This window comes from Cyprinodon tularosa, unplaced genomic scaffold (genome assembly GCF_016077235.1).
Source record: "Cyprinodon tularosa strain WSP-4 unplaced genomic scaffold, ASM1607723v1 ctg141, whole genome shotgun sequence".
NCBI classification, from domain to species: domain Eukaryota; kingdom Metazoa; phylum Chordata; class Actinopteri; order Cyprinodontiformes; family Cyprinodontidae; genus Cyprinodon; species Cyprinodon tularosa.
In genome coordinates this window covers 35,400-178,836 of record NW_024038232.1, presented here as the reverse complement: position 1 = coordinate 178,836, position 143,437 = coordinate 35,400, and the positions used below count along the sequence as shown (strand labels likewise).

At 36.5% G+C, this 143,437-nt stretch overlaps 8 protein-coding genes and 1 long non-coding RNA gene across 14 annotated transcripts; 4 read left to right on the top strand and 5 right to left on the bottom strand.

The window, feature by feature from the left end:
- Positions 1 to 18,108: 18,108 nt before the first annotated feature.
- Positions 18,109 to 46,475, top strand: ngfb (nerve growth factor b (beta polypeptide)). 2 transcript variants are annotated; one of them, XM_038278517.1, is made up of 3 exons: positions 18,109 to 18,261; positions 39,030 to 39,177; positions 45,374 to 46,474. In XM_038278517.1, the coding sequence occupies exon 3, from the start codon at positions 45,385 to 45,387 to the stop codon at positions 45,976 to 45,978; it is 594 nt and encodes a 197-aa protein (XP_038134445.1). In that variant the 5' UTR covers positions 18,109 to 18,261; positions 39,030 to 39,177; positions 45,374 to 45,384; the 3' UTR covers positions 45,979 to 46,474. The 2 variants fall into 2 exon arrangements, with proteins under 2 accessions (XP_038134445.1, XP_038134447.1); XM_038278519.1 differs by lacking the exon at positions 39,030 to 39,177 and having other exon boundaries at positions 45,374 to 46,475.
- A 12,358-nt stretch (positions 46,476 to 58,833) lies between these two features.
- tspan2a (tetraspanin 2a) lies at positions 58,834 to 68,667 on the top strand. Its single transcript, XM_038278446.1, has 8 exons — positions 58,834 to 59,041; positions 61,419 to 61,515; positions 66,424 to 66,521; positions 66,960 to 67,034; positions 67,136 to 67,225; positions 67,313 to 67,366; positions 67,474 to 67,557; positions 67,696 to 68,667. The coding sequence occupies exons 1-8, from the start codon at positions 58,973 to 58,975 to the stop codon at positions 67,759 to 67,761; spliced, it is 633 nt and encodes a 210-aa protein (XP_038134374.1). The 5' UTR covers positions 58,834 to 58,972; the 3' UTR covers positions 67,762 to 68,667.
- LOC119778981 lies at positions 59,830 to 64,840 on the bottom strand. The gene is made up of 3 exons (XR_005280159.1): positions 64,604 to 64,840; positions 60,803 to 60,870; positions 59,830 to 60,512 (listed from the first exon to the last, which is right to left on the bottom strand). It is a non-coding gene; the product is annotated as an uncharacterized LOC119778981 (long non-coding RNA).
- Positions 68,668 to 71,998: 3,331 nt separating the features above from the next.
- On the bottom strand, positions 71,999 to 85,441 carry slc25a55a (solute carrier family 25 member 55a). Of its 3 annotated transcripts, none has more exons than XM_038278441.1 (10): positions 85,437 to 85,441; positions 76,077 to 76,123; positions 75,819 to 75,944; positions 75,467 to 75,522; positions 74,291 to 74,381; positions 74,066 to 74,184; positions 73,797 to 73,992; positions 73,545 to 73,699; positions 73,171 to 73,246; positions 71,999 to 73,082 (listed from the first exon to the last, which is right to left on the bottom strand). In XM_038278441.1, the coding sequence occupies exons 2-10, from the start codon at positions 76,094 to 76,096 to the stop codon at positions 72,923 to 72,925; spliced, it is 999 nt and encodes a 332-aa protein (XP_038134369.1). In that variant the 5' UTR covers positions 76,097 to 76,123; positions 85,437 to 85,441; the 3' UTR covers positions 71,999 to 72,922. The 3 variants fall into 3 exon arrangements, with proteins under 3 accessions (XP_038134369.1, XP_038134366.1, XP_038134367.1); XM_038278438.1 differs by lacking the exon at positions 85,437 to 85,441 and adding an exon at positions 76,793 to 76,946 and having other exon boundaries at positions 76,077 to 76,187; XM_038278439.1 differs by lacking the exon at positions 85,437 to 85,441 and adding an exon at positions 76,793 to 76,811.
- On the bottom strand, positions 81,471 to 82,978 carry tshba (thyroid stimulating hormone subunit beta a). Its single transcript, XM_038278444.1, has 3 exons — positions 82,856 to 82,978; positions 82,551 to 82,757; positions 81,471 to 82,031 (listed from the first exon to the last, which is right to left on the bottom strand). The coding sequence occupies exons 1-3, from the start codon at positions 82,931 to 82,933 to the stop codon at positions 81,753 to 81,755; spliced, it is 564 nt and encodes a 187-aa protein (XP_038134372.1). The 5' UTR covers positions 82,934 to 82,978; the 3' UTR covers positions 81,471 to 81,752.
- slc5a8l (solute carrier family 5 member 8, like) lies at positions 84,792 to 94,255 on the top strand. 2 transcript variants are annotated; one of them, XM_038278437.1, is made up of 16 exons: positions 84,792 to 84,996; positions 85,176 to 85,564; positions 89,359 to 89,424; positions 89,686 to 89,737; positions 89,891 to 89,958; positions 90,276 to 90,430; positions 90,661 to 90,801; positions 90,887 to 91,016; positions 91,127 to 91,215; positions 91,457 to 91,569; positions 92,213 to 92,280; positions 92,394 to 92,480; positions 92,610 to 92,803; positions 93,442 to 93,551; positions 93,667 to 93,752; positions 93,849 to 94,255. In XM_038278437.1, exons 2-16 carry the CDS (start codon positions 85,211 to 85,213, stop codon positions 93,960 to 93,962), a joined length of 1,827 nt encoding a protein of 608 aa, XP_038134365.1. In that variant the 5' UTR covers positions 84,792 to 84,996; positions 85,176 to 85,210; the 3' UTR covers positions 93,963 to 94,255. The 2 variants fall into 2 exon arrangements, with proteins under 2 accessions (XP_038134365.1, XP_038134364.1); XM_038278436.1 differs by having other exon boundaries at positions 84,795 to 84,954.
- A 436-nt stretch (positions 94,256 to 94,691) lies between these two features.
- Positions 94,692 to 96,245, top strand: si:ch211-105j21.9 (sialomucin core protein 24-like). 2 transcript variants are annotated; one of them, XM_038278442.1, is made up of 4 exons: positions 94,692 to 94,849; positions 95,198 to 95,642; positions 95,730 to 95,882; positions 95,966 to 96,245. In XM_038278442.1, the coding sequence occupies exons 2-4, from the start codon at positions 95,210 to 95,212 to the stop codon at positions 96,091 to 96,093; spliced, it is 714 nt and encodes a 237-aa protein (XP_038134370.1). In that variant the 5' UTR covers positions 94,692 to 94,849; positions 95,198 to 95,209; the 3' UTR covers positions 96,094 to 96,245. The 2 variants fall into 2 exon arrangements, with proteins under 2 accessions (XP_038134370.1, XP_038134371.1); XM_038278443.1 differs by having other exon boundaries at positions 94,709 to 94,849; positions 95,193 to 95,642.
- A 162-nt stretch (positions 96,246 to 96,407) lies between these two features.
- On the bottom strand, positions 96,408 to 111,769 carry sycp1 (synaptonemal complex protein 1). The gene is made up of 31 exons (XM_038278445.1): positions 111,734 to 111,769; positions 111,229 to 111,384; positions 108,461 to 108,637; positions 108,251 to 108,318; positions 105,362 to 105,435; positions 105,217 to 105,275; positions 105,067 to 105,133; positions 104,827 to 104,900; positions 104,622 to 104,730; positions 103,916 to 104,010; positions 103,641 to 103,825; positions 103,489 to 103,556; positions 103,349 to 103,410; positions 103,142 to 103,258; positions 102,940 to 103,044; positions 101,474 to 101,544; positions 101,319 to 101,400; positions 101,174 to 101,236; positions 101,022 to 101,084; positions 100,879 to 100,941; positions 100,648 to 100,764; positions 100,456 to 100,566; positions 100,285 to 100,377; positions 100,117 to 100,191; positions 99,942 to 100,028; positions 99,736 to 99,861; positions 98,255 to 98,308; positions 97,575 to 97,613; positions 97,360 to 97,467; positions 97,180 to 97,245; positions 96,408 to 97,064 (listed from the first exon to the last, which is right to left on the bottom strand). Exons 2-31 carry the CDS (start codon positions 111,376 to 111,378, stop codon positions 96,924 to 96,926), a joined length of 2,769 nt encoding a protein of 922 aa, XP_038134373.1. The 5' UTR covers positions 111,379 to 111,384; positions 111,734 to 111,769; the 3' UTR covers positions 96,408 to 96,923.
- A 3,018-nt stretch (positions 111,770 to 114,787) lies between these two features.
- slc16a1a (solute carrier family 16 member 1a) lies at positions 114,788 to 125,289 on the bottom strand. Its single transcript, XM_038278434.1, has 6 exons — positions 124,971 to 125,289; positions 123,982 to 124,046; positions 121,355 to 121,594; positions 116,126 to 116,269; positions 115,256 to 116,029; positions 114,788 to 115,163 (listed from the first exon to the last, which is right to left on the bottom strand). The coding sequence occupies exons 3-6, from the start codon at positions 121,569 to 121,571 to the stop codon at positions 114,928 to 114,930; spliced, it is 1,371 nt and encodes a 456-aa protein (XP_038134362.1). The 5' UTR covers positions 121,572 to 121,594; positions 123,982 to 124,046; positions 124,971 to 125,289; the 3' UTR covers positions 114,788 to 114,927.
- Positions 125,290 to 143,437: the final 18,148 nt, after the last annotated feature.

Here is a 143,437-nt window from a genome sequence, read left to right as displayed (position 1 = left end):
CAGAACAATCCGTGCACAGATGGGGCACAGATATAAATACTCTGATCAGTCTGAAGAAAAACCTCTGCTTCTAGCTTCACGTGATCTGAAACAAGACAGATAGAGAGAAGGTGTGAAAGAATAAGCAATTTTGGATAAAAAAAAAATCTAAAAGCAAACCTGCATTTGTTTCTATTTTCTAAGTTCAAACATCAAAGCCTATTAATGTTATCTACAATCTGAAATTATGTTCAATATATATATATTTTAATACAGCTAAGATATGTTTAGCTTAATAAGCTGTTATTTTTGCTCTACATGTGATTCGGTTGTGTGTATAGTAACACAGGAGCAGCCCCTGTTGTTTACCATCAAGATCTGATTCAGAAAGGAAATTGCTTTGCTGACACATCAGTGCATCCTTTTCTCTTCTGGGGTTTCCCAAGAGAATTAAAGGTAATTTTCTGTGATGAAAAACCCTTCGAAAGCAAGCTGCTCATTACATGAATCCTTTATTTACAACCTATTCTAAGTTTATGTAGATTACAAGGTAACACTTTACTATAAGTTACCTCAAATTTGATCAACTACCAGAAAACTCCTTGATGAAGTGATGGATAACTAACCATTACTTAGTCGGTACCAACACAGCTTAACCTGGTTAGTAACATGGGACACAAAGAGGAATTTATAAGGAACTTATGAGTAGTTATCATGGAAATGAAAGATGAAGTAATCAGGAATTAATGAATAGTTAACCAGTACTTACTGGGAAACACACTCTTTAACTTTAGTGACTAGTCTGCACTGTGAAGCACACAGCCCAGCATTATTGACCAGTATGTACTGGGAGCACACAGCAAAGTGTTATTATGGGACCACTGGTTATTTATCAGGAAATCGAACAGGAATCAGTCAGGAACTAATTAGTAGTTATCATGAAAACAACAGAGGAAATAATGAGTAGTTAACCAGTATTTACTGGAGGAAAACACTTCTCTGCTTTATTTACTAGGTAACACAAGGTCAAGCTCTATTAGGGGACAGCAGGAATGTCACCAAAGCAACAGAGATTTCTGAATAAATTTGCACAACTGAGGTCACAGGTCAATGTTACTCTTAGATACTGATCACTGTTTTTATTAGATTTGTTCCATTAAAAACCCTTTGATGAAATACTTAACATTTTTATTACTGCACTGCTGTCATCTCAAATATGTCTGTCTATCACTTACTGAGTGCAAAATTATTCTCTAGCTAATATTTTGCAAACTTTATGTAGTGAGGCGTCAAACCTACTACTTACTGGGGAACAAGTCAATACTTAATCAGTTTATTATTCTATCAGTGCTCTTTATTTTATTATTTCTTTTATGCACCACTGTAATTATTGTTTTTGTGATTTATTCTTTTAATTTTATGGTTGTATAAAGCACTTTGGTGCTGTTGGGTGTTAAAAGTGCTTTGGATGGTGCAGCTCTTCTTTCTAGGAATCTGGCCACATTTATTAGTCCTCCAAAACCCTGACCACCCAGGGTGCAGACCAGGAAGCAGAGTTGTAGTTTAACACACATCTCTGCAGCTTCTCTACTGTTACCCACTCTTAACTCCATCCAGACAGTGTCTTGCCCACGACCAAAATCTAATAAATTAGCAAAGATTCCCAAAGGAGTAAATCATGATAATCTAATTAAAATCAAAATAACTCCAATTGGGGAAAAAGTTAAAACAATTCAATGCGGTCTGTTTAACATAAGATCGCTTTCCTCTAAAAGTCTCCTAGTTAATGACTTGATTTGTGATAATCACATTGACTTGTTTTGCCTTACAGAAACCTGGCTGCAGCAAGAGGATTATGTGAGCATAAATGAGGCAACTCCTTCAAGCTATTTAAATTTTCACATACCCAGAAGTTCTGGGCGAGGAGGAGGAGTAGCAACAATCTTCCAGTCTGACTTACTCATTACTCCCAAAACAGTTAATACCTACAACTCTTTTGAACATTTAACCCTTAATTTCCCTGATCCAAATTTCAAGGCAAGAAAACCTCTTCTTTTTGTAACTTTGTATCGTCCACCAGGTCCCTACTCTGAATTTTTAGATGAGTTTTCAGAGTTCCTTTCTGATTTGGTATTAAATACTGACAGGGTCATCATAGTGGGAGATTTTAACATCCATGCTGACATTGAAGGCGATAGCTTAAGAGCAGCCTTTAATGCTATCTTAGACACTATTGGCTTTGTTCAAAATGTGAATAGTCCCACACATTCTCATCTTCATACTTTGGATCTTGTGCTGACATACGGCATAGAATGTGAAGAAATAACAGTATTTCCTCACAACCCTGTCCTCTCTGACCACTTTCTAATAACCTTCAGGATTACTTTAACAGAGTTCTCCTCCCCCAAAAGAAGGTTCAATTTTAGTAGATCTTTATCAGATAGTGCAGTTATAAATTTTAAAGAATCTGCTTCACTTTCTCTCTCCTCTGTGTCACTGAGCAGTGCTGCAGAGTGCAAAAGCATAGCTTATTCCCCTTCACAGGTTGATGATTTTGTTGATGGGGTTGCTAGTTCTCTGCGTACTGCCTTAGACAACGCAGCTCCTTTGAAAATGAAAACCGTTAAAAATAGAAAGCTTGCTCCTTGGTTTAATGCAGAGCTGCGTACTTTGAAGCAAAATGCTAGGAAACTGGAGAGAAAATATCGATCCACAGGCCTGCGGGAGTCCTTCCAAGTCTGGAAAAATGGTTTACTGCTGTATAAGAGGACCCTTTGTAAAGCAAGAGCAGCATACTTCTCATTAATAGAGGAGAATAAGAATAATCCTAGATTTCTTTTTAATACAGTTGCCAAACTCACCCAGAGCCATAGCTCTGTTGAACCGTCCATTCCACCTGCTCTTAGCAGCAATGATTTTATGGGATTCTTTCTAAATAAGATTGATCTTATTAAAAATAAGATCATAAGCACTCCTCTATCCGCGATTGTACCTGAGGTAGTCATGGAATCTGAACCGGGTTTAGACTGCTTTGATCCAGTTGAACTTTCTGAGTTAGCAAAATTATTGTCCTCATCTAAGCCTTCAACTTGTATGTTAGATCCAGTTCCAACCAGGTTATTTAAGGAGGTATTCCCTTTGATCTCCTCCTCCATTTTAGATGTGATTAATCTATCTCTGTTACAGGGATATGTACCTAAAGCTTTTAAGGTTGCTGTAATTAAACCTCTGCTTAAGAAACCGTCTCTTGACCCAGATGACTTGGTTAATTATAGACCTATATCCAATCTTCCTTTCTTATCCAAAATTCTTGAGAAAGTAGTTGCCAAACAAGTTTGCGATCACTTACACCATAATGAACTTTTTGAAGAGTTTCAGTCTGGCTTTAGAGCTCATCATAGCACTGAAACAGCTCTGGTGAAAGTCACTAATGATATTCTCATGGCCTCAGATAATGGACTTGTATCTGTGCTCGTCCTGTTGGATCTTAGTGCTGCATTTGATACAGTTGACCATAATATTCTTTTAGAAAGACTTGAATATTTTGTTGGAATTAAAGGAACAGCACTAGACTGGTTTAAATCTTATCTATCTGATCGAATTCAGTTTGTTCATGTTAATGACAAATCTTCCACATGCTCACAGGTTACCTGTGGAGTACCACAGGGATCAGTGCTAGGACCAATTCTCTTTACTTTATACATGCTCCCAATTGGTAGAGTTATTAGACAGCATGGGATTAATTTCCACTGTTATGCTGATGATACCCAGCTATATCTGTCTATAAATCCAGATGAAGCTAACCCATTACATAAATTACAGGCATGTCTTGAAGACATAAAAACCTGGATGACTCTTAACTTTCTGCTTCTGAATGCAGACAAAACAGAAGTTATAGTCTTTGGACCAGAGTCTCTGAAAAAGAAGCTGATTAGCCAGTCACTTCATTTGGATGGGATTAAACTGATTTCAGATAATAAAGTAAAAAATCTTGGTGTTATTTTTGATCAGGACCTGTCATTTAAATCCCATATCAAAGAGGTTTCTAGAATTTCCTTCTTTCATCTGAGGAACATTGCAAAAATTAGAAATCTCCTGTCCAGGGGTGATGCTGAGAAACTAGTCCATGCATTTGTTACTTCAAGGCTGGACTATTGTAATTCTTTACTATCAGGAAGTCCACAAACTGTAGTTAAAAGCCTTCAGCTGATCCAAAATGCTGCAGCCAGAGTTCTAATGAAAATTAAAAAGAGAGATCATATCTCGCCTATCCTGGCTTCTCTTCATTGGCTTCCTGTTAAATCAAGAATAGAATTTAAAATCCTCCTTCTCACATATAGAGCCTTAAATGGCCAAGCTCCATCTGATATCAGAGATCTGATTGTTCCTTATGTTCCTAACAGAGCACTTCGCTCTCAATCTTCAGGTTTACTAGTGGTTCCTAGAATTTCTAAAAATAGAATGGGAGGCAGATCTTTTAGTCATCAGGCTCCTCTCCTGTGGAACCAACTACCAGTTTTAGTCCGTGAGGCAGACACCCTGTCTACTTTTAAGGCTAGGCTTAAAACTTTCCTTTTTGATAAAGCTTATAGTTAGAGTGGCTCAGGTTATCCTGAGCTATCTCTATAGTTACGCTGCTATAGGCTTAGACTTTTGGAGGACATAGGGACCCCCATTTCATCATTCTGCTTCATTCTCTCTCTGATCTCCTATTCTGCAGAATCTGTTAGTTCAATCTCTAACCTTCTGCTCTCTCTGCTTTTCCTCAGAGTAGCTTTGCCTCGTCTGTTCCTATTTGGCTGTGACGTCATCCTGGAAAGAAACATCAGCTGTGCTGCTTCCATCAACACCCTTGTTTATAGATGTTGGAGATCGGCCTGTTTTCCAGTGTGGTCCTGTTTCTCTGACCGTGACTGAGTGGATGCGCTCTCTTCGTCCTCTGGAATGGGAGCTGGCTCGGAGCTCGTCTGCCTGGCTGTGTGTTTCCTGGACGGGGCCGCCTTTTACAGCTGCTTTTTGTGTCTCTGCTTCCGTCTCCTTGAACCCCAGTCGGCCTCGGCAGATGGCCGCTCACACTGAGCCTGGTTCTGCTGGAGGTTTCTTCCTGTTAAAAGGGAGTTTTTCCTCTCCACTGTCGCTACAAGCATGCTTAGTGTGAGGGATTGTATTTGAGTCAATGAGTCAATGCAATCAACTGGTTTTCCTTAGATAGAAAACTTTGTATCAATTTGACTGTATGATCTGGTTGAACTGTAAAGTGCCTTGGGATGACATGGGTTGTGAATTTGGCGCTATATAAATAAACTGAATTGAATTGAATTATAAATAAATTTGGTATGGCATGGTATGGTCACTTGGAGGAGCTTAGGTTAAATAGGGAGAGCTGCATGGTTCTGCCAGTTCTCAGATGGTTGAGGGAGGGGATAGATGGGTCCACTAGAATACAGTTATTTGGCTGAGAGGAGTTGAGTGGTTTGGGAGTAACTGTTTACCGATTCAACAGAAGTGTCGGAGGGTAGACAGGCAGGTTCTGAGGTTTGAGGGAGGCTCCAGGAGGCAGTGAGAAAGGACAGAATTGGAGGCCAAACTGCTAGGAGAAAAGGAGGAAAAGGAAGGTACCGGTATGTTTTATGAAGCTTCGCATTTACCGGGGCAACAAAAAGGCACCAGGTTACTTATCACAGTGCAGAAGTTAACCAAAAGGCATCCATCCTAGGAATCCATCCCTCTAAATTCTGCCTCCATGAGACACCAGCTGGAGAATAATTCATTTCTGTTCACAGGAACTGTCTTCCTTACCTATGGGGTGAAGTGATAGCTTAAAAACCTTTGACTATTTGTGTGCCCATACTGCACCAGAGCTTCTCTCACCTACAGACAGTGAACCGCACAAGTTTGTTTCCATAAACCCACACTATCCCTTAAATGAATATTTCTGTACAGTGCCTTATTGTAAAGTATTACCATTTACAAATCAGACAGAAAAGCTTTTTTTTTTAAGCCAGGATGAGATAGGCACTATGTATGGCTAGTTACAGTTTGGTAGACCTAGATCTCCCTGCTAACACTGCTCAAATATAGATAAGTTTATAAAAAACATAAATTTTAGAAGAAAAATAAATAAACAGAGAATACCAAGATGTGTTAAAAAAGTAGAAGCCAATGACAAAAAACAGAAGGTTGGCTGGGATAGGTAAAAGTGTTTTTTTTTACTGGCCTGAAATTATTACCAAACTCTCTATTGGACGGCAGGTAACAGTTGTCTGAATAAGTCTTGATGTGTCTCTACCCCAATACTTCAACACTTTTACGGCAGCCGCAGTTGCGACGCCCCTATGACAGAGGGAACACAGCAGAAAACTGGAAAAATCAATCAAAGCCTGAGTCACATGAGGTTACAGAGACTGGAAACGTAACAACAATTTAAAGCATTTTAGTTTGATGTGTATGTATTCTTGCTGTAGTAACAGTTATGGATTGAACAACTAATACAGTTATATATGTATTACATAACTCTACTATGTTGTATTTATTGATGTTGATATTTCTGGTGGACTTAAGATAAAACATCCTGTAACACACCCCATTGTTGTGATATTCTCTTTTGCTTCTCTAAACAGTATCTATACAAGACTACCTATTACATGAGGATGCATGAAACATTTGTGGAACAGCAGCGGTCTGTAAAGCTGGTGACAGTTTTTGGTCATGGCTGCAACACTGTGATGCCATTTCTTGACACCAACATACTCTGATATTCCAGTATTAAACTGTAGCAAAGGTGAAGTCCCTCGAGCCTTCAGGGTTTTCACTTTGTCTGCTCTGCTGCCTGAGCATCTGCAGCTGCCACTTTGTCTGCTGGCAGTTTTACAATCTAATCTGTGAAATGTACTAAGATCACTTGACTAACAGATAACTGTGAGTTGTTGTTTTTTTTTGTTTGTTATTTTGTTGCCGACCTGTGCATCTGTTGTTGTTGTGATTGCACAGTGCAAAGATCCCTGGGAGAACTAATTTGCCCTTTCTTCTAATGAGCAGTTGGACAGGCTTCTCCTCTGTGTATATAGGCATCAGATAACAAAGTGTGATATGTTATAGATATTCTTTAAAGGGATCAAAAAAGGGAAGATATTGCATCTGTAATAATTTCATTTAGCATCTAACTGGAAAAATAAACTTAAATTCCATAAACCAAAGCTGTTTTTTACTTATTATAGAAATAAATGCTTTTTTTTCTTTAAACAAACATTTTTTGTTTGCTTATTCATATTTTTGTAACAATTGTTCATTTTAATATGAACATGCTTTTGTTAATCTACAAGCTTCATTTCTTACAGAGTAAATGACTGCAAAAATCCACCAGAGGGCAGCAGATGGATTTAGCAAAGTTTATATCATGGCATCCAAGAGAGGCATTTTAAACCATCTTGTTTCAATCATTTGTAACAATGCTGGACTCTCACAGGATCTAGTTCGTTTAAAGTGCAGCAATCTTTTGTTTCTCAGCTATTTGTCAAAGACTGACCCCCCTGGTCACCATGCTATCTGAGATTATGGGTGTTTGAAACTGGGATTATAGGGTTTTGAAAATTAAAAGATTGTTGCTAAATCTAACCTTTGATGGGTGTAAGTCTTTACATTTCCATATCAGTGTTGTTGAATACTTAACTTTTACACTGCTTTGCAGTTTTTCACAAATTCTGTTCACAGCTTTACACTTACATACTATTTTTTACATTATTGTGAAGTGGAGTAAAACAAAAAGCAGGGAGTCTCCATTTTGCTTTCGAAATGTAAATCTTATTAGTGTTGCATACATATTACTTAGAAAAATTTTATTCTTACAGTAGAACATGGTGATTGCTCTATCACGTGGTTTTATGTTCGTTGGCAGTTAGGATGCATAGAGTCTGGAAAAGGCTTGAGATTCACCTTGTTGCAGGACAATAACCCAACACATTAGGCCAGAGCTACAATGGCATGGTTAAAGCCAAAGGTTTTCTGATGATACAAAAGTCCAATCAAAGTCAGAACCTACATAAAACTGAAAATCTGCAGCTGGGTTAACGTTTTGATTATTCTGAAAATAAAAAAGGGTAACTGGTGAAGGCAACTTCCAACTATAGTCACAGCAAATATTAGTTCTAAACTTGTTTGCTCATGGTGTCTGAATGTTATTAGCCACCGCGGTTTTAGCTCTATGTTTATACATCAGTTTGCATAAACACAGCATAATCTGTAGCAGTTGATGCCTGCTTGTTCTGAACTAAATAACCCTTTATCTCCCTTTCACTCTATTATTACTTTCTGTTACAAAACTGTATGATGTCCATATTGAAGTTGTATGTGACTAAAAGTTTCAAACGATCAAATCATTTTGTTAGTTACAGTACATGGAGCATGCCAGCATAATTACCTTAGTTTGCTGCCACTTGGAAGCTATACATTCCTTTTCATGCAACACGTGTCATTGTACATAAGTCATCTTTTCAACTGGAGGGTATGTAATTGAGGCTGCTCTGAGGGAAACTAAAATTGAGATTAAGGAATACTCACTGGAAACACATCTGGTGTCCAGATTGTTAAGTATTAGGGATTCATTTTGCATGTTTAGTTTTATGTTGTAAAAAGGCCTAATTACATAGAGACAAGTAAAAACAGGTTAGAAGCAGTGAAAGAATTGTCTTATATTGAGTAATAGAATGTAATAGAATCAACTAAAAGGTGCAAGCTGATTTTTAAATATTAGCCATAGCTAGATGCTACAAAATATTACTTTGTGTATGTTAGGAAGAGCTGTTTAATTTTGTGTCAATTTATATCCTTTTTTTTAATTTAAAAAAGGCCCTGCACTTTAAAGCACATGTGGATATTTAGATTCAAAGATTGCACATTATAGGCATCTTTTTGGCAAAGCTAATTATAGAGAATTTCCAGTGGTTTCACTGCTGTGTCATTCATTCAGCAACCAGTCCTATGTATTTTTCTGGTTACAATTATGGGCCTGTCCACGTGCCATGTTAGTGAGGAGAGAAAGTCTCCTCTTCGACAGTCACAGTGACTAAAAAGTTTAAGACATCATGAGAAAAGGAGCCACTGCAAGACTGGAAAACGACCACAAAAGCCACATGTAAAAGAGCCTGTGTTGACGTAGAACTTAAAGTGAAATCCAGAACAGCAGAATATAATTCAAAGCTCAAAGTCGTGGCCAACATGTCCTTTAGATCACAAGAATGTCCCCTGTCTGGTCTCAGATTACTAACAGACTAATGGCCAAGAGGCAATTATGTGATATAAGATCACATTGTGTTTGCTGAAAACCCCAAATATGCAAAGCGGCAAAAGGTCAACTTATTGAAGATAGAGATGATACAACTATTAGAGAGTCATTTATAGTTTGTTAAGTTTCAGTAGCACAGATTTTCCATTCTCAGAAGGTTTCATCTTGGCTCCTTACAACATTGTGGCATTGTGTATAAAGATTTGCAACTATTTTGATTACCCTTTAGGAGTGAAAAAAAGAAGAAAATAACATGTGTTACGTTTATGAGTTTTAATTTTTAATCGCATGATTGTTGCAGGACAATCATCCAAAGTTCTAGCTGCTTTCTTTCTTTGCATACCTTTCTTTTTTTGTTCACTTTTATACCAGAAAGCCTTTTATATTATTATTTTTTACCTTCATATTGTCAACCCTACATTTCCATTGTTTGATTTATTAATTTGCTGTAAGCATTTCTAGCAAAAACTAAACCAAGGCTGTTCAGAGGAAGCTGCTTTTCACAGCAGAAGCTCTAGTGTCACCCGATCCTGTTGATGTGGTTGTGGGTTGCAGTTTTCTCTGTAATAGTTTGTGGGGAGCGGGGGTGTGGGGTACCTCAGTGGCATTAGTATAATAAGCATCAACCATTCATGGGTAAAACGTCGACAGCCGTGGTTTTCAGACTCGGTCCTTGGGACCCACTATCCTGCATGTTTTAGGATCTACACACCTGACTTAAATAAACTGGTGATTAGCAGGCCCCTGCAGACTGTGGTGGCTGCTGAGGAGGTAGTGCAATTATTTGATGCACGTGTGCTGGAGTAGAGATGCATCTAAAAAATGTAGGACAGTGGGTCCCGAGGACCAAGTTGGAAAAACCACTGATTTACAGGCTAAGGGAAATTTATCATGTCTCAGACATATTTAATTTCAAGGGACATTACTTGACCAGATATCTTTAACCATGCAATACTTGAACCAGGCCTGCCCAAAGTTGGTCTGTGAGGGCCTCCTAAGGGCTTTAGAGGTTTCCCTGCTACAGCACAGCCGATTCAGATTATTACAGTTTAGCAAAATCCTGTTAATTAGCTGTCGTTGAAAATGATCTGTTTTGCAGCACGAAAACCTCTAAAACCTGCAGAACAGCGGCCCTTGAGAATTTCGCCATGCCTGACTTAAAGCTACAGTGTGTAATTTTCAGCGACATCTAACGTCCAGACTGCAGACCGCAGCAACATGAACATCTCCCCCCCACCACTTCTCCCCCCCAACAGTACGGAGAGCGTTACGGGACAAAATGTCTTCCACAATGTCCGCATCACCTACCTTCTCAAGTGATGAGGTTTGTTTACATAGATAATTTTACAGATAGTATTTCATTAGTCTGTGTAGGGTATAGATTTCAGTACCGTCTCAGTTCATCTCTCTCAACTTGCCGTAGTTACTTTCGAGCATAATGGGCAATCTCGCAATCGCTAGTTTGTTGGCTCTGCGCTGCCGTAGCGCAAAGATGTCTGCCTCCATGGCTGCGAGACCCGCTCCTATGTAATTATAAATAACGAATTCTAAGGCAACACAAATATTAAGGTTAGGAGGCTGAGCTCGTAGATGATGATAAATAACATAGTTATGTATAATATATTACATTTCTGACTGTATATCCCTGAAATTATTACACACTGTAGCTTTAAACTAATGAATTTAGGGTAGAAATTAAACAAGGGAAAAGTTTCTTATTTTCTCAAAACCAGCATTCTGTTGTCACTTAACAATACCAAATAATAATTCAGTTAAAAACACTGATAAAAAATCAATTGTTTAACATTTTATAACAAAGACTATTAAAAAGGCTCAGAAATTTCACTGAGTAAAGACCTCAGATAAGCGGAAAATGGAATGACTTAATGGGAACATTCCAAGTGGATGACAGCCAAAAGTCTATAGAAAATAAATCACTGCTAATGTGGCAACAGGCCCTTGTGTCAAACTGTGCTTTCCACTTTTTTCTGTATGTAACCATGCTAAATGAGTGAAAGGCACTGAGCTAGCCCATTGATATAAAGCCTAATAAAGCACGGCAGACCCTCGATACATTTTAATCTAAACTAAAAACCCACAAATAAACTGTGCAATGTTCTATGATTTACCTTTATATCAGTGTTGAAACCACTGTAATGTATTATTAATTGAAAAGATGTGATTAATATAAATAAAATTCTTGGCTAACATTAGAGACAATTTTGAACATGTCAAAAATTATTTTAGACAGTTTTATAACAGTTTAGGTTTAGAAAATTTTCCCAGAAGATTATTCCGTACAGATTAATGAGCTCAACAGAAAGCTGGAAAGATTTTTGGGGATAAGCTGCACAGACTCATTAAGGTGAAATAACACATTGAACCTATAAAACTTAACTAAAACACATTTGATGAAGCAGATGACATTTCCCTACAAATATGTGTGATGTTACTAATTATCCCACCATTACAATAAAAAACAAGTAATGATTTTCTCTGCGCTAAGATAGACTGAATAATCAGGGCATCATTCTGACATAATATAAATGAGGGCTTATCTGTCAGTAGTCATTTTTCTTAAGGAGCTGAATCCTCCCACAAACCACACACACACACACACACACACTCTCACCCACACACACACACAACTCTGTACAAGCAAACAATAACAAGACAGAAAATATCCTTCAATCATCATCTCACAACTGTAAACACAGATGTGCTGAGAATCAAATCATGTAATAGAAACAGACCGAGCTGCGGAGGAAGTACATGACAAACACACACATCTGAGAAGTGGCGGAGCCTATAAAAAGATATAAAAAACATACATTTCTAAACAGCAGGAAACTGCTGAGGTCTATGGTTTACAACACTACTGCTGGACACCATAAATCAGTAGGTAGACATAACTGAGTTAGAATGTTAAACAGTTGGTATGGATTCAACAACTATTAAGCTGCCAAAACCGCAAAAACTCAACGAGTCTGACATCAAATTGTATGGGGGAGAATTTTTCAAATTCTTTTCCTTTGTGAGAAATTTAATCTCACACAGAAATGGTTCATTATTTGACAGACAAGACGACCATTGTCCTCTGAGGTTAGCAAGCCCCTTCTGAAAGGCTATCTCCCTGGTGGCCCCGGGCTCATGGACCTAGGTTGAGTGGGGTCACAGACCATATGCTTAGATTAGCTTGGCTCAATTTCCTAGCAGAGATAGCTCTGGTGGCTGTTTAGGTCAGGTGCTAGGAGTCCATCTTTTTTGTTAGGAACTTTGTGAATAAGACGCAGGAAGTAATTTATCTGATCATTCTTTTTCCCATGCAGAACCTCCATAAAATAATGACCCTGGCTGACTTCAGTGAGTACAAGGACACTGTCAGCCAAGACAGCCATCGGCAACTTACAAAGATGACCTGTGCTGGATTGTGCTCTGCTCCATCTTAGTGGTAATCAAATTTGAATGTTTCACAGAATGAAGAATAAGCCTTGACTTCCTGTTCTCTTCCCCGAAGTCAGCTGTCTTTTCAAATGCTGGACCTAAGCTGATGTGGCTGATGAAGCCCAGATGTGGATCACAAAAGTACACTCATTTTCTTTCCTTTGAAAAGTTCAGAGTTACTTTGTTGCTTTACAAATAGACATTCTAATTTGCGGTTTGCCTGAAAATACCATTAATGTCACCCAGATGCCTTTTAAGGGGATTATGACTTTATAAAGAAAATGTATTGTTGAGTTTTTGAATGTATGACAAAAAAAAAAAACACTAAATCATTACATTTTGCTCAGGCTGATTGATCGTAATTTTCACACCACTTATTTTCCCTTTTCTCTAATATCTCTACATAAAAGGTACAAGCTTTCAGAATTCGACAGAACTTCTGTCCCTAAAAAACTACTATAAAGCTATTTTTACAACTAGACTTTTCTAAAATACCAAACAATCCCACGAAACATAAAAATTCCATCAACTTAAACGTTGGAGGTCAGGCAACTTAAAAAAAAAAAAAAAGTAGAAATAAAAAATCCTCTTTTTGACCCATAAGGGGGAAATTGTGGTGTCACAGGAGCTAAAGCGTTACAGCAAAAACTGGTCACATAAAGGAGGACCTTAAAAGTGTATAAAATAACAGAAGTGACAGAGTTTATAAATAAACTAAATGCTTCACTGTACAATATTTTTACAAACATAAATATTGTGCATTCACCTGAATAATAATTAACCAATACACAGCTGTGGACATTTTTACAGTAGTAGATATGGGAAAATAGCAGCAATACCAAAGATGTGCAAAATGACAGCAGCATGTTATTTATTTGACTAAGACAGAAATTGTTCAAAATAACTTATTGAGGTTCTTGGAAACAGTGATTGTTATAAAGTCTCACAACTGCTGGGAGGAAGGATCTGTGATAATGCTCCATGGTGCATTTTGGACTCATATAAGACAAAGATAAGTTGTCTAAATCAAAGATAATACAAATTATACGTGTTTTAAATTACTTTATACTTTCTTCATAAAAAAACTATTTAACCTTCAGCCTATCCAAGTACAGAATTCACTGTAAGTAATTATTCGGGCTAAATTATCTTGTTAGGATCCAACTAAAGTACTGCTTAACCAGCGGATTCAAGATACCACTTGCATAGAATCTGTTATACAACATCTTGATTATAAATAAATTAATCGACGGATAAAAAAGTTACAATAAGGTTTGCAGAGCTATTTCTGAGGATCAGAATTCTCATTAACTATAGTGGGAGTAATATCCATAAATTACTTAAGATGGTCAGGAAAATAACCTGCAGGAACATCCAATCCACTGCAATCATCACCTGCTTTAGTTTTATTCAATCGATCATAAGCAAGGAACTGTGCAAAAATGACATCACTCACTAAATAAAAGACAAATTAAATCCCAAATTTTCCAAAAACCTCTTAGTTATCACAAACAAATTATTGCGCTAATTGAATGAAAAAAAAGATTTAAGTCGTGTCAAATCAAAGACAGCATTTTACACAAAAACACAATACTGAGAGGACGTGTTTGCATGCATACTCGCATTAATCTCAAGAAAAAGTGGATCTTGGGGGGGGAGGGGGTCATACCTATCCTAATTCATCTGCTCAATCATAATATCATAATTCTTTATTCTTACATTTTCCTAATGGGAATGAGCGCCAAATGCCAAATTGTTCCTTGTCTTCTGTGTGAGTCTTTCTATGTTGAATTGGGTTATATGTCAGGAAAAACAGGTTGAAAGGTTGGACTTGATGATTTGACTCGTTTCCGTTTGTTGAACGAGAAGGGTATGCCATAAACTCTCTACAGTGATGTAAAAGAAAAAATATGTTCGTCAGCTATTGCAAAAACTTTGCTGCAGATGTTGATGCCAAATTTCAAGTTCTGGAAGAACTTAAAGCTTTCAATACCTTAACAATGCCTAAAGGAAAAAAAAAAACTTTTGCTTTGGAATTCAAGCTGTTGCTTCACATACTAAACCATCTGGATTTCTAAAATCTACATCTGAAGGCTGGCTTCAGAAAGAAATTTGAATAAATAGATGTTTTTACGTCATGCTGAGACTATCAAGCTGACAGTTCTTAGAATGTTTGCTGTCTTAATGATCTTTCAATTGGATTCAGAACCAGTTTTAGATAGAGCACAGTTGCAGCTTTTTTACTTCTGATTGAATCTCAAACCACTCTTTTGTGTCTGTTTTTCATCTCAGTTTAATAAAATTCAAAAGGAATGTTTAAATGAGTCCAGCATATTTGATGAGAAGCAGTACAATCTCTTCCAATCTCTTCTTCTTTCTTCTTGCCAATGAGTTTCACAGCATTTCAGTGAAAAGTCGGTCTTGAATCAGAAAGGCCCAGTTGTATTGACACATGAAAAAGCCCATTAAAAAAGGCTCCACCTAAAAAAGACAGAGAGAAGCTTTTCAAAAACATGATCATGACCTCTTTAAAAACATCATCCATGACACAGTGAGTTTAAAGTGATAATCAAAACCAGGATTTGGTCCCAGTGTAACATGGTAAGCTGATTCTGTTTCCATGTGGTCTTGTTTGAATCCAGATGTGTAAATCTGGTAGTGAAATAAATGTGAACACACTGAAACGCTTATTTAAAAAAAATTAAATAAAAAATCTTAGCTATTATTCAATTTAGCGAAAAATTGAAAAAAACACAGATTTCCCAGTGACCTCAACTTAAACTTAACAGGCAGGGATGAGAAAGGAGAGGAGCAGGATTTCAAAGGAGGTCTCCTGTCCACACATGCACTTTTATTACACCTGGGTTAGTTTATGTAGCCTCACATCCACGCTCTCCTGAAACATTAGCACTTTTCACTCACTCTCAGTTGGAGGTTCAAACACATTCGCTCTGTAATCCTATCCCATGCTGCAACTTGTGTTGACAATTACATCAGCTGAAAAGAAGCTGGACAATTTTAAATTTTGGACCAAGTCAATCATCACTGAAAACCTTGTAAAGTAAAGTATAATGAATTAACAATTTCACAGGTTTTTTTAAGGAGAATAAAGTTGTTTTTTTTATTATATAAAAGTTATACAGTTTTAAAGAACCTAGACCCTAGATCTTCACTGGATATCAGCTGTTTTTATACATTTGCAATTAAAAGTCCTTGCAGAAATTAAGATTTGTGAAACCAATGATGATATCGCTTGTTTCTGTTTGACATTTACTCTTACTTATGACAAAAAAAAATCCAAATTAGTAACTGGCTAATATTCATTTTATATTCAGCAAAAAACAGAGGCCCGTAACTTTTTTCTTTACCTTCCATTATGTCAACAGAAAGATGCATCATGGGTTACAATACAATTTTTTCCCACATTATTATTAATATTATTAATATTATTATTATTAATAATAATAATAATAATATTATCGTTACAGCCCCAATTTGTAATTATTTCATTATAACAGCCCAAATCTCTATTAAAATCATAGGGAAGTAATATTTTAATGTCAAATTATTCCAGCTTAAACACGTATATAAATGTACTCTTTATTAGACTATATTGTCCCAAAAGTCAGAAAATTTCTATTTTTATAAAAATGCTGTCTTAAAATCTGTGGGGGGGCATTTCACCATCCTATGCAGGCCAGTTAGTCATACGTCAGCTTGTACACCTAAATTCAGCCAATCATATATCAACGGTCATCTGTCAATCAAATTTTTTTGGTCATAGCATGTTGATTCATATGTCGTAGCTGATATACCCAATGGTTAAAATAAGAAATAAGAATCATTTCCTTCCCCATTGAGTTCCGTCCCAGTGTTCACGGGGATGGATGTCTGTGTCTTCAGCAGGCGTAGAGCTAACAGAACTTGCAGCGTTGCGAGGCAAGGGCTCAAACATGTACGGCTGGAAGCCTTCTACACCAAACCAAGCTTCTGCCGCCATGGCGTCCTCTTCCACAGCATCTTCGTCCGTGCTTTGTCAGAGGTCATGAATGAGTCATGGACACTCATCCATGACCTCCGACCCAAAACTCTCCTCCTCTTGCATGTTTCCGCTGTCCATAGCGTTCCTTGACAGAGTTTTTTCTAAGTCACCAATTTAGTGCTACTTGGTCCCAATGGAATTTGCCATTGGGAACCTACTAGCACTGAGTTGCTAACTGGTTAGCAAGAGGCTTCTGACAAACCGGCCACAACCAAACTATCTTGTGAATCTACCGCCACAACAATCCTGCCCCCTTGATAAACGACCTATCACATTCATTTTATTCACTCTTGTAAAGTCTGGAACTGCTCCGGAGAATTCAGAAATGCAACGGTTGGAACGGCCGCTTCCCTACAACTTTAAAGATTTAGGCTGTTATAGGTCCTCCTCACCATGAAGAGAAATTCTGACTACAGCTGCTTCTGTCTACTTGAACCCCAGTCAGCCTCGACAGAAGGCCGCTCACACTGAGGCAGATCCTGCTGGAGGTTTCTTCCTGTTCAAAGGACAATTTTCCTCTCCACTGTCTCTAAAAGCATGCTTGGCATGAGAGATTGATACTATCAGCTGGTTTTCTTTAGATAAAATTTTGAATCAATTTGACTGGATGATCTGGTGAACTGTAAAGTGCCTTGAGATGACATGTGTTGTGAATTGGCGTTATATAAATAAACCAAATTTAAGGGGTAATTATATTATTCATCTATTTCAGTAGTTTAGTTATTAAATTGAGCAATATCAAAGATTTGGTGGCATTTATTCTGCAAAACTGTTTATACCAGTATGGGTTATAATTTTATGCTGCTATGACAAGGTGGTGGGGATGCAAAAATACCTCTTGCCAACTGAAATGACCACCCCCCCCCCCCCAAACAAAAAAAACAGCATGCAATACTAGAGGGAGTCATTAAAAACTTACTGTAGAGGGCAGTAAAAATAAAACTGTTATGATCCATTATCAGTGGTTGGAAACCTAGGCAATTTTATCAAAAGGTTAACCTTGGCTGAGATGGCTGTCATAAATTAATGGTCATATAAAAGCCTGCTTCAAGTTCATGCTCTCCTCTACTTAGAATTTCTACAACTGTGCTCAAGGACTAACTGTAAAAGTTTTTCATCACAAACAACAATCATTTCAATATTTTCATCAATTTTTTTTAAAAGATGAATAATTAGAGTATTTAATGTTGTGCTAATTTGTTTGAGAGAGTTTATCTAAATGTATCCCACCACCTACACATGCATTCAGGAGACTTTTCATCTGTAAATCATGACAGGGGGCAGGCACTAGGACCTGCAGCTTTGTGCAGCCACAGAGATCCTTTAGCCCCTAAGAAGCTTTTCACTTTCTTTCAGAACAATTTTCAAACAAGTGCAAGACTCAGATAGGAGTGTTTGAAATAAAATGGTTGCTTAACAGTCGGGGGTTCTCTGGAACTGGAGATATAAACTGGAATATATTTCAGGAAGCTTCAGGAATCCTGCATCTGTAAGAGACAACAGACCTACTTTAAAGGTAGAGTTTCTTTTTCCACTTTAAATAGAATGCATGAATTCACTGTGACATACTGCTCTATGAAATAAATCACTAAAAAGCACATTAATAAGTATGTGAGGAAGTTTTGTGAAAACACTGAAGAGGAGTAATGCTGTCATACACATAGTTTTAGATGATCAGTTTTATTACATGTTGTAAATTAATGAAATGTATCTGCCATCTCCTCCCATCTCTTTTTGGCATAGCCACATCATGTTACAATAGCAGCCTTCAGACCTGCACCCATCTCTAACAGTTAGGTAATAATTCTCATGCATTCCTGCAGATAGATGTATCTAAATGTCATGTCAGGTTTTAAACAAGAAGCTAGCTGTAGGGCAGTTGCCTCAAATTATGTATACCCACAAACTTAGAGCAAATTATTGCATACTTCACATAAAAGTCAGCTATTAGAGTCAAGATGACTTCAGTGGGTGTGCTTGGAAATTTTATCAGATCTTTAACCATACATATGGAAGCCTTTATTGTTGCAGAGAAAATCACTGAAGTTCCTCATGGTTACTCGGGTTATTTTGCCAAAAGTACTTTGCTTACAGAACGTTTGTCTTCACATGAGCAACATTAAAAGTTTACTCAGCTTTGTGCTGCACAACATGATTTTCCACTGGCATGAAAAAGAGAATGGTGAACTGAAAGAAAGGCTTCTCTGCACACCAATAACAGAAGCAGTGAGTGGTCGGTTTACAGCGACAAAGACAGACAGATCAGAGGGGGGTTGAGTGCTGGTAGCAAGTTGGTTTGGGTGACAGAAATTATTAGGGATATGAAATTTTAAAGGTACGTTTAGAATTTTGTTGTCAGTTTCTTGTCTTAAATAATTGTGGTTGATATTTTCTCAAAAATAAAAAACACAGCAGACTTTGATGCTCTGCAGTAAGAAGCAAATTGTTTCCTCTCTTGGAACATCTGTGAAATATCAGTGATTTTTTTTTTTTTTTATCATGCCAAAGCACAAAGTTGCGGTTTAACTTTTACTTGCCAACCTACAAAACATGATACAATGTGGCTCCTTGAATCCAATTTTCTTAAAGGATTTTGTGTTGTCTGCTTTGAAAAACATAACTGTCTAGACATCAAAGCCCAGTTGAGAAAACCACAAGATGCTCTTGCAAAACTAAACTGGCAACTATCGATCAGATGCTTAGAGAGTAACTTAATATCCTTACCGCTATCTCAAGTATGCCAAGTATGCAATAAGTTTTGTTCTTAGTATGCATTTCACTACGTGTTTGATTTATGGAGCGTGGCTCACCAAAAGCCATATGTGTTTGCACATATAAATACCATTTATCTCACTGTGAAGGTTAAATAGTGCAGCTACAGCAACTAAACAGGCCTGAACCTCCTAAATGAATAGCCTATAAGGTGATGGGACCTTGTTGCTGGTTATTATCCTGTTTGAATATACATTACTGAGATGTGACAGACACTTGAGTATTGAAACACATTAAAAGGGAGTAAAAATTAAATGAAATGGAACAATTATGAACATGTTTAATAGAAAAATCTAAATAAATTGATCATGTATTACTGATTTGCCTCTCTGCTATTCAGCAGCATAGAAATGTACATCCGAATAGCAGCATGTTTTGTTATGGATGAGAAGTTGAGCGAGATTAAAATTTGATTAACAGGTTAATCAGTCTTAAAAGAGCCAGAAAGTAAACCAGAATCAGTTTTTGTAAAAGGCCGCTCACACTGCCACTAACTTTGCAGGAAATTTCTTTCAATTAGTGGGGAGATCCTCTTTCCAATGTTGCTGAAATGCATGCTTGGTAAGAGGGATTGCTGCAAAATCAATGGCTTATTTCAAACACATCAAACTGCTCATATTCCTTAAACAGTAAGAAGTCTATCTGGTTTAGGAAAGGAACTCGGGACTGCTGAACTTAATCCGGAATGCCTTCAGCATTATGGACATCACTACGGGATGGACATGTACCTGGATAATGCTGGCCAAACTGGGACTACAGACTTCCAGAAACAAGTTACACAAATGTAGTGAACGGATTAAGTTCTACATATAAAACCCCAAACCTATTAAGACCCATATATTTACATGTTTCACACATAGTACATTTCACAAAATTATGCATTTTTTGTTAACTCAGTGAGGTGGGTTGTGCCAACACATCCAGTCATGCAAAGGATTGTGGGTAAATGTATAGCTCCTATGGGGTGAACAGAAAGCTCAGGAGTTCCCTATATACTAAATGAACTACTGATAGGAAGCATTCTACTTCTTCCTCCCATCTCCTTCCATACTGCCTGTACTATTAGGACAGCCCTTATCTTGGTAATCACTGACACACTTCTGCTCTGGTTAAAGTGTCCTTAACGATTTGAAGTACCTTTAAGAAGCAAATCGTTGAGCCATCCAGAAGGACTGAATTCTGCAAGTCTGTCACTCAATGCAATCTGCTGAGTTTCCTTAGATAAAAATAAAACTCCAACCAATCTGCCTATATAATTTGAATGAATTAAAGTGCTTTGAGATGATTTGGTGAAAATTGATGCTGTAAAAATAGATTGAATTTAATTTAATGGAAATGAACTGAACCGAATAACATTAAATGAAATTTAACTAAATTGAATTAATTGTTTTGTTATAATTTTTCATATCAGGATTTTTGTTTTGCAGCCATATTACGCCAGACATGCCCAGCTGTCCTGCTGGTTTTTTGAGGTTTCCCATCTTTAGCACAGCTGATTCTGATGATTGCAGTTCAACTAAAGCCTGTTAATCAGCTTTTAATGGAAATCAGCTGTGCTGGAGCAGGCAAACCCTGCAGGACAGCGATCCTTTAGGACCAACATGCCTGAATTACGGTATGCTCAATATTTAAAATTAAATGTTTACTTCAATGCTAGTGAATACTCAGTAGTATATCAAGAGTTTATTTACACCAAGAACATTTTGATAATAGCACTTAGATGTTTGCAATCAACATTTTTGCCATGGTGAGCTGCTACGGCCTGCACTTCCCTACATTCCAAGGGTTCTTATAGCGGATGTTTTTAGGAATGGAAAGTTTATAATTGTTCCTCAAGGCCTTGTGACTGTAGTTGAAGTTCCACACCCTGCATTCAGAGTAGAGTGAGCTGGAGAAAGAATTTGTCAAATGTATGTTTTGCTTTACAATTTCGAGCAAAGAGTCTAATCAGTGTGGCTTTCATGTTATTATTAGTTATAGTTCTTTTTAAAATACAAGATGTAATCTGAAAACTAAATTCCTGACCAAAAATATCCATTTTCTTAACATGTTTATAATGTTGGGGCCTTTGTTCAAAGACAATAATTGCCACCTTCCTTAATTATAATGTATATGAAAATACTGAAATGTTTGCTGGTGGAGCTTGAAAAAGGATAAAGTTTTTTTTCCATAAATTATTTAAACACTTTAATTTAAAATATGTTTTAACTTCAGTGTAAATTTCATATTAAAAGGAACATTTAGTGGATAATCCTTTTCTACTGATGTCAGAAAGAGCCTGACAGTAATTACCCAGCATTACAGAGGACTGTGTTCCTCTTACCTTCACGGTCATCAAACTTGACTATCCCTCTTTTGAAAATAATCATAGCAGCATCTAACTTTCCACAAAAACATGTCTGATCATCGCTTTAAGCCTCAGGCCCAGTTTAAAAAACTGGGTGCTCAATTAAAAACACAAAAAGAACTAAAGGCTACTGTAAAAGCCCCTTATAGACCTACAGACAGTTATCTCCCTTAATAAGTCAGAGATACTCCCCTCTTGCATTGCATGCTCATGGATAGAGATCAGCACATACAGGAAAACTGCATCTCCAAGAGTTAAAACAGGCCTGTGCCTGAACAGCGTTGTCTCTTCGAAGTGAAGCACCCCTGCAGGCTCACATATTTCATCATCCTGGGATGAAAAGTACAAGAAGGCCACACACAGTTTCATTGTTTTTGTTTGTGCACACCAAGTCCTATCACCCTGAAAATCACAGAACAGCAATCCCCGTGTAACTTTGTCTCACTAAATTATGTTCAGTATTTACATCACTGTACTTTGCTACATATATAGTTTAAATGAATGATTTTTGTACATGCAATTATATTGTCATATATATATATATCCTTAAGCCTTCAGCCTAAAACTGACATCATTGGTAAATGCTGAAAAGTGCAGTAGTCTTTTAATTTATATCCCTGAAATGCAATTGTCATGTTTCAAGCTAGAAATCTTTCTAAGCTGCCAAGTAAAAATGTAGGGAGAAGGAAAATCTCGTCTGATTGAGATTGTAAAACCATCCCCAAGTTGATGCCTAACGAACAGACTAGTTTGAAAAAAAGGTCTTAAAATTGTTTGCCACGCATATAAACAAAAATACACACTGCCACTTTCATAGTGTTACTTTGTTTACGTTGCACAACAGCAGAAGTGCGTTTATTTAGAAAAAGAGCAAACCATAATGCAGGGATGGGCAAGGCAGAAGTGTTGAAATAAATGGCTTCTGCGAGTGTTTTGGCTTCATGAAAATAATTTGGACTGGCAATAAATGTAGGGGAAAAAAATGGTATCATCTGGAAAAAAGTCTACAAGAAAACCAGAGACATTTGTTTTTTGAAAAAAGGTGACTATATAATTAAGAAGCTGTATGCCACATGGTTTTACTCAACGAAAATAAGGTATCATAATAATGGACATATCTAAAGCACCAAAAATTATATACTTTTATATGATAATGTTTTGTTTTTCATCAAGGATATAATCAATAAGTTTATATCCTTCTCAAATTTGAAGAGCCTTAAACAACTGCAGAATTTAACAATCATTAATGAACACGGAGAAAAGCTGATAAAAAAAAAAGTGCTTTAATGTAGCCTCATGCAAATTTACTTCCTCACACCACTTTTCTGGTGATATAATAATACAGAAATATTTAGTCATGTTCTTTCCTTCCCAATAGAATATAACCGTCCTAGTTTTTGTCCTTCTCACGGTTTACCTACCCAGAAATCCGATCTTCATCAATCAGTATGCCTGTATTACTTTACATAGTGTAAGCAGACTTGAAATGATTTACTTCCATAAACAAACTATACAAGGCTTGTTTTCCACAACATTTTGCAATGGTTGTAAGGGTTATGGCTAAACAACGAGGAGGCTAAAACATGTCAGACAAAAACGATCTGAATAAACAATCATACATGAGCCTGATGACGCCTCCCTAAACCAGCTGCTCGCTGAACAGTACCACAGTTGGTCTATGTTCAGTTTTTGACAGCTTTCCTTTTAATGACGCTAATAAAAAATAGGAAACACAACAAATAAAGAACAAATGAATACATAGATAAGCTTGTGGTGCTTAAATTTGAAAAAGTTACAATAAATTTAAGAAAAATCTATAATCTCAGTGGTGTTGTGATTGCAAACATACCAAAGTACCTTAAGATAAACTTATAAGAAAATAATTCCAGCTTATTGTTCAATTCAATGTAAAGGCAGGTGGAATGACAATTACAAATAAAAACACACACCCGTTCTGTAGGTGAGAATTTCAATAACAGTGAACACCAGGAGCTCACACAGAAGAGGCATTTGTGAATTAATGATGTGTCTTAAACTGTGTATCCACTGTTGCAAAGGTTCTATCATTAAAACTAATGCAATTTACATTGTTAATCATATCTGCAGAAGGAGTTATTAGAGTCAGATGGACATATTGAATCCAGGAGTGCAGACTGCTTATTTTGCATCTTTTAGCAACTAAACTTTTTGAGATTAAATCCATAGAAAGTCAGACTCTGTTAGGTTTTATGTAAACCTCTAACTGGTTTTGTGACAAAACACATGTTTGATCTTTGAGAAAATAAGAATAAATTGAAAACAAAACTTAAAGGCCTCTGTGGCAGGCATTTTAATCATGGATGAATGCCCAAGTAAAGTCTGGGAAGTTATGAAACTAACAACCATCAGTTTTAGACAAGTAGGAGAGCTGAAAAAAATAAAACAATTTCCACAGAATCATTATGAACTCAGTGTTTGCATCAGTGATCTTCAATGAAAAATTGTCAGGCAAACTATTTTCTTGAGGATTTGATTTTATTATGACAGACCCGACATGGGCCTAGTGAAGACACAAGAGGATGTCAAGGGCTGTACAAACACTGTAATAAAACAGAAAAAAACAGTAACATAGAGAAAGCTGATTTTCTTTCCAAGGACTAAAGCCAATATCTAAATGTGGAAACTGCTATTTCCATGACTTTTAATAAGCACATTAATAGGGGTATTGACCAAATCAACAAACTGTAATCTGATGTTAGCCTTATAAGTAGAACAGTTAAGACCACTTCAGATCACGTAGGCTGCCTTCAGTCTCAGCTCTTATGAGTTTAAATCAATAGACAAAGTGTCATGGTGGGGGTGGAGGTTTGACACGACCCAAATGCAGACACTTAAAGATTTAATTAATCAAAAGTTCAACAGAAGCCAAAATCTAAAACATAAATCCACAAAATCCACAAAAAACGAGAACCAGGAATACTCACAAGAAGAGGGGAAAGAAAAATGATGACAAACCAGCAACGAGTGACTGAACAGGAGGAGGATATATGGGAGAGAGAAACAAAGAGAGACAAAGACCAAGCTAATTAGCAGATTGGGAGCAGGTGTGAACAGAGGAGGCAAGAAGGGAGCTAGGGAAAAGGAGAATGACACAAGAGGGCAAACAAGAAATATCTAAGAACTTAAATACAATCAAAAATAACTAGAACACAAAAATGGAAATAAGACCAATGAAAACTCAGAGATAAAACTTGAACAGGACCTAAACCATGACACAAAGAAACTTTGTTATTTAACCTTAAAAAAAACACTTTCTTTATGAATTGATAGCAGGTAAAATAATGAGTGAGTAATGACAGCTTCTTTGAAATCTGCCATTTTCCGTTCTCCTGACATTGGTTTTATTGGCGTATTTCTTATCTTTGATCAAGGAAGCTATCAAATGTTCTGACACTTAAGGCCTGATCTTCAAAAACATAAATAAAAATAAGAAGCACTAAATTGCAATGAAATTCCACCACCAATAACTGGGAGACTTAAAGTCATACATTTGCAAGGTTTGGTCATTACTGTACAATATGATCTACATATGTCAGGTTGTGTAAAATTTTGTAGCTGAGCCCAAAATGCAGAAGAAGAGGCAGAGAGGAGTTCTTGTAGATTTAATGATGAAGGCAGTGGGAGTATAAAAACAAAAGTAATCAAGCAAGGAACACGGGAACCAGTACTGAGTACACCGGAGGTGGCTGACCACCGGAACTGATGCAGACATTAAATAAAGACAACAATTCAGCAAAGACAAAACTGTGTGTAACTGTTTATATATATATTAATTGTAGGTTACATTTCCCAGTTACTCTCTGTTGCCCCTAGTGTCCCCTTCCCATTGGTTTCTTTGTTCTTTCTCTGCACACCTGTTCCCACTCACATCATTACCATAATCTTTGTCCTGTTAGGCTACATTCACACTGCAGGCATGTTTAACTGATATGCCCCTCTTTATCAGATCAGTTTTATGAACACTAACAAGTTTTAATGTGCTTTAACACATGCAAACCTTTGAAATATCAGTTTACTGTCCTAGTTTCAACTTATCTTCTAGGTCAGAAAGATTTTCTGAGGCTTTTTTAGGTGTTTGAAGAAGTGAGATGTATTTATGATAATAGATGTGAAACAGGCATGTATTTCATTGTCGAAATCTCATGTGGAAACCACTTAGGTTGTAAATACTGTTTCACAGAGGTATATTTTGTAAGAATGTGTCACAATACATGAACATGAAAAATAAGCTTTTGTTGTCCAAGTGCAACAAATCAGAGGATCAACTCAAAGAGATTAAAGTTTCTTTTCTTCATAAAAAGTGTTAGATGAAAAAAAACTATAAACTATTCCTCAGTGATTTTTGAATTCACTGATCATGTCCGCTCTACTTTGGAGCTAAACTGAATTGTATGTCAGTTTGCAGCCGAAGCCAACTATGGCTGTTTGTTTCCAGGATATTTTTACACATCTGCCTTAAATCAGAGCTGCCTTTGCCTGCATTGCTGCCTGATATCAGTATAGTAGAACACAACCACTGCTTGATATAACAGGACAGCAGTTAGGATATAATGGAAATTACAAGCTTCGATTGCAAGCTATTATATTTCCTAACAACTTTTCTTTGACAAGACGCCCAGAGAAGAATAAGACATTTCCCTTCCCTGTAAACTATAGACAGGCCAGAACAGATCTGCAGGTGTAGAAAGCAGATTCTGTGGCCAACATTTAGAAAGCGCGGTAAAAACATTCACTCAAATATTATTCCAACATAATTGGCATCTTCCAATGTTTAAATGGGCGTCTGGACTTTACATTATAAAAGGAAATTTGGCAGATTTTATACCATATAAATAACAAACAACACTAACAAATAAATACACAAATGGAATGAAGGCATTAGGAATCCTGAAACTGGAAAATATAATTTAGAATAGAATAGACAAGAAAATAATAGAATAGAATAGAATAGAATAGAATAGAATAGAATAGAATAGAATAGAAATTGCAATGTTACAATTTAAATTGACCATAAATATTAAGTAAGGGAAGGGATACTGCATTATATCCTAGCTAACATCATATAATCTAATCCAAAACATGAAAGGCAACAGTCTGATATAATTAAATATTACAAGAAACCCAGTTTATTTTTTTGTGTACTCTGTAGGCCATATTATTTTAGATAAAAAAGAAAAATGTCAAACATAGACATGCATTAAAATGTGGACTGTTTAAACTTTCCACAACTTTGTGTAATTACAACAACAAACTTAAAAATATAAATAAGATACTATGTTTTTGCATGTTTGTTGTTGAACAACATAAGGCATTGATTGAAATACGCAATCACACAGATTAGACAAAGAGAGCACTAATAGGAGAGGGAGCTAGGAAGCCGAAGGCAACTTTCTAGATATTAGCAGCACAGTTGAGATAACCTGTTGTACTCTTATGAAACTGAGCCTTAGAAGGAAGCTGTTATTGTAGGAATGGTGTAAGGAAAAGAGTCAAATTTGATAAAAAGATTAATTGAGCTGAAGGTCAATTCTGAAAGAAAATGTGTCAATGAAAAAACTAGAGTGGGCTGAGAGTTCATGTTCCAACAGAGCAATTATCCTAAACATACAGAGTGGTTTAAACCAAACTATATTAAGTTTTAAAATGGTTTTTACAATGGTGCATCCAAAAATTAAACCTAAATTCAATTCAAGAAAACTTAATCACTGGATCTCCCATAAGCTCCACAATATTACTGAGGTTATGATGGTTTATAAGAAATTAGTGGCAAGGCTCTGTTTATCTAGATGTGTAATACTGATAAATGATTCAAAATGCTGCAAATGCTGACTCAGCAGGGCTCAAATCTGACTAGTTTGGATTTAGTTACAATCTACACCAAAAATAAGCAAAGATCCTAAGATCTCTTTGAAATTTTATATAGCCTCTGAATGGCTTTAGCCTGGCATGTAATGTTGTTTTTGCTTGGTGTTAGTTAGTGGCTGTGCTGGGTTCCAAATCAAGTCAACTCCAAATCAAATACACTGTAGGTGGGCTGACACAAAATCTGTGCAGGAAAACAACTGCTTAAAGAATCGGTGGAGACCAAATTATTATTCGCTTTTTACTGCTGGAAAATCACTAGGACTTTTATCCCTGAATTAGGTCCATTCTAGTATGTGTTGAACTGTCTGATTTTTCTCATTCTATACGTGAAACTCTTTAGTAAAATACTCTAGCATTTGCTTCTGGGCTTAATTTACTGTCCTGTCATTACAAATGATGCTTAGATCCTATCATTCCTGTCCATAAATGTGCATCCAGCCTTCAATTATGTCGAGAAATTCTCAAAGACTGGACATATGGTAACGATTCAGGAATAATAATCTAGCTTTACAACAAACCCATGGTTTTTTTCGGACGGTACTTTGGCAAGCAACAGTATTAGAATGGTAATGTAAACTTGTGGATTTTTTTACAAACAAAAAACCTAAATTGCTTTTGTTAAGACTGCACCTGAAACAAAAAAAAATACAGAGAAAAATCCCTATTTATTCTAAATTTTAAGTGGACAATAGTTATATAGTAAATGTATATATAGCAGGCAACTGCTTAAGCTTGAGTTTCAAATTAAATGAAAATTAATATAAGCAATTATTTACATTTGATGATTTGTGTTGACTCATTAATATTATCTTTACATCTCATTTAAAATATTTGAGCTTGTTTTCTTCAATGCATAGCATTTGTTTCAGTTGATGGACTGAAAAACATAGTTTAGCGAAATTAGTATTTATTTTTAGGATGTGTCCCCTACAGTGGAGGTCGGAAAAACACATATGTCAAATTGAACTTTTCCCAGAAAATGGCAGTCACTCCTCTAGAGATGGTGATTACTATGTCTACAAAGTGGGAAAATATACACACTGTCCAGGTTTTAGTGGAAGATGCCTGCTGTTTTTAATTTAATCAGCTAAGTTGATCCCATCCATATCAGTGTTCTTCTGAATCTGTAGAGGTCTTGAAACCTTAATAAACCTTCTGTCTCTCCTTTACAATCATATAGCTGGTTTTACATCATACTTTTGAGGCACATTTTACTCTGCCAGAGTCCAGTTTCTGGGATGCGCTGTTAATACATCCCAGGCACTGAACTGGACTAGACAACTGTTCATTGGCAGGGTTACAGCTGCTAATTTAAGCATAGTGATGCCAGACCATGATTCGGTTGAGTTGCAGTGAGAATGCATTTTGTCTCCAGCAAACTGCCAAGGCTGTGCATTTGTGTGCAAGAATTACATCTACTAGCATCTAATGTAACTTGTATTGAGGATTTCCAGAGAGGAGACTGGCTGTACGTGTCAAAGTGGCTTGTTGCAATGCAGCAAGAAGGTTCTGGGTTTGATTCCCGGTCTTGTTGCATGGAGTTTGTATATTACCCCCGTGCATTTGTGAACTCTCTGTGGGCTCAGTCTTCCTCCCCCCATTTTTGCCAAGTTTAGAAGTAGTTAAAAAAAAAAGATTAGTGCTGTAATTGCAAATGCCTTTTGTTAGACCAGGATTTGATTTACCAGGAAAAGGGAAATTACAGACCAACCTTGGGTCTAATATATCCAGAGCCGTTTGATTTATCAAAGATTACGTGGGATGCATACTAAAAGTTCACCCAGGCCTAAACGGCAAAGAATGAGAATGCCAACAAAAAGTTAGATTCATGAAGCTGTGCGCATGCATGAAACCAAGCAATTTTCCCTGATAAATTACAGCCGTACCTTAGAGTTAGCGTACAAGGCTCATCCTCATGTTTCTCCCTCCTTACACACACACACACACACATTACACCATAAATGCTCTATGCAAGGCACTGCATGAATGTCATTATGTATTTTAATGACAGAGCTAACCAATTGTTATTTAATGGTAACCGGTGGCAGCCACAGCCAAGAGAGTGGAAAAAGCGCAGTTTAACTCTGTGTGTAACGTCAGAAAAATATATTTGGTAGCCTCAGTAAATATAATGAAGTATTATTAATGGAACCTTCAGAATCTAATGAAGGATCATCATATTAAGAAGGACATCCAGGCAGTATTGTGTGTGTCACTGACTGTGATAACTCACCCATCCATCCATCCATCCATCCATCCATCCATCCATCCATCCATCTTCTCCCACTTATTCCGTCAGGGTCATGTTGGGACTGGTGCCAATCTCTGGCGTTGTAACTGCATTAAAATCCTTTCTGTTTTATCACTCGTCTGTCTGGAAATGGGCTTGTACGCTACTTGCATGAGCTAACTTTTTCGGCTTTCTAAGTTTTATTTTTTCCTTTTGCGTTAACATAATGGTACATAGTGCGTAACTTAAAGAAAGAATCAACTAATATCCAGATAACATGGTTTAATCATATTTTGCCGGAATACTCTGAGCATGATGACGTCAGACAAGCAGTTTAACGGAGAAAATGTAAAACCATCAAAATTGTCTCAGAAAAGTCATAAAGCATCATTTAAATATGTGGATTAGGATTCTTTACTGAGTTAAGGATATAAATAATTTTTTCCCATAATTACATTATTTATGTAAACGCATTCAAATGAGCCGATGGTACAAATGGTGCTTGGGGGATGGATTGGGCAGTAACAAGCCGCAATTTCTTCTTTTTTTCAAGAATGGGGTTCCATTTGCGTAGAAAATGTGTCCATGTGTGTTGTGACATGTTTTGTGTCTATGTGACGTGTGTGTCTGACATGCTTGTGTAACAGAAGCTGTATATGTAATGAGTTTATGCCAGATGTATATGTTGTAACAATATGCTGTGTGCATTAGTATTGTGTCTTTGTGAAATATTATGTGCAGATCATGAGTTGTTCACTTGGTCCTCATGTTATGTTGTTTGACCATGTTGTGGAAACTTGTTATCTTCTCCTGTTGTCTCCTTCTGCTGCTACAAGAGCAACTTAGAATAACTCAATAATCTATCAGTCTTTGTTTTTGGACTGCTGAAGGAAACCCAAACAGATGGAAACAACCCACACATTGCAGCAGATGTAAACTTTCCATCATCAGAATAAAGATAGCATGTTTTAATGTAGTTATGTCCACGTTCGGTTGCAGCATTTTTCAACTACTTCTTAAGTCTGAGTCTTAGATTTAAGACAAGAGATGCTTTATCTGGTTATCACATTAATCACCATGGTAACATAAAGAGTGGCATATCAGTTAAAGCTCATTGGAAGCTCTCAGATAAAATCATCTTCAGCTCCCTTCCTTTTTCAATGACAGCCAGCCATGGTGGATCAGGTTACTATAATGAGTCTGAGACTTTTACCATATGAATGAATGCATCCTGTTGTTTTTCTTTTCTTTTTTTATCAAATAGATTGTTCATGAACTGGATTGTGTAGCTTGGCATTTTGTCAGTCATCTCAGCCAGGGTTCATTTAACAAACTCCATTAGAGTTAATGTGTTTTGGGTTGGCAGTTATGGGTTACTTGTCTCTTTGTGTAACTGATGGGCATGAGGTAGTTACAGAATAAACCAAAAGCAAAGGTTTTTGGCCTAATTTATTATTATTATTATTATTATTTTTTTTTTTTTTTTCAAAAAAATCTTGGGCTAATCTGTCAAAGCACAGAAAACACATAAAAGGCATAAAACTCAGCAACAATAAACCATCAAAAGCTGCTTATTTGGACATGACAGTTTTGTAAAAAAACTGGAAGGTACTGTAAAAGCTAATTAAGCAGCAGTCATCAAATAACTTAATAATAATTTCTAAATAAGGGTAGAGCTTTACAATTATGCTGTAGGTCCGGTTTTCTTTTAGTTTTCTTCAAGTTTGGTTTCTCTGTCCTATCCACCGAGCATCGTAGGGAGAAATACATTCTTTTTGAATATGTGTTTTTAGGATTACTCCTCCCTTTTAGCCAAAATAATGTGTGATCTGATCTCATTATACGTATTGAATTTATTCTTTCTTCATTCAAAAAGAGAAGAAACAGAAATGAGCAGATCTTTTTTTTTCTCGATTGTACCTTCACAATCATTGCTTCTGAATGTGTTATTTTTATATTCTCTTGGTTAGAAAAATTTCCAATTCTGGGTTACTGGCTCTCTTAGCTATTCAGTTCACATATATTGATGGTCAAATATATATTTTATTTTGGAATGGAGTGCAGCTTCATGAGCATTCATGAGGCTGCAGCTTCATATAAATTATGTTTTACATCAAGCTGTTGCATTTGTTCTTGAGATTTTGCTTTATTTGTTTGTTTTTGATGCTCTTTTTTGCCCTGGCTCCTTTACTAATTTAGTTCTCAATCAACCAATTCTCTCTTTATACAGTCCTGGGTGATATTTTTTTTTCCACTTAAACTTTGCCATACTTTTTAAATGTTTTGGGGGTTTTTCTCACACAGCTTGTCTTTATTCATACATAATACTAGTCTTCCTGTTGAGTATTTTATTTCCTAAAGCAGGTATCCAATCATCAAGGCATGCTATTCATTTTAAAACCATTTTTATATTATGAGCTTAGGTCTGTTCCTTATTACTTATGCGCATTAGATAGATTTATGCACGACTGAGCCCAAGCATCTCAAGGGCCAATTAAAAAAGCTGCTGTAGGATTCAGGAGAAAAGACCAGTCTAAAAATGTATTTTAAGCACATATATCATGACATAAATTGCTGCTGAGGGATTTATTAGAGCAGTGGTTTTTCCTCCAGTTTTAGGGCATTTTTTAAAGTATCCACTAAAAGAAATGTCACCGTGAAGCACAAAAAAACAGCAAATGAATGAGAACAATTGTCCACTGAAACATGCACCCTTTAAACCCCCTGACATCCAGAGACCACCTTTGTTTAATTTGTTGAACACTTCCTGTGTGCTGATGTGGATTCTGCACAGGAGTACAGCACAGTCATCTAGATTAACAGCTGTTTACATGTGGCTTACATTCCTTTCATTTTGCAAGCGTGCTACTTGTTTCATAAGACATTACATCAATGATTTTAAAAAATAGCTATTTGTATAGAAATAATCTTTTTATGGATTGGATCATAAATGTTATGATCTTTTTATGTAAACTTTGGTGGTAAATAGTGGAAAGTGTATTTCTGTTTCCATTCACTTTGCTGTGGCCACATTGTTAAATATGGAGATCATTGATATGGTGAAAATCTTTGAGAGGTGAATTTATATTCAGAGGATCCTCCACGGCCCTTAAAGCCCAGGCTCTCAATTTTGCTGTTTATGGTCAGAAATCCTTAGCAGTAAAATTGGGCTTTGACATTTGCTTGTCCTTTTTCAAGTGAGGAGTTATGCTGCACTATAAAGAGGAAACTTTGGCACTCTTTCTATCATAGTTGTCTGGCTGATGGAAGTAGATATGTTAGGCTGTTTTTCTTTGCTCAGTGTGTGAACTAGTGTAGCATGATTCGCCAAGTTGGTTATTTCAAAATATTTGAGCTTAGTTTCACACCTCTTTCGTATTGTGGATATTGCACCATGTTGGAGATCAAATATCAAATGATGTAAGCGGAGTGACTCCTGCGTGACATCAAATCCCTGTGACAGAGATTACTTAAGCAGTTGCCTTCCGCTTTGCTTCTTCTTTCCCATTTGGCCCCTTGGGTCTGATAGGCGTGACACACCAGTCTTCAGCTGAAACCACATTATGATTCAAAGAGAATTGGACAATCAAGTTGAACGTAATGTTTTTCATCACCAACCCTCCTGGTGAAGCAGCTGAGGAAAATTACATAAAAGTTAAAAAACAATCTATTGGACTTGGTTTTTCCAAGTTTCAAGATGTTTCACTTCCTATCCAGGAAGGTTTTTCAATTCAAAATGTCAGAATTAGAGCTGAGTATGAAACTTTATATAGTACAGGTGCTGGTCATAAAATTAGAATATCATGAAAAAGTAGATTGATTTCAGTAATTCCATTTAAAAAGTGAAACTTGTATATTATATTCATATATTACATACAAACTCATATATTTCAGATGTTTATTTTGTTTAATTTTGATGATTACAAATGACAACAAATGAAAATCTCAAATTCATCATATCAGAAAATTAGAATATTACTGAAGACCAATAAAAACAAAGGATTTATAGAAATGTTGGCCAACTGAAAAGTATGAACATGAAAAGTATGAGCATGTACAGCACTCAGTATTTAGTTGGGCCTCCTTTGGCCTGTATTACTGCAGCAATGCGGCGTGGCATGGAGTCGATCAGTCTGTGGCACTGCTCAGGTGTTATGATAGCCCAGGTTGCTCTAATAGTGGCTTTTAGCTCTTCTGAATTGTTGGGTCTGGTGTATTGCATCTTCTTCTTCACAATACCCCATAGATTTTCTATGGGGTTAAGGTCAGGAGAGTTTGCTGGCCAATTAAGAACAGGGATACCATGGTCCTTCAACCAGGTACTGGTAGCTTTGGCACTGTGTGCAGGTGCCAAGTCCTGTTGGAAAATGAAATCTGCATCTCCAAAAAGTTGGTCAGCTGCAGGAAGCATGAAGTGCTCTAAAACTTCCTGGTATGTGGCTGCGTTGACCCTGGACCTCAGAAAACACAATGGACCAACACCAGCAGATGACATGGCACCCCAAACCGTCACTGACTGTGGAAACTTTACACTGGACTTCAAGCAACGTGGATGAAGTGCCTCTCTTCTTTTCCTCCAGACTCTGGGACCTTGATTTCCAAAGGAAATGCAAAATTTACTTTCATCAGAGAACATGACTTTGGACCACTCACCAGCAGTCCAGTCCTGTTTCTCTTTAGCCCAGGCAAGACGCTTCTGACGCTGTCTGTGGTTCAAGAGTGGCTTGACACAAGGAATGCGACAGCAGAAACCCATGTCTTTCATACGTCTGTGTGTGGTGGTTCTTGAAGCACTCACTCCAGCTGCAGTCCACTCTTTGTGAATCTCCCCCACATTTTTGAATGGGTTTTGTTTCACAATCCTCTCCAGGGTGCGGTTATCTCTCTTGCTTGTACACTTTTTTCGACCACATCTTTTCCTTCCCTTCGCCTCTCTATTAATGTGCTTGGACACTGAGCTCTGTGAACAGCCAGCCTCTTTAGCGATGACCTTTTGTGTCTTGCCCTCCTTGTGCAAGGTGTCGATGGTCGTCTTTTGGACAACTGTCAAGTCAGCAGTCTTCCCCATGATTGTGTAGCCTATAGAACTAGACTGAAAGACCATTTAAAGGCTTTTGCAGGTGGTTTGAGTTAATTAGCTGATTAGAGTGTGGCACCAGGGGCCATCAATTTTGAACCTTTTCACAATATTCTAATTTTCTGATATGATGAATTTGAGATTTTCATTTGTTGTCATTTGTAATCATCAAAATTAAACAAAATAAACATCTGAAATATATGAGTTTGTATGTAATGTATGAATATAATATACAAGTTTCACTTTTTAAATGGAATTACTGAAATCAATCTACTTTTTCATGATATTCTAATTTTATGACCAGCACCTGTATAAAGCTTCAAACTCAATGCCAATTCTGACATTTTGAATTGAAAAAGCTCCCTGGAGGGGAAGCGAAGTCCAGTGGATTGTGTTTTAACTTTTTTGGAATAACTATGAATCCTCTCCTCCGAGCCAACACACAGTAACCCCATTTCCCCTTTTTTTCTGATGCCTACTGGTTACCCTGGGCTAGGGTAATATTAGAATAGTATTTTTGCACATCTTGTGTTTTGTGTTTTATCTGAAAAAAGGCTTTTTAATTCAACAGCTGATGGTTTTTACGTTTTTAAGATTCTGAACTGAATTCTAATGCTCACTGACCCGACTGAAAGATCAGCACTGTGTGTTTTTGTCTCTGTTTTTTTTTTTTGCGTGTCTGACGAGTTAGGGTGCTACGGTTGGATAGGCTAGTTAGTCGTGGTTCATTTTTCACTCTAAAATCAGATGAAGCTTCACTCTTTCGATTGCAAGATCTCTGTATCAGCTGTCATTCCCATTTATCTGCTTATCTATTTCAAAGGGCGTCTTAAATGTCCTTGGTGTCATGCACCAATCCTAAAAACTTGAGGATTCCTTACTCTGAATGGACTCTAACTTACTACGTTCACACCACATGCACCTGCTGCTTCATTTTTGAAAATTGTGCTGGTCAAATTTGCCTCAAGAGCATATTCGATGCTCCTGAAGTGTGTCCAGTAAAGTGCGTCCAGATGCCTCTGATGCTTGTGCAGCTCCTGTGTTCAATGCAGAGAGCAGCTTTGATATATGTGTTGTGATAAGTGGGTAAAAGGTAGTTTCAATATACACTATATTGCCAAAAGTATTTGCTCACCTGCCTTGACTCACATATGAGCTTAAGTGACATCCCGTTCCTAATCCATAGGGTTCAATATGACGTCGGTCCACCCTTTGCAGCTAGAACAGCTTCAACTCTTCTGGGAAGGCTGTCCACAAGGTTTAGGAGTGTGTTTATGGGAATTTTTGACCATTCTTCCAGAAGCGCATTTGTGAGGTTGCACACTGATGTTGGACGAGAAGGCCTGGCTCTCAGTCTCCGCTCTAATTCATCCCAAAGGTGTTCTATCGGGTTGAGGTCAGGACTCTGTGCAGGCCAGTCAAGTTCATCCACACCAGACTCTGTCATCCATGTCTTTATGGACCTTGCTTTGTGCACTGGTGCACAGTCATGTTGGAAGAGGAAGGGGCCAGCTCCAAACTGTTCCCACAAAGTTGGGAGCATGGAATTGTCCAAAATGTCTTGGGATGCTGAAGCATTCAGAGTTCCTTTCACTGGAACTAAGGGGCCAAGCCCAGCTCCTGAAAAACAACCCCACACCATAATCCCCCCTCCACCAAACTTTACACTTGGCACAATGCAGTCAGACAAGTACCGTTCTCCTGGCAACCGCCAAACCCAGACCCGTCCATCAGATTGCCAGATGGAGAAGCGCGATTCGTCACTCCAGAGAACGCGTCTCCACTGCTCTAGAGTCCAGTGGCGGCGTGCTTTACACCACCGCATCCGACGCTTTGCATTGCACTTGGTGATGTATGGCTTGGATGCAGCTGCTCGACCATGGAAACCCATTCCATGAAGCTCTCTGCGCACTGTTCTTGAGCTAATCTGAAGGCCACATGAAGTTTGGAGGTCTGTAGTGATTGACTCTGCAGAAAGTTGGCGACCTCTTCGCACTATGCGCGTCAGCATCCGCTGACCCCGCTCCGTCAGTTTACGTGGCCTACCACTTCGTGGCTGAGTTGCTGTCGTTCCCAAACACTTCCATTTTCTTATAATACAGCTGACAGTTGACTGTGGAATATTTAGGAGCGAGGAAATTTCACGACTGGATTTGTTGCACAGGTGGCATCCTATCACAGTTCCACGCTGGAATTCACTGAGCTCCTGAGAGCGACCCATTCTTTCACAAATGTTTGTAAAAACAGTCTGCATGCCTAGGTGCTTGAATTTATACACCTGTGGCCATGGAAGTGATTGGAACACCTGATTCCAATAATTTGGATGGGTGAGCAAATACTTTTGGCAATATAGTGTATTTTCTAAGTGAAAAAGTCCACATCAAAACATCCTCTGTGCAGTCAGTTCATCAAAGTTACGATGCTGCCTTAAAATATTATTCTGCTGTCGGAGGCTGGGGAGTTTCCGCTACTGTTTGTCGCTGGAAGTAGATGTTAGCATTCTTAAATGCCGTTTTCAAAGAGGTGGCTCACTTGAATGCAGTGTTTTTAGACATTAATAAAATGTTTCAGTGGAGTGATCATAGATATCTGCATCAGCACTGCTGTGTCTGTCTCCCTGCCAGCTCCTACATCAGCTTCTCTGATTGGTTGATTTGGTGCATCGAGCCTCAAAAGTTAAATTTTTCCTACTCCATCAGCTGCTGCTTGTGCGTCACTTTCATCAGATTTTCAGAAGCTCATGAGGCGCTGCTTCAGCTGCTCAGATGCGTAGATATGCTGCTGCTCAAAATGCCCTACAGTACCTTTTGATGTGCCTTGATGCACATCAACCATTGACTTTGCATGTAAACCAGCTGCTTCTGCTGCTTAAATTGCGTGCAACATGAACAAAGCATTAGAGCCCCCTTTCCCCTTTTATTAGCTTCTCATTTACCTTATGCTTATTTTCAGAAATTTGTAGTGTTTGCTTAGTTGTTAAACACATTAATACTGTAATGACTATTATAAGCCAATGAAGGTACAAATATTTTTAACCTGTGGTTATTTATGCGATGAAAGCCCCCTTTTGGTCAACACTTAAAGTAACAGAGATAATTTCGTTTGGTTGGTGATTAATAACTCTGCTGACAAACATAGTCTAAATTATTAAACTGGTGAAAGACAATAGGATTGTAACAGTCAGTCAAGAAGTCCAAACTTGGGTAAAAGACTAAAAAGTCTTGGTGTAAAGCAAATGTAATTTATAATTATTTTACAAATAATCATTTATTGGTTTTACGCTTGATCTGAATGACCTATTGATTAACTGAGCTTCCCGTTCTAGTTATCCAATATATAAAAAAATAAAATTGCAACAAGAAATATATTATCCTTCAGTGCATAGTGCTAGCCCCCTCCATATGATTTTGTCCTTTCTTCTACATTATCCACTTCCAAGACTTCTATGTATCGTGTTGTACTTATATCTGTACTGTATTGTATTTACTTTCTATGTGTATTATATTGGTAGCCACTAAATTGCAAATCTTGAACCTAAATTTGGAAAAATTCTGTTTCAGAATTAATTCAGACCCATTAAGTATCAGTTTTCATTAGATATGATCATGATATAGATAAAAGATTACTAAATTCTCTGGTTTCTACTTTCTAAGCTTCAAAGCTGAATTATTATTCCAAATATCTGTCTTTGACTGCATTTGAATTTTAAAATCCAGACAAAAATGTCAGAATGCTTAAAAAAATATGCACAAAAAATGCACATTATAATCTTATTCTACATAATCTTTATCGTGCAGATCTACCTCATTATGTTGGTATTTTCAGATTTGATGATCTGATGAAAACGACAAAACATTTGAACTTTCTTTTCCCGCATCGGTCTTCCAAAGAATGTGTTTACAGTAGGGTTTATGAGGCGACTGTAAAACACTTTCTCGGCTTGTCTCTGAACAGGGCTGAAGAGCCGAGGCATAGCAGGGCAGAAGTGTGCTGCATGGGGCCACGGCCAGGCCTTATGGCAGGAGGCGCCAAGATCTCAAAGAGCTATAATTACGTTCTGTAGGAGCCTCTGAGGTGAAACAGTTCACACAGACACTGAAAGGTAAGGTATGGAAATATGCTAATATGTGTTTATATTTCTGGCATAAATAAAATTGTCCCTTTTCTTTTACTTTACAATCGGATTTTGTTTTTGACTAAAGCCACAACTACATAAGATTATTTAGCATTTTTGCTGTATAGCACAATATGATCTAGTTTTCTATTGTTACATAAATTTAAAAAATATCTATTTTAACCCTTACGTGTAAAATATCATAAATAGCAGCCTCTTATGATGTTTAGGAAACATATACAATAAAAATAGTTTAAACAAATTGTGTCACATTGGCAGTTGTTTACTGCAATGTTTATTAAAAGCACATCTTTTTCTAAAAATATATTGATTGTAAAACATGTTGTAACAATAAGGCCTGCCCCTTTGCTCATAAAGCTGAACTTCATGTACTCCTTAAATTTAAGAGCATGTGGAGTTTGGACCAGGCATGTTTTCTTTGTGCCTACAGGGATTTTCTCTAAATGCTCCATCTTCCTCTGGGTGGGATTTGCAAGATGATAAGTGATTATAAATCATAGCCATATGCATGAAAGTGTAAAAAGCTCTTTGTCTTTGCCCTTTAATGAGGAGGTAACATATGCATCCAGGGTGTGTGTCATCCAGGGTGTGGGTGACCCATCCCTTGTCCCATTCCTCCCGGATTAAATCCGATTTTCATTAAGGATACAACAGATTGTAATGCAAATTATCATTGATATCTATAGACCTTAATTTAGAGATTATAGAGATTTTACTAGTATTCAATATTTATCTAGGTGTACATGCAGAACATGAAGTTATGTTTGTATTTATTGCTCAAAGGGCTGCTCTGGAATACAAGTGAAATACACATTGAACCTTTACTACAGATTCTTCTAAAAATACTTTTTTCAAATGGTCGTTTTTGAAGATGATAAACAAATCATAACAGTATGAACTTTAGAGCTAATATTTATATTTTTTATATCAATTGAAATTAATGACATAGAATATGTTTTTTAGTTTGTTCAACTTGTAGTCTTGAGTTTGAGCTGTAGAATCATTTGAGTTTCATCATGATCCTTTCCCTTTTTTGTTTAAATTAAATCATAGAAGTTCAGACAAAACCTAATTTTATCCAGATCTAATTTGTTAGCAATAGTTATGGCAATTATACTCAAATAAAAGCCATGAAATGCAATTATTTCTCTCATGCCAGGAACCAAACAGAGGGACTAAGAAGAGATCAGAGGGCTGAGACTCTATATGTTAGAGTTGAACAAAGCTTACAAGCTGGGTGTATCTTGGCTCAGTGTCACATAGCTCCCATTATGTCCTAGTCTAGAGGCAGTGAATTTTCCTGTTCGTTTGTTGTGCCAACAGCTTCTATACAGCAGCCCTCATCCTGACACCTGAGGCAAACACAGCATTTAATAGGCAGGTTAGCTGACAGATTCTGGTTGCAGCAGAGCCACCGCAGGTTTAAACAAGCCAGCTTTAAATACAGTACACTGCTTGCCAGTTTATTCAATACTGAAAGTACAGAGATTCTGTTACGTGGTGACAAAAAATTATGATTAACAGATAAAGTAGAAATTAAACAATGTACCGAAATGTAATAGTTGCAGCTACTTTTCCTTCATTAAAGAGTGTGTTACTCATTTCTAGTTATTTATATGAAAATTACATGTAAACCTCTGAAGTCAAGTCATAGTGTTTATTGCTTCTACTTTTTATCTGGGGAAAAAATGTAACTGAACAAAATTTCCATTCATGTTTATTTTGGTTTCTAAAACCATCGGGGTTCAAAGGCCGGTTAGGAATTGGCCGTCATTTTTTACGCAATAACTGATAACACCATCATGTGACAAATGTTTTTGTTTTTTTTATTGCTAATGATTGCTGAATGGTTTAATGCTTGATCCCATACTCCACCTATTGGTCCCCCAGGCAATGTTTCACAAATCACAGCTTGCTATGTGAAATAATTACAGAAACCTGCCCATTATAGGAGATGTTCTCCTTTTGCTGTGAAAACCAATCCTAATCTGTGCAGTTAAAACACTGCAAAAAAATATTTAATGCTTCTTTAAATTGTGTGAAGGGGGTCTGGATTAGTACAGTTTGTCCTGCTCATCTTACAGATACTTTGGGATAATTTAGAGGCTGTATAAGGGTAACTCCAATAATTTTTTCCCCATGCTACTGTGGAACTAATTCTGCAGTTTTCAAGGCTCTATTCAGCTTATTCAAACTTTTACCAAGAGACAATATTGTTTTGCTTATGATGCATACTTAGCCCCACATTTCAAAGCAAAACCCACTTCAATAGAAGGCTACATAAATAGAGCCCTGTCAAGGCTTTGGACATTAATTTGAATAATTATTCTGCTTCCATGTCTTTCTTTGCACAATTCACAGGTACTATGGAAAATGGTGAATGATCAGATCAAAATTCCATAAAAAATGTTCTACCTAGATGTGAAAACATCTTAAATTGGCTCTTGTAAAACTCTCAATATATTCTCATAAGTTCTCAATTTATTTCCTTTTTAACATATTAAATACATTTTATCTATTTGCTTCTTAATATTTATTGCAAAAGTGTTTATACCTTTAACTGTTTTGAAAACAACCTAAACCTGTGATAAATATTTCAATATTCTTTAATAACAAAAGACATAGTGAGACAAGGAAAGAGAGGATTTTGTTTTGCACATTTCAATAACGAGACCATATAAAAGTCCGTATGTGAACAGAACATAAGAAAAGGAAACACAGAGAGGGAAGGACGTTACAGTGGAATAATGGTAGCAGGTAAAGAAAAGTTTATAAAATTAATCTGATGATATTTTAGAGAAAAGTTTAAGTAAATCAATGAAAGACAACATCGAATAGGTGGTGTAACTATTATGTAAACAAATTTGGGTTTCAGCCCTTTTACAGTCTTCTGAAATTTTGTTGGATACATAAGTCCAGAACCAGTCCATTTTCAAAGCTCTTGGGGGAGATTTGAATGAGTCTGTTCCAAAAACAAACTGAATCTGAGGGGCTCCATTTGATGTGGTAACTCACAGCTTTGTCAGAAAGCGTCCTCTCTGACTGTACACTTTTAAATGGCACACTGCAACACTGGCTCCTCCTGCAGGGATGATTCCAGTTTGGGACGTTGCAAGACTCCTATAAGTTTGTTCTTGAGTAGTGGAGCAGAAGAACTAAATGCTGCTTCTCCATGTTTAGTTCTGACAACATGTCTGAACTGAATTTAAGTGCTAGACTTGCCAATGATTTATAGAGTAACAGATGAATTTTAAAGTCTATTCTCAATGGATAATTATTGGATACATAAGTAGCACATATTGGGACAAAAAGAAAGTCATCCGTGGCCTTCTGTCAAAAGTTAAGCCCCCTGAGTAATCCTTACACAGACTTCTTGGTCAGATTTCAGATGTTAGTCCTTTGGGGTAAGTCTCTACTAGCTTTATATATCTAGGAATTAAATTATTTCCTCATCCTCTGGAAAAATAGGTCACACTCACTCAGGTAGCATAGATTTTGTCTGTTAACATCCATTTGCTAATACTAATCTGATATGATATTAGCTCAAATCTTGTATTTTCAGTTGCTGACTTTGTAGTGTGGAATGTTACAACAGGCATGATCAAGTGATATTATTATTTTAACAGATAATATCAAACCACCATAGCTAAGAGAACAAGAGACCCATTTATTTACCAGCAGGTTATACAAACTTTAAGTTACTTGTTACAACTTGTGGTTTCTATTTCTTAAATCTAAAATTACAACGAATTCATGGTTTATCATTCTAAATCCAAATGAGTTACAATGAATGGCCTCTGTAAAGTGCCTTGAGATAACATGTGTTGTGAATTATAAATAAACTGAATTGAATTGATACATATATACACAGCATGTGTCATCTCAAGGCATTTTACAGTGGCAATTCAAGCAGATCATACAGTCAGATTGGTTCAAAGTTTTCTATCTAAAGAAAACTAGCTGACTGCATCGACTTATCGAATCCAAAGAAATCCCTCACACCAAGCATGCTTGTAGCGACAGTGGAGACAAAAACTCACTTTTAACAGGAAGAAATCTCCAGCAGAATTAGGTTAAGAGTGAGTGGCCATCTGCCGATGCCGACTTGGGTTCAAGGAGATAGAAGCAGACAGAAAGATGCAAAAATACAAAAGGTAACTGTCAACCCTGTCAAGTAAACACAAAGCCAGGAAGACGAGCTCGAATGTCGGACATACAATTAGTCACATAAGAGAAACAGGACTACACTGACAAACAGATAAAACTCCAACATCTATATACAAAGTTGTTGATGGCAGCAGCACAGTTGATATTTCTCTCCAGGATGGTGTCACAACCAAACAAGAAGAGACCAGATGAAGCTACGATGAGGAGAAAAACGAAAAAGGGTATAAATTAGAGGTTGTACTAAATAAATATTGCAGAATGGAAGAATTGAGATTGAATAGGCATAATGATGAAAAGGGGTCCCTGTCCTAAGCAGGCTAAGCCTATAGCAGCATAAGTATATAGAAGGCTAATCTGCTAAAAAGAAAGCAGATTAGTGGAAACCATGCCACCACTAGTAATCTCTTTTATTGACAGGTTCCTTTAAAGGAATAGTACACCCAAAACATGATTAGCCTTCATTTTCTACTCACCCCCATGCTGAACAACACTCTGGAGTACTTTTTTGATATCTCAAATGCATCTGGAGATCTGGGAGGCTTTTTGCTGTCTGCTGACATTCAAATAATGGAGGTCTATGGTGACAGAGACAGAAAGGTCCATAAAAGTCCACAAAAAACGTGTCAATATTCCTCCATACTGCTCGTCCAATGTATTCCAAGTGTCCTGAGTGGGTAGCATCCAGAATTTACTCGAAACGAAGTCATTTAGAATGTTTTTAGAGCATAAACAGTAGTGTATAGGATTTCCTGAAAGCGCGCGCCGGCGCGTTCATGACGCTACGGAAGCCGGCAGACCAAACCAGATGAAAGTGCGCATTCAGCGTCTGCTCTGCCAATAATGCAAGCGTAGAAGAAGAAATGTGCTGTTTACCTGTGCAAAGAAAGAAACAACGAAAGAAAAATGTCTGAGGACTTCAGTGTTGAGGAAGAGCATGAGTTCTTTGCCGAGCTGAATGCGCACTTTCGTCTGGTTTGGTCTGCCGCGGTTTCCGTAGCGTCGTGAGCGCGCACGTGCGCGCTTTCAGGAAATCCTATACACTACTGTTTATGCTCTAAAAACATTCTTTTTTTTTTTTTTTTTTTTTTTTTTTTTCACAGTGTCCTGTCTGGCAAGGTGGCAATAAGAATAATTGTCTTGATGCCAAAAGGAGCCCAACAGATTTTACTTCCACAAGTGTAGCGGTATCGCAATTGCCATACTGCTCCACTTGTTTCATGTATATAAATTGCTTTATTATAATTATGCAGGGAGTTTTACAGTTCATATGGACACTGCAATGTAAGTAGAGCAGAAAAACAGAAGAAGAAGAAGGAAAAAGAAAAAAAAAAAAGGACAAAAGATGAAAGAAAGAGGAGATAGGAAGGAGACAATGACAAAACATTTTCAGTTACACCACTCCTATACACCACTGTTTATGCTCTAAAAACATTCTAAATGACTTCGTTTCGAGTAAATTCTGGATGCTACCCACTCAGGACACTTGGAATACATTGGACGAGCAGTATGGAGGAATATTGACACGTTTTTGTGGACTTTTATGGACCTTTCTGCCTCGGGCACCATAGACCTCCATTATTTGAATGTCTGCAGACAGCAAGAAGCCTCCCAGATCTCCAGATGCATTTGAGATATCAAAAAAGTACTCCAGAGTGTTGTTCAGCATGGGGGTGAGTAGAAAATGAAGGCTAATCATGTTTTGGGTGTACTATTTCTTTAAGGCTGCATCCTGAGGTGCTCCTTATCACCATGGGTTGGGTTTATTAGAACTGTGCTAATTTTATATAAAGATAATCCTGCTTTGTTTCTGAACTTGTTTCTGAGCGACTGCAAGAAATTGTCCAGATATGCATAGGGTGATGCAAATCTGAATGAAAGATTAATACTAGTCTCTGAGTTGGTAGTCTAATACGACAACGGCAAGTTTTTTCTTTCATGCAGAATCTTGTTATCTTTGTTTTAACAGTTTTTTCTCTTCTCTCATTGGTTATTTCAGATCGTGTGCCCATGAGGTCATCCATGCTGGTCCTGTTTTTCGTCTTCAGTGCCCAGGCTCTGGCCACCATCACAGGGGTCTCGTGCAGCTCCACAACAGATCAACAGAAAAACTCAACCTCCATCCCAACTGTGGACCCTAAACTCTTCAGCAAGCGTCATTACCTCTCACCCAGGGTGCGGTTCAGCTCACAGCCCCCCAATGTGGAACCAACGGGGGAGCATGGTATCAGCAGGAGGACTCGAAGGCGAGCGGGACAGCCTCAACACCGGGGGGTGTACTCTGTGTGTGAGAGTGTTAGTGTCTGGGTGGGCAACAAGACCAAAGCCACAGACATCTCAGGCAATGAGGTGACAGTGCTCCCAAATGTGAACATAAATAATGTTAACAAGAAGCAGTATTTCTTTGAGACGACGTGTCACAGCCCTGGCTCTGGAGGCTCAGGCTGTTTAGGAATTGACGGGAGGCACTGGAACTCCTACTGCACCAACTCACACACTTTTGTTCGAGCACTGACTTCATTCAAGAACCTGGTGGCTTGGAGGCTCATACGCATCAACGTGGCTTGCGTGTGTGTGCTCAGCCGCAAGTCATGGAGGCAGTGAAGACCGAGCCGACAGGCTGGCACTCAGAACACAATATAGACAAACACAATAAAATGTAAACAGGTATGTTCCTGCAAATAAATTATCACCAAAGGCCTGCACAAAGTAAATTATTATATTATGTGTCAAAGTATTGGGACTACATGTATTCACACCAGACCTGGGTCAAAGAGTACCTACAAGTTTGTCATTACTAAAGTATTATCAGAATTGTAAAAGTGTTTCATTCAGCTGTGGTTCACAAAAAAGGCCAGTTTCTTGAGATGCAAGTGTTCATTGCATCATTATAGCATTAGACGATGTAGTTTCTAAAGGAAAAAACTTGAAGTGCGAAATTTCCTTTTAGTAAACAATATAGCCTGTGCTCTTTAAAATCTACTACATTTAGAAGAATTTATTTGCAAAATATTTATGGTACAAACCGATTCCATCAATTGAAAGTAACAACAGAATTTTTATTCTAACATATTCAGCAAAATACAATGCCGATGAAAAAATTGAATAGATTTCTGTAGGATTTGGTTTTTTACACTAGTATTGTTAAAACATACTTTGTGTAAAGATGACCAAACAAAACATTGTTTTTGAATTTCTAATTTAAAACGTTATCCACAATAAGTTATGAACTTATTGTGGATATGAACATATAATATTGTAAAAAAAATAATACATTTAGATATATTATCTTTTCCTTATTAACTCATGAATAAATGTGATTTATGACTCTTTTAAATGCAGTTATTCTCACCTCACCTATGCGTGTCTTCTGACAACCTAGGAAAAGAAAGAAATTACTTTAAAAGAAGATTTAACTAAAAAAGCCATGTCCCAAAATTAAGAAAGAGATGAGAAACATCATCAACATCCATCGGCTTGGAAAGGGTTAGAAAAGGATCTCCAAGCCTTTGTGAATCAGGTGAACTGAATGAAATCCCCGCCTACCTAAATTATTCCAAGAAACCCTTTGCTGAATCATCATGGTGTTCAAAGAAGAACCCAGAAAATAGCTAAAGCTCTGAAAGCCTCAGTTCCCCTAGGCCAGTATTCTTGATTCAACAATAGGAAAGAGAATGGTCAAAGATTTCTTTTAATGGACTGTAGTGTCAAAATTGGAACTTCTCAGAAACTTTGTTCCCCTTACAGTTTCCAAAATAGAACATCATGATAGTTAAACACGGTGGAGGCAATATTGGTGGTCGAGGGCTTCTTTGTTTCTCATCAACTTATCAACTTGTAGAAAAGGAACCAGGAATTAAGCTCTCTACCAGAAAATCCTGCCAAAGAATGTGCAATTTGACTTTTAACTTTAGTGACTTTGAGTTATGTAAGCACAGCAGTAGGACTTTTACTATTCAAAGAAATTGACCACAAAGATTTGAATAAGAAAAATCTCTCCTTTCATAATGGACGGTTTGCTGTTTTAGATGTTGGATATTTGGAAAGAGAGGTTTTTTATCCATTACCTCAATATATTACTAAATCAAAGTACATTAAATGTAGTTTGAAAAATGTATTTGTAAAATCACTCAAAGGTTTGGGTAGCACTATCAGGCCTTAATATCATTCAAAATGTCACTTTTGATAAAACAACAAGGCTAACGTGAACTTTTGGTTATTTCACATTGTCCTGCTTCCAATTCTTTCTTGCACTGCTCAACAAAGAAATGGAGCAGTCCAATAAATACCCAGAATGTTTGATCATTTTTATCCACTAGCATTTTCACTGAAAGAGCTTTTATTATTATTTAGATCCTAATAAAATCACAAAACCGCATAAAATTAGCCCCATACCTGCAGACTCCACATGTCTGCTGCAATTTACAATTTGATAGATTATTTTTTACGATCAACAACAATTTATATGAGGGGAAAAAAGAATTATACAGTACTAACTTCCAGATTTGGACAAAAGACGCTGGCTTATAGACCAGACCACAGCTGCACTGTAAACCACAGCTTCTGAAAACACAGTGATTTAGTTTACATGTTCAAGGGATTGGAGCTTCTACAAAGCAGAGGCTAAAATATTTGCTGTTAATAGCAGCCGAGTCAGTAACACAGTAACATGCCTGTAAAAGTTTTGGCAGACAAACACAGTGTATAAATACTTGTAATCATTTCTTCTTTGCTGTTGCCTTACAGAAAACCCGTCTTGCTGAGAAAGCAAACAAAATAATTCTGTTGATACAATTTAACCCAGGTCTGCTATATAAAGTTTGTTTGTTTTTGGTTTTTTTTATATTGAATAATTATGTTTATATTGTTATTTATTAAACATTTACAAACATGCACTGTGTGTTTCATGAAGTTGCCCCTGCATATAGCTGAAAATGGGACATTAAAATGAAAGCAATGCAGCCTTTTGTAGAAATGTACAGATAAGATCAAAATACAGCCATTGAACAGCCCCTAATTTATTACTGTAGATGTTTATTCTTCTTATCATTATTCTGCAAATGATATGAAACATAATGGTTCAAGAAACAGCCATTAAAAAAGACATTGAAAGATTCATGAGAGCTACTCACTGATAGTATCATGGCTTAGCAGATTATTTGTTTTGGCAGAGGCGTTTTGCTGTTGTCAGCACTACAAATTATACCGCTGGCATTCACTCAGTATAAGTCATGATGGTTTTGGGTTCTCAGCCCAGCTTTGTAGCCTATCACAACTTGTGCTCATATTGGCTTGTGTGATTAAAATGTGAAGGAAAGTGAAAAACAGTGTTTATTTTGAGATAATTAGTTTTCTGATATTTACTATCTGTTATCTATCAATTTTCAGCCTAAGATCAACACTAACGTTTTAAAAGATAATCCTAATAGTACAAACTAAATTTAAAAGAGATCCTCCAAAACAAAAATCAACACCGCCCTCTAGCGGACAAAGGCTGGAAGTACAACTTGTCAGAAATAAATCCCTATGGGCAACATGAGGGAGGAAAATCCTTCTGCTGTGGATTATAGTTTAGATGGTGTAATCTACTATACCTAAAAGGGTAAAATCTGGAGCTGATTGGATTCATTTCTGTGAGCTTAATATATTAACCGTTCCCTTAAAAAGAGACTGGATACATTAGGTCAGTTTGAATGGATTTATTAGATATAATCATAACAATGAAGTTCTCACTTAGTTTAACTGTATTTATAATTTTACATGATAACAGAGAGTTTGATGAATGTTAATGTATCAACTGTTTACCATGTTTTTCATGTGGCCGAAATACCGAAATGATCTTAGAACCGTGAAGTGAAATTAGAATGATTTTTTTTTTAAGAATATTTCTTTTTTCTTACTTATACACGCCTAAAAAACTGTGACATTTGTAATTGGCCCTCAGAGTTAATTTGTGGGATCCATTTTTACTGCTGTTACAGTCTTCTCAGTATGTTTCTATGATCTTTAAACATTTAGGAACTGAAAATTTGTCCTGCGGTTCTTTCAATAATTGTTCAAACTCAGCCAGATTGGGGAAAAAACTATGTCTATTTATACTTTTTTTATTTTGCTGCCAACCCATGTGTCACTGTGCGACTCATGAGTAACAAGATGGTCAGAGAGATTCTAACCTTAAAACAGACTTAGCAGAACACATATTTTCTTCCTTCCCTCATAATGTCCTCTGGGCAATAGGCATTACATTTATGTCTTGACTGAGGTTCTGGTCCAATGCGAGTAGGTGGTCGACCTCCCAAGTGGTCAGGAGCATTTTCAGGATGGGGGGGATGGGTGTGACTGAGGCCACGCAGCTTGCCAGCGGGCGTTAGATCCAGCTTTTTTCCCAAGTGGGAAAGGAGCCAAATGCCGATTGTTAGCCAATCAAGCCATATTTGAAAAAAAAAAAAAACTTGGGAAAGAGGCTTTGGCCTCATTTTTTTGGTCTGCAGTGCATTTATTTATTTGCAGCACATTTGCATCTCTAAGGCCCCATAGGATGGGTATAAAGGGCATGGCTGACGTTTTATATTTTTATTTGCAGTTTCTAAAGAAATGCAACCCTCTCCTTTTAGTTTTTCCACATATATTGCATTGGTCTACCATAAAAATTTTAAACAAATGAATCACATCTGGCAATTAATCCTTGATAAAATATTAAAAGTTGTAGGTTATGACATTTTTCTAAGCACTAAACATAACTTTAGATATATAACTTTATTATTCACAGCTGGGTGAAATAATATCAGCTCTTTAGCTTTTAGTAACAGGTAATAATTGTTTGAATTTATCTGCAATACATAGTAGTTGTTGACATTTCTGACTTTGACCACTAGATGATGACACCAAATTAAATTCTACTCTTTTCTTTCACCAATATATTTATTTCACAATAATGAACTCTCTACATACAATGTCAGTAATGATGAGCCTGTAATTCATCATAATCATTGTCACATCACTGTATTCCTTTGGAAACCTTGACTGTAACTCACCACATATTCCAGTTTGCTAAGTGAAATGCTTGTAATCTCTAGTGCATTTATTATTTCACCATTTTATCTGATGCCCAATGCCTCTCCAGTCATGAGGATGACTCATTTGTAACATATGGCGATTAGATTTCACCACAGTGTTCAGTTTGCGTATGAAGCACAGAAAAGGATGTTGGGAGGATGGAGAGACGGGGGCCTGTGAAAAGATAATAGGATTTTCATTCCATTAAACCCAGAGGATATCATTTCAGCTTGGAGATATTTTCTCAGATGATTACATGACAGGATAGGAGGATTAGGCTCATATTTAGTTAACACTGAACCAGTTTAATGATTTTTACATATTAAAACCATTAGATCAACAGCAGAGTCAAATTGATGGATAGTTCATTTCTATCTAGATAATACATCCATCTATACATGCATACATTCTTGCATATATACAGCAGCAGTAGGCAGTGATGTGATGTGTCCCGTGATCCATAGAAACCAGCTGTCAAACAGTGGGGTCGCTGTTTCATTCCCACATCATAGCAGAAAACAAAGGCGACACAAACATCAGAAGCTTGGATGTCAAAGTGGCTGAACCCGAGCTGACCCCCTCCAACCTGCAGAGAAACAAGAAGAGCTTTGCTAACATCATACCGGTCTTTCATAGGGAAGAATGACAGATTCAGGCGCCACATGTTGATAGATTTAATAGTTTTAAATTAATTCAAACTTTTTTTATTTCAATAATAAGTTAAAAATACATAAACTGGGCAGAGGAGGTGCATTGTTTATTTTATTTTTAGCAGGGGGTTATAAGTAATTTATCCTAAATGATGCTTGAATTCACAGTGTTGCATTTTTTCCACCTTTATTTATATTTCAGCCTTATTTGGCCTCATTTCTGTCCTCATAATTCTACCAACTGCCATGATGTCAGTATGAAAAACAATTTTGAGATTGGTCGCAAAATTATAAAAATATAAAACAAAAAATATAACATTTAATCAACCATTGGCAGCAATTACACCCTAAAATATTTTCAGATATTATGCCAAAAACTTGGCTTACCCACCTTAAGCCAGTTTGTGACTTTCTTCTTTTTAAATATCAAGTTCCATCAGGTTGGACAGGAAACATCTGGACTCTGGTTTGGACACCCCAGAAGTGTTTCTAAAGCCACTTCTTTGAGATCGTGCTCCCCTCCCCAAAAAACAGTCATCTCTGCACATGTGTATATGCATGGTTTTTATGCTTACATATAGTATTTATATATGTTTTTTGTTTTGTTTATGTTTATTACCAAAAAATTTCCTCATACATCCAAAGCACTGAAGCATTTGCTGATTCTGATTGCTCTGGAGCAGGTTTTCATCCGAATTTCTGTGTGTATTGCTGCATTGATCTTTTCCTCTATCCTGACCAGTTTTCCAAATCTTCCAGCTGAAAAACATCCCCAGAGAATGATGCTGCCACACTTTGTGATGCCTGGAAACCACAAACAGTTTAATCTTTGTTTCATCAGACAAGAGAGATAATTAGATCATTTTGTTGACATCATCCGAGAGTCCTCCAGGTGCCTTTTTTAAAATCTCAATGGGCTTCCATATGCCTTTTATTAAGGAGTGGCTTTCGTCTGGCCGTTCCACCATACAGGAGTAATTGGTGAATTGCTATAGAGATTGCTTTCCTGCAAGGTATTCTGTTTTCCAGGGCCTAAAGCTGGAGCTCTTAAAAAGTGACCATGGGGTCTTGGTCACCTTACTAAGGCCCTTTTCTCCCTAACTGCTCAGTTTACATGGCCTGGAGGCTCTAGGAAGAGCACTAGTTGTTTGAAACATCTTCCTTTCATAGATTATGGAGCTATTCTTCTCACTGGGACTTTCATAGTCACATGTTTGTTTCTGTATCCTTCCCCAGATTTGTTGCTCATTAGACAATCTTGTCTACATATATACATATATATATATATATATATATATATGTATATATATATATGTATATATATATATATATATATATATATATATATATATATATATATATGTATATATATATATATATATATATATATATATATATATATGTATATATATATATATATATATATATATATATATATATATATATGGATTGATTCATTTTATATTGTAATAAATGCGGAAATCTCCCAAAAAAAAAAAATCACATTCTCATAATAGGTTTTTGTGTTTAGAATTTTGAAGCAATAGATTCATGTAATATTATTTGGTACAAAGTTTTTATATAAATGAGTGAAAGGTGTAGGTTTCTATATACTTTCTGGATGCGCCTTATGTCTGAATAGATATAAACAACAGAAAGTGAAGAAAATGTTTATTTCTGTAAACCTAATAATTAAAATAAAATAGAAAGCTAATGGAAAAGTCATTATTTATCAAATAAAATTACAATATAACAGCTAATATTCTCAAACAAAAATTTCTCCAGTGATTTTAATCACACGGGACCATTAGAAGAATGCTGTTAAAGTGACACGCAGCTCTTTGATTTAAAGTGAATTTTTTCTAAATCTAAAGCTGTCAGAAAACAATCTCCTGTGCCGTCCACACTAAAATAATGAAGGATCAGTGAGGAGTTTGAGTTTTCTTCAGATTTTAACAGTTCCTCCTTCAAACTGATATCATGTTTTTGAACAGAATAAAGCTCCCTTCCCACCATGACAGCATTTATTCAATCAACAGATAAAATTTATTTTTCTTGGTTGTTTATGTAGGAAATTTTAACTTGGCAGAAACTGAATCTAGATTGAATTGATTTTATTATTCATTTAAAGATTATGATTCTCCTTTAATGCTTTACGGCATTCAATGACTCTAGACAGGTTGTATGTAATAACTGTTTAAGTCTGTGTTTAAAGTACACACAAAACTTTATTTTCATAATAAACAGTGATATCAATGACTCTTCAAGGACAGATCAGTCTAACAGGACCAAAGTTTTACTACTATTCACATCTACAGCAATGAAACAAAGAAAAATGTTTTTGTCATTAATCGCAAATTAATAAGAATAACCTATCCAAAGTAGTTTATCATTTTGAATTGAAAGAAATATTCAGACTTAATAAAAAAACAAATTTAAAATGCCCTTCCTGAAGTGGAAACTGTTAATGGTGTTCTCAGGGCTGGCCCTGCTTTATGTTCTTACATAGAATCCAAGGCAATACTTGCTTTAAGATATCTTCTAAGTAGTAAACAGACACTAAATGTGTATAATATAACCTCAACAAGACTCATATGACTTCATATGCATCCAAGAACATTTAAAGGAACTTTAGTGAGCCTATCAGACACGTAAGACGGAAGGTTGAAATGAGATCTTATTAAATGATCCCCTTTAAAATCTCACTGAGACATTTCCAGTGTCTTGGTAAACCAACATAGTATTCATCTAAACACAAAGGCAAGGCATGGAAAAGAGTGATCACAAGGATATCTATGGTAACAGCTGTAGAAATCAATGGCTCAGTTAAAAGGAATTTATAAATAAATGTTATTTCAATTCCAGCATTTTTGTTGCCATTACACTGTCACAGGCACAGCACAAAATTGTCACTATCTGCGTTTAACCCATTCCCTTAGAGAGCAATGGGCTGCCATTTGCAGCACCCAGGGAGCAGAGTGGGGTTAAGGGTCTTTGTTCAGGGACCCAGAGTGGCAGTCTGTGGGAGTGGGTTCTGAACTCACAACCTCGGGATTCTAAGCTCTATGCCCTAACATATAGGCACACACAATACATTTCACTTCAAAGTTGTTTTGCAAGTTTCTTCTACAGACCTGTTAGCACTAGCATGGCCAGAAACATCATTGCTTTGGTTTTGGGCTATCAGCTCAGAGGGCTTTTTATATAAATGCTGAGGGAGCATCAAACAGCCAGGTAAACAGTGTTTTTGTATTGGTAGCTCTCACCTCTAATGTGATTAATTCCCTTGTAAAGCTATCGACCACTAAGCTGCCTATGGAGGTGAAACAGCTGCACACCTAAATCAATACCACTTTTCATATAAAAGGAAATGGATATGGATATGCATCTGGTTTTAAAACACCCGGACTGCACCTCTGTTGCAAAAACAGGTAGTAAATTTCTTTTTTTTTAATTCTTTTTAATCTAATTTATTCTTTTTAATCTGATTTAATTTAATCTGTACACATATCCTTCAGGAAAAAATAAATCATAATAATTAATAGGTCAAACTTTATGAAAATATTTTTTTCTTTTTTAGGCACTCAGCAGCGCTGCTGCTCCTAAGAACAGTTTGAATTCACCTCTTGACCTCTATGGTGGCATACGCTTGTTTTTTAGAAGGCTCACTCTGACCCAGGATGCCTCCTCCACACAGTGCAGGTGGTCGGAGTCAGAACGGATGTTAACAACTACCATAACTTTTGGACAATGTTTAACACCCAATGCAAAAAGCTGTTACAGTCCTCCTTCAGTACAGGTCTCCAAACATGCAGCATAAGCATTTACATCCTTCCTATTATTAGCAACGTTTTTTTTTATTTATTCTATAGATGGCTTGTTGTTTTTCTTTTTACATTGGACAATTCTCATTTAATCTAAGTATGCATTTTTCATTAACTGCATTATAGTTAATTTGTTTTAGGTTAATTTGGTTATTTATAATTGTTTATATTTATTATTATTAAATATTTTTTTCCTTTATATACATATAATTCTCTTCTGTTCCCTTTCTTTGTGACTCACTAATATCAACTTAAAAGTATGGTGGCAGCAGCTGATGTTGCTTTTGGGATATTGCTCAGATCTCAATTGAAATTGTCTAAACTACTTGTTTATTCTTTACATTATCTGTGCACACATGCAGAATATGTCTCTTCTGAAATTAGGATGTCATAGCTCCTCCTCTCTTTGTAACCCTCTTTCCTGCCATCATGCTCTTTACCTTGCATGAATTGTTAGTGTGTTGCTGTGGCCTCAAACCAACTGGCCTTGAATACATATTTCAGCATTCTCATTGGCAAAACCAGCACTGGAAACTGTTGTATTTCGACCGGGCCTTATGGGGGTTTGCATTTGTAAAGACATTTGGATACATTTTTACAAATCACTCAGTGAGTCTGTATTAAGGTATGACATCAAGTGTTAATCAAGACAGCTAGAAAGATTATGGCTACACCAGGTTCTCTTAAAAACAGACTACCGTACCTTCAGATCAGCCCACAGTTTTTTATTATTATTATGATACTAATGGAAAAAATACAGTTTTCTTCTGAAAACAAACACATTAAAAAAAGTTTTTCATTCTCTCACCAGTTAAACGTATTAACCAGCATTTCTTATGAGATTCAGGAAACCTGTAATACCACACAGATCATTCGTTTGACGCTTAGTTTGTCTTTATGTTTGGTTCTGTGATCATGGATGCAAAGATTTAAGAGGAACATAGGCTGTTCTAGTTCTCTTTAGAGCAGGTGGATACTGTTTTACCTGCTTTTGTGGTTTTACAATTAACCCTTTAGTAACATGTTTTTAGTAAATAATTTTTCAAATACTTGCTACTTTTTTAAGGAACTGTTTTAATTACTTCGTCCTTATCCAGATGAAGCTAACCCATTACGTAGATAACAGGCATGTCTTGAAGACATAAAAACCTGGATGACTCTTAACCTTCTGCTACTGAATGCAGACAAAACAGAAGTTATAGTCTTTGGACCAGAGTCTTTGAAAAATAAACTGATTAGTCAGTCACTTCATTTGGATGGGATTAAACTGATTTCAGATAATAAAGTAAAATATATTATTATTCATTATAATTTTTGATCAGGACCTGTCATTTAAATCCCGTATCAAAGAGGTTTCTTGAATTTCCTTTTTTCATCTGCGGAATATTGCAAAAATTAGAAATCTCCTGTCCAGGGGTGATGCTGAGAAACTAGTCCATGCATTTGTTACTTCAAGGCTGGACTATTGTAATTCTTTACTATCAGGAAGTCCACAAACGGTAGTTAAAAGCCTTCATCTGATCCAAAATGCTGCAGCCAGTTCTGATGAAAATTAAAAAGAGAGATCATATCCAGTGGCGGCTGGTGAAAAATATTTTTGGTGGGGCTGATATAGCCTAGTGTATGTCTCCAACTAACCCGGAATAAGAATTCAAATAAACAATTGGACAATACATACAATTTAACAGTAATGATTTAATTTACTATATAATAACAGTAACAGTGATGATTTGGGTCACTGTGATGGGGTTCTTTGGCCTCCAAGAATCCAGTCTCAGTCGGGTTACCGGTGTTGGTGATTTATTGAGCTCAAAAACTCAAAACAGGGTGCAAAAGAAACTAAACATATACAAGATACTCTGGGCCTCAGCCTCCCTCCAGTTACCAGCAATGTAACAAAGAAACAGAAAACAAAAATTGCCGCTTTTCTTCCCACAGCCCTCATTAAATAGTTTAAGCCCCTCACCTCAGGCTCTCTTATTTCTGATTTCTTCTCATTAATCAGTTTTGTCCATATATTACCTCCACAAACAATTGATGTACAAAAACAAATAATTTTTACAACTTAATTCTTTTACACAGATTCATTGACTTATTCAATTACACCAAACTGGGTTTGAACCCAGCAAAGACGCAGCCAGACTGAAGATGACAAGTCCCCGCATAAACACGTACACACCCACACCCCCCACATACCCACACACACACACACACACACACACACACACACACACACACACACACACACACACACACACACACACACACGGCTAACCCCACTGAAATATTAAGTGTGCACCCTCAATACGCCAGCAGGTAACCAGGACAGCTTGTGTGTTTTAAGTTAATAGAGCTACTGATCTCAGCGCGAGTGTATTGGTCCTCACAAACACAGTATAACAGGAATGTGTATGTGGCGCGCAAAGTTAGAGAGGTTGTTTTAAGCGACGAGGTGGATTCGTCACAGTCACAATAACCATGAAATGAAATGTTCATATCATACAACAGGGATGTTCTTCTGGCAAACGGGTAGATAAATAAGGATCTCACCGAATTTGGTGGAAGCTGCATCTCGCTCGTTACATTCGCCATCTTCCCTCTAATTGTCTGCACCTGCGCTTGGGTTCAGAAGAGAAGCCTGTAAAAGCGCAGTATTTTCAGCGCCCCAATACCATAAAGTTCCGAGACGCTGATTGGCCATTAAATTCACCTAGCAATAGTACATGATTGACAGATTCTCTGCAAATGTGGGTCAGTCTGATCAGCGCCCCCAGAACAGAGACGGTAGGAGTCTGTCTGTGGAAATCCACAAATTAATGACAGTAGATAGGGAAATGTAGTTTATATAATTTGTTTTGCTTATAGTTACACAGTCTAGAGAGTAAAACAGACATTTATGAGTTAATTTCTAAAAATATATTTTACGTTTCTCTCTTCTTATCAGGGAGGGCGGTGCCCCAGCGCCCCCTATGGGCCGGCCGCCACTGATCATATCTCTCCTATACTAGCTTCTCTTCATTGGCTTCCTGTTAGATCAAGAATAGAATTTAAAATCCTTATATCTTTATATCAGAGATCTGATTCCTTCTTATGTTCCTAACAGAACACTTCAATCTCATCTGCAGGTTTACTAGTGGTTCCAAGAATTTCTAAAAGTAGAATGGGAGGCAGATCTTTTAGTTATCAGGCTCCTCTCCTGTGGAACCGACTACCAGTTTGAGTCCATGAGGCAGACCAACAACAGCAGATTCATTCTGATGTATCTGATCATTTTCATTATGGCCACTGAGCTTACACACTCCTGAATTAATCAGTCTTCCCACTAATGAAAGACAGGAAACAAAGGAATTGGCAAAAGTTCAGGAAGTAGTGGAGTTGGGCATTTAGCCCATTTTCTATCCACTTCTGAATTCAAAATTATTCACCATGTTTTGTTGGTCTGTTTTGCTGTTTTTTGTTTTGTTTTTTTGTTTTTTTTGCTCAAATAACTCATTATGTTCTGTTGTTATCTACATTGGAAAACATAAAAGTTCAATCGATGAAAAACCGTACAATATAAAAATAATTGACTTCTGTGGTCATTTAAGTCACACAATTATACAATCAAAAGAATAATACAAATTACAGTTAAGAATTAAATAAAAGAATAAACCTCCTTGTGTGTGTTTTTTTATTTATTTTTACATATTATGTAATATTTGAAGAAAAAAAAAAATCCTATAACCAGAAGCAAATTTTCTTTACAAATGAGGCCTGCATGAAAAATTAATCTAACAGCCAGGTCTAAGCCAAGGTCTAACACTGATGTAACCCATGTGGATGATGGACCTTGTGATGTTTTTTTTCCGGGGGTCCCTGACAGCCCCCTCCTCAGGAAACCCTCGCATCACCATTGGGTGGTGCAAGAAGGCGCGCAGCTTCCCAGGCAGCCTGAGCAGCTTGTGCGCATGTTTTCATAGACTAACGGGGCAGGTCTTCATCGCTGCATGGACTGATGCTCATTTGGAAGAATCGACGGTTCGAAAAATAGAATCCAAACCAGAAAAAGGGCATAAAGCAGAGGACATCATGGGGAAAGTGCAGGGCGGGATGAAATGTGTGAAATATCTGCTCTTCGGCTTCAACTTCATCTTCTGGGTGAGTCCGAGCTGAAAATGGAATTATGATACATTGTTGTTGATATTGAACACTCGGATGTGCGCGAATTCTGATCCTTTCTATTTATTTATTTTTTCCTGTGTATATAAATAGTTATTACTTAGATTACAGTAAAGATGATAATAAAGCTGCGCGCTTTTCCAGCAAAATAAGCAGATTTTTGAGAGGAGAAAAAATGCTGCTGGTGCGACTGTAATCTGCTTCATCTCGCAGTGGTGTTTACATGTTAAATATTACAGCACGCCATAATGTGCACATTTTATATTGGGTTTATAATGGGGGCATTAAGAATTTTAAAGTGATAATTTTTTTTACAGACTGCTCTTTTGCACCTGTTCAGTCCACACAGACCCTATACATCTGCACCACTTTCCTAAAAATCTTAAAACACAAACATCAATGTAATTCTGTTTTTTTTTCATGCATTTTAAAGTGGTTACAATTATTTGTTTGTTAGAGATGATTTCATATATAAAATCTGTTTCAAATTATTGATATTTAATCTAAAGCAAGTGATTTATTCTGCAGGAAATAGGCTCCTGCAGTTTAAATCAGAGCTGCACTCTGCTAATTTAATTGTACAAGTCACACCCAGGTTTGATTACTACTTTGAAGAATGAAGCAATCCATTAATCGAATATTTATTTCCTCTTCAAACTTATTTATTTGTTTTACCCCACTTCATGTCAGACACATGGTGCTAAAGAATCTCAGAAAGCAGCAAATCCTGCTCCAACAAAAAAAACAACAAAGGAACAGATCAAAGCAAAGACATTTATTAGAGTAAAACCCTTTTTACATTATTAATATGTTGTTTAAAATGAAATGCAAAAAGGAAAATAAATAAAAGAATGTTTTCATATTAGGGCTTCCTAGATAGAAAAGCATTTTTCTGTTTTCCTTTCATATATTTTCAATCTTGTGCCACAATCTGAATTTTTGTTGGAATCGATTACTATTCATTAGGTTATGTCCTTGTTTTAAATGGAATTGATCTACTATTAGCTGTAATGTTAGACTAGAGCTACATTTCATTTGCTGCTTGTTGGAAGAGGTAAATCAATACAGATAAGAAAGCAAAAGCCTGTTTTGGTTGTGAGCTGTGTGTACTGATGCTTTACTGTTAAATGATACAGTATGTATGAGTTAAAGAGGCAGCATTGACTGCTCTGTAAGATGATCTCTTGTCTCAACTCAAACTGACAGCAACCTCTTTGTTTTTGTCGTTTTGGGACAGAAAGGAGAGCTCTTGTGATTGGAGCCAAAAGAGGCGTACAGTGCATTGTCATTTTGGGGTACAGAGCCAACATGCAGCCAATGCCAACGTGAGTTACATCACCAAGGCACTGTGAGGCTGGCACAACCAGTGGCTGAAGTGCATCCTGGGAGATTGCCCCCTGATCTTCTTGTTCTGATATAATAGTCCATGTAGGCATGTGAGATTCTGCCTCTAAAAGAGTCAGAAGAAAGAAAAGCAAAAGGCACAAACTGAAACATAAAAGATTACAATGTACAAAGTGTGTTTTTAAGATAAAAATCGTTTTTCATCCATATATTTTGATCGCTCAATGCTTTGATGATCACACATTTAGGATTTCTCTTTAGGATTACAGTTCTCTGTGTTAAATATATAAAAGTTTGGTGGCAGAGATTATTTTTATTTCATTTTTTTTTTTTTTACTAAGGTTTATTTCAAGCCTAGCTAACTCAGAGAGGAGTAAGGATTCACAGCAAACATACTTGAACTTTATCTTTTCAGTTTCTTTCAGCCATTGAAGAGATGAACCATTAACATTCCTGGCACAAGCCTATTTTGAATAAACAGAAGGAAAAACAGACCATGAGCGTCAGGAGCCTCTTTACTTAGGAGACAGGAGCGCCACCTGCAGATATTTAAAACATAATACATCTAAGATCTGTGGGTTTTAGTTGTATTAAAGATCAGGTATTTTCCCAGTTCTTAAAAATTTCAGCCTAACTTTAAGTTTCTATAACTACACATCACAGATCCCACATGTCAATATCCAAAAAACAGCAATGTAGTTAATGTGGAGAAAAAAAAATCTAAGCACAGAAAGAATCTTTTGCATTCAAGATACCAGACGTTGACCCATTACATAAAAGTTTAAGAACATAGTTTTATTGGACTGCTTGTGAAAGCAAATCTGTTAGGCTATGATCTAGCTCAATTTCCAGAGCTATATTGGCAAAACAGGAACAAAAAGCTTAAAGCAATAAGGTTTACAATAAACAAGTAATGTTTTACTTTGTTGTTATTTGCCCATCACTTAACATAGGCCTATTTGTGTTATTAAGCCAACACAGTTATTGATTTTGTGATATGATCATTTTGCAGTTGTCGGGCCTGTTGGTGTTGACGGTGGGACTGTGGCTAAGGTTTGACTCCGCAAAGTTCCCGCCGGGCGATGGGGCTCCTGAGACCTTCTTCATTGGTATGTCACCATTTTTCAAACCTGCTTCACTCAACATTAGGGTTGTCACAATAATAAAATTTCAAACTCAATATTGATTTACAGAAAAATATTTGATACTACTTTTGATAGGCTACCACTAGAATACAAAACAACAAATAATTAAAGGCTAACATTAACAATAGCAAAATATGCAAAAAAAAAAAAACTGCATTTTGTTTTAGCCAAAGTAGTATTATATCTGGATACAGTGTGTGTGTTTGTTTGTTTTTATCCTACTTAACATACACCTTCAAAATGACTCCTAGATAATACCTTCTTATTTTTAGTTAGGATTTGTATTCATCATTACTGAAGTGATATTAATCTTTGTGTCAAAGTTTACTCCATTAGCAGCTAAAATTCAAGCATTTCTACATAATTCTGTGCATGTTACGGTGTGATCTTTGCCCTAAATGACTTTCTGTGGTTTTAGATATCATACTCAGTATGTTACATTTAACTCTTGAAGTATAAACGGATATTCGGATATTTAAGCTGATTAGTTCAAATATTTGACGTCAGTCTGAGTTTAATCTAAGAGCATATTTTGTCACTGCCTGTAACTGAAAGCTGTTGATCTGATAGTGAAATTTAGTTCATCTGCATTTTGGAGTCTGGTTACTCTTATTTTAGCCTGAACACCCGTAGCTACTATGTGGGTTTCAGTTCAAATGAGTCAGTAACACCATGGTAATCAGATGAGCTTTGGGTACCTTTAGCAGCGTTGGCCGGTACCAAGCCAAGCTTGACAATGAAATGAGCTTGTTAGCATGAAAACTAAACTTCAGGCATCATGGATTCTGTGCCTTATTACTGTTCCTTCAGACCATGTTTTCAAAATTAAAATCAAATCTTATTCTTACTTTTATCAAAGCAACTTGGGCATCAGTTACACCTCAGTAGAATGGCAGACCCTTTGCTGCCATATCATAACGAATTGCTGCAGTAATGCATGCAAATGGAGGCCCAACAGAGTATGAAATACATAGAAATAAACATGCTTTTCAACAGCCTATAATTTCTGTTTAAAATAAATATCTATTGATCTCATCTTTGCCTCGGAAATCAAAACCACAAGAAATAAACATAAATATTTCAGTGTCTGAAACAAGAAATAAACTAAACAAAAAGAAAGCATTGTTGCAAAATAGAAGGAAAAATAATGATTCTCAATTTTGAAATCGGAAATATTGTTGCATGCAATTTCATCCCTATTTATTCTAGTACCCCTAAATAAAATACAGTAAAAAAGCTGTTTGTACATGTATGCAATCTCTGCTTCAGCAGTCAAAATGAATAAAGATGAAGGTTGCAGTCAAGTACTTAGGGTGGAAAAGAGCTGTGGTTATTTGTGCAGCCCATTAATTTGCTACTTACCCTACATCTCGTTTTTATGTTACATTTGGGACTACTGTTATGTTCCTTTAAGGTGGAAGAACACTGCTGGCTGCCAGGCATCAATTTCCCAAGATGTATGCATCCAAAACATCCCTTTCTCAGATGGAGTGTTACATGAACATCCTTAAAACAGTTTGGTTTTTATTCTGAAATATTGTGAGCGTTTGTATTTAGTTCAACAGGGTTTTGTGAAGAGGTTGAAGAGCATCTCTTTACGGTTGCAGCCAGGACCCCTCTTTGTTTTGAACAATCTGAATTTTGGAAATTGTAAATGCAAATAGCTAAGTTACAATGTTAATATTTTATAAGACAATTTTTTTGGATGACCAGCTTTGGATTGTTTTATTGGATTGATAAACCAAGTGCTTACTAGGATTTCTAGAAATAATGTGTTAAAAAAGGAGCATGAACTTTTTGACACTTTGTTTTCAGGTGGCTTTTGAATACTGAATACATTTCTTGCAAAACTCCCACTAAACACACAGCAGATTATTAAGACATACAGTTGGAAAGACAAGCAGCCCTCAGTGTTAAGTCCCAGTAGAACAGGCTCTCTATTTCTTGTTCAGTGTAGGAGCGCACGCTTTGAAAGAAGTCTGTTGTTGTTGCTCCCGCTGAGAACATGACCTAAAATGGTGACTTCACTTCGCAACCATCCAATAGTTGCTATCTTGAGAGCAGAGGAGCAGGTTGGGCATGTCAAACGGAAACTCTCTTTGTAGAGTTTTTTTTTAATTCCCCTGCTGATACTTTAATGCACAGAATAAATGTTTTTTTTCCAGAAGCCTGTATAAGCCCAAGCTCCTTGCAACACTGTTTGTTCATTTTTCATGACTGTTAAAGACAAATAAGTGCAGCTTTGAAGCATGACAGTGGGAGATCAAAATAAAGCACACACTGACGGTTTAAATTCAGTTTTTGCAAAGTCAGAGAAGCGGTTAAAATTATATTTTTGCAGTTTAATTAAATGCAAATAGCTAATTTAACAGTTAAATTAATTTGCACTTTGCATGTCTGCATTTCAGCTACTATATAAGATAGTAATTAATGATGAGTTAATAATTAATTGAGGAAAAAATACTGATGCGTTTAATGCTTATTTTCCCTTCTGTAAGAGGAATTGATATTTGTGGTACCAAATCAAGGTTTGCATAAATCGTATAATATTATGAATATTTGATTTTTTTTTTTTTCCCAGGTGTTTTTTTATTAGATTCAGAGTGATAAATAATTTTTTTTGGTTGATATAAAATATTTCCCTCTCTACATAATGCCAAGCTGATTAATGGTACTTTTAACAAGCCAATACACCCCTCCAGAACCCTTGATCTTAGAGGGATCATATTACAAGTCATTTTCACCTACGTATGTTGATTTAAGGCATTGGAAATCTGAGGCGGCCTAAGTAAACAAGCAGAAGAGTGATTAGAGGAGGCAGCTCAGCATCTCCAATTAGTCAGCGTGGTGCAGCGTAAATCCAATTTGCTGTTCTTATTTTTACAAAATTAGATTCAAGTTAAATGACACCAAAACCAATTTAAACATCGGTTTATCTAAAACATGGTGCAGAAAAGAAGTTACAACAAATAAATGCCATCGTAGTTCCTAAAAACAATAGAAAGGCACCGAGGTGGTTCATTTCAGACAAAGAGAGCGAACACAGAGCTACCTTAATGAGAAGGAAGGACAGCATTCCCTGTGGATGATTCACTTGCAGTTCTGTCACCTTTGCGCTTCCCTGTGTGTACACAACTATCTCGTGTGTATATAAGATAGTGACAGAGCTTAACTATGAGATAATGCAGATGTTTACGGTTACAGTTGTGTTTCTATCCGATACCTGCTTTAAAAAAAACACCAGGGCTGCTTGGGAAGCATCTGCAAGATGTCATTGGTTTTACAAACAGGAAGTTCTACAAAAGAACAAGTGTTGAAATGAATGACTAATGGAAAAATAATGTTTTTCTATGTGATGACATCTTTTATATACAGTGGAAGCTTTCTTGGCCTCTTCTGTTTTCCACTGCAAATCCAGATCATTTGCTTTAAAGCCATGCGTTCAGCTTCCTGCAGGTCAGCTTCGCTTTGCCTCCCCTTTTGTTCGGTGACAGCAAAACAACAGCTTGCGACGGGCCCATGTGCATTAATTATATTGCTGTAGTGATTAGGCTCCAACCATAGACCTCAGGGAGCCGCCTGGTGTATAGTTGCAGCGTAAAGGACCCAGTAGTGAAGGCTGGGAGTAGAAGAGGTGACGTCAACCAGACTGGAGAGAAGCAGAGACGGTCATGGTTTCCAGCGTTTATAAGGCCCAGAATTAGATTTCCAGTTTTATAAAACCAATTGTCTTAGGTTTACTGCTTTAGGGTTTAGGAACATGACAGAACACAATCTATAACTGGAAACTGTCACATTTAATGGGAACACTAAGGCAGAAATCCAAATTCCAACATACAAAATACTGAGAACCAAAAATAAGATATGTCAGGGAAAAATAAACAAGAGGTGGTGTTTATATTGGGAGACCGAACCAACACAGGCTAATCAGCAGATTGGGAGCAGGTGTGAACAAGACCAACTAGGAGGAAGCCAAAGGGGAAGGAAACAAACACCAGGGGGCAACAGAGGGTAACTAAAAAACTCAGCACTGGTAGAAATCGACTACAAAGACAGAAAACTAAGAATAAACCCAAACAGGGGGCAGAACCATGACAGAAACATCACCAACACATCAAAAGAACACTGGAAACAAATTCATTTCAGCTCTGCTTTAGATATAACAGGGATTAAGCAAAGACTCCACAAATTTGATCCTCTGGTTACATGCTGAGGCTTCAGAATCACGTCATTTTAATGTTTCTGAACATCAAAATGTTTTTTTTTTTTTTTTTCAAATGGACTGTTGATTATTATGAAAATTTTAAACTAAATACTCCAAAAATAGTTTGAAGACTACTACATCTGTAGTCCCTGGCATTTCAGTACGAAAACAGCAAGAAAACACCAAACCATCAGAGATTAGACATCAATCAATTAATCATTCAATTAATAAAATAGCACCTTCCAGTCCAATTTCTCTATTTGACTTTTGATTTAGATGCCGAGTTTGCAGTCTAGTAAACCCATTTACATGCAACCATATCCTAAAAGCATTTTCTTTTAAAAGAGCAGTCAATCTGGCAGCAAGCGCTTCTCCCACAGAAAGCTGTGAAAAGCTCAGTGAAGGAGTAGGCTGATCATCAGACTGAGAGGTGGGAGGCAGCTCTGAAGATTTGAGCTAGTAAAGAAGTTTCCACCTACACATATCTGCTGCTACTCAAACACAACAAACAGGCTTTTTATAAACCTCCCCACATACATGAAGGAACATGTGACTATGCTGCCCCCATCAGGTGAAGCTGTAAACTGCAAGAATATAATCATTCTTATATTCATCAGATTTTCAAAGAAAACCTAACACTGAATGAATCTTTCTTTGTCTTTCTGCAGCTGTTTACATCCTTCTTGGAGCAGGAGGCCTGATGATAGTCGTAGGGTTCTTTGGTTGTTTTGGAGCGGTTCGGGAGTCCCAGTGTCTTCTTGCATCGGTAGGTTAAAGCAGTCAGAAGGGATTAAATGGATTGTTCCCTTACCTTTGATGAGATCTGAGACTTATATCTCATAATCTATTTTATAATATAATATCTATCTCACAATAAAGTCGGTCTAAGTCTCATGTTTTATGTCTCAGTTTTTCCTTTAGTGCATTTTTTCTTTTTTCTTTTTAAGTCGTGACAAAAAGTTTTTGAAAAATAAACAAAGGGTGGATTAAGTTAACAGATATACATGTAATTTATCTTCCACAAAAATGTAAAAAGTAATAAGTTAAAAAGATTCAGATTCTGTTTTAGAAGTATTTGTATCTTGAGTCAAATAATGTGCTCTGATATGAATAATCACTGAGACCAGCTGAGGCATTTATACATGTTTACATATTGATAAATGAGAATCTTTGAAAAATAAAAGTCTGGTTCCTACCTCTGCAGTTTTTTGCCTGCCTTCTGATCATCTTTGGAGCAGTGATCACTGCTGGTGTGTTTGGATTTGTGAACAAGGATAAGGTAAAATCAATGTTTAAAGAAACGATTAGCCGATTACCTCAGTTTTTCAAAAGAGCACTCACTAATCACCCTTTCTCTTCTCTGTTTTTCTGTTATAACAGATTGCTGAAGATGTCCACAGGTTTTACAGTGACTCCATTGACAGTACCAACCCTAATATAACTCTCATAGTGGATATTTACGAGAAAGCAGTCAGTACAGCTTAGCTTTTAATCCATTGCTTCCTTGAGAATTGAAGTAACAACCTAATCATGTCCCTTTACCTTTTGCATATACAGCTGAATTGCTGTGCATCCACTGTTATAGAACCATGCGATGAACGTACAGTCATGGTAAGCTGATTGTAACACTTTATAGCCACATAGCAGCAGTGTAGCCACTTTGGATCTGATCATGCATTTCTGCTTATCTTTTAAACCTTCAATTTGTGACCTTTTAGGACTGTGGTGTTGCAATAGAAATCTTCTTTGAAGAAAAGCTGCACATCATCGGATTTGTAGGGATTGGCATTGCTGGAATAATGGTGAGAATTTTGACAGTTTTCACTTTAAATTCAAAGAAAACATTTTTAAATGCTTGAAAATATTCCGCTAAAAATACTGGCTTGTGGTGTTTATTAAATTATAGATTAGATGTGATATTGAATTATGTCTGTTTTCAGGTTATAGGAATGATCTTCAGTATGGTGCTGTGCTGTGCGATCAAGAACAGCAGAGAAGTTATATAGACGGGGGGGTAACACACCCCACAACCTGCCCACATCCACTCACTAAGCAACAACCAGACCCCTACATACGCGCACAACCCTTTATAATCAATGTATCCATATGGGTAAAGCAGCCTCACCTCTTATAGATCAACTGTAGAGGTGGGGGGGTACCTGCACTGACTGCATTCAACACAATACGCTGGATCGATTTCCAACCTGCTCCGTGATTTTACCAGCCCAGAAACAGATTTATTATTCTGTTCTTTTCCATTCCTTGTGCTTTGCTTTTTGGCACAGCAATGTGACATTCCATGCGGTCAACACGTTTGTGTTCGGCTGCTGGTGCTCTGCAGAGTTTGTCTTACTGCACTGTAGCTATAACACAATACGTACGGCCTTCTGTGACACGGGAATGTTATGTGGAGGGAGTATTGCTGTAAATACTTGACACGCTTTCAGTTGATTCTATTTATCCTGTACATTCATTCGCTTTTTTGGGCCTTAACCTTGTCATTCTTTGTTTTTACTAAGTTTTGAAACTAGCCGACCTTTTGCAGTGTGAACTTCAATAACGTGCCTCTTTGAACCTTTTAAGTCATAGACAGACCTCCAGCTACCTATTAGTGTGTCTTTTTCATAGGTTTAATATGTACATAACAACTGTTTCTGCTCTCTGCCTCCTCTTTTAAGTATTTCTACTGTAAAACACGCCTGGAAACTTTTGTAAATCTATAAATTCTTCTGAAAGGTCAGTAGTACCGTGTGTTGTGCTGAACTCTTGAGCATGTTTAACTTTAACAGTAAGCTAGTTTGCAATTTGTCTGACTGGATGTACTTTTTTTGGGTGTGCCAATTAGATATAAAGTAGAAGATAATATAGTTTGTCCCCATGTTAATGATAATAAAACGTTCTGGGTGCTTGTATGTATGTTTGTTTTCTTTTTTAAACTCTGTGTTTAAAAGGTGTGTTTCATACTTAAGGAAGTTAAAGCATCACAGCAAGTCAGCTAGAAAAGAGAATCAACATGTAGAATATTTTGTGCAAAAGAGTTAAAAGAATATTACAGGTGATAATCAAAAGTTTTTGCTCCTTTTTTTGCATTTCTATAATGTAATTCAATTCAATTCAGTTTATTTATATAGCGCCAAATTCACAACACATCATCTCAAGGCACTTTACAGTTCAACCAGATCATACAGTCAAATTGATTAAAAGTTTTCTATCTAAGGAAAACCAGTTGATTGCATCGACTCATTGACTTGAAGGCAATCCCTCACACTAAGCATGCTTGTAGCAACAGTGGAGAGGAAAAACTCCCTTTTAACAGGAAGAAACCTCCAGCAGAACCAGGCTCAGTGTGAGCGGCCATCTGCCGAGGCCGACTGGGGTTCAAGGAGACAGAAGCAGATATAATCAGTTTACAAATAGATTTTGGGGTTTTTATGCAACAGATCAACATAACTTGCTTGTAATTGTGACATTCAAAGACAAGGATTCAAGTTTTTTAAACTGAGCAAATCAAAGAAATAACCTTCAACTCACACTTAACAGGAGCCAAATGATTGCTTTAAGTTTTTAAGCAAAGAAATATTTGGGAGTCTGAATAAGAGAGGGAATCAAACTTTCCATACAAACAAGGCGGAGGTTTGTTGATATTATATTAGACTGGACAAATGACAAATCCTTCCAAACTAAACTTATCAATTTTTTTACAATGAAAGCGAAAAAAGCTTAAGGCTAAATGTTACATACCAAATTGACATTTGTCTCTTAGTTTAGTTCAAGGGTATTTTGCATTAGAGAATACATCAAACACACAGTAAAAAAAAAAAAAAGTTGAAAGAATAAGACTCTGCAGGAGGAAGCAAAAAGCCAGACTGGGTTATCTGAAGCCTCCACCAAAAACAAAACATGCAAAGTAAAACAAAAAGGAACATACACAGGAATACAGGTACATCTACTTTGTACAGCTCTATATATATATAACCGCAACAGAATCCTTGTTACAATGTAGTGCTGTTATTACCGACCTGTAATATAAGCTGCTAGCCAGCGCCACAGCTGCTCTGGGGCACTGGCTAGCAGCAAGAAGGTTACTGGTTTGAATCCCAGCCCTGGGTCTTTCTACATGGAGTTTGCATGTTCTCCCTGTGCATGCGTGGGTCCTCTCCGGGTACTCCTGCTTCCACCCACAGTCCAAAAAAAATGACTCTAAGGCCGAGTTGTCAAGTAACGAAGTACAAATACTTCCTTACTGTACTAAAGTACACTTCTTAGGTATCTATACTTTACTCCATTACTTATTTTTCTTTCTACTTCTGAATTCCACTCATTACATTTTCACACAAGTATCTGTACTTTCTATTCCTTATATTTGTAAAACAAATGTTACTAGTTACTTTTGGCTTCGGTTTTATGTTTATAAATATTTATTTTAGGTCATGTGCTCCCATCCATGGCAGATCATTGGCTCCATCCACATCTAGAGAAAACTAGTGTCATTGGATGAGTCATATAATGCAAACACATTGGTTAGCTAAAGGAAATCATCAAAAGCAAGCAGGTGTTCTTCAAACTGCTAACGTGAATTGTCTCTGCCATGCTACGATGTCGGATTCAGAAAAAGATGTCGAATTGTCTGAAAGGTCGGACACAGGCGAGAGCGTATCGGGAGACACAGACCGACAAGACCTCCCTCATCCTTGGCCCCATCTCAAATCATTTTTTCGAAATAGTCGAAAAATGTAGCTTTCAATTCATATAGTGGCATCTGGCTGTGTTTTTTGCTTTTTTTTAGGTTACTTTATACTTTTAAGTATTTTTGGACCACATACGTTTTCACTTTTACTTGAGTAAAGAGGTCAAATTTATACTTTTACCAGAGTGTTTTCAAACTGCAGTATCTATACTCCTACTTAAGTAGCAAATGTGCATACTTTTGACACCACTGTTAGGTTAATTGACTTCTCTATATTCTTCTTAGGTGTGAGTGAATGGTTGTTTGTCCCGTTGTCTCCGTGTTGCCCTGGGATGGACTGGCGACCTGTCCAGGCCGTACCCCGCCTGTAGACAGCTGGAGATAGGCACCAGCACCCCTGCTTGGGATAAGCGTAACGGAAAATGCATGGCGTAAGATATATGGAAGGATGGAGATCCCTTGACTGGCTTTTAGTATGTAAATAAATGTAGATAAATTTGCTTTAGTCATTAAAGTGCCTGAAAAAGATTTATTAATTCATCAGAATCTGTAAACTTTTAAATAAAGGTGTTTGATAGGCACGTTCCTGACAGTTGCCATTTTAGCAAAGCATGTCTGGATCCGTAAAATCTTGTAGACAGCAGTCGGCTTAAGACTCCCCCAAACTATTTTGCAAGAAGTGCGGTAAGGATACACAAGGTTGTGTTAAAAAGTGAAAAAACACTTTAAAAATAGCTTACTCTCAAAGACCAAGAGATTTAACACAACCTCTTTCCAAATCAAACTTTCATCAATGAAAACTAAAAAATGTGTAGAAGATACCTTAAGTAACTTAACTTCAAAACCACCATTTGTTACCATATACAGCATGTTAATGGATTGATATATGTCAGAAATATTTACTATCATTCCATCATTGCAGCACCTGGGTAGCTGTTGCTATTATGTAGCTTAGACCATCTCCATATGGGTGAATGAATGTAGTGCAGAGTTTTGGGTCATTAGACTTGATAAAGTTTAGGCCGTGTTCCCAATAAAATTCAAGGTATAAATGATAATGGCTTTGATGGACATTGTACACTCTGATTAAATGGGAACAAAACTTTCCAATTGTTCTAGGAAGGTTTGATGTAAACAGGAGAAATGTGTAAAAACACCTAATCCCTATTGTTAGAGGACTCATCATTTTGTAAAAAAATATATATATATAAATATACACATTTACTTCTAAAGGTACTTTTCTGTCTAAAACAGTGAGAAAACCCATCAGATCTTTCAATAAAGTTAACATTGATATGGTTCACTAGTCTTCAATGATCATTATGATGAAAATTTTTGGCTGAGCTGAATGGCGCATTAAAATATTGTAGACAACAGCCAGGCAAAGATTATGCCAGGAGAAATGTTTCATTGTGCTTCATTTTCTGCTAAAGTTTTTTCTTTTTAAAACACATCTTAAGCAGAGGTGCCAATTTCTGGGACACAAACAGTCATTTCTGAAACATTGATTTTACACCAAGACCAATTATTAACATTTGAATAAATAGACCACCATGGAACCAAAATGAATGATTTAATGGCTGCAGTGTACAAAAAAAGCCATCAAAGTGACAGTATGCAACAGCCATCTCTCACAGTATTAATGTTCAATTAAAGTTAATGTTTCCTTATAGAACCAAATTAATACAATTCTGTTCTACAATAAAATTATCCAGAAATTACCGTACATTTGAAACAAGATCTTAGGTCTTTAACATAAAATCCTGAAATGAATTTATGAAGACAAATATGATATGAATAAACCATGTCAAGCTATGTAAAGCAGAGCTAAACAATCGACTATGATAACAGGACCAATATGTTCATAAGAGAACGTTTTGTAAAGGTTTGGAGATCTGCATGGTCCCACACCAGTGGGAAGGCTCAAGATCAGACCAATAAACATTTAAACATTGTTAAAATGGCAGAATAAAAAAAAAAAAAAAAAAAAGGAAAAGTGTAAACTGGGCCCTATGAATTTTGTTGTAACAAATCTTATTTCTAAGATGAAGGCTTTATGTGATAAGATAACGGAAATTTGGGGAAAAGAAAATATATTTATATATATATATAAGAGAAGTAAAATATATCCCATTTATAAAAATAGCAAAGACAATAATCAAACCAATAAACACAAAAATAGCTCTGAGTGAATTCCACTCCCTCACAGAGGGAATCTGGACATTAATGATTTGGGACTAGGACAGAAAAATACTGCAATTCTGAGTCCACAACCTTAAAAGACCAACAGATTCAAGTGCAAACAGTGGGCTCAGTCTGCTTTAAAGTCACAAGAGCGTGCAAATGCAACACAGCTGTCAAACTAGAGATTATTAATAAAAATAAACTCGTGCGTCAGGAGTTCTTTTTTGCTGTAAACGGGTTGAATGTAGCTGCCAGTTTTAACTGGGTCCGGTGAGTACGTGGCCTGCTGATGCAGCTCAGACAGACAGGAAACGTGGAGAAAAGTTGTCCAGGATATATTCACCGACCCCCACAAAATACATAACTTGTGCAATTCCAAACAGTGGTGCAATGACAAGGGCCCGGCAGCCGGCGCCCTTCAGGAAGGCACTCGGCCCCTCCTTCCGCATGATTTTACTGTTGAGACAGGAGGATCGGTAAATTTAAGTAGGTGCAAGATGGAGAATGAATACCTCACGAAATTAGCAAATAAATTAGCTCTTACCTCACGCAATCCATAACGCCATTGTAGCTCTCCTCACTTGCGGCTTTGTTGAGGGACTGCAGCCTGGTCTTCACCACTGCAGGTGAAACATTTTTTTTAGACATGTTGCTACTAGTTCTTAAGAGTAGTGGCTTTCCAACCTAATCCTCAGTGGCCCCTGCCCTGCATATTTTAGACACATCTGTTCCAGCACTCCCAATTCAAATTATGGCTTCCTTTTTGCATTTAAGTGCTGTTGAAGCCTGAAAACCTGAAGCCTGAAACCTGATGCAGCAAGGAAACACTTAAATCTGCTGGACTGGAATCTCTGAGGAACAAGGTTGGGAACTAGTGACTTAGAGACACACTGTGGAGAGAAAATAAACATAACCCACCATCACAAGGATTGACAGCAACAGCAGCAGTAGATCCTGCAACACACCCAGAGAGGAAGGCCCAGTAGAAGGGTGAGGACTCTTCAGGACTGGGTTTACCCAGGCGGTTCAGGTTAGCAAACAACGGGAAGTAAACAATAGAAAAAGGAACATCCCTGAAAAAATAAAAGTAAAAGAACTTTAGCAAAGACTAGTCCGACACATCGCATTTCTGATAAATAGAAAACGGTTTTACAAATAACTCTGCTTTACCTCATCAGTGTTGCCCCCAGGCCCCTGTAGAGGCCCTGGATGCCCTGTGTCTGCAGGAGTTCCTTGGCGATCTGCGTGGCCGACACGGCTCTCGGCGTTGACACTACAGGGCCGGAGTTGAATGAGCGGCTGAGCACTGCGTTTGTCACCACAAGTTTGGTGGGAGACATCATGACCGGTTTCTGTTGCTGGGCCGCTTCAGAGAATAAATAAAAATATTAGAAACATAAATTAGAACCACCGTCACCAATAATGGGACGTTTGCTCACCAATCCTGCCTGCATCCTGTAACTGGATCTTAAGCATTTCCATGGGGGTAGTCACAACCACTTGGCACATGCCTGCACCACAACCCGCCAGCATTTCTTTGAGCACAGTCAACCCTTTTCTGTTAACAGAAAACAAGATTCAGACAGAAATACAAATTTAAAGAAAAAAACACACCCGTGACACATTTACGATTTTTAAGACTTGTTCCAGAGAAATGTACGCACCCTTCCTTTGAAAGGTGATGGCGGAAGAAGTCATTCGCTGCGAGCTTGATGGCCTTTTCAGGGGTAACCAAAGTCAAATTTACAGCCGCACCTGAGAAAACACAATTACACAATTAGCACAGAAGCCACTATCTAGTGGTCAAATGACAGAGAAACAACATTGCATGACTATTATTACATTATCATCATCTAGTATTCAAAGAAAGGCTGCTCAATAACTAAGATAATTTCATGACATCACACTTAAGTACAATTTCAACTGTATTGTCAAAGACAGAAAAGAAATGGGACAAATTATACAAAGATGAAGTCTAAAGTAAAAGACAGAGGATAATTTCAGGAGAAAGCAGTTTTTTGTTTTTAAAATGTGTGAACTTAAAAGGTTGTGAGTTAGTAAACATGTTGACTACAACACAATAAATAAATAAATCAAAAGTTGTTAGGCACAGGAAATAGACTTGAACAAAATACAGAGAGTACAGACTTAAAAAAAACTTTCAAAAAAGTTATGTTATGTAAAAAAAAAAAAAAAAAAAGAAAAAAAAAAAAATGACAATGAAAACGGCACAGCTCAGATTAATTTGCAAGCTCAGAGTCTGTAAGGACATGTTAGAGTCCATATAGAACGAGGCAGGACAAGTTGACAGGACAGTGGAGAAACAAACATGAGACAGGAAGTCTGATTACAGAACAAACAGATGGCAAAACATACTTCAGCCTATAGTTTTAAATAGAGCAATATTGTAAGAACCATGTAATATTTGCCTCCAGCGTGGCTGCGCCTTATCGGCTAGCCTTGAATATCCCAGGGGGACCCAAGTCTGTAATATGGAAAAACACAGATGCAAACAACAGCATTCCTCACAAGAGCAGACGCCTAACCTAATGGTCTTTACTTTCTTTGCACATTTAAATACAACAGCACATTTTAAAATATCACCAAGTGTATGGAATGTTTACAAAGATTAAAGTTGGCTTTGTGAAATATACTTTGATTTTAATAGAAAAACCCATGTTTTTTCATGCAATATAAATACAAAATACAACAAAAAGCACAGGCATTTTTTGAATGGCAACTCTTATGAGCTTTACATTTTCCTACAATTAATCCTATGAAATAAAACTTCCACATTTGCTAACATAACAGCTCTTTAACACTCAGGTGCATCATATTACCTCTGTACATTCCAAAGTATCCCTCTGATCGAATAGTCTTAAACAGGCAGTCCATCCTTTACAAAAAGAAAGCATAGGAAAATTCCATTAACTTCATGAAAAGGTACCAAATGCTAGAATATCCTGCAGCGCTGTAAACTTCCACTCAAATTACTCTAACTACTTAACAAAGAACAATGACAACAATGTACAGCTGCCAGAGCCTAAAAGGTCAGGACACAGGGACTGGGATTCCATGAATGCGTCATTGTGGAATTAGAAAAAGCCCAGACGGATTTAAGAAGGACGTAGTAGGTATAATACTCCAAGACAACACAGCAGTGTTGTGTAGAGTGGAGCTACATATACTTACATGCTCCTGTAGACTTGCTGTCCACTTCTCTGGTTCTGCAGCCTGGTCTTTGCCAAGTCAATGGGAAAGACGCAAGTTACCCCAACAATGCCGGCAATACCACCATTAATAAGTTTGGCAGGAAGGCTGAAAAATAAATAAAAAAAAAAACATGAACAATTTGTAAATTAAAAAGAAAAACCTATATACACACACACATTTAAAATTTTAAGAAAACGTCCTATATTGTGGGAATAAAAAAAGAACTTAATGGTTTACCTGATCTGCTGCTGAGACATGTTGACTCTTTGTGGAACCACTGAAGACTTCAGAGGCGAAAAAGAAGCGATGTAGATTCAAATGTTTGCAGTTAAGCCAGTAAATATTGTCCTGGAAAGAGAAAACCAGCTGCAATTTATAAGAAGTCTGAACAGGATCTCGAGAAGACAGACTTTAACTTCTCCCACCCACCGCTGCAGTTTTAAACTATTCTATGAGTCTCAGAGTCATAGGACAGTGATCTATCCGCCCTGCTATTTAAGGACCTCCTGTGGGCGTGTCCAGCTCACAGACCGGAAGACCTTATATGCTAATTGCCGCCTTTAGCATATTTATAAAGAAATTCGATATAGTGGAGGTTCTAAATAAACAGTTCTTCGTAAGGCGAGTCTTATTGGCAAACACATATTTAGATTAGTAGAATTAAATTCCTTCTCCAGAATTTGTTTCAATTGGGATAGAAAATGTAAAACTTTTTTAAATCTACTAAACAATAAAACATTTTAAAGCTTCAAACTACAATAGCCAATAAAACATGTCATATTTTTGGCATTTCCTGCAAAGAACAGCAGTCTATGTTACTCCGTGAAGCATAGTAAAACACCCATTCAAAGTATCACGATCCGCAAAACTAAAAATAATATTCATAAACGTTTTATTCGATTAAGCGCTCATTTTCTTACTAAAACGCGAGTAAGGTGTAGTAACCTACTTACCAAAAGGATGGTTTTATTCTGTTTTTAATACAGTTTCAAAGTGTTCGTATCCTTCGTTTTTTCACCTCCCCAGACAAAGCCGTGAATAAAGCGCCAGGAAATTTCCACTGCTCTTAACTGCACAAAGACGCTTGCAACATGTTTCAATGACAACCAATCAGCGTCAAGACCTCTCAATGACAACCAATCGGAGTTCAGGTGCCGCTCACGTAGCGGACAAGTTCCATCACCATTGGCCGATAGATCAGTCAGTTAACATTTTCAGCCAATCGCAAATCGCAGCGCTATAAGCTGCGACGAATCGGTCGCAAGAACGTAGGGAAAGATAAATATATGTAAAAAAAAAAAAAAAAAAAAAAAAAGGAACCAAAAGCACTAAAATGTAAAAAAGTTAAATTTAGAGTTAAAATGCAAGGTATTTTCTTAATGTATTAAATAATGGTGTTCCTATCCAGACATGTGTTAGGATTAACTTTATCCTCCTAAAATCATAAAGGGATTAAGTAGATAGGCAGCGGGGTGTTGGCTTCACAAAAGATGATCTAGAACTTTCTGTTCTATTTTTTTCAAGGTGTCATGATTTCATTGAATGTTTTAGCTGCTTGCTTTACAAAGGAGAGGTTGATCTTTCTGTATTATCCATCTTGACCCAAGTGGTCTAAGAAATATTCTTCAAGGCATTTCTTACCATTAAAGTATTTTATACTTATTTGTTAGTTACAATAATATTGTTTTAAAAATGCCTTTAGCGGGAAAACAATACTAATTATAATATACACTTACCTTTGTTCTCTTTCGTTATTTAAACTAATGCACACAATGAAACTCCTATTAATGTGAAAATGCATCTGTGCTTTTTGTATTTCTTATTCCAAGATATGTTTGATTGAATTATTTTAATATGCAGCTTTTTTTTTTTTTTTTTTTGTGCAATGCACTTATATTTATCCTTATCTTTTGAAGTGCTTCCTTTGTTGCCTACCAGACTAATTACTGAGGATAAGAAGGTTTATTAACCCGTTACCAAGTGTTTGTAAAGGTGCTTACATGCAATTCTTAAGGACTTAGGATGTGATTGCAGCTTTAGGATTTCAAAGAAAAGCTTCTCTATGCTTAGCAAATTCATACTTTATAAAATTTAAAAAAATCGAGTACACAACTGCTAATATCTCGCATCTTGCAACCATGACCCATGTTTGGTAATCTGAAACATTTTGACTTAGATAACTGGATGCAGATTGGAAAATTACAAGCTGAATGCCACAAACAAGAGGTATTATCTGGAAAGCTGATTTTAAAGGTTTACATTCCAAGGTATTACCAGGAACTGGTTCCATGCATATGACCAGGGGCTGAAAGTTGTATAACACTGGGTGGTGCACAATATTTCCATATTAACCATGGATGTGGCATATATTTCAATTTGAAATATTCTTGGCTTTTGATCGACTCAAGTTGTTTCACTGCCAAACCTAGAGTGTGAGCCCAAATGGGAATCTGTTAGTTATGAAACATATTAGCATACATTAAAAACTATTTGGCATATGTGTGAGAAACATGATATGTTTTATCTTTGCTTACATCAGTAATGAAACGCTAAATTTATCACTATACAGGGCTTGATGTTAACCATTGCCCGATCGCCCGGGGCAAGTAGTTGTTATTGTCGGGAGAGTACGCATTTCATTGCATTTGCCCGCCGGCCAAGTGCAATGATCGCAAAAAAATATATTTATCACTCAAAATTACTTTAAAATCACCGACATTCGCTGAAAACGACCCACAAGCGTTGCCGGCGCCATTTTTGTTGTTTTGTACACATTCTCGCGTGATTTCAAAAAGCCGCGTGATTTTCCGCCAGATGGCGTGATTTTTGTCCGGCACGAATCAGACACATTTTTTTTCGACTTGGCAGGCTTAAAAACAACAACAAGGCTATTTTACCCTCCACCCATTTCACCCACCACCCAGATAACCCTAGATTAAAAATTATTTGTCAGGGATTAGGAAAATTGGCATAATTGTATGCCATGTGCACAGTGTAAATATGGCTATCATATGGCAGTCTTCTGTACAGTGATGCAGGTCATACATTAAAAAAATTTAATGAAATTTTTTTCTCTTAAACATTGGAGAGGTGCATTTAAATGTTATAGAGCTAAACATGTTAAATTGGTGACCTGTTATGTTATTATTGTCTTGTTGCTGCATTTATTTTGTCAGGGCAAACTAATCCTGAGTCAGTTAAAAGTCAGGGAATTCTGAAATCATGTAAGACTGTGGAAACCCTGTATAAAATAACTGTATAATGATTCTCTAGAAAAGTCACATTATATTAATAGTATTATCTTGACTTATCGTGACTCTAAAATAAAAGTTATTCATTTGTGACATTGACTTCTGTCTTGTGATTTATCTTAAGTTTTTAACCTGTCAAGTTTTTTTTTTAGATTTTTAACATTACAATTTATATTTTTCCAAACACACAACAGTTTAAAGCAAAGTTTAGTTTGAAAAGAATGTGCAGGAAGGATTGAAAAGCATGTTAACACGGTAATGTAGGCTTGAGTTCATTATCTGACGCATGCATATACACACCAGGAACCTGGAAACTAAAAATACTGAATTACAAAAAAACATTTAAAAAACAAACATGCTTCATTGATATATATACAAAAATGAATATTAGGAACTATATTTATCAAACATTATACTGGGCAAGTAAAAATTGCTTCTGGGCAAATGAAATATGAAAGTCACTTGCCCTTTGGGCAAGTGGTAAAAATCCTTAATGTCAACACCTGCTATAAGACTGGATCAAAAAATATATTCCTACGTTACTAATCTTGTCTTAAAACTGTTGGGAACTATCCATTTTTTCAAGTTTTTTTATTTTTTTTATTCTTTTTTTATAAGAGGTACTGAACAAAACAGTAAAAAAAACCAGGCAAAACTGCATGTTTGACTGAAAAGGGGATCGGCATGTTCACCACATAGCTGGTCTCAATGGAGTGCTGATGCAAGCAAATTCCTTTGGAAACACGTTTTATCCTTTAGGTAACCAGGTTTTACAAAACACAACTGCAACTAGGCAATTTAAACAACAGATAACTATCACGAGTTAGTCATATACAAAAAAAGGTGTTGTTCATATGAGTCATTTTCCAATCTATTAAAGTTCCATAAAATTGCTTTATCTTACTAAGAACTTCCTTTTACTGGAGGTTTAATAGAGCATCATTCAGGAAGTGGAGGATGACTTACCTTAACTGTCAGGACTAAAAATACATATGAATATAGGTCTTTGAGATATTGTTTAAACACTTGGTCATGTGTATAGAAAACAAAAAAGAAGGTAATTCCAGCAGTAAAAATGCAAAAGAAGAGCAGACTAAGGAGTAGTATTTTGCATATAATGGGATATTGCCTAGGATATAAAAATATATTTATTTTCTAGAAACTTTCTTCTTGGTTTGCTTTGTAAAACTCTTTGACCAACCCTTGGGTTTGCAAAGTGCTATACGATTTAAGTTGAGCTAAGCTGGCAGCTGAGAGATGCCTTCCATTCCACTTTTAGCCACTGTAGGAATCTCTACCAAATCTGCACTCTGAGGAGGACTCACTCCTGTTGGCATATAGTTTATCTCAAAAATAACTTGAATTTCTGGCATATTTAGGTTTCAAATAACTTTTTTAAATGTTTTTCACGATGAACATTTTTAACTACTGGAGGGGTTCTACAATAATTGAACCAGTTAATCTCAACCAAAACCTCTGGAGGGAGCTTATTAAGCATAGGCTGGCATTTTGCTTTGTTTACCTATTCCTTTCCAACAGTATATTAATTTATCTGAACCCATTATGAAATATAAACATGACTAGGATCTGTATCTACGTAGTGGAACATATTTTTCCTGACTCGAAGATGTCTGATTCTAAAGCCAAACAGATGATCAGGTTTTAGAGTCTATTAGAATCAATATTTAATAGACCGTTTTTAAGTCTGGATTTTGATTTTATATCACAAAATGTTTTTTTTATTTATTACTATAAAAATAAATTAAGTTTACATTGATTTACTATTACTTGACATAAATGCTGACACAGACCATTCCTTTTAACAAATACAGGGAAGAACTAAAAAGTCAAATTAAATAAAATCACCAAACAGAGGATATGTAACATTTTTGAGGTTTTATATTTTAAGACACTTAAACATCTGAGAATGTATTTAATATACAAAAGAACTATTATAACATCTTAATGTTTATAGAAAATGTGGCCTAATACAGTAAACGATTATGAAACAGCAATGTCACATAGGATGACTTTATCACATTGTCTCACTCTGAAGTTCTGATCTATTAATACTCTCCAGCTGTCATTGAAGCTCCCTTTATGGACGATAAAAGTTTCATAAACCCCGGCTTAGGATGAGATATGGACGCAGCTTACAAACTGACACATTCAGTTCTCTGTTTGGTAAATAGCTTGTGCCAAATATTAGATTAAACATCCGCCCGTTTACTCCTGAAAAACAGAGTTGTGTCAACAATCATGCACTTCTCTGAATGAGATCTCTAGTAAATATAGAATCAGAAGGTGAAATGTTGATGTAAACAGCTTTAGGTTTGTTATATAGTAAACAGACACTATAGCAAGAACCAGAACACGGTTAATTCAAGGACACCTGATCATGAGAGCCATTTCGTTTAAGCTTTATTTGACTCGTATTCAGAAAATACAGTTAAGCATAAACATTAAAAGTCTCGGAGAAAGCATAAGAAACTATGCAAACAAAGACATTGGAAGTCAATCTCATAGTAAACTAAGGAGTCAAAATGAAGCAGTATTATCAGACAACAACCTGATTAAATTAAGATACAGTAGGAAACAGTGCTAACACCATATGGTCCATTAGAAGATATGGTGGAAATCTTTCTTTACATAAACAGAGGAATTAAAATGGGACCATGTAGTTGCTTTGACCAGGGTATGGATAAACCCGCACAACTGGTTTAACACAGTTAGCATTGTAGCTGTTGACTCTGCGTGAGCACTCGTCTCTGTCAGTCCTGCAGGCTCCACAGTGGCAGCTGAGAGCTACAGGGAAGGTAAATACAGGGTTGGAATGAAGACCACAGCCAGGCAGAATGACAGTGCGATACTCCATCCTGTCATAGGTGCACCTTCTTTGGACGACGAAGCTCGGATGGAAAATCTCCCTCATGTTGCTGTCCTGCGTGATACACAAGCACATGGGAAACAGCTGAATGATCATGTGATGATTTCATTTGACAGGAACATACAAAGAGTAAGCTTTAACACGATTAAAGCAGTGAATGAACTAAATATAATAATCTAAACGTATGATTAAACTTGAAAAATATGAAACAAGAGTTTTGTGAGAATGACACTAAATGACTCTTATGTGGGAGACATTACCTAACTAAGATCACAGGAGGAGTAATTCATCTTTTTTTTTCTCAGCAGCACAGTCAGGATATTTGACTGCTGTTTTCTTGAAACGCGCAGCGCCTAAAATACATTAGTTTCACATTTTTTAGAGTCAGGCTGATTAAAAATATATGTTTAAGATTATAGTTAAGTAAAATCTAATAAAAATATGTTCTAAGTAATTCATTAAAACTTGGATTTACACCATATGACATCAGTACAACAAACTGTTGCCATAAAAAAAAAACAAAAAAACAAAAAAAACAGAAAAACAATGTCAGGCTCTAATACAAACACATACCCTTGTAAAGCAAAACCCCATGCAGATAGTAGTGTTGATTGCAACACAATAATCACATTCTGGCTTTTCCACAAATAAAGTGAACTCCGTGGGAAGACACATGGGAGCAGCTGGGTAAAAGAGCAGAAAAAAAACCCAGCAGCTGAACACTGATGTCTCCATTTTTAGCTTTCCCTTCATCTGGTTTGTTTCTAAAAGGAAGGAGAGCTAGAGAAAAAAACAAAAAACAGATTACATCAAGAATCAACAATATTTTCTTTTTCATTGATGTTAGAATCAGTTGAGCGAGGGACACGGTCACTTACAGATCCAATAATGCTCTCACTCTGATCATCCCTGCAGAACTGTATAGATATATACACTTTATTCATTAATCTATTCATGAAAACATAATCCTATCTGCTCTAATCCAAGCTAACTGTTATCGTCTATCTCTGACGAAAGTGGTGCCCTTATGTTTTGGTCCATTTTGTGAATGAGATGAACATATGGATATTCTCTAACCCAGCGGTCCCCAACCACCGGGCCACGGACCGTCGGTCATTTGGTACCGGGCCAGACAGAAAAAAGTATATATATATAATTTATCGACGATCAGAGTCTGAGAGATGTTTTATTTTGAAAAATATAACAAATTGCGGTATTCTCTCCCAATTACATCAGTCGGTGCATCTGTGCCTTTTGACACAGGTTAATTCAGTTCAAGACTCATCCTATCTATAACATCCTATCTTTGTGAAGCAGGATTTTCTGCGGTTACAGCGACCAAAACAAAGCTACGGAGCAGACTGGACATCAGGAGCACACTTCGTGTGTCATTGTCTCCGATTACGCCTAGATGGGACCGGCTTGTTGTGAAAATATTGTCTGACATATAGCGGTCCGTGGTGCAAAAAAGGTATGGGACCGCTGCTCTAACCCATGGCAGACTGTGACAAAGTGCCAACATTCTTTACTTCTACTAAAAATTATTGTATATGTTATGAGAGTTACATAAGTTAAAGAGTGAATTTAACCACCTTCTCTAAAACAAATCAACCTTTTTTTGGGATTGAATATTAACAGAAAAAAAGTTAGTGGGCAATAATGTCACTTTGTGTGTGTGTTACTGTGTGTTTAAAGTATGTTTTTGGCGCCGTTGAGTTAAAGATTGACTCTAACGTCAGCAAAGATGAAAGCTGGTAAAAACACATTGGCACGGCATGCGCTTTACATGCAGGTTTATCTAATCAGCTTTCATAGTGGATATAATACATAGCAGTGACGGCAATGGTCACAAAAAAAAAAAATATTGAGAAATATAGGGTTATAAACCAACCCCCATCAAAAGTTATATGGGGGGTGTTCTTATCTGTAAGTCTGAACAATCATTGGCCCGTGTAGTCAAACTGTAATGGAAACATTAGGTGATTATGAAGTGAAAGCAGCAGTTTTTAACGCACTGATGAGTCAGAGCTGGTCTGCTGTATGTTTTTAGTTCATGCAGACAAACATAAATGTGTTCTAATGTAAAACAAGAGTAATAACAAGCTGAACACAATGGACTCATTTCCTCATCTTTCACACAATGTTGTCAATATCTAATATGATTAGTCTTAGAGGCAGATGAGATGCATCCTTTAACATTGACAGTATAAACTTAAGTGAGGTTAAATTAGCATTAATGTATCAAGGCCACTCATTGCTTCTCAAATGCTGATATAAATCTTAAGAAAACAAACTTGTCATTATGAACCATCTGGGGTTTTTCTACAGTCAACTTTTACATAGTAGACATAATAACATAGAAAACCTCTTGGTTGCAAGTACTTAAGATGTCAATAAAAAGGAAGAAAAAAAAACGTTTAAATCTCTGTAAATGTTCCTAATTGAATCAGACATTTTTTTTACAATTTGGTAATTGATTTTAAAATGAAATGTTACCTTGTGCAGTACTGAGTAGATAAAAAAAAACTAAACATTAATTATGTAAATATTAATCACTAATGACAAGTTGATGTGGTGACAGGAGTAGAGACCAAGCCCCGAGGATTCCAGCCTCCCTCCCCCAGGAACTCTTTATTTAACCAAGAGGTACTGAGTAACCAAGATACATAAACAGATCTCCCATCAATGTGTCACTGGATCATTTTATGCCAAAAAATGGATTTATTGACACCAAACAATCTTTTAATTGCTACCAGAACGCAATCCGCGACACAGCAAACAATCATCTTCTTTTATAATCTCTGAAATTATGGAAGGCTTCACTGCCTTGTGTCCTTGATGGATCATTAACCTGAGGGAACTAATCTTTATTGTCTGCTGAATGCATTAGAGCTGACCAGACTTCTTCTAGTTGCATGAGAGGTGCTGGAACTATCAATGAACTACTGAAGACTGAAGCAACAAAGTTGAAGGCACGGTAGGACTAAGGGCTTTAATTCTTGGAAAAAGTCTTTAATTGGTAAAGAGAATTTGAATTTAATTTAACTTTAATTTAACAAATGAAATCATTTTCCTGGCTATCTTTAATTGACCTTTTTCCTTATAGTGCTGGTAATGTTTTACTTTTACCTTAACTAGGGACATAAACTTCACCAAAACTGTTTATTCCACATATTTACATTTTCCCTGTTATTTTAGGTTCAAGGAAGCCCATACTCCTTCGTAGATTAACAATGGTTGGAACCGGGGGCCCTGTGGCCACTTTTTCTGTTTGGGATTATGTGGTGTTTGCTGCAATAATTGTGGGAGCAGCCGCCATCGGCCTTTTCCAGGCCATCCGGGGTCGGAAGGAGACCAGCAGTGCAGAGTTTTTGTTAGGTGGACGACAAATGACAGCTGTACCAGTTGCCATGTCTCTCACAGCCAGCTTCATGTCTGGCATCACAGTCATTGGCACACCTGGAGAAGCGTACGGCTATGGCACTGCCTTCTGGCTCTTTGGTTTCTCTTACGCCATCATGTCTGTCATCACTGCTGAATTATTTGTACCCCTTTTCTATCGACTGGAGATCACCAGCGCTTATGAGGTAAGAACATGCTTTATATTCTAAATGACTTCATACTAGGAAGAAAAAGCTTAATAAAATCATAGTGGGTTTGAGACAAACATCGTTCTTTTTTTCCAGTTACCTTTAATAACATGTTTGCAGGCTTTCTCTGGGCGTTTTGTTTGAATATCTTGAAAATCTTAAATCTCAGTAGAATCTATTAATTTTCTTTTTTAAGCCATCTAACAATAACTTGTGACTTATTTTTTGCTAAAAAGTCCCCTTTTTTAAGACAGTAGCATTCTTTCACATACACACACCATGTGAAGGTAACAGCCTGCCTCAAAACATCTCATGTCTAATTTCTTTAGTTGAATCAAAAATTCCTAAGATTGAACAATGCTGGGATAAAATGACTTCTCTATTAAAGTTAGATTAAAAAAAATTGTGTTTGTGTGTGTGGGGTGGGGGGTGTAGGGTGAATATGAAGACAATGACTTTAAGAAATAACAAAAAAGAGACTAGGGAAGATTTTACAAATGCATCATCTTTTGGCTGAATAATTGAATAATGTTCATCTTTCATTATAACTTCATACTTTATGAAATTATATAATCTGTTATACTGCGATCATATTGTTTCTGTTTTTTTATAGATACAAAAGCAATGTAGTTGAAACAGAGTTAAGGTTACGGGGATAAAGATGCAGTTTAAGCATAAGAAATGATAAGTTGGTTTGTAGTTTTTTTTGAGCCACAAGCAGAATCACAGGGAGAACCAGTAAATTTGAATGTTTAGTCTATAAAATTAACAAAAATTAAGAAAGTGGAGAACTACAGGAAGTCAGTTGAACTCTCTGGTTGTTCTAATGAGTCTGATTAACTGATTGATTTGCTTATTTAGAGAATGAAGGGGAGGTAACATGGATCTGTAGGGGTTGATTGTGCAGTCTGCTGGCTGTGCAGACTGCACACCAGAGGTCCAGCAGAATGAAAGTGACATCAGAGAGCGTTGGTACTTGCAAGAGATGATGTGCTAGAGAGCCGGCAGGCAGATGTTGGAGACACACAACACAAATCAGACCTTTTCCTAGAAGATTGGAGGTGAACTGAGGTTCACTGGTTGTCTGGAACAATACCAGACATTAAATTGGTACCAGCTACTAGCTGGTAGCGCTAACTTCACACCTGATGAAGACCCTCGAATGGTTGGTCTTACACCATCTACGCCCCCTGGGGAAGGCTTCATTGGATCCACAGCAGTTTGCCAAACATCATGGGATTGGAGCAGATGATACCGTCATTTTCCTCCTGCACCAAGCTCTGACTCACCTAGAGAAGCACTGTGAGAATCATGCTCTTTGATTTCTCTACTGCTTTCAACACTGTCCAGCCAGGAGTCCTAAGGGACAAGCTGGAGCTGTCAGGAGTGGACCAGCACATGTCCAAGTGGATTCTGGACTACCTCAGTTGTTGCCCACAGTATATCAGGGGACCGGGCTGAGTCTCAAATAGTTTGGTTTTCAGTACGGGGGTCCCACAGGACTGGCAACGTTCCTCCTTACCCTTTATACTGCAGACTTCTCCACCAACTCCATGCTGCCACCACCAGGAGTTCTCTGACGATTCTGCAATAGTTTGCCTCATCACAGGAGTACAGACAGTGGATCCAGAACTTCATGGTCTGGTGTCAACAGAACCACTTCATGATTAATGCAGGGCAAACCAAGTAGCTAGAGGTGGACTTCCACAGAAGCAGATCCACTCCACTGACACTGGTGAACATCCAGGGAACATACATTGAGATAGTGGACTCTTATAAGTACCTAGGTGTTCATCTAAATAACAAACTGGACTGGACTCACAAGACCTAGGCTCTGTATAAGAAAGGTCAGAGCAGACTCTTTTCTGCTGAGGAGACTGAGGTCTTTGCAGTGCAGGACATGCTCCTAAAGACCTTCTATAACTCTGTTGTGGCATCAGCCATCTTCTATGGAGCTGTTGGTTGGAGCAGTGGCTTATCTGTAGCTGATAGGAAGCAGCTGGATAGGCTGATGCAGAAGGCCAGCTCTATGATTGGATGCCCTCTGGACCCAGGAGGTGGGAAACAAAAGTATCATAACTAAATTAACACCTCTGTTGGATGTTTCCCACCCCGTGCATTAAGCTGTTAATGAACTAGAGAGCTCCTTCAGCGTCAGACTGCTGCACCCTAAATGCACCAGGGAGCGTTATCACAGATCCTTCCTCCCAGCAGCTGTAAGACTCTATAACCACCACTGTTCCCAAAAACCTCAATAAGTTGTGGCATTCATGCTTATATTGCAGTTCCTGCCTCATTCAGTTAAATAACATGCTGCTGTCATTTTGCACATCTCTGATGTTGCTGCTATTTTCAAATATCCATTACTGTAAAAATGTCCATAGTTGTATATTGGTTATTTATTCTCCAGATGCACAGTTTTATATTTTCAAAACACTTTACAGTACAGTATTTTATTGTTTATCTCCATATTATTGTTTAACTCTTCAGTATTATATTAGTCTTATAAGTATTTCTACGGTCCACATTTGTGTGACCATTTTTTTTAAATAATCTTTTTGTTCCTGTAAACACCAGAATTTTCCCATTGTGGGACCATAAAGGGATTTATATTGTATTGTAAAAGAGATTCACAAGAAGACAAATTAGGATATTCCTAGTTTAAGTCTTTCGCTGGAATAACCATGAAAAGAGATGATCCTTTACCTCCTTGTATACACGCTAGTTAGGGGTGTAAATCACACCCATCATGGCGATTCGATTCAGTATCGATTTCCTGACCCAACAATTCCATTATTTTCGATACTCAAGAATACACCACGATACGATTCGATTAATTGGTTCATTTTTTTTTTTTTTTTTTTACACCTTACAGGCTAGACAATGTTTCAAATTTGACATAAATCAATGAAAGCTGTAATATCGTTATGCATTTTTTTGAGAAACAACAGCAAATAACAGAAGTAGAAAAATTGCATAAAAAAATACTGCACAAAATCAGTGCAATGAGTGCAATTCTGGATCTCCGCTCTTTTTGGCCCTCATGTCCCTCTGTCTTCGTACTAAACTCGCCCCCACTTTCTCACCGCCTCGGCCGTATCTAGACCCACAGCGTGTAGCACAGACCACGCTTCAATATTGAGCATAAATCAAAAATGTCTGTGTCAAGCTCACTGCAACACACTGCTGTAAGAGTATAACCAGGAAGCGAGGTAGGAGCGCAAAATAGGTTTAGCGCCACCGCAGCACGGGAGGGAGAATTACGCCCAGGAGCAAATGGATAAAAATATACCGGAGGGAAAAAAAAAAAAAGAATCGATACTATCGTGGACGTATCAATGCATCGGATCGTCGGCAGTTGGATCGATACATCGATACAAAACTATTATTATTTACACCCCTAACGCTAGTCATCCTGATTGAGAAATATTCTCAAGTGTGCAGCAACAGGGTCGGCCCAGGCATCAGCACAAATCCTCTCTGTGATAGGAAGCTCACTCGAACCAGAAAAACAGCGAAACCCCAGAGTCCCTAACAGAGCTGTTTTTTATGCTTGACTCACAAATGGTTGGGGTGACATTAATAAAAAAATACTATGTAGGGAAAACACACAAATTAAATAATAAAATATCTAAAACAGCACAGAAAGAACTAAAATATGGCAAATTCAAATAAACTAGAAATAAATCAATCAAATCATTGCTTTTTGCAATGATTTGCAATGATTTTATTGCGTGTTTGGATAATATTTGAAATTAGGTCTAATCTTTTGCTTATCTTTTCATTTCTAGTACCTGGAGCTGCGCTTTAACCGGGTGATTCGGCTCATTGGAACATCAATGTACATTGTGCAAACGGTAAAGCATGCATGCTTAATTAAAATAAGATAAGGATTCAGGCCAATCATAAAGATTAAGCTTTTTTTTCCCAAATAAGACAACAAACAAAAGAAAAACAAAGCCTCTATGATGCAAATATAAAATTACAAAAAGCATCTGCTCTCTTCTCCTTTTACATCATGCAATACTGATTATAGATATGTGTACCATGGTGATGTGAATATTGTAATACATCAATTCTCTGTATGCAGCTCATTTATTGATGGTGCTGTTTTTCAGGCCCTCTACACAGGTTTGGTCATTTATGCTCCAGCTCTTGCACTAAATCAAAGTAAGTCTTCTGTCGGATCTTCTCACACTGATTCAGCAGTTATAAATTGATGCTTAATGATAAATTAAATAATAAACAACCCACAGAAAGATGGAGAAAAGCTATATGGAATGGATATTTGTTTAAAATAGCACATTTTATCTGAATGTTTAGTCACAGGGCTGGATCTCTGGGGAGTGCTGGTGGCAACAGGGGCAGTATGCATCGTCTATTGTACATTGGTTCGTATTTCTTTAATTATTATTTCACAATAAACAGGGATTGCACATACCTAATTTAATGCAAATTTAAAACAAAAGAAATAGAGGATTTAGTCTTTAACTCAGAGTTAGCATGACTACTGTAGATCTAACAGTTGTGCTGTTAGCATGAAAAAAGACCACATTTGAACTTTGAGGTTATCATATCATATATTGGAGGCTGTGATATGAATGATATCTATCATTGGTGTGATAAATCATTGATCGAGAACTAATGTGTCATGGATGACCTAAATTAGCATAATTTTATTAGTATTGAAATATGATTTCTGTATCAGGGTGGCCTGAAAGCAGTTATCTGGACAGATGTGCTGCAGATGGTGATCATGCTGGCAGGATTTGTAGCTGTTATAGCAAGAGGAGCTGTACTACAAGGCGGCCTGACAAGAATCTGGAAAGATGCTGGCGAAGGAGGCCGACTGAAGGCCTTTGAGTATGTGCACAGCAGTTCTTCTAAATATTGTTTAAACTTACATCAAAGTAGTCACACTTTCCAAGTCGGAGGACAAGAAACTAAAGAAAAACTGCAAGCATTGAGTGTTTTAGATAGAAACCCTGCTCAGCCCTCAAAGTATATCCAAAGAAGGAAACACCTGAAAGAAAAGAAAGGCAATATGTGTTTGGGCATGTTCTAAACTCTCTCACACTGTTGAACTTTTCCAGCTTTGATCCAGATCCTCTCAAGCGCCATACTTTCTGGTCCATAGTGATTGGTGGCAGCATAATGTGGGTTTCTATCTACTCAATCAACCAGTCCCAGGTGCAGCGCTACATCTCTTGCAAAACCTTGGGACACGCCAAGATGTGAGCATAACCACACTGTAATTCATATGCACCTTTGGCAGTGAGCACAGGTTCATGTGCTAACAAGTCATATCTGATCCTCCAGGGCTCTGTATGTTAACATGGTTGGTTTGTTGACAACAGTGAGTCTTGCTGTGTTCTCTGGTCTCACTATGTACTCCATTTACAAAAACTGTGACCCACTTACAAATGGGGACGTAAAAACTTCTGACCAGGTGACTGATAGCATTTTCTACATAACTGACAATCACATGTATAATACGCCTTTTGGCTGAGTTTGAAAACAAGGTTTGACAGAAAAAATTGGGTTGTATTTGTGAACTAGCTGCTGCCATACCTTGTGATGGATATCCTGGGAGCCTATCCTGGAATTCCTGGCCTGTTTGTGGCTGCAGCTTACAGTGGGACCCTAAGGTAAGCCTTGAAACAAAGAAGGAAAAAGATATTTATAGAAATTATGTCATCAGTAAATGCTTCTTACTGATAAGGATTAATTTTTTACTTTTAAGACACGACTTTGTCACGTCAACAGATACGTTTTACAGCTTTTAACCTAGGAGTCATACACACCATCCCATACTTATGTATGCAGTTATTTTTGCACTAATCCTTTTCTGATTGACTTTACTAAACTTTTGCCTTTACACATTTTCAGCACTGTGTCCTCAAGCATTAATGCTCTCGTTGCTGTCACTGTGGAAGACTTCATTTTTCCAGTTAAGAAAGATCTAACACAGAAACAAGTGAGCTGGATGAACATGGGCCTGAGTGAGTTTTAAAGATTCATATTTTATGTTCACACATACATCAACCAAGTATATTGACCTTTGAGAGACTAAGAAAAGCAACAGTTTCCATTATCTTATCTTATCTTAATGGTTGTTTTTTTGGTAGATAAAAAGTATTTGAACTTCCAGTTCAATGTACTGTAGGATAACAAATAAATGACTGCTGCCTAACAACTGTGAAGAAGCAGACAATGCAGAGTATTTTGTAGGTAATTCACACGAGCGTATTTCCAGAAGCAGGTTTTTAATTCCAGCAACTTGCAGAGTAGTTTGACAGCTCTACTGAGAAATGCATCAAAGAGTAATTTGGTTCTGAGAAGGCTTTTGCAACCCAAATGAAGGGTGGGGCTCCCTGAGACAAATTCTACATACCTGCTCTAATTTAGTAAAAACGCTTCCACTAAAAGGCTACTGCACTCTAAAATATACCTATTTCCAAAATTAGATGATATAGTTTTCATTATAGCTTGCATATAGATTCTAAGAACCTAATTTAAAATTTAGCATTCCCCCAGCGAGCCAAAATGTTGCTTTTTTTTGTTGATTATGGGAAAGAATATATTTGCCAATGCTAAGACTATTCTATAAAATATAATTTTTTTATTTTATCTCCCAACACCCAGGTGTGTTCTTTGGAGGTGTGTGTATTGGAATGGCTGGAGTTGCTTCAGCAATGGGAAGTGTTCTGCAGGTATAACTCTCATTTAACATAAACCATCTGCTGCGATTGTTTTTAGCTCAACAGCACCACCAAGTGGTAAGTCTGAAGAGCTACCAGTTGATTTTTTTTTGTTCTATGTTCAGGCAGCTCTGTCCATATTTGGTATGATCAGTGGACCTCTTCTTGGCCTATATTTTTTAGGCATTCTTTTCCGCACAACAAATCCAACAGTGAGTCTTTTTATATAACTGGAAAGTTTTATTGCACAACTGAACTGCTGGACAACAAAGCATTGGCTGTAGAAAAAGGAATGTGACACCATGAGATGGAAGTTGACTGAGGTCATGTTTACCTTTCAGGGAGGACTGGTTGGACTGATCGTTGGGCTGGCGTTGACCCTATGGGTGGGGATTGGAGCTCAGCTTTACCCACCAACACCTGACAAGACACTTCCCCTTCCTGTCACCACTGTAGGCTGCAACAACACAATGGACCTAAACAACACGACAGCAACTCCATGGACCAGTTCAGCCATCCCGACAACACAACCAGAGTTGGTCATTTTACATAAAAACAGGGAATTTTTTTTCTTTAGATGTAAAGAATTTATTATTTTAAACCAGGCAGATTATTCAAGGTGAAAAACAGATTTGAAATATGTGTTGTGATATTGCTATTACCAAATTACCCTCCCCATAAATGACACAGCTCATTCCACGTTTCTCTAAAACAACAAGTTGAAAGATTCAAAGTTTTCTCAACAAATTAACCTCTTAACATCTACCTCATTTTGGGTAATCCTCACCTATTTTGCATATCCAAATTGAAAAGTAAATAACTTAGGAACTGTAAGCCCAAATTACATGTGCAATACATAGTTTGAAAGCTAACACCCTCTAGTTTCCTAATAGACAAATTGAAATTGCACAGACCAATCTGCATCAGTTCAACATGACTCAAAGTTGTTGTTTTTTTTGGATAGGTCTTTTTTGAACAGCAGTAATAAAGACATTCTTGAGAAAAGGCTTTATTGTATTTTATTTGTTCTACATCATGTAGAACAATAGCTCCACCTGCTGATAAAAAAATTACCAGTGGAATTTTATGCATTCTGAATTACCTGATCAATAATTATCTATTATTTTAAGTGAATTTTACTGGCAAGCACTAAATCTATTAATTTTTTGTCAGTTTAAGGCCTCCATTAGCAGACACCTGGTACTCTCTGTCCTACGTCTACTTTTCTCTTTTTGGCGTGTTGATCACGGTGGGGACGGGCCTTCTCGTGAGCATAATCACAGGTTAGAGTTCACTTCTGATGCTCTGCTTTTGATAGAGTGAAAGAAGAACCATTAATGTTTAATTTTAATGGTTAATAAACAGAGGAACAAGTTGTTTTTTTTTTCAATTTTATAGGTGGATGCAAACAAGAGAAGATGAACTCTGACCTCTTCGTAAGAAGAGCTGACTTGATATGCTTCCGTGGCTGCAGTAAATCAAAGGTAAAATGCTGACCCTGGCATGTTGTTAGATAATAGGTAACGCAAAAAACCAAGTATGCCTTCCTAATGTTTCATTCTGTTATTAACCTACTGCAGGAATCTAGAGAGATGGAAAAGGCTCCAACAGACCTTCACATGGGAGTTGACAACAAAGCATTTACAGAAACGGATATGACAATCAAAGAATCTGAAATTTCTACAAAACTATAAGGCTGTTGATATTTGTACTCATTAAACACATCTAAAATATTTAACGGGCATTTTTTTAAAAGAGAAATTATTTTCTCTGATAATGCAAATATTAAGAATTTGATCATTTATATTTAAACTGCTTAAAAGAAACCAAATATTTTACATAAATAGATCAAAGTCAAAAACAGTTTCTTATTTTTATGTACTTTTTTAAGTAAAAACAAGGCATCTTTACAGCACCAGGTTACCATCTCTGAGCGTCCATTGATTATACCTCCATTTCATATTTTAGCTGTGCTTTTGCAGTATTGTAATCTTGCACTTTGTTTTGTTTTTATGAGTGATTTACAAAAAATACTGCCTACCTGACTTTTTTTTCATACTAAAGCAGAAATACACTTACTGTTTGTTAAAAGTCATTATTTGTTTGAAATGAAGGCTGAATTGTGTGTTTTTTTTTTACATGAAAACTCTTCACTCTATGGAAAATATTTCTACTTTTCAATAAATATTTTGTACTGTTTAAATTTACCTCACAGACTTCAAACACATACATTCTGAATTAACCATTTACCAGAGTTGATGTGATAATAAAAAATATAAGAATAGAGTTTTACAATGCAGGTAACACTAATGTTTATGTGTCTGTTTATTAATGGTTATAAAACGCATGTTAGCTAAAGGGTAGAGCATGAGCTTTGGACTGTCTGTGAGTGACCAATCCCTTGTCTCCTTGGAAACAAACAAAAGAGGAAGTTGACAAAGAACTGCCCTGCCCACTTTTACCTGTCTCTGAGCCAGATAATCTGTCTTGAAGCTGTTCCAGGAAGAGTCTTTGTTTTAGATGCAGACTCGGAACCAAGGAACTGCGTAAAAATCTAACTTTTCACCCCTCAAAATATAAGGTGAGGTACCATTTCTTGGAATTTGTACCAGCAAACATTATAATCATCTAAGCAGGATGTAAGCTTTAGTTTTTACGCTAAATGAAAGCATAAAAATTAAAAAGTAATCGCTCCAGCTAAAGAGGTTGCGAAGAGCAGTCGAAATGCATTTCTAATATTTAAAAACAGAAAACCTGACCACTAACATAAGCGCAGTGAACATACTTTAATTTCCATACTGACAATTATTGCTAGGATTTAAAGGCTGAGCTCTATTAATTATTTCAGGCATTTATAGAGAGATTGATGAGTTCATCTTCCAAGCATTGCATGTCTTTTCAGTATCCATGTTTTTTCTGCCCAGTACAGGATATACAAGCTATGGAAACAATCTTGGCACCCCTAGTTTTCTACCTCCTATTAATGTCTTTTCAAAAGGCTCATACGGAAAACCTGACTCTATTTTCAACGACTGATTTAAACCTGACGGAGTTCAGTACAACCACAGCTTCATTTGACTCCACTGGAACTCAAACCGAGGAAACGGATACATACACCAGCACAAACCCGAACAATCAAACCTTCACCACCACACTGGCTTCAACTGAAAACACAAGTGAACATCAAACGCCTCAGTCAGCTACCACCATGACTTCATCAACAGAGTTACCAACATCACAATCTTCCGCATCTTCCACGCAAGCCAACCAGACTACAACAGCTTTCATTAGTACACCTGACACGCCAGAAAGTTCAACTGTAAATTCAACTCACAGTGTCACAACATACACATATCCACCAAAGAGCACAGAAGGTAAGCATCTGTGTTAAACAAGTTCATACCCACTCCTTCCATTTGCTATGTCAGTGTTGTCAACACCTTACCTTTCTATATCATTAGGTTTGAAACTTAACATTTCTGAGAGGAATCTGACTATAATCTTCAGTGGTATGCTTGGTCTCTTTGCTTTGGCAACGGTTATGATCATGCTTTACAAATGCAAGCATAAACTTCAGTACCTGCATCAACCTCTTCACACCACAGATGACACGGGTAAGACTGATGCTTTTCATGTAGCGAGTCCAACCTATTGCAGTAAACATTATCACTTAAAGCTACTACTCTATGTTCAACAGATGGATTCACAGTCGATGAGGACACCCTTGTTATTTCCGGAGGACTTTATGATGGCCATCCGATCTATGACAATCTACCACCCCCTCATGAAGAACAGTCACAATTTCGCCTGGAATTCCGTCATTAAAGAAAAGATCTGAAATCACCAATGTGTTTGATGACTTACTGACATGGAAAAAAAAACAAAAAAAAAAACATTCTCATCCAGGGAGTCCTATTAGAAGTTGGGACCTGTGAGTAGAATTATTTTCCATACGTTAATAAAAATGTAAAACAAAATGAATACCAATGGTTTAAAAAACTGTTATTCATGAAACACCTTTATTACCTTCACCACTGTATTTATTCATTACACCAATAATAAATGTATCAGGATTTAATAACTACAGTTAATGCCAAATTAACAATAAGATATATTGAGAATAAATTCATTCGATAACTTTCTTCAAACAGCAATACATCTTTTCTGAAAGAAATTAAAGCAAAGAGGGTGACTTTGTCTTCACATCTGATCAACTTCTACAGTGTTTTTTCCTGAAATAAATTATACAATTCTTGGTATAAGAACAAATATTAGGACTAACAATCCTCAAAGAAGGTATAATTTTTTTCTGTTTAGTATGGCTTCAATTAGAACGTTACCACATTAACACAGCAAACTAACTACAAAGTCAACCAAAGCTAACAACAAGCGATACAAATTAAAACTTTTAGCAAAACAGCTAAAGCATTTTTACAGAATTTATAACAGAGAACTTGACCTTGTAGTCAAATGGGTCAACTGCTAAAGTAAATGAACAATATTAACTATTCCAAATGAAGTATAACTGAATAACACTAAAACTACGAAAGCTCATAAAATCTTTTCATGTAGATATGAGAATTATTCTATTAGAGCTAGATCCAAAACACCACCAGCCTATAACTATCTGCTTACCTGACCTGTACAGACAATACTTAGGCAAATATTTTCTCATTGGTCGTCTTCTTTTTCTTGTCAGAGCCAGTGACAGCAGTCCAACCAGCATCTCTAATTCTTTTCATTGCAGCCAGCTTTATGGAATTTACAGGTGTTTTAACATCGATGGGGCTCTGAATCTGGGAAAGTGAAAAAACAAATAAAAGAAAGAAAATGTAAATTCTTTCTCATCTCATCTTAACAATATCATGCTGTCCAGCATAATAATTAGACACACTACTATTGTCAGTTTACCTTTTTGTACATGTTAATTTTGCGCTGAAGAGCAAAATCAGTCGGTGCTGGGTCATCTGCACAGGTCTATCGCAAAAAGAAAAGGCTTCATGCATCTTTGAAACGTTTCAGAAATAGTAACATTATGTGTTAAACCAAACAGGTTTAGGACACATTTCAACAGATAAAAGCAGTACTCACAACCATATCTATATGATCTGAGCTGTCAGACTTGGAGTCCTTTTCAAAGATGCTGGTTCCCCACCATCCTGCTTTTTCATTTAGGGGGGGTGTTTTTACTCTGTACGACTGTGAGAGGAAACCACAAAGGAAAAAAATGTGTTTTTGTTCCCTGGGGAAAATGTAAAAGCATAAACTATGCATAACTCTAATCTTCGATAGTCCATCAATCTTACTTTTGTCACCGAGGATATAGTATGTTTGTTGTAAACAAGCTGTAAAACAAAGTCAGATTTATTAAAATTGGTTAAAAACAAAGTTTATTACCTTCACATAGCAGCAATTCTCAATTTCTGTTTAAAGCTACAGTGTGTAACTTTTAGCGACATCTAGCGGTCAGACTGCAGACTGCAGCAACATGAACATCTCCCCCCCACCGCTTCTCCCCCCCAACAGTACGGCGAGCGTTACGGGACAAAATGTCTTCCACGACGTCCGCATCACCTACCTTCTCAAAGGATGAGGTTTGTTTACATAGATAATTTTCAAGATAGTATTTCATTAGTCTGTGTAGGGTATAGATTTCATGTAGACTTAAGATAATAAATATACCCGTTATTTTTTCTACATCGTTGTGACGTTTTGGCGATCTCGCAATCGCTAGTTTGTTGGCTCTGCGCTGCCGTAGTGCAAAGATGTCTGCCTCCATGGCTGCGAGACCCGCTCCTATGTAATTATAAATAACGAATTCTAAGGTAACGCAAATATTAAGGTTAAGAGGCTGAGCTCGTAGATGATGATAAATAACAGTTATGTATAATATATTACATTTCTGACTGTATATCCCTGTAATTATTACACACTGTAGCTTTAAACCAGAAGCAGAAGATTATTAAACACTTGAAATGCTGTTTACCTTTCTCCTTGCTGGTGTTTCACATGTTGTCTTGGTTATTTTATTGGCTGACACCTGACAGATAACAGAAAAACCCAGTGCAAAAATAAATGTCAGATATCTGAAGATGGAATACAGCTGAGGAAAAGCAGTTATGTTTAAAATATTGGCCGTTTCCCAATTCATAAGAATGCGAGTGTGGACTCGTGTCCTCGCCAAGTATGTTCTTGAGAAGAACACAGGAAAGTATGGACTCGGGGAGAATGGGAGCACGCAGCATAAATATGGGTCAATTGGAACAGAGGCGTACTCGTGACGTCACCACATGCCCGGCTCGTCTAGAGCTGCATTTCACATCCTGTTATTAATAGTCTCTAGATAATAATATATTATTACTTTTTTCATTTAGTGGGGGAATAATAATTAACACATTCAAATAAACCAGTGTTTTCCATTAATAAACAAGACTGTGGCGGCCTGCTCCGGATATAACCTAACCGAATATCTTCAGAACAGCTCCAAATGACACAAAACTCATATGGGTGAGTAGAACATGATGTAATAACGTAAAATCAAGGGGCTAATGTAGAAGAAAAAAAACGGCGTTCCCCATTAGGTGCATTTTTGAGGGCACTTTTTCTTTTACTTTTTCTTTTTTCCCTTGTGGTCCACTAAGGAGCCTACAAATCATTATCTTAGAGAGGAAAACACAATGGACAAGTCGATTAAGTGACTGTTCTCGGTCTGCTGTTCTTGTGAATTGGAACAGTTCACAAGTTGAGAAACGGCCAGTGTAAAATGGCATCAGAGGAATTCTGGGAGACACCTCTGGAGGCGGAAGCAGCCTTTTGCCAACACTGTTTTTAGTGGCAGGGAGGAAATGCTGCCTGTAAAGGAAACGATGAAGGGAACACTTTGAGGATCTCCTCAACCTCAAAACTTTCCGTGGCGGAGGAAGAGACAAGGTGCTCAGAGCCAGACTTGTTTATCACCTTGGCTAAAGTCATTGCTGGCATTAAGTTGGACCTGTTTCAGGTAAATGTTGAACTCCGGTAGGGCTTTCCTCCATCACCGATCTTGGTCCTAACCTTTATGGACAGGATTTTTAGGTTCAGCCCAAATCCAGGAGACTAGATTGGGACCAGCAGATTTTGTTTTAGCTATTTGCAGATGACGTGGTTCTGCAGGCTCCCTCCTGCCAAGACCTACAGCATGCACTGGGACACCATCATTCTACGTTCCGGTCTTATGGTCATTAAAACTAGATAATGACCAAACAAGGGTGGCTGGGGGGCCTAGAGATAGGGTGCGGTGCTCGGTCTACTGGGAGAGGATGGGTGTAGAGTCACTTCTACTCCACGTTGAGAGGCGTTAAGATGAGATGGCTCACACATCTTTTTCAGATACCCCCTTGACGCCTCCCTCAGTGTGCTCCCCTAATATGTCAACCATCAGTCAATGATAACTCTGGAATCTATAATGCATTAAAAGTTAAAACTTACAGCTTTTCTGGGAACTGCAGGACTCCTGTTTGATGTTTTCTTGGTCTTGGAGAAATCGTACGTCTCTAAAGAGCCTTTCTTTGGAGTATTATGACCTAGCTCTTGTTTAGAGTCTGAAGCATTTGACTAGAAAGTAAAAGACAATTTAATTGACATGCACAGATTATAAACAATGCTACCAGTGCCAAACTGAGTGCTGGCATTACCTGCTTGTTCTGTAGTTGTGAAAACAGCATGTCATTTGCAGTACGTTTTGCTTTATTCATTTCAGTCATCTCTTTTTGTAGATTTTCCTTAAAAAGACCAAGACACTTTTAAGCTCTTTCAAAAGACATTTTTGTTTTCAAGGCCTTCAAATATTTTATTTAAACAAGGACCAACCATCTCCGATCCTTTTGTCTTCAACTGTTCCTTTAGCTGCTCATTTTCCGTCCTTTGTTTCGACAGGTCCAACTCCTTATATGGGATTTATTAAAAGAAGTGTTTATGTTTTCTTTATAGTGAAATTGCAATGGTTAAAAATAATTGCAATAAAAAAAAAAAGCATACCAGTGATTTTGCAAGAGCGACTGCTTCGGTCTCTTTCATCTTGCTTTTACCCAGCTCTGTGTCCTTCTCTTCAACCATGTGCTCATACTGTCTCTAGAAATAACAAATCAGATGTTTTCATATGCAGCAACAACACTTTTTAAAATACAAAACAACTTCTTTATACACTACCTTGTGTTTTTCCATCAATGCGACCATTTCTGAAATCCTATGCTGGCACCTGAGCTCTGCCTCTTCTCTGTTCTTAACGGCCTCTGCTGATGTTAATTTCAGCTTTTGAACCTTTTGACAGGAATTGTTCTGATGTTAATCTTGTCATTTAGGGTGGTCAGAAAAAAAATGTATTGTATATATTGTACTAACCTCATTTTCAAGCTCTGCTGTTAGGATTGATTTTGATTCAAGATCTTCAATTTTTTTTTGATAGTCTTTCTGTATCTGTGTCTCGAGCTCCTCTGTCTCACTTTGAAGCTTTTTAATCTAAGGGGGAAAAAATCAATTGATCTACATTAAATAGTGTAATTAACAGAATAAATGTTTATTGATATTATCCTTTTAAATTCTAAAAAAAAAGCTTGAATATAGATGTCCTACCATCATTTCGAGATGACTGGATTTAGCAGTTTCTTTTATGATTTGCTTCTTAAGCATTTTATTCTGAAAGTTTGAAAGATTATTGTTTTATTCAGAAATATTTATATATTTTGCTAAATATCTGAAGTTTCATTATCACATACTTCATTTCTGAACTCCTCCTGCAGTTTAAGTTTCATTTCAAATGTCTTCCTCAGGTTGAGAAGCTAAATAGCAAATAAGTTGTTAGCTCCACACAATAAGAACATGTTTGACGAGTTTAACTAGTTTATAATTTGCATTTTTCTATACTAGCCTTTGCTTCCACAGCTTTTATTTGTTTCTCCTTTTTCGCAATTTGTTCTTGCAGGTTATTGCACTGTTATAGAAATGCAGGAAAAAAACAATTATCTTGAGAATTGTAGATGTATCTATTTCATACTGTTTAAGGGAGTACTCACAACTCCTTCAGTTTCCTTTTGGATATTTTCAATTTCTTGAAATGTTTCCTGGATTCTGGATGTGATCGTACTCATCTCATCTCTATTCAAACAAAATTGAACTATATGACTTCAAATTCACATACATTTTTCAAGATGCTCTACTGGGAACTTACCTCAAATGCTGATTTCTTTCTTCCAGTTTTTGTACCTCCTTTTCGAGTTTTACAATCTTCTCCTCACTTACCTAAGTAAAAAGTTTTTCACTCTTTATTAATCATTTAACGGCGGAAGAACAAATGTAAATTATAACTACCTTTATCAGCAATATAGCAGTTAGGAAGGCAGGGAGGAAGATAGGGGAAGGCTGATGATGAAAAGGAGGAGGGCAAAAATAAAGGAGGAAAGGAAACAAAGGTGTTATAAAGAAGAGACAAAATTCAAAAGGAAAGAAGGGGAAGAGCACAGAATGAGGTGAGTTTGAGACGGCACAACGAAAAAGGAATCTTAAATTAAGATTACTACATGGTGGGAATGAAGTGATGAAGTCAGGAAAACACAAGTGACAAAGTGAGAATAAAGAGGAAAGGGAGAGGGAAATAATGGACATAAAGGAACAGCAAAACAGACAATAAAAGGGATGAGTTTAAAGAGCCAATTGTAGGTGAAATCTTTAACAAAATAACTAAGTGTTGTCTAATGGATTATATTTGAAAAGTTTCCAACAGGATTTAAAGTGTTTTGGCCGCCATAATTAACTAAATTTACCAATAAAAGTGACATTTATTAGCAGTGTCTCTAAAAACTGCTTTTTTAACTCATCACATTTGAATCATATGGGAATGTCAAATAGTATGCACTGCTACAGCTCTGTTTGGAGAGTAGGTAGTTATCATGTAGAGTGGACGTATAGTTGAGCTTGGTATAGGCATGACCATAGGATTGAGGTCCAACCTGTGTAAAGTTGTACATATTTAAAGTTTCTTTGTTGTCTGAATTAGCATTGGTATCCATTTTTTTAACGCTATAAAGCTAAGTAAACTCCACCACGTCACGTCACTTCCAGTGTCAGTTTTTAGATATGAAAGTAGCATTTTCTCAGAAAAACAACACAAAAAGCCTAAATAGGTTCATATACCGGTATAAAAACTTTTTGATTCAAAAACCAATTCCATACTGATAAAACTGAGGCTCTAACCTGCAATCTGCTCTTTAACGAAAGAAAGAAACAAGGAAAAGAAAGGAGACACAAGGAATAAACCAAGAAACAAAGGAAAAAGAAGGCATAAAAGAAAAGACGAATGAATAAATAAGGAAAAGGGAGAAAAAAAAAACAAATTATAAATTACGTCTTCAAGAGGCACCGGCCAAAAAAAATATTGGAGAAAGAGTACAAGGAAGAAGAGTAAGATGAAAGGATACAACTTCAACAAGAGTGAAATAGGATGTGTCAGAATATGTTTTCATTTTACCTATTTCAGGCCTAAAAAAAAAACTTCAATAAAATTAAATTTTTATCTATGAAGTATCGGTAGGCCTACTCTAAATCAACCACTATAGTATATTGTTTCATTTTAAAACAACAAATAAAAATACAAGGAAAGAGAAATAAAAAGCAATGGTCATAAAAGTATGTACAAACCTCAGCTAAAGCAGCCTTCCTTTGTAAATCTTCTTTCGCCCTCTCAACATTTTCATAAGCGTCCTTGAGGAGACAATTTTCTGCTAACACCATCTCTTTTTCATTCTGTATCAATAGACAGCAATATTGAAGGTCACATGTTTTATCTAAGTATGTGTCTCATGCAGTTTCCTTTACAAAAATACACTTTTTTTTGCATCACCATCAATCTCTGACTTTCTTCTGTTTTCCTTAACAGCTCAGAACCAAGTCCATACACTCTGGCTTCCAAAGCATCAATCTTGTTCTCCAACAACCCAGTGGATTTTGATTTCATATCCTAAGAATAAAAATTAGTATCTGCTGCTCCTAATATCTTACATTGTGTATTACAATGTGTATTTTTGAATAAAAGACAAATACATCTTACCAGTTCTTCCTTAAGCATCTTAATCATATCTTCCTTCTTAGCAGATTCATCCATTGTCTCACCTGAAAAGTGATGAAATTGGCTTGAATGGACAACGAATATTATACAAATGCCCACATCAATCATCCAATGTAGATTACCTAAAAGTTTGAGATTTCTTTCAAGCTCACTGCTCTCCATCATCAATTTATGCTCCAGATCTTTGACCCTTGAACATAAAACATTTTATGAAAAGTAAAATACAACAATTCAGTCTTTCAACAAGCGGTTGGTTTTAAGGAATGTATTCAACCTTTGCAGTTCTAGACCAAGGGAGTCCTTTAATTCTTTGATTGTTGTTTCCATCTTCTCAATTTTTTCTGCCTGTTGAATCTTTCCCCTTGTGAGGTCTTGTATGTTGAGGTCTTTGTTTCTGATAATCTCTTCATACTCCTTTTTACTTTCAACCAGGGCTGCAGCTGCTTTTTCCTCTTTTTGCTGCATTATGTTTCCAAGATTAAGGTTTTAATTACAACATAAATAACTTAAGAGCAACAATTTACTCTCAGTGACATCTGTACTACTCGCCTTAAGGTCTTCACAGCGTTGCTCAGCACTGTCCAGATTGTGAAGAAGGGATTCTTTTTCCGTTTTCAAGCTTTTTAGAAGTTCAGATGTTTGCCCTGTTAAAATATGTTGTCAATGTTATAAATAAAGGTATAATAGTACGGATAGGTACGCTACAATACAGCTTAGCCCAGAAAACAGCCCAAAATATGAATCACATAAAGTGAAAGGCGTTCATTTAATACTTTAATTATTTGTTAATAGTATAGGCAAAGCTTAACTGAAATTTTTGTCACAAAGAAATTCTATAAACTCCATCCTTACTTTTAGTATGTTAGGTTTTACGTATTTTAATTAAGAACAAAAATGTTAACCATGTTTCTACACTCATGATCCATATTCATTTGTACAATAAATCTTATTTATTTGAAATACATAAATTTGGTATTTTTATTTAGCATTAGTAAATTATGCTTGATCAAATTTAATACCAACTGTATTCATTACAAAGGAGTTCAGTTTATTGTTTGGATTGCATAAAGGTAACCCGATCATTATGCAGTTCAGACAAATAAACTTTCCATTCATCCATCTTCTCATTCGATTATTCCGACCAGAGGGAATACGCAGGGATAAAATTAATAACATGAAATAATCCTTTAAAGTTGCCTGAAATATTACATGTGTACAATTGTACACATAGAAAAAGCAATATCCATGATCTTACTTTTGGAGTCTTGCAGTTTTTCACAGCACTTCTGAGATTCATTAAGGTTCGACAATGCCTTCAGAAGCTCATTCTCCTTATCCTCAAGCTGTTTCTGATGCATTTTTACCTGAAAAAACGAATCAAACACTTTGGTTTTCTGTTTAAAATAGCCCATTTAGCTAACACTCCTCAAGAAACTTTAAATAAATAATTTTTAACGAACCATTTTATCTTTCATTGAAAGTTCCTCATGATATTTATCTTTCAGATCTTCAAACTGCAACAAGTCTTCTTTCACTGTACAGAAAGCATACCGGTAGTTATTATTCAAGTGAGAATAAATTATTATCACATACTTACACTTCTCTTTGTGGGTCTGTTTACTCAGTTAATTATCTAAATTTCAGAGTACAAAGTTGAATAAGGTAATACATTTAGGGTAGTCCTATTTCTAAACATTTACCTTTCTGCATCTCTTGTTGGTCACCTTTTACTCGAACGCAAAGGGTTTCAAATGCTGAGAGGAGTCCCTGCAAATAACAAAATTGAATAACCATGTCTTATATGACTGAGATAGTATGACAAGCAATTAAAATGTGCTGCAGTAATCTACCTTAATATTCTCACTATTTTCCAGGAAAAGTTGATGCGTTTCTTCCCTTTCAGTTTCAACTTCAAAAAGCAAAAATATGTTGATAATTAAAATGATTTTAGTATCAATGCAAACAGGGTTGTAGCACTGATGTTGTTTTTCTTACATAAATGCGTTCTCTCAGAAGATCTCTGACACGTTTCTCTGAGTATATTACACAAGTTTCTTGTGGCATTGTTTCTGTTTAAATATAAGAAATAACATGTTATAAATACTGGTACAATAGAAAAAAAACTTTTGTATAACTTTTATATAAACAGATACAGTAAATGGAAAAATAAACAGAATCCTAAATACGTTTTTGTGGTATAAAATTAAGTTCATTTAAATTTTTTGTCATTTTCAATATGGAATTTACATTGTATTATTTGACATAAAACAAATATGTATGATAGGCATGCACACTCTTAAACAAATAATCTGTTTCATCCTATTTTGGTTGTAGTCTAAGTAGACAGTCTTTTTAGGATCACACCTACCATCAGATACACTGAATTTGACTAAGCCTTAAAACTCATTGTGCTCTAGATATGAAAACATGAAACTGAACTACTTTCAAACTGAAAAGTAGGATTAAAACGACAGAACTATTTTCTTCAACAACAAACATCTTGGCCTAATTAAAATCTACTAAAAACCTTTCAAAGATGCACCAACGACAGTGTTTAGAGTTTGTATTTCTACAATATGCTAATATTTTTCCTAATATTGTGATAGTGACTATTCAATCTACGAGTCATCAATAAAGAAGCTTGGAAACTTGGAAAAAATGGCAGAATATACAGTGCCTTATTTTTCAATACTGTAAGCCACAGTCTTTGATATTTTTTTTAAAAATACAACAGTGCCGATTCTCAGTTCATTAGAACGCAGTATAAACTCGTGATCTTGGCAATATAGGCTGAAAATGGGCTGCTGCAGACAGGCTAATGTTGGCTCTGGCTGCGGAAAGCCTCGAAAGTCCACTGGTTTCCACGGTCCTCTAAACATCAGAATTTTTTTTTCACTACGTACCGAATCAGTAATAATCAAGCTAAAAGTACAACATCTGAACGTAAATGATCTGAAAACAGTAAACTGACTGATCGATATTGACGTCTCCAACAACACAGAGAAAAGTAACCAGCCGCTTTTCTAAGAAAAAGTCACTACAGGGGCAGAGAGACAAAATCACTGGCAGCAGTTGCTCCCTTGCTCGCTCTTCTTCCTACTCTCCCCAACTTGCTTTTCATCTATGGTGTCATTTTTGTGCCACCGACCTGAGCACGCGTTACCAGTCAGAGTGCACGATGAAGGCGCAGATTAATGCTCCTTAACATGCAAATACCAACAACAGACAAGGTAAATTATGCCCATAGCATAATTATATTATTTCACCAGAGCACAGTTCTTTTCAGACATAAACCAGAGTTTGGCTGGAGCCGAACTGAGACCACCTTCTTGTAGTCTGATGAACATTAGAGTTGTGCTTTAATAGTGACCCAAATAAGAGCAAAGATGCAGGGGTAAAAAAAAAAAAAAAAAAAAAAAAAAAAAAAAGACAAGCTCTGAGTCAAGTTATTGGCTAAGTTTATTATAGTGTTATTGTTAATTTCTGAAGTAGCTTAAGAGAGTGACCTGATATTCTATCTAGGGCTGCAACAAACGATTATTTTAAAAATCGATGAATCGGCCGATTATTTTTTCGATTAATAGATGAATCGGACAAAAAATATTTTTTATATTAACCTCTTTATTCCAAAATAAACATTTTAGACAGAACAAACAAGCACACAAGTACAGGTTGCTCATTAACTGTACTGGTGCAATATGAAAAATAAATGTTTGTGTTAAAACTACAAAAACTTAGATGAGAAATGTAGCTGTACATCCACAAAATATAGGGTACTTTGTTTCATAAAGTGCAAAAAAATTTTTTTTTAATTTTTGTTTTTAAAAGCCCCTAAGGGGTTCAAACAATAGGCCCCCCATTTCAACAAATGAGGTTTTTTTAGACTAGGAGAGTTCTGCCTTTTAAGACAGGAAAGTACTACTTGAGAAAATACTTAACCATAGAGATAAAAATAGCGCTGTGATTCAAATTATAAATTGTATTTGGAATAAAAATGAGAGAACTAGGGGTGCTAAAAAACACATCCTCCAAAGACAGATATTTACATGGGAATGTGGCATATAATTAATTGACATATTACTGATCTTGCTGGATTTTATTCTGCTTTACTTCCATAAATTGCAGGATCTTCTTTACTTTATCTTTGCCAGAAGATTTAAACTTTAAAAGCCTTGCCCTCATAATTTGCAAGGAGAGAGGGACTCCTGCGGGAGCGGGGGGAGGCGCCCCACGGCAGAGAAGGAACGATACATGCTTTCACGTACGAGTCTCCAAAAGCCGCCAGTGACACCGTAAAAAGTCACCAGATTTGTCACTAGTCGCTTTTTTGAAAAATAGTCGCTGGAGGGGTCTGAAAAGTCGCTGAGTTGGCTACACTGCACCTGCAGCGCTGGCTCGCTCTGTCGTATTTTTTTTTCTTCCCCCGTTTCAGTCAAGTGGCAGTGATGACGGCGGCGGCAGATGACGCATTAATCGCGCGACACAACGAATCGATGATGAAATTCGTTGCCAACGCTTTTAAAAGTCGATTTTTATCGATTTTATCGATTCGTTGTTGCAGCCCTAATTCTATCTAATCTTTCAAAGTAGGCACAGTATTACTTTTATTCCTCTTAACATTTTGAATTTAGTTTGAATTGACCTTTTTTAAAATGAAATAAAAATTTTAAAAAGGAAATCCTATGCTTTCATTTGATGATGTTAAATATTCTACATTATGAGCCTAGAACTACCTTGATATGCAAAATGATAGTATTTCATACATGCAATTCAAACCACAAACAATCACAGTTAATTCTCATATATGGTGGTAATTTCAAAATATATTGATTTGCTTTGTTTGGAATAGTTTGTGTGGAATTTTGTTGTGAAAAGAATACATACATGTTTCTTAGATCCTCATTTTCAGAGATCTGTTCATCTAGCTTTGTGCTTAGATTTTCATTGACAAACTGTAAAAATTAAAAGCATTCTGTTAAGTAATATTAAAGCAAAAACAACATTATAACAAAAAAGAAATAAATGCTTGAATATAGCAAGGGTGGAAGCAATCAACAAAGAGCATTGAAGAGCAGCTATCTGTAAGGTACACACCTGCAAATCCTGAATGGCTTTCCGTTGGTTTTCAATTGTTCTTTTGTTATCCTGGAGTTTCCTCTCTTTCTCCACGGTGTCAGTGTCAACTTTGACCTTCCAGGACTTTATTTTCTCCACTTCATCAAAGAGTTTGGTATAGAGCTCACCAGTGCTGGGATTATTCTGGGGTGCACTCTTACAAAATAAGCATTTCAGAAGCAACAGTTTCAAGTTGAATTAAATAAAATATTCTATTTCCCTGAAAAAAAAATAGATATGTTAAGCTCCTGTAACTGGTGAAATATCTTTTTTTTAAAAAGGTAATACACCAATTTACTTAGCCGTTGCTTCTTAATGTCACCTCTTTTTAACAACAGACTAAATATTCATGTAACTGTTTTTCCAGGGCTCAGTTTAACAAGCAGGTTTACTGAGAATTCTAAGTTTTCTAAACCTGAAATATAGGAAAGAGTTTCTCCAGAGCTAACCTGGACCGTTTCTCAATACATAAGAAAGCAAGTATGGACTTGTGTCCTCGCAAAGTATATTCTTAAAAAGAGCCCAGGAAAGTATGGACTCGAGGAGGACGGGAACACGCAGGGCAAATATGGGTCAATTGGAATAGAAGCGTGCTCGTGACGTCATCACACACTCTGCTCTTTCTGGAGCCTCATATCCCCTGCTGTTATTAATATTCCCTAGATAATAATAAATTCTGACTTTTTTCCTTTAGTGGGGGAATAATAATTAACACAGTCAGATAGACATAAATCAAATGAAAATTTTACCAAATGGAAGAAAAAAAATAAAAATTTAGATCAGAGCCAGCGGTACTTCACACCCAGCTGCTGCAGACGGGCTGCGGTTAGCCCTGGCTGCCATTACCCTCGGAGGTCTGCTGGTTGCCGTGGTTCTCTAAACTTTTTATTTTTTTTATTACGCATTAAATCGGTTAATGGGGCATATAGTGAGGCTTTAAAGTATAATATTCTCGCCTCAAATTATCTTAAGATGTACTTTTGTTAAACTTTTAACTTAATACTCTGAGCTCTGTGAGCACTCATTGGAAGCTGCTGCTGCCACAGAGCATGCTGGGACAGCTGTCAATCTCAAGAACGGACAAGTCTGCTCTAATGCACACTAGGGATGGGACGATTTATGAAAACCATCCGAACCGTTCGGTTCGACTGTCTCGGTTCGGTTCGCGTGTGTTTCGTTCGGTTCATGCGCTGCTCCTTTTTCTCATAGAGGAAGCGATTACACTCCAGAGCAGAAGGTGGCGGTACTGCGACCAAAGCCAACCACCAGTAGTAAACAAGAAGAAGAAGAAGCAAAGCAGCTTAGCCGGGTGTAGCAGGGAAAAAAATCAGTTGTTGTGGAGAATTGTGTCGGACTGGCGAGTGGGAAAGAACAGGAGTTGGAAGACGCGCCAGCAGCACTTTATAGGTCTGCTGTATGGGAGCGCTTTGCATTTAGAATGACCTACTATGACGGCGGAAAGAAAGCATTGTGCAACACGTTTTGTTTATGCTAACAGCAACATGTCATGCTAACCCCGAAATCCCTCATACTCCGTCAGCAACCCCCGCTGCGCTCCAGACCGGCTGCTCAAAGCAAAGCCTACAGCCCCCACTGTGGCTTTGTCTGCTCCCCTCTGAGTTCCTTGGAGATGGTAGAGAGCATGTGCCAGATGATTAAATTCAAAGCAGCAAAACATACGGAAATGATCCAGGGTTTCCATGGATCATTTAAAATAATTACAATCCATTATTTTTGGGGGGATTTTTTCATTAATTTCATAATTTTTTATGGAATTTCGGTGTAACAATCAACATGTATCGAATCGAACCGAAAACCGTGACCAAAAACCGTGAATCGAACCGAACCGTGGATTTTGTGAACCGTTCCACCCCTAATGCACACTGTGTAAATAGGGAGAGGCGAGAACAACATCCAGGGACTTTGTCCGTTCCCAGTCTTCTGTTCTTGTGAATTGGAACAGTTCTAGGGCTGAGGTTGATGACGTTTCACGAGCCCATGAGAACGCACAAGTACACAGGCCCTGGTTTATTCAGTAAACTCGGAGTGTCCTCTGTTTCCACTTTCCTTACAGCTAATCACGCTGTTTTATTTCCTAATTTTGTCTGACCTTTAAAAACAAACATTGCACGTCCGTTTGACGAGCATCTTACTAAAGAAAGATCAGCACTTTTTATTTTCAGGTTATACAAAAATAAATTAATTAATTGCTTTTTGATATGTATTAGTTTTATTAACATGTTATGAACATATATTCTTCATATCTGAAAAAAAAAATTAATGTCAAAATGACCATTTGAAACAAAATGACTCTCTTTACATTAAGAATAAACATTCTAGATGTCTAGCAATTTATTTCCGATCTCCATATCCCTATTGTTACTGGTAGCATTTGTATTATTTTGACTATGAAAAAATGTATTTCCGAAATCATAAATACATATTCAGTCAAGCTGATAAATGTCAAAAAAGTCACTTGAAATGTATAAACATTTCTAGGTATATAAAACGTAATTCTTACTGGTTTCTTTTTTTTTACTTTCTGAAATTCAGTTTCTGAAAAGATTCAAAATACTTTACTAATTTTACAGCAGCCGTTGTGAAACCAAAAACTCAGATTTCCCTACCTTAGGCTAGATCTATTTAGAGATGTGAATTTGAACCTGAGTTTGTTAAACCTGCTTCGTGAAACAAACCCCAGTGTTAAACTGCTGTAATCAACATAACCAAGAAGAATTATATATTACCTGGTTTACTGAAGGGCTTACGAGGTTCACCATGCTGATGGGATTACCATGCCCCTGCACTATGCCTTGAGGTCTGACAGAGTGAGTCTGGCTGTGGCTTATCCTGGGAGGCACCAACAGCTTGAACTTAAAACTTCGCTCCTTGTCCATCGTGAACTAAGAGAAACAGCAAAGAAAATATAATATGTCATATCAAAAGTATTTGGAATACGGAACGTATAATTAATATCATTATTTTCACATAATTCATACAATTTAGAGCAATAAAAGCAACAAATAGTGGAACCCCTTTCCTACTTAACGGCCGAGGAATTAGCGGCTAGCTTGTTTTAGCTTTATATTGATTTAGCGTTATTTTTAAATTTCGTAAAAGAGGATATAGAGCTTACATTTTCTTTTAAACAATATCCCTAACAGTTACCAGGGCGGGTCGAACTTTTTTCCTTTTTTTTTTTTAGTTTTGCCAATATTAAAATTATTTTTGACAATGAACAGTTATTCTTACCTTGTGACCGGTTTTAACTGGCTCTACGACGCGAGTCAGGATTCTACGTTAGGCACGGTAACGCGGCTGGCAAAAGTATGGCAAGCCATTTTGACATTTATTAGCTTGACTGAAGCTATATTCCAGGTGTCTCAAATGCATTTCTTCCTACTCAAAATGAACATTTCAGATATTTCAAATGTAAATTTTAGATAGGAGGAGTGTTATTTTAGATATCTGAAATGTTCCTTTTTAGAAAGAAAGGCATTTGAGACATCTGAATATGTATTCAGTAAAGCTCATGAATCTTAAAAGGGCCATTTAAAATTCGTAAAGATTTCTAGGTATTTGAAAGTTTATTCTTACTAGTACAATTATATTTTTTGCAGCCTGAAATGTAGTTTTTGTTGGCAAAAATGTAATTTAGGATATCTATATGTACATTTCTTGCTAGTAGGAATGCAGTTTTGGCTAGGAAGAATCTTATTTTAGAGATCAACAAATGGAACAATGGGGAGGACAGCGCTTCTAATAAATGTCAAATCGGCTTGCCAGAGTTTCGATTCAAACAACCAACAGGAAAACTGCTCCAATACATTCACATATAGGAGAATATTTGTTTTTCTTTTTAAAACATATAATGTATTAATATTAATAATAAATAATAAGAAATTCTTATAAACATAAGTGCCTGTTTCTAAGTCTAAGTGTTTCTGTAGATGACAAGGAAAGTTAAATTTTTGCTATTTCTCTCTGTACCTTTCACAAAGCACGCCTTGTGAAATTATCACCTGGACTCTTTCACATTTTGTTACAGTTGCAATAATGATAATACATGTTTATGTATTTTACTGTGTTGTATGTAGTAAAATGACATAAAAGAATGCATGATAAAACTTAATTGTTTATGTTACCCATTTAAGACTGGTATATATCACTAACCTTCGAAGGAGCAGCAGGCCTTATGGGGACCAAAGGCTGGCCCTAATGTAGTGGAACCACATTTATTAAGGTTTGGGAGACAATTTAGAGATATGATGTGACTTAACTTTGGCTTAGGGTAATGGTTAGAGTTAACTGATAATTATTAGCGTTACCGTAAATGTCAAGGATTGGCATAGCTAAATTGAATGTAAGTCAATGTAAATTCTTCATATTGATAGAAATAAAAATATGTGCTTGATATGGTCTTATTTTTTTCATTGAAAAACTTTTTAAAAACCAGAATTCACAACGCCTCTCGCCAAATGACTAATGGAAAAATGCAGCAGTCCCTCTGTAATGCTGCATTGATATACACTGATAGACACTGGTACAGTAGAGAGGATGAACAGATGGAGAAGCTGAAATATGTAAAAAGTACGGCATTAGTTTTTAACTCTGATACTTCAAAATCCATGTAGTGAAACCAACTGTTTTCAGAAGACTCAGAATTAGTAAATAAACTGCATGTCTAATCTTTGTATAAGTCCCACTGTTTTGTTAAGGCCTACAGATACTCTTTCATTTTTCTACATTATATCATTCTCAAGTATTAATTTGTAATCTATATTTCAAGTTCTAACTTTATTTATTATCGTATTTTTTATCTTTACATGGTAGTTAAATCTATAGTTGCTACACCAGACCACATGTAGCTTTTTGTGTCTTACTGTATGCCCCGTCTTCCAAAAAAACCCAATCAGTCGAGGTAAATGGCTCATCATCTTGAGCCTGGTTCTGCTGAGGAGAGTTAGGGTAATTCCCCAAGTCACCAATTCAATGAAGTCTGTGGTGTTCCTTAAATAGAAAGCTTTTAACCAATCTGTCTTTATGATTGGATTAAATTAGTGCCTTGAGATGACCAGCGTTGTAAACACGTTACATGGAGAATAAGGAACAAAGGATACAGTTGTGTAGAAGCTATGAAATGAGACCGCAAGCTGAAAACATCTTACAGGTAAAAGTCATTCCATCTTCATCTTTCGAAACTGGAAATGGCATGGAAATAGGAGAAGAAAACTACTAAGACATGGCTGTTCAAGGGGAGCAGTGGTTGTAGTTAGCTAAGCAGACAAGAGACAAACAGCAAAGAGGGCAAAAGGGTTTCTCTGGAGGAGAGGTGGAGAACCACAGCTCAGGTGAGAGGAGCTGTTTACCTGCTAATCACTCAGTCGCCCTACACCTCTGATGGGCAAGAAGAAACTGTGGATATAGAAGCATGAGGACTTTTATTTGCAGTTTTTCACAGGCTATTGATTTAATACCAAATCTAAGGAGAATAACTGCGATTTGTAACTGTTTAAGTCTAAGGAGAATAACAGTGATCAAAACTTTCCTAGTCAAATCTAGACCTGTTTCTTTACATTTCTTACAATTATTTGATCTTATGTGTTAGTCTTTTATATAATGGCTCAATAAAATAAAATGAATTACAGTTAAGTAAATATTATTTTGTACTATTTTCATCTCTTTATTGGACCGCATATTATTTTTGTCTCATAAATATGATTGGCTGCATCTTTCAGGAAATGATGTGCTAATACCTGTTAGTTATGAAATAAAGCAAAGAAAGACATCCTTTTTATACGTTTCCTTTATTCGTCTATGTAATATCACTTTCATATATACAGCGAACTGCAGTTGGTGCAGAAAAAGCAGCGATTAAAGATTTGATCATATGTAAAATGATTAATGATTAACTGATATGAAAAAAAAAACACATTTACAAGAGAAAATGAAAGTTGCACAAATATTTTGCTTGATGCATGAAGTAAGAGAGGTGCAAAAATTACCTGTAAATCTAAAAAATGGACAGTGTTCATTCAAAAAATACCAAACTCTTTTGAAATACATTGGTCTTTTTTTGTGCTGGTACATCATAAAATACAGCATGCAAATGTATTTCCATAGGTTAAAAAGGTTAGTAAGACTCCCTAACTTAACATTAAAGACTCATATATAACCTAAAATTAAAGGAGCAACAAACATTAATACAAGTCTCTTTGCATTAAAGAAGCATTTTATCCTGAATTTAAATTCTAACTTAAAGGGCTTTTATAATAGACAAAAAATGTAAAAGTTGATTTGCAAATCGATCTGTATTTTTACTGGTACTGTTCAAGTACACAATATAATGAACCAGATACATGATGTTTAATATTTCACATGAATAAACACATCTTGGTACAACATTAAATTGCATTATTAAATGCAAGCAAGCATGTAATAGACCACTAGACAGAGTCCTCTCTGTTCCTAACCTCTCCAACCTCTTTGCCAAAGTTATCGCTGCTAGGATTTGGTTGTCTAACTCCCATCCTGACCTTCCTCTCCTCCTCTCTTTTTTCCTTGTCCAGCAGTCGATAGTTAATTCCCATGCCTACAAACAGGAAGACACTGGAGATGATGAGAACAATCCCACAGGCCTGGTATGTGTACTTGTAATCATGGTAGATGTCTTTTAACTTTCCTGTAAAGACAGAGCAAGTCATAATTTACTATTTTGTTTCAGAAATTGTAAATAGTTGAAAAAAAAAATTTCTTAGCAGAATGCATACTTACCAAGCAATGGAGGCCCTAACAATACAGGAGCACATTCCATAATAGTAACCAAACCCACAGCACTTGAAAAGCGCTGGGCTCCAACCAGATCCATCAAGGTCTCAAACAACACTGCGCTCAGCCACCCAAAGGCGAATCCAAAGAAGATGGAATAAATAACAAAGCCTTTGTAGTCAACAGAAATTGGAGCGAGAACATGGCACACACCGTTATATAAGACAGAAATAGCAAAAAAGTACTGTACCCTGGGCCTGATCCACTTAGTGTTAGCCACAATGCCCATCGAGGGCCGAGCAACCATGTCAACAAAAGCCAACACAGACAGAAGAAATGCTGCCTTCTCTTTGGGGATTTCTTTACTTTTTGCATAATTAGAAAGAAACACCAGTGGAGTAAATAGGCCAAACAACATGACAACATTGCCCATGATGTAGAGTAAAAATCCCCGATGCTTAAACAAAGTGAAGTCCAGGAAGCTGTTAATGGTCTGCACTACACTCTTTCTCTCAGCTGTCTTTTCTGCAGGTTTGGGTTTTGGTCCTATTGGCCTCATAAGCGAACCAGCTACACAGCAATTAAGAAGCAGGCCGCCCAGGATCAGAAAACTTCCTCTCCAACCAAACTGATCATAGAACCAGGTGTTAAGAGGAGCCAACGTAGACAGAAAAACAGGACTGCCAGCCATGGCAATCCCGTTTGCTATTGGTCGTCTCTTGAAGAAGTATTTTCCTATCATAGTGAGGGCTGGGTTGAGGTTAAAGGATAATCCCATACCTAAAAAAATAAATAAATAAAAAGCATGTAAACAGCTGATTTTTTAATTGACTTTAATTGAAAATATAGCAAAAAACAAAAAAACAAAAGACCAACCTCCCATTACACCAACACAAAAGTAAAGTGCTTCAATTGAGTTGCAGAACGAAGCAGCAACAAACCCAGTTCCAGACAGGAGTCCTCCAACCATCATAACAGGACGACTCCCAAATTTGTTCACCAGGATGCTGCTGATAGGACCTGAAAATATTATTTAAAAAAGGACACAAAACTATTAATAAAAGACATTCAGTTTTGAAACCCAGATCTTATGTATGTTCCAAATTCCTCCACCAGGGGGCTCTATTGCCACATTAGTGTTTTGGCAAATTTAAACAGCTTCCTCTTCTGTTGCTGTGAGTGCATCACAGCAAAAGATGTGTTTTCATGTCGTTGGTAATGTGATCTGTCAGAAAACTACAAACACCGCGTTGGAACAATTTAAGCAATACCATGGATCATACAAAATGAAATTATCTAGGAATTTTTTACTCTCTTGGATTTCAAATATTAAACTCTTTAGACAAGTTAGTGTGGGAATGAGATTGTGTGTCTTGGACTTGAGTGTGAGGGGGTGGGGGTGATCACTGCTCTGCACAAGGAAGATAAAAGAAATACTTTTTGCCCTTTTGGCATTTTTTGCACCTCACACTGAAAGGCTGCCTTAATGAGAAATATGTGGAATAGCTTATCAAAATGCATGCCAAATTCAAAAGAAAGAAAAATCTATGAACATTGCTATAACTTGCAGACAAATGACTAGAATGCGTCTAGAGTTGGGATAGCAAACCACTATCTCCATCTAACACTTATACCAATGAGCCTAAATGAGTACGAGGATCCGCATGGAAGACAGTCGTGCCTTCCTGCCAAATCCCTGCAGTCCCCAGTGAAGCTAAATGGAAACTGACAGTTTTTGTTTAGAGGTTGTCCAAACTCATTTACCAGCACGTTGCGAGACAAAGGGTTTTTAAATTGTAATGCAGGCCATCTCCATGCAAACAATGAGTTCCTTCCTTCCACTTTTCAGAAAGGGTTGCTTAGGGCATAAAGGTTGGGTAAGAACCAATGTAGAATATTATGAATGTGATGAATCAAAAATTAAGAGAATAGAAAGATGTATAACAGTATGCTGTTACTGAACTTCTCCTGTTGATTAGATGAAAATATCCAGATAACTATACATACTTGAACAGACTAACCTCACATCTGCTCACAGCAGAGAAAAAAAATTCTCACCTTATTCTCACTTATAATACAATGCAAATGTTTATGTTACATCCGGAAATTAGATTGGATCGTCACTGTCACTCCTAATTTGATAGACTGATAGACTTGAATGTCTATGATGTAACCATTAACCTCTTACCTCATGACCACTGAAACAGTCTATAGCCCCCTGCACCTTAACAATGATTGAGTTGGTATAGAAAATGGATGGACTAAGTCATTATGGACAGATTGGAGTAACATCACATGGAGCTATCAAAACTTAGATTGAGAAAATGCTTCTGCAGAATAAAAAATGTTGTGAGTAATAAAGCCCACACTAGATATTTTTAGTTCTAGCGACATCACGAAAAATTATTTACATCCAACAAAAGGTGAATTACAGTCTGTTGGTCAGGAATGGTTTTCTGGCTTGAGCAAAAATTCTTAATTTTATTTTATTTCTTTATCATAAACTAGGGAAGATGGACTTAGACGTGGATATATTTACTGTGACTCCCATCTGTTGCACTACAGACTTTGCTCTGGCCTGTCATGTTGAAGGACAAATTGCAAACTTCTCAGGTTTCCTACTACATCTACTGTGTGTTCCAAAGCTCACCTATGAGAGGTCATAAGATATAGATTAGGACCAACACAAGGATATGTTAGATCCAAGCAGCTGGATTCAACCTTAGAGACAGCCTGGAGCTCTGTCACCTGGTGAGGAGATTGAAATAGAGCCACCTCTCCTCCACATTAAATGACTCATTCTTGGTATATCTGGAATCCTATCACTGTGACTTACATATTTATTTTGGTTGGTTTATAATTTTGTGGTTTTAAACAACTGTAGATATTTTCCTGTATATCAAAAAGCGCTGAAACTCACATTGTCTAAAAGGAACATTGTCACACTGTGACAACGTCTATTGGGGCAAAGGTGCTTCCTTAACAGATGAAGATCATCTCTCAGAACAGCTTAGTAACAATTGTTTGACTGAGACTTTTCCATCCAGATAGGCAAATGGACTCAAAGCATCTTGGTTCTGTAGGAGTAAAAGGTTAAGTTTGCAAGGAGGGTCATTTGTCACAGCACAGGTGCCACGGCATGCAAAGACGAGAGGTGTCAGAAATATTATTGTATATTACTCAAGTAGAAGTATAAATCCTACTGTTTAAAAACACTTTTGTAGAAGTCAGAGTATCAGCTTAAATGTTTACTCAAGTAAAAGTGTAAAAGTACAATTTTTAAAGCTAATTAAAGTAAAAAAGTTAAAGTAGTGCAGGGATTTTTTAAAAGATGGATGTTTAAAACCTGCGCTATCCTATGAAAGGAACATTTTCTGAATGATAACTTCCTTATACTTCATTTTCTTAGTTTTATAACTAATGGTAACCGTGTCAAATTTAACTTTAGATCATTGTGAATATCAATTTACTTTGTTATGTGGCCAACAACAAGTTGGGGCAGCACAGAGTCCAACCACAAAGAAGTACATTTTCAGGATGTAAAAAATGTATTTGATGGTTTTTATTTTTTTTTTTTAAATCAACAGGCCATAACAAAAATAGGTTTAAATGAAGCAAAACTAAGGAGTCTATTTTGAAAATGTAAGGAGTAGAAAGTAGAGATAATTGCTAAAGAGTAGAGGTAAAAGGTTGTCTACAAATTAATTCCTCTAGTAAATTATAGATATACAGAATGTCTTCTTAAGTAAGGTAATAAAGTATATGTACTGTGTTGCTTGACACCTCTGGTAAAGACATGTGAGGAGCTATAAAAAAAGCTTGGATTTATTTATTTTTATAGGTAAAATGTGTTGATATCTTTCTGTGACGTAAAAAGGCAAATCAAACAGTCTTATAGAATAACACCGTACATGCTTACCACTGCCTACGTGTTGCTTTGCACCCACCTGCAAGGGAAACTAGATGCCAAACACTAAGAAGCATTGATTTCTTAAAGGATTTCAACATCATGATTACATTGAACAGTAATGAGGCCTTACAATGAATGAAGTGTTTCAGTTGTTTGTTGTTTATAATACACATTTGGCATAATTCATTTTGTTTTCAGTGTTTTGCATTTTTTCAGACTGTACTTCTAAATCAGATTAAACTTTTTATGCTTGAGGTCTCTTACTAGGATTTGCAAAATCAATTATGTAGAATAAATGCTTAAAAGAATTCTGTTACATTTGTTAGAGAAATATTAAATGGTTTGTTTAAAATAAAACTTTTACATATTAGAAGGTTGTTAAAGGCTACATTTACAATTTAGGTTAAAACCCAAAATGATGATGGTCCTATATTATAAGCTTCTAACAGGTCCATCTAAAACATTAAAATTATTAAAATGGAAGAAACCTGTGGATAAATGTATGCAGAACTTCTTACAAACAACATTCTTCTATAATACATTGGAAAACAAAATAAATATATACATTGAAATAAAAAGTCAAGGGATACATTCTCAAGACTGCTAAATCTACTTTCCAGATACCTGCTTTAGGTTCTTTATATAAGGGTAAAAGATGAGGGATTCACCCAGATATTAATGTTACTAGGTTTAAAATGTGTGCTAACAGGCTACTCAAGAGCCTTGACTAAAAACAATTATCATTAAAACAAATATTACATTTTGCAAATCTACTTAGGGACAAATACCTTATCTTTTTGGAATATTTTTTCCTTTCCTGATGACAGTTTGAAGTTGTTGGCCATAATATCTATTGTTGCATTTGGAGGAATGAGAGTAGCTTATGAGCTCAGAACAGTATCCCATGATGCGTGACTGTGGCACATCTTGTTAGTGTTTTACTGCAGAGGGACTGGTTCACTTCCAAAAATAGATGATATTATAAGGAAAGAACAGGATGTGGTAAAGTTGATGCCACATCTCAAGACATTAGTCAGGAACTCAAAGCTTCATCAGAAATGTCTCTCAAAGGGCTCTGAGCATAAAGCCAAGGTTAATCAGCTTAAGGACAACAATTACACTGTTCTGGAGATATTCGTGGAAATAGATGGTGAGCTTTGTGGAAGAGAGGCAGCTTACAAACCTGGTACTGCTAAACCACTTCTGTAAGGATTATTGGAGCAAAATTATATCAATTTATTGTGAAAACTTGAGAATGGATGAACAGCTTGTTTCATAATTTTTTCGGTAATTCTACCAAATACCAATTTATCTAAACGTATGAATTTAAAGAAAGTAACAGAAAAATTTTTGTTTGTGGCTTAGCAAATGAAATAACTTTGAGAATCTTGTATCTAAAATGTTTTGTCTGATTTAATGTGTAAGTTTATGGAAAGGTGAACTAAATATCTTTTTTATTGTGAATGCAAAACTAACCTGAAAACAGAAGCTCAAAACTGGTGATTTATCCTGTTGATTTGTACTGCATCCCTCATGTAAACACCTTGGAGGAAAGCCCCCATTTTGGGGACCAGTGTTCTAAAATATCCTTCTTTTTTTGTAGGTGTACAGTGTACAACACATTATTAGAGATAATGATAGAGTTTGGATTTGGGAACCATGTGGGACAATGAAATCTCCTTTGAACTCCACTCTGAGTACATGAATAGACTCTTATCACCACTCAATGGACCAGAAGGTTGTGACATCATCCACCTTCTTATTCATCTCATCAGCAGCAGCAGCAGAGCCAAACTTCCTGGTGGTCTTCCACTCTCAAAGCACAACAGAGAACAATGGCTATACAAAGCAAGGCCTATTCAACTGCTCAAGAGACAGATAGTGTTGCAAAAACACATCAATGTTGTAGCTGCAGTGTTTTTTTTTTCTTTCTCGCAGAATAACATATTTATTAGTTTGGTCTGTTGTATGAGTGCGAGAATTAGATTCTCCTTTGTCCCTAAATGATAGACCTGTCCAAAAGGCTGCATTTCTCCAAAAAGTAAAGAAAAAAAAGATAGATTGACTTTTAACTGAACACAGCATGAGTAAATCTTTTACACTCATGCTAAAAGCAAGGAATTGATTCAGTTGATCTTCCTGATGGGCTAAATGTCAAGTGTTATCAACGGCCTGTGATGTGGGGTGCAGCTCACCTCCGCCGTATGTGACCGCTAACATGATGGAGGAGATCCAAGACACCTGGCTGCTGCTCGCATTGAAGATCACTTCGATTTCCTTGAAGAAGACGGTGATAGACTTGGCAGTTGCATAGGAGAAGCCAATAGAGATAAAGGCCCCAATCACCACCAGCCAACCCCAGCCACCCTCAGGTGGTGGGTAGCCCTGAGGCCCCCCGATGGCAACTGGCATTTTTCCTTAAATACAAAAGTCTGCTGAGGGAAGAGAAAAAAATACAGTAGTGAAGTTAGAGTTTCTTTTAAATTTGTGTTTAAAGTAAATGTTTTTGGAAAAAAAGAGAATGTGTGCAAATCCCCTCACGGTTAATCCTTTCTGATAGTGAGAAGATAAATGTACATCGGCTGATTGCATCTAACTGTAAAACCTTGCGCTGCTTCATGCATTGGTTTCACCACTTCACTTATTGGGAGTGAAACAGTTTTATACAGTATATGACATGAGATAAAGTTTGGCTTTGTATTTGATGCTTTGTCAAGCAGATTATTTTTACCAAGATTAAAACATTTTATTAGCATATTTGCAGAAAAACATGATTTGGGGTCCAGTTTATACCAATATAGCCCACAAGATCAGGTTATATAATTCTAAAACATGAAATTTGTTAAAATGGGAAAAAAATGCAACACATTTCTTTAAATAAAATGAATAAATTTGCTACAAAGCATAGTATCCTGTTGATTGGATTTGATAAAGCTCAGTTTAATATTTATTAAATTGTTTAAATTGAGGGTCCGATTGACAAGCTGTCAGCTTTTTACCTCTAAGAGAAATTATTCACTTTTCTAACTCTAATATGGGCTCTTTCTATTGTAGGAGTCAGTATATCGACTTCCTTTAAAAAGCCCCAAACACTTGTTACTGATTATTATGTTAAATTTAAAAGAACATTTCCCCATTATTTCAGTGAAGCGTTATCATGTAAAGCCTTTTTAGTCATTTTTATATGGGATGTGCGCTGGTAAGGCATGAATCTTTTTTTTTGTTATTTGCAAAGGCCCTTTTCTTGTTGCAATTAAATTAAATTACTACACGGCTATTAATGTTGTATTTTATCTTAAAGCAGGTTCTTTTTGCATCCCTGCTCTGCTGGTGGTTCCTGTGTTAAACAAATCTAGGACATTTTCTTTTTCAATTACTTACTCGTCTGGGTCAATAAAAGAGTTTAAGATTAAGCGTAAAGTTTCTGGTTTTTCCTTTGCTTGAATTGCTCTCTACATGAGTTTACTGAGCTCCCAGCCACTGATCTCCCAACAGTTTTACTTTAGAGGAGATGAATAACAGTGTATCTACAGAGTGGTAAAAGCTTACTGTATTGTTTACACGGGGGGCAGACTGTACAAAGAGTACATTGATCAGACCATGAAAACACGTTCTATTCACACTGCTCCATAGCTCAGGGCTTAGCTCTAAAGTGGGTGATAATATAGCGTTTTTCAGGCGAGCAGGACTTGATTTGGTTGATGAATTGGTTTAGTGCTCTGAAAACTTATTGGATAAGCCGTTCTTGTGCAGCAAGTGGTGAATATTTAATGTGTAGAATAACTTTTGTTATTGAGCTGGGATTTTAGCTGCAGCTGTGCGGCTGTAATTGTGCCTCTAGTGCTGTTCTACAGATACATAAGTGGGAAATAAAAATTAAAACTCATTGTATCTCTCTTAGTCATTCATTATGGATAAAATCTTAAAATCATGTAGTATACACTTGGGTGAATGTTTTTAGATTTGCATATATATTGCTTGAAGCCAACATTATTTAACATTAAGTGGTGGCGCCTGTTTTAGGCTTTGCATGTAATGATTTGTTTGCCTTTTTGTGTTTTAATAGAGAAACTGAAAGCTGTCAGCTGGAGCTTTATGTAAGGTTGGATCATTAACATTATGTGTCTGACTTTATGTCTCATTAGGTTCCCTTTAGCTTTAAGATCAGCAATATGCATTTTGCTTATGGCTGCATTTAGTACATTTCTCTAGGAAAATAACAATGTCACACATGCAAAAAATTATCCTTTATAAATAAATAATGCCTAGATGTTTCATTTTTGAGTTCTGAGTAATTTAACACCAGCAGTCTGTATACAACTTGTATACAATGTGTCAAATCATATAAATCAGGGATTTGCTGTGTTTGAATCACAATGAATAAAGATCTATGTATGTATAGATTTTTACATTTTTTTAATAAAATAAAGGTTTTTAGTTCACTGTAAGTTGGCAACATAATTTTTATATGAATAACATTGTAGAGGCCTTATACTTCTTATACGGGATTATTTGAACCTTTGGTAAAAGTGTCTTAATAAATTAACATGGTAAAAGTTAAAGGTGATTAGATGTATTCCTATAGCGTGCTTTATTATTGGATAAATAATGACTTAACAGCACTTGTCCTTCTTTGTAGTAACATATTTTTGTACACACTTTTCAAACATGCTAGGTTTTCAAAAGAGAGGCATTTAAAAAAGATAATGGGTTCAAAGATATTTTGTGGAATCTACAAACTAAATGAACTGAAGGTAACTCTACTCTGTATTACCTTTCAAACCATTTGTGTTTTAGAGCAGATTTTGACTTTGATTCTTACCTTTATTAAATAAAAGATGTAGATGTTTCAGGTTTTGATTCACCTCCGTCAGTTTTCTTTGAAATCTGCAAAATCATAAGAAAGAAAATGTTTAAATGTTTCCATTCTGTGAACTGAACACCACCAATATTCAGCTTGGCTTCAACATATCAACTGTCTGCATGGAAAATGTACTTTTTTTTATTTCCAGTAAACTGTGTTTTATTTTTTTCTCACTAAAGATCCATCCTCAAGCTAAAAACTGTCTCAAATAGTACGAGCTTCATGTTAGCCAGGTAGAAGAACAAAATAAGCCCTTAATAAAGCAGTGAAAGTGGCAGCGTGAGAGAGCTCATCACAACACACAGACCACTTAAATATTGTTACCGATAGTTTAGGTAAGTTTACTTAACATTTGCTCTGTAAAAGTTTAATCAACTTCCAATACCCTAATGGGAACCCCTTTTTTAAACATTTTTGTCAACAAAACAGTTTGTACTAAAATCGTTAAACAAATGCATTGTGACTATTGTGATCATCAGTTATTTGAGCCTTTATGTCTTAAACCATCCCTGCTTCTCCAAAGACTGGACTTCTGACTGAGTCTAGTCCTGCTTTACAAAATGCTTGTTGTCTAGGTAAAGACTTATGTCTTAAACTTTTTAACTAAACAACATTTTTGACAGATCAGCACCAGTAACGTTCAGTAAAATCTAGGAGTTCCATGCTGAAATATGATTATTTTAGTGAAGTACAGCTTCTTCCCTGCAGCCATGCTCTGGGCCTCCTCTAAGCATATGTTTCTTATATGAAGTATTAAAGTTCAGAAATCAAAAATTCATAGATGAGTAAAATGCCTTAAATGTGCTCAATCAAATTAGCCAAAACATTTACATGGCAACAGAAAAAAAGTTGAACACTTCATAATGAATCATACATTTTCAGTTGAAAAAGTAAATTAAGAGTTTTTTCAAGAAACTTATGCAAAGTGTCTGTGTGGAGCATCTTACCTTGGCAGGAGCTCTAGAAAAAGGACAGAACAGCTCCACAGAATAACCCTCAAGGCTCTTTAATTCAAAGCAGACATAACTGAATATGACTGAGTAGATTTGGATATGGATAAAAAAAAAGAAGATTCACTGCATATGTTTGACAGATTGGTTAGAAGGAATCTGTGGGTCTGTATCTACTATGACAGAGCAAAAGTTGCCAGAGGCACCTTAGCGCCAGCTTCAATCTATTTCCAGTGAGTAAAGTAAAAAAAAAACTGGAGTTCTCTCAGTGACCAGATCAAACAGTGTGTTGATCTGGACACTATAGTGCTAAATGAGAGGGTCAGTCATTCTTATTGGCCGTGGGAGACTTAGTGCCGTGCCCCTTTACAAAGCTTTCTCCACCCCTCTGTCATGTGCTTGTTCAATGGCAAGGTCAAAATAATCCACTACAATAATACTGTATGTGGGGTCTGAGGAGAAAAAAAACAAGTTTGCATAAAAAAAAAAAAAAAGAACTTAAATGCCTTCAAGAAGAAGAATTATTATAGGCAAATCTATCAATTATATGCACACGAGCATTAGAAGCTTTAACTTAAATAAATGAGTTTATTTCATAAACAACAGACATTGTTAACTTCAAGCACCCGAAGAAAGACCATTGAACACTAAAGGGGTCAGTCCTGGTTGAACTTTCCTGCCTAGATCCCTTTGGAGCTGCTAATAATTCCATACCAGGACATGAGAAAGAAAAAAGCTTTAGTAGAGGCAATCACTACAACAGTATGTATATATTAGCTGTCATCAAACCATTTTAAAAGAAAGTTTTTCTTTTCTATATTGTCCTACGAGATTCATATCATCCACAAATGTAAGCTATAAATACTCCCCCTTTTACACTTTAATTGATGTTTCTCAATTATATGATATCTAAAAAGACAGAAAGACACATATTATCCCTGAATTATTTACTAGCGCAGCTGCTTTAAATAATGAAAAAAAACAACAACTCAAAATTGGGATTTCAGAGCCAGAAATTCAGCTCAAAGTCATTTTATTATGTGAATAAAAAGTCTCTTTTGTGTCTAATCCTTCTTCTTTCATGTTTTCACTTTTTACAGAACATCTGCAGACCAAGAAGCAGTTTAACTACAACTTGTTTTAATTAGTTTCATATCTTTCCAGTCAATTTTCTTGACTCCACCTTCTTTATTACTGATGCTCTTTGAAAAGAAAAGTGTTGGCGAATATTTCATCATGATCCCAACTGCTTAATCAGATTGGTACCAAACTTATTGCAAACAGGAATTACTTTTTTGAAGCAGAATCTATAAGTTTTACCTTAGAAAACTACAAACATCTTGCAGCTAAAATATTTAAAATATCAGGTAGTTATACAATATATTTTACAGTGCCATAAAAATGCAATTTGTCACCTTATATTATTCTTAAGGTTTTTTTTTTTTATAAATGTTGTTTTTGTCACATTAAATTGCTTCAGATCCGAAAAATGTTACTATCAGTCCAAAATAACCAAATCCAAAATAAAATTTTCAAACAATGGTTAAGGGAATGAACTAATGGCGCTCTTAAGACCTTTAGAGCAACTTTTGGGCGAATAAATATGCCGAAGTGTTTGCATGAATTGCCAACCCATCTGTCACATCACTATGGAGGAATTTATGTCCACTCTTCTTCACCGGATTGTTTGAATCAGCCACATAGGAGTTTATGACAAACCATCTCAATCAGATTTCTTAATGAACCCCCTCCCATAGGTTGATCAATCCAATTTTAATTGATTCAGAAATTAACTTTCTTGTATTTTGGATCATTGCTCTGCCGCATTCTCAAGCAAGCTTTAGTTTTATGAGAAACATGGAAAGCGGGATATTCTTCAAAGATTTGCTGATGAAGGTTCTCAGTCATCCAGGTCATAGTCATTCCGTAAAAATTCAAAAAATATCCACTGGACTTGGTTTTCAAGATTTGAAGACGTTTCGCCACCTCTCCAGGAAGCTTTCTCAATTCAAATGTCTTCAAAGAATCTTCAAAGATTTGTTTTGCAGAGAGCAGAATAAAATGTAAATGTTAGATGAGCCTGGTCGTGCCTTTTGGTGCTTTGTGTCTTTGGCCTTCAAATTCTCTCATAGGTATAATTTTTCAAGTTTCTTTCTTGTTAAATCATGGACACTGACCTTTACTGAGGCAAAAAAGAAGGGCTGCGATGATTTAAATGTTGCTCCGGGTTTTTTTTTTTTTTTTTGCTACACTGATTACTTGTCCATGTCCCTGTAAAGTAATTTTGTAAGCAGCCTAGTAGTGGTTCAGCATTATGCCACACATTTTCCCTCTCCTTTGCTCAGTGGTGTCTGTGGGCATTACAATTGACTGTGTACCCTAAAGGGAATGATGTCTATAACTTTGTTTGGTGTTGATGGAGGCTTTTTGAGTTCTAAATTTAAGCTGCTTCGTATGTCAGGCACCTTTTTTAGGTAATTTCTTGATTTTTTTAGTTCTGGTACTTACAGTACTAATCCTGAGTTTGACCTATTTATAAAAAGAAATCAAAAGGTTTATAATGCAAAACAGGTAGATATCTATTTTTGTTGTCTTCAATTGAAGGGCATTCTTTATTTAAAGTTAATGATGGAGAAAGTTTAAGCCTTAAAGCTATCTAGGAATTGTCCTATTGCAGATCAGAAGTCATTGGAGGATTGGACTCCTCAAACATAGCATAAGCATCACGCCTTTTCAGTTTCAAACCAATTTAAACCTTTCTGTTGAGGCAATCTAGCATCTGGAGATCAGTGCTTCTGAAACAGCTTTAAAGCTTGGAAGGTCTTCCTTGCTTGCTCTGAATTGAGAAAACTCTTTGGCAGAATAAATGAATGTCCATAAGTTTATTTATTCGTTTTTTAATAAACTTCTTTGGAGTTAACAAATCCTGGACACCTTCAATAGAAAGCTGTGATTTTGCCAAACCAGTTAATTATAAACCAACGTATGGTTTATAACTGTATGGTTAGGTTTAGATTAGTTTGTTTTTTTTGATAAGCCTAAAACTTTAATATTACGTAGTAAACAAAAACAGAAGAGAAAAATGACTCAACAGCACTGTAGCTTTAAACATTTTCAGTTGTTGTTGCCATTTTATAATTAATTCTCTTTCTTTAATATATAAAGCCATTCTTTTCTGGCCCTTTTTACCTTGCCATTTCACTCCTTTCCCAAATGTGAACTCTGCATAATAATTAGATCAGCCTCTCTCCTTCTCTGCAGATCCTCTGTTAAAGTAAAAGCACTCTCTGTCATCTACCTGCTGAGTAGGGAAACAGTATCTGCCTGTTTTACCATGGGAGTCGCTCTCTTCTGTCTAAGGGGCATTGACATCAACCCCCTCTCAGCATATCCCGGGAAATCTGCTCATCTGTGTCTACGTGTCAGGCAACCTGTCGCTGCTGTGGGAGTGGATTCTTCCAATCCTATTGTACATACAGTGAAAGACCAGAGAATAATTCTAATTGTTAATAGGGAGGTGGTTAATCTGGGCTTTATGTTTGTCTATAATCAGGTCTTACTGATGGCTAACAGACGTGCAAGACCAGCAGAACTCATATTTGCTTAGACAGAGTGCAAAAATATGCAAAAACTAATCTCTTCTTTATTTTTACGGACTTTTACTGTTTACCACAGTAAAAGCATAGATTATTCCATTTATGCATGTATTCATACATAAATAAATGCATATAAACAGTATTTGCAACTTCTTTTGTGGTAACCAAAGCATTAGAAGAGCTCCTCGCAAATAAAAAAAACAACATTTTCACACATAGTGTATTTCCATGCTACAAAATAACAGTGTTGGAGAAAAGACGGCGGTTTAGTCACAGCTTTACGAACCACTGCTATAAAGAACCTTATTCATTGTCAAAGGGATTAAAATTGATTAGTTCAGCCTTGTGAAATCCAGCTCCTATGCAGTAAAATAAGCTGCAGCAAAACTGCTATATGTTCTCAGTCAGTGCTTCCTCAGACAGTACAGTACACCAGAATTTCTTCTCTTCCTTCCTGTGATAGCTTTTCCTAACCTGCAACCATTTTTCCATCAGTATGCCTTGGTTCCTGTTTTCATATCCATTCATCATTACTACTACAGCATATACATTATGTACTCTATAAAGAATGTAGTCCAAAAATGTTCAATAGCAGTGACAGATGACAAAGCAAATGTGTGCAGGACTCATTCTCAACCTCTTCTATAAATGTTTCACCTAAGATAGGTAAAAAAAAAAATCTTCAAAAGAAGGCCACAAATTTTTCAGAGCACTGGCTGTGAGTGAGCAAGCATAAACTCAGGTCAGTGTTGTTGCTTCTCACTCTTATGCAGATTCTGGAAGATTGATTGATCTATCGACTGATCTATCGACTGATCTATCGACTGATCTATCGACTGATCTATCTATCTATCTATCTATCTATCTATCTATCTATCTATCTATCTATCTATCTATCTATCTATCTATCTATCTATCTATCTATCTATCTATCTATCTATCTATCTATCTATCTAAGATGTTGTTTTGACACAGAACTGTCCTTTGAATAAATGCTGACTACAAACACCTTCATATAATGTTTGATATTGTGAGAGTATGTTTTCCTTCTGTGGAGCGTCCCTTTAAACAACAAGTCTGGAAAAACATGTCTCAATTCTACTAATTGCATTTGAAATGTTGCTACAATTTGTCATAATAATTAGACAGATAAGTCAAGAAAAACCTTGGCTCTGGGTCCGTTCACCCTTTTCCCGATACATAGCCCTATTTCATCACTTTCTCAATCTGTTTTGGGCTGAAACTCAGTCGTTTTTAGCAATGAGAATAGATATTTAGAAACAGCTCAGAGTTAATGCCAAAATCAAATAATTTTGTGCATGTATCTGTTAAGATAAATCTACTTTATTTCAATCCTTTTAAGCTAGTCAACTAAACAAAATTTGACAGGTTATGAGTCCTTATACAATCCAAAATTCACTTTTAACTTGATACATAATAGATGCATAAATCCAGAGTTACTGCATTTAACAAAATTGTAGTATCTTGGCTCATCTAGTGAGCACACTGTGTCTGCTACTTTATCAGATGAGCAGCAGAGCATTGCTGGAGCATTTCCTACCTTGGGCAGAAGCATGTTTATTAGTTTTGATTATATGATTTATTTTGATCCAGAGAACTAAATGTACTTAGACACGTTTTAGCTTGTTGCTCTAAATCAGTGGTATGTTTTTATTTTAGTCAAGGTGAAGCCATAAATCTGAAAAAAAAAAAACAAAGAAAAAAAACAGTTGGTGTGGATGCAGATTTACCTTCCGATATAGATTTGATATTTTCTCCTTTGACTTCAGGGCAGAAAAAACAAACAAACATCTATAGTATGGAAGCCTTAGTCCTCGATGCGGCTGTTCCAGGTTTAAAACCCTGCCCGTTGACCTTTGCTGCATTTCCCCTCTCGTACTCAATCCCATTTCCTGGGTGTATTATTTAAAAAATGCATAAAACATAAAGGCTAATAGTGTCGGAAAAAATAATAATGAATTTGCAACAAAATGTAAAGGTCAGAAGTTAATTAACGGTGAAGTATTACGTTGTTTGTTTGTTTACTGATACAAAATCTTGGAAATTTGCAGTCACCAAGTCAAACATAAATCCCTCTGCAGTCCAAAATGTTCAATGAGTCAACTGTTAGGCCATCTGTGTGGCAGTTAGAGCTTGGCAAAAACATGGGCTTCAACAAGACGGTGATCTCATGCACACTGTGAACTATTCAATAAGTTTAACTCTAATTCTTTGATGGAACTTTAATAAATACATTTATGCAAATTACAATAAAGCAAAATTGGGCTATTTAATTATAATATTAGATCACACATTTTTGTTTATTTTTTCACAGATTGGTTTGGTTTAAACTAACTAATGATTGACTAATGAATGAATAATGGTGAAATGATCATCAATGATCATCAATTTTAACTAATGATGATTGGGGCAGCTCATCGGCGCAGTGGGTAGCACTATGGTGACCAGATTTTGGTTTCTGAAGAGGAGGACACATTTTTTTGGGGGGGAGGACTGGTCCGGGAAGCACGGGGCTGCCGGTGTGCATGCCACGGTCACCGGTTTGGATTCGTTCGCTCCTTCCCCAACCACGACCAGCTCCAGAGCTCACGGCTTGGTTCTGCTGCACTGTAGTCGACTAAAATCCCAGAAGATTTTGAAATTCCCCAGGACATTTCTTTAGATATGAAAAGTAGGACATGTCCACGAAAAAAAGGACATCTGGTCACCCTAGGTAGCACTGCCGCCTTGCAACAAGAACATTCCGGGTTCAATTCCCGGCCCAGGGTCTTTCTACATGGAGTTTGCATGTTCTCCATGAGCATGAATGGGTTCTCTCCGGGTACTCCATCTTCCTTACATTGTCCAAAAACATGAGTTTTAGGTTAATTGTCTTTTGTAAATTGTCCTTGTGTGCTTGAATGGTTGTTTGTCTCTGTGTTGCCCCGCGATGGACTGGCGACCTGTCCAGGGACCCCGGCTCTCGCCCGTAGACAGCTGGAAGTAGGCATCAACACCCCTTGCGACCCCGCTTGGGATAAGCATGACAGAAAATGCATGGGTGATTGCTATAATATTTTATTTGCTTTTTTTAAACAACAATGGAACCTTTATTTTTTTAAAGACCATATATATTTTTTCCCAATTTTCTAAACCATTAGATAGGAGATCATGTCATATTAATAAAACTAAAGAGCTGTTCATAATTGAATTAGCCTGATAGGAGTGTTGGTCTAGTGGTTAGAGCAGTGTGCTTGTGCTCTGAGAAGGTTGCAAGTACCCCGTTCTATCCCCACAGCCTTCACTCTGGATTCCTTAGCAGGACCCTTAACCCCACACTGCTCTCTGGGCACCGCACAATGGCAACCCACTGCTTCCCAAGGGGATGGGTCACATGCAGAGAGTGAATTTCCCCATTGGGAGATTAATAAAGGTAAATTATTATTATAATAGCATAATTAAATAGCAGTTCATACTTATTTTTTTCACTTCTCCAATGATTTAAATTTCCAAAACTTTATGTCATAAAAATAATCTTTTTAATTTGCTCTGTTTTGTATAGATGACTTGTAGGTGGCTTTGCTTTCGAATGTTTTTATCTCAACAAACCAGCAGATCTTTCTTTAGCAGGGCGCATATGTCCTCTGTTGATCTATTGGCCAAGAAACTTGTTGAACAATAGATGGGATTAAAATATTAAAGAACTTGAATAAAACTTCAGGAACACAATTTTACCTCCAACAAGATCAGAGGTTAATACTTTGTTTCTGGTAAACACCAAGGTCAAATAAACTTCTTCTGATCTTCTGTTTGTTTACAAGACTTAAACACACACACATCCCCCACTCTCTCAACCACACATGTATGAAGCGTATATTGTCTCTAGAAAATCTTCAACCACTCCTTTGTACTGACCGATATCCGGTTTTACAATACCTCCTAGTATAAAGGATTTAAATCTGGGTCACTATGTTATACTTAACACAGGGTGTGGACATTCTGGTCCAACCCTAGACTGATTCTCCTTTTTATTTTACAGCTGAACTGTCTGCCTCTATGGTATTTCAATTAAGAAACACTATTAATCCCAAAGGTGAATTTAATGCTGCAGTAACTAATTGGCAGTTTTTCAATGAGATGTTATAAGTGTTAATAATATGCATTTTTTTTGTTTTTAAATTAATCTTAAAGGGAAAACAGAGCAGATTAATTTTTTGGGTAAAATGCATTTAGGTGTATGGACTGTCCATCTACTGTAATTAAAAAAAATCCTTAATGCTGAGGCTTCGAAGGACATTATCACTTATGTTTTATTAAAGTTCAGTCACTGGGATTATGTAATGTACATGGGATAAAGTACAACTGCTGTTCAGGTTAACTGTTGGGCTTTTGTAATGCACTGGAATTAAATAAAACAGAGGAGAAACTAATGTCTAATGCTTAAAAGCCTATGAACTGTAACTGCCATAGAAAGTTGTATTATACAGGTAAAATATGTAGCAAGGTCTTATCTTTTTAACACATTTATCAAGTGGGTCTGAGAGAGGTAGAGACATGCAGCAAAGGACCAGAGGCCAGATTCGAACCCAGGTCGACCACATTGAGGACTAAGTGCTTCACAGATGGGTCATGTGCGCTAACCGCTGCACCACCTGCACACCGTTGTTTTTTATCATAACACTTAGATCTAAAATAACAAACCCTTTAGAAGACCATTTAAATTTAAAGAAAAAAATTCCACAAACATGTTTACAGCATCTTATTATTCTTTTTTCTTTGTATTTAGGTGTTTGAGTCCAATCTCAAATTAGTATAAACACATTGAAACAGATATTAAAAATGAAAAACGTTTGTGGGAAATCCCTCTCATATTTTTATATTCATAAATCATTATTGATTGGTTTTAACTAAAAGAAGATCCATAATACGACCCATATTATTAGTTCCAAATTACATAACAGAACTCCATGTTATGATTGCTGTGAAATTCTTAGTCAGGGTTGTAGGGTGGAATACTTAATCTCGTTTCGGAGTCGACTTGCAGAGAGTGATAAAAAACTTTGCACAGTTCAGTCCCTCACAAATGAGACAATGCTCAAATGAAACTCTTACCTAAAGGCAATTTAAGGTTGATAATTTATAATAATTTAAACAGTGGTAGTAAACCAGAAAACCCACAGAAAAACATGCATTTTGATAACATGTAAACATTAAGGCCACCAGAACCCCTTCGAATCTAATGCATGAGTTAAAAGCACAAGAGGCAAAGTTCAATCCTAAAAATCCCACAATAGGGGCATAGAAAAAATACATTAATTATTAGTATTAATTATCCTAATAGTGCATAATTTTGATACATGTAAACAAAGAAGAGTAGTTTTTGTATGCATCTTTAAACACTTAATTCAGAGTAAAGTATTTGTTCCTGGTGTTTTAACATTATAGTCAAACTTAAAGGATCTCAAATAGATGAAGGTTTGTAAATGGAACAATAACTCATTATTTTGTGTTTATTTATTTTTTTAAGGATGCGCAACAGCGGGACAGATGTTAAAACATATTCTTGGGTGACAGACTGCAGACTTTTAAGTACTAAAATTAAAGCATACCAAAGGCAGCAGCAAAGTGTATATGTTTGTTTATTTATCCTTCATCTGTTCTATTGTTGAAATATCTTTAAACTTCGCTTTTTATGATCAGGTGTGATCTATGCAGGATTTCCTGGAGCCCCACTGACCTCTTTCTTTACAGGGCTCTTTAAAGGCTCATAGAACAAAAATTGACATAAATTAAACAATAAAAAAAAAAAAAAAGTAATCATCACATTATGCACAAAAAGCCCAGGTTTGTCTAGAAAGAATTGAGTAATTATAAAAAAAAATTAAATTTGATATGAATTTCTTTCCAAGTGCAACATGTTGCTATGTTTTAAACACATCAAGCACTCTGTAGATTATGTCCCTGTGTCAACAGATAAAGGGTCTATGGCGGGACACTTTCCGTCACTGCAGGGGTCACATTGTTTGTCCAAACCACATTTCAGGAAGTGATGCGAAGACCACTGCAACAGATGGCCTACAATTAAAAAGGGCAAGAAAGAAACCGTTGAGTGGTTTCCTTTCCTTTCATTGAGAGGCTAAATAATTTGGGCTTGTCTTTGAACAATAACAAGAAAATGTTCATGGTTGTCTCATGAATCAGCTAGAAGAATTAGATTTTAATCCGAAAAAAATAATGGCGCATTCTTCTTCTTACAATGAAACATTGAAACTAATGATATATTTAATTTCTTTCATACTGACGTTATAATGCAAAAGGTTTAGATAACCTCCCAGCAGCAGTAATGCTCATTAGCACACTATATCTCAATACAGTGTTGAGAAAATAAGAAAAAATACAAAAATAAATTATTTTAACTCTTTCATTTATTCTGAAACTTCGAATGTAAAAGGTTAGGAAATATAAACAGTTTATGCAGCAACTTATTTTGGACATATACTTAAAAAAACAGCATAAAGTATTAATATAATGCTAACATGATTACATTTTCTGAAAATTCATTGCTAAATATAAGATATTTTGTTTCATCTTGTTAATTTAGACATAAAACAATAAGTATGTGAATAAAAAAACAAAAGTCAACCTGATCTATTTAGTCCTAGCAATTTAAAATAAACCGTACTTTCAGATACACACCTTCAAAGTATTATTGTTCAAGTTTTGATTTATTTATGCTATTCATTCTATTCAGCTCAAAAATATCTTCTGGTAGGATCTAGAAAGTATTTTTGAAGGTTTTAGACATAGCAAAGGAAATTAAATATTGTTATAACGTCTATAGGTCTTTCTTCAATTACCTGTTGTAGATGTTGGCTCTACTGGAGGAAGTATTTCCTGTAGCAGTCTGCCTCACAGCAGATTTGGAGAAGCTTCTTACTGAAGACCTATTGTTGTTCATTATTCTGACAAGGAGGATTTTCAGGGTTATCAATAATGCTGTTCTTTTATGAAAGGATGTCTTTTTGACTGGGGACAGTGGCGGCTGGCCAATAGAGGATACCAGGTGCTCTCTAGCACCTGTTGTTGTTGTGATTTTACAAATTAAAATAAAATTATAAAATTAAAATATTTTGAAAAATGTTAATATATTTTCTAGATGTGCAAGATAAATATTTAATCTGTTTTTATAAATATTTAAGCTGTTTTAATTTTTTGTTGGATTGGTGACATATTTCCACCATAGGGCACACAAATCTTTGCCAATTGACTCTCGTTAAAAGTTGTCCATGCCCATTAGCTCCTCTGAAAGGAGGATTATTGATGACCCCCTTTTTTCCTGCTCAAGTTAAAGGTAAATTATACTTATTTCAATAGTCTCATACCTAATTTTAGATCTGCTTTTGCAGTGTCTGTCACGCTTTTATCCAGAGAATGGTTGGGTGCCTTTAGTTGAGGATTCTGGATTTCTTGCAAAGCAAGTCAGGCTGAATTGTGTTAAATAGTCTGAATAAATAAAAAATCCCAGAGCTGTCTGCTCTGTCTGAATGACAGTGTGTTTGTTAAGGCAGGTATATGATGACCTTCAACTCCAAGAAGACAAGCAAACTGCAGGGGGTCCTGCTGATAGTCTGCTTACTCATGTAGGCCAGCAGGGTTGTCTCCAGGACCTTTATGATGTTTTCTTTGGTACCACATCAAGACAGTAGGGTTGTCCACAAGAAGGGAACGGTTTTCTGAATCAGTCTAAGGCTGTTAAGATGTACTGTAGGATTCCACAGAGCAGGTCTGCGAAGGCCTTCAGGAACTCGTCTGGGACTGACACCATCTGGTTTTGAATTATTATTCCAGTGCAATCTTTCCAGCCGCCTCTTTTACCAAAGACCAAAGATATTGAACGGGGAGGAAACAGCACCATCTTCTGATTTGGTTGAGAGCTACACATAGAAACAGGGCATCAGACAGTTGTGGTGTGACTGGGAAGCTTTGGACGGGACACTCATTGGATTGTGTACAGGAGAGAAGGATTTTTTATTTGATATATGCGGTTATTTCATTTATGTTTAAAAACTTTGCAAACATCTATTAGCCACTCTGAGATCTTAAATTCTACATAGCCTAGTTTTAACATGCACTGCTGAGGAAATAATTCTCCAAGTAGAATGAATGTCTCTGTAGTTTGAACACAAGAGAACAAATTATGTCTAAGAAACAACACAAAAAGCAATTTATCTCGTAATCATACATTCAACTAATTTTCCATTTTTTTGTTGTTGTAGTTGTGATAAACCAACTCCTACATAATCAACTGAAACTTCTCACCAGAAGTGCACAACCTATACATTTGTATAATTAGAAGATACTATCTGAGATAATAGCCTTTCTTACATTTATCCTTTTGTTCTCAATCTAATTAAAAACACGATACAAAGTCACAAATGAGCAAGCTTTCATTTAAAAAGTGAGACTTACAAAAGTTTTGCTAATTAACATGTGGATGCCTTTGGGTAATTGGAAAAAGAAAATTCAAATACTGGCAGCATTAATTTGAAATCTAATGCATACAGTGCAGTAAATATACTTTCTGATGAGGACGACAAGGCACCTTTTGATTAAAAACCTTTAAGCAAGGATTAGATATACTTTTATTGGGTATCAAAAACGCTTTTTTATCTGTCATACCTTCCAAAACTTAATTGTTGTGTTTGCATTATCTTAAAGCACTGTGACGTCAGAATTAAAAGAAATAAAGCCTTTTATTCTGTGTGTAAGTTAATGTAATCGGTTTAGATCTTGCAACAGGCTGTCGAGACTTCTACCTTCAGGTCAGTGCACAACTGAGTGCTGTTTGCTAAAACTAGCTGCCGAGGAAGCACTCACTTTACCCAGGCTGTCCATCTGATCAACACTTCAGAGTCAGAGTACTCAGATCGATATCTTTCTTTTTTCCACCAATTCAACCATGTCTTCTGCTTTTATGTAAAAATAAATGTTTTTTTATCTTTGAGAGAAAAACATTTCTATTTCTGCTTTTTTTTTTATTACAGCTACTGAAAATACCATAATTGAAAATAAATAAACATTTCCATAGTGATATTATTTACTGAGTAGGTCTGTATATGAACGGCTTTATTTGGATGCCATCAGCAGCCTTCAGTAGGTCAGTAGGTCAGTGTTAGTTAAAACACTAACTAGAGTACAAACAATTTTTTCATACCACAATGTTTTCACAGATGGTAGTTAATATAAGAGAGAGAGAAAGCAGTTTTTAATGTTGCAAAAAGCATTAATAACATTCCTGGCCCTGGGATGTTGCTGATGTTATTTCAACCTGGAGAGAATCAGACAGAGAAAGAAGCCATTAGGAAAATATTCAATTTATTTATACAGGAAACACAATCATATTCTTGAACATATTTCTAAGGAAAACCAGCTGATTGGGAGGTTCATTGACTCTCTGCAATCCCTCACACTGAGTATGCATTTAGCGACAGTGGAGAGGAAAACTCCCTTTTAACAGGAACAAACCTCCAGCAGAACCAGGCTCGGTGTGAGTGGCCATCTGCTGAGGCAGACTGGGGTTCAAGGAGAAAGAAGCAGATAGACATAAACAAAATAAGTTATTTGGCACTCGGACCCTGGCAGAAGATTTCGATGCTGTGAATAAGCAAGGCTTGGATGAGTATGGTGGTGAAATAACCCAGAGGGAATGAGGGAGGATACGATGTGGAGGTGAATGAAAGTTCACTTGTGTGCAGGACGGAGAAGCTGGGCCAGGGGCTAAATAAAGGGGATATTGCAAGATGATTGGCTTTGGAGAAGTTGCGACCCCTGAGTTCATTGGCTGGAGCTGGACAAGGGACATCGCAGGTGGTTCAGGTGAAGCTGATAAGAGTCTTCCAGATTGTATATACGCCTAAGCTTCATATCTACAATAAGGACTTTTTTTTTTTTACAGATATAGAATAAATGTCAGCATTTTTACTTCTATAAGTAACATCAGTAAACAAATTTCCTGTTTGAAAACAGACAACAAAAGAAATGGATAAAAACTTATTTGTTACCTTTGAGAAGGCACTAAAAGTTTGCATTAAGACCTGATAACTTTTGTATAAATTAAGCATCACAATTGTTACTATGCCTGATTTATTTTCTGTAAAACTAAGTAAGTCTAAATATTTTTAAAACTATCAGACCCTTTGGGCTTAAGGGGTAATATTTCCTTATCCCTGACCTTCAAAATGCATTTGAGGTGACAGCCCCAACACTAAAGACCTCTGATTAAGGATAACTTGTGTAGACAAATGCAGATCATTCATAAATGCTTCTAAGTTCCTCAAACTTATTGGAGTATTCAATCGGAATATTCATACAGCCGGCTTCTTTGGATATGATGCTAATTTTAGTTACCTCTGGTAATATGCTTCTCACCTTATCTTCAAAACTAATCCAAGCCAGCCTATAGAGGCTCATTTTAACTGCTGGTATCCAGGGTCCTGTTCTTATGCAAGTATCTAAATACCAGAAGCATTCATAGGTGACTGTTGCTACGTAAACATTTGAAATTGAGGCCCCTCCATTTTTTTTTTTTTTACCATAATTGACCAGACCATTGCCAGCAATACTGCAGAAAAGACCTAAATCTGTATGTTTTGTGTTACCTTCAGGTTTTTTTTTTTTATATATACAGTATCAATAGTTTATTTTTATTATTTTGTGAGTAAGTGAAGTGTTCCTCAGACTGTTATGGTATTGGGTTGCAGTATTTCTAAACCTGGTGTCTCTTTGATTTGGGGGCATTTTGTGTTGTTTTTCCCTTGCTGACCCCTGTGGTGCAACACCAGGGTGTCAGTGATTATTAACTTACTTGGGATGTTATTGAAGCACATTGTGAAGGAGGGGTTGGGGTTAGAGGGAGCCAGAGTCAGATGTGAGGCAGGCAGTAAAGGGAGTGCTGTTCTGCTACTTTGTCCAACAGCACGGAGTGCTGACCTTGAGGGGAATAGGGAAAATTGACAGGGGGAGCACAGTAACAAGAGGTAGCTATATATCAAGGAGGCAATTTGGAATGGTTTATCCGATGAGGGTCAATTCCTGCAGCAGTGCCATACGTCAGAGTTTTCAAGCCCTAGCTGGAGTTGTGTTGAGCTGTTAAGATAGGGCCAATTTTGAATGACTGCTTCACTGATTAAGCTCCCCCAAATAATTTACAAAAACTATACAAGAGCGGAGCAATCAAGAGGACTTGTGAAGCAGAAAAACCCGTATCAGCAGATTTACCTACTGCTTTTGGTGGCCCTGTCACTCTTACTCTGGTCCCAATCCAACCTGCTTTAAGAAGCAGTTTTATAATGTTCGCCTCAATTACATTACATATCAAGGACATGGAACGGCTGATTATCCACAGGATCTATGCATTAATGTCATTATTATTACCAGCAATAAAAATAAATATCCTCATGTACGACCTGAGCCAATTCATTTATTATATAGAGTAGACATTAAAGCTTTGCACTAAATCTGTCAGTGCACCACATGCCATGGTACACTGCCACCAGTGTAGCACTAATTATACAAATTCCTTTACGAGCATCTGACCTTATGTGTTATTGCTTCTATTTTGAATCAGTCTTTCTGCACCTCTGGGGCTGACCAGATGGCAGGTCTTCTGAGTGATAAAAGCTGATAGACAAGAGTACTATTACGCCACAAGAATTTTTGGCTCAGGTCCTGGCACCAGCGGAGCTTGGAATGAGCACATAACTTTGATTTGAATTCCTCTCATTATTGTGCTCTCCTCCATGACCAAAAGACTAATCATAGTTCAGATGTTGTACACTAATAGCAGAGTGTCAGGTCTACTGTAGCTGGGATTATGTATCAAGACAGAAGAGAAACAATTATGATTAAATGTTTTCCAAGTAAAACATTGCTGCTAAATTAGCAGAACAGTGTTTTGTCTTCAAATACAAAGCAATACAATTATCTATTAATATCACTGTTTTAAATGTTTTAGTCATGTTACATGGATGACCTTCACTGTTTCCTCTCTCCATATGGGCTCTATATTGAGTAAAACTCTTATTTCCTGCTCATATATCTGTCAATGGATATTTAAACATCACATTATAAAAAGCAACAGATTTTGCGTTTTAAAAACCAAGACGTTGTTTGGAAGCAAAATGTGAACTAAGATGAAAAATATTTTTATAAAAGAAAAGGACAATATAAATATTTAATAAGAGAGTACTGAGAGGGATATATGTGCTGAGGAAATAAGAGAGGAGTGTTCACAACATATTATTAAAAATGACCAAACCCAAGCAATAAACAAATAAGAAAGTAAGGCTTTATTGGATACATTTGCTTGCTCAAAAATATCAATTACTACCTCTCACCTCCTTGTTTGGTGATTACACCGCAGTTGTTGATAGGTTCACCATTGGCAAAAGTTATTATTGTCAGTTCTCATAAGTTTATCAGAACAGCTTTAGTACATTTTACTTGTGTCTTAGTTATTCATCGTTACAATTTACTTAAATTGTTAAAAACAACATTATGATTAAAACAATCACCCAAGTGCGGCATAGAAGTTAGTACAAGTGACCTAATGAAACAAGTCAGACAGCAAAATGGTTAGAAAAAGACAGATAAATAGATGAAACATGAATGAACAGACATTGTTAGGTTATAACAGAAATTGTAAAAAAAAATCACAAACTCAATGATAAAAGTCCACAGCAATTAACCAGGATCTGTAGCCTAACATTGAAGTCCTGCAGGATACGTATACAAATTTATGAAATATATATACTTATCTCTTTCATTTCCTTCTAAGTTTAATTTAGTTTTATATTTGGGATGTAAAAAATAAAGTTCAAGAGTCATTATGGAGTTTTCTAATGTTACTGCCACCTGTTGCAAAAACAGAGAACTGCAGCAATCTCCTGCTCGTTCTCATAGCTCCTGCTTGTGCATGACAAGATCATTTTTTTTTTTTTACCTTTTTCCCTTTACCTGGAGATGCTGTAGGTGTCTCAGTGGAGCTGGACGACAGTCGCTTCTAAGTATCCAAAAAGATCTCTCTTGAATATAAGTGTTTGCTACAGTAGGTTGGACCCATTTAACATTGACGAGCTTGACATTACATCTAAGTTAATCGGCTTCACAAAATTTTCCTGAGGTGTGAGTGTGCATGTGCAGGATTGCTTGTCTCTGTGTTACCCTGCGACAGACTGGCAACATGTCCAGGATGTACCCCGCCTGTCGCCCATACACTGCCGGAGATAGGCACCATCCCCACCGTGACCCTGACAGAATAAGCGGGAGAAAAAGAATGGATGTGCAATTAGGATTCAAAATGTTGGTTCAAACGTTTGTGCTTAACCAGGATTTAAATGTCATCACTGTGTAACTGCTTGAGTCAATGACTAATTTATTCTACTCATGTGCTGGTCTTACCTCCCTACAATAGTCTGTTTGCAGTGCCGTGGCTGCTTAACAAGCATTTATTCTGGCTTTAGCAAATCCAATTATCCTGGAATCCATAATTCTATATGTCTCTCAGGACTATATATTCATATACTACCAACTAATGAAAGGACAACAAAATTCAACAGAAGCTGGAATACTTGGAAGGAATCATTAGCATAAGAATTATTGGACATTATTTTTTGCAAGGTGACTCAAGTTACAGTTGGTTCCCTGCTGATAGTCTATAGGATTTTCACTCTATGCAATCAGAAAGCTGATATACTATGTAGACAATAAATTTTGCATTTATCTGCGCTCTGCTCATTTTCCGCTTGAGAAAGTTGGGGAAATTGACTTAGGATTGCTCCATGCAAAGTAGCTGAACTTTCCACTCAAACAGTTAGACAGAGCATCAGATTGCAACACAGGTATGCATAGTTATGTTTTTCAATTCAAGTGGCTATTACTGACCATGCTGAAAATAAAAATGCTTCAAGCTCAGAGTAATGATCAAAGTTCTAATGTTGGATAATAAAGTGGCAGTGCATACATAGATAAAACATGATTATTTAGCTTTAGTATAGGGCTTAAAATTTGATTTTATTTAATTCAAATATTTAGTGCAATGCTTACTGATTACACTCTGCAGTAACGTTAAGGCTATAGATTAAAGTATAACCTTTACTTTTCCTCTTTAAAGAAAAAAAGCATCAAAGTGCGCCATAGGTTCATACATCATTCCAATTTCATAACTTGTGAAAAAACCTAAACAAACGCAACAAATTTTGTTTGAAAATCTATTTATTTGAAAGTCTTGAAGCATTTAATAACATTACATTTGCATTTTAAAAATTGGGTTTTTGTTTTGCCAAACATTTTCTAAAAGGTTTTTCTACTAAAACCTGTGTCAATAAAGATATGCTGCCCTGAACTGCTTCTGAAGTTTCTAATGAATTATTAATTGGTGCCGCTGCAGTTAGAGTGTAAGTTACTGTACCAATTTACTATGATTTTATTAAAGGCTCACACTGGCTTGCCAGAGAATGCAAGTCGGAATCCATGCAATATTTATCAGAGAAAGGATGCATAGGACCCCGGCTCTATCCCAGGCCTGAGGATTTATACGGGAAAAAAATACAACAATGACATCAACAAATCTCTTGTAGACCCTGGCATGCTTCAAAGCTTTTCAAGACTGTGCTCTGCAAATTTGAGGCATCCTTTTCTGCAGAAGGCCAAAAGGCTTGAGAAGAGCTTTTCTCATACCTTGTAATACTACAGTGGCTCTGAGGAATCAAGCAGCAGAAAGGTTATAGATAACAAGGAGACAGAAAATGCATGAGTGGTAAATATCTTGTTTTAGCACTGCTTTTGGATTATGCCTGCCCTAAAAGAGTT

What these genes read in the sequence shown, in the direction of transcription:
- ngfb (XM_038278519.1), top strand. Translation starts at nt 45,385, where the DNA reads ATGAGGTCATCCATGCTGGTCCTGTTTTTCGTCTTCAGTGCCCAGGCT.
- slc5a8l (XM_038278437.1), top strand. Translation starts at nt 85,211, where the DNA reads ATGGTTGGAACCGGGGGCCCTGTGGCCACTTTTTCTGTTTGGGATTAT. An exon ending in GCATCGTCTATTGTACATTG is followed by an intron (nt 89,959 to 90,275) that starts GTTCGTATTTCT and finishes TTTCTGTATCAG; the next exon opens with GGTGGCCTGAAAGCAGTTAT. An exon ending in ACGTAAAAACTTCTGACCAG is followed by an intron (nt 91,017 to 91,126) that starts GTGACTGATAGC and finishes TTTGTGAACTAG; the next exon opens with CTGCTGCCATACCTTGTGAT.
- tshba (XM_038278444.1), bottom strand. Translation starts at nt 82,933, where the DNA reads ATGAATAGATTAATGAATAAAGTGTATATATCTATACAGTTCTGCAGG. An exon ending in GTGAGAGCATTATTGGATCT is followed by an intron (nt 82,758 to 82,855) that starts GTAAGTGACCGT and finishes TTTTTTCTCTAG; the next exon opens with CTCTCCTTCCTTTTAGAAAC. An exon ending in TGGGGTTTTGCTTTACAAGG is followed by an intron (nt 82,032 to 82,550) that starts GTATGTGTTTGT and finishes TGTATCACGCAG; the next exon opens with GACAGCAACATGAGGGAGAT.
- slc16a1a (XM_038278434.1), bottom strand. Translation starts at nt 121,571, where the DNA reads ATGCCAGTTGCCATCGGGGGGCCTCAGGGCTACCCACCACCTGAGGGT. An exon ending in AGCGGTCACATACGGCGGAG is followed by an intron (nt 116,270 to 121,354) that starts GTGAGCTGCACC and finishes TAATATTTTCAG; the next exon opens with GTCCTATCAGCAGCATCCTG. An exon ending in TTGTGTTGGTGTAATGGGAG is followed by an intron (nt 116,030 to 116,125) that starts GTTGGTCTTTTG and finishes TTATTTTTTTAG; the next exon opens with GTATGGGATTATCCTTTAAC.
- sycp1 (XM_038278445.1), bottom strand. Translation starts at nt 111,378, where the DNA reads ATGGACAAGGAGCGAAGTTTTAAGTTCAAGCTGTTGGTGCCTCCCAGG. An exon ending in CCAGTCATCTCGAAATGATG is followed by an intron (nt 100,765 to 100,878) that starts GTAGGACATCTA and finishes TTTCCCCCTTAG; the next exon opens with ATTAAAAAGCTTCAAAGTGA. An exon ending in CAGATCATATAGATATGGTT is followed by an intron (nt 97,246 to 97,359) that starts GTGAGTACTGCT and finishes TTTTTGCGATAG; the next exon opens with ACCTGTGCAGATGACCCAGC.
- slc25a55a (XM_038278441.1), bottom strand. Translation starts at nt 76,096, where the DNA reads ATGTCTCAGCAGCAGATCAG. An exon ending in CATCACCTTTCAAAGGAAGG is followed by an intron (nt 74,185 to 74,290) that starts GTGCGTACATTT and finishes TTCTGTTAACAG; the next exon opens with AAAAGGGTTGACTGTGCTCA. An exon ending in CTGGGGGCAACACTGATGAG is followed by an intron (nt 73,700 to 73,796) that starts GTAAAGCAGAGT and finishes TTATTTTTTCAG; the next exon opens with GGATGTTCCTTTTTCTATTG.
- si:ch211-105j21.9 (XM_038278442.1), top strand. Translation starts at nt 95,210, where the DNA reads ATGGAAACAATCTTGGCACCCCTAGTTTTCTACCTCCTATTAATGTCT. An exon ending in TCCACCAAAGAGCACAGAAG is followed by an intron (nt 95,643 to 95,729) that starts GTAAGCATCTGT and finishes CTATATCATTAG; the next exon opens with GTTTGAAACTTAACATTTCT. An exon ending in TCACACCACAGATGACACGG is followed by an intron (nt 95,883 to 95,965) that starts GTAAGACTGATG and finishes TATGTTCAACAG; the next exon opens with ATGGATTCACAGTCGATGAG.
- tspan2a (XM_038278446.1), top strand. Translation starts at nt 58,973, where the DNA reads ATGGGGAAAGTGCAGGGCGGGATGAAATGTGTGAAATATCTGCTCTTC. An exon ending in GATTTGTGAACAAGGATAAG is followed by an intron (nt 67,035 to 67,135) that starts GTAAAATCAATG and finishes CTGTTATAACAG; the next exon opens with ATTGCTGAAGATGTCCACAG. An exon ending in GCGATGAACGTACAGTCATG is followed by an intron (nt 67,367 to 67,473) that starts GTAAGCTGATTG and finishes GTGACCTTTTAG; the next exon opens with GACTGTGGTGTTGCAATAGA.